The sequence below is a fragment of the Hylobates moloch genome, unplaced genomic scaffold (assembly GCF_009828535.3).
Source record: "Hylobates moloch isolate HMO894 unplaced genomic scaffold, HMol_V3 SCAFFOLD_6, whole genome shotgun sequence".
NCBI lineage: Eukaryota > Metazoa > Chordata > Mammalia > Primates > Hylobatidae > Hylobates > Hylobates moloch.
The window spans coordinates 59,893,828-60,038,006 of record NW_026652281.1 but is presented as its reverse complement, the minus strand read 5'-3'; the positions used below and the strand labels follow the sequence as shown (position 1 = coordinate 60,038,006).

At 36.7% G+C, this 144,179-nt stretch overlaps 1 protein-coding gene across 7 annotated transcripts; it reads right to left on the bottom strand.

Annotated features, from left to right (window-relative positions):
* Positions 1–50,788: 50,788 nt before the first annotated feature.
* Positions 50,789–134,664, bottom strand: TMEM161B (transmembrane protein 161B). 7 transcript variants are annotated; one of them, XM_032156897.2, is made up of 15 exons: positions 111,551–111,620; positions 106,400–106,503; positions 94,012–94,095; positions 91,403–91,500; positions 86,215–86,371; positions 72,382–72,533; positions 71,793–71,853; positions 71,168–71,308; positions 68,263–68,376; positions 64,200–64,374; positions 62,891–62,987; positions 61,606–61,718; positions 54,003–54,108; positions 53,809–53,897; positions 50,789–53,380 (listed from the first exon to the last, which is right to left on the bottom strand). In XM_032156897.2, the coding sequence occupies exons 2-15, from the start codon at positions 106,471–106,473 to the stop codon at positions 53,186–53,188; spliced, it is 1,656 nt and encodes a 551-aa protein (XP_032012788.2). In that variant the 5' UTR covers positions 106,474–106,503; positions 111,551–111,620; the 3' UTR covers positions 50,789–53,185. The 7 variants fall into 7 exon arrangements, with proteins under 7 accessions (XP_032012788.2, XP_032012775.1, XP_032012774.1 ...); XM_032156884.2 differs by lacking the exons at positions 50,789–53,380; positions 53,809–53,897; positions 54,003–54,108; positions 111,551–111,620 and adding exons at positions 119,417–119,548; positions 120,197–120,298; positions 134,540–134,654 and having other exon boundaries at positions 58,618–61,718; XM_032156883.2 differs by lacking the exons at positions 50,789–53,380; positions 53,809–53,897; positions 54,003–54,108; positions 111,551–111,620 and adding an exon at positions 134,540–134,664 and having other exon boundaries at positions 58,618–61,718.
* Positions 134,665–144,179: the final 9,515 nt, after the last annotated feature.

Genomic DNA, 144,179 nt, shown 5'->3' with positions numbered 1-144,179 from the left:
ACGGTGCCCGGACAGTGATTTTCTTTTAATGGAAGAACTACTTGTTAAGTCACTGGACTGATGAGCTTCACAGGGCCAACACTCCTTAGCTTGGACATGTTTACTAAATAAGTTAAGAGTGCATGCTCTAAATTACCTTGTTTGAATAGGGGCTGTAAATTAGGTTATTGTGAGGAAATGACCACTTTCTCAAAATCTTCAAAGTGCACCAGGAAACATGAAGCTTGAGTGTGTTATAATTAATTGGGAAAATGGTGGATGCCTCAATCATTGCAATTTGGCATGATTAATCAAAGAGGTCTATCACAGCAAAGTCTAGGGTTCATAAAGTGCTTCTTGCCAGGGGAATCTTAAATCATAAATAGCAACATGTTTAGTCCTCTGCCCTTTTATAAGAGATAAAATTGTGGTACAAATAAAGTAGGCTTTTTTCCAAGGTGGCACAGAGCTTAACAAAGTGAAAATGTGGCATTTACATCCCTTGATTTATAACCTTTATAACGTTGAGTTAAGATTGTATCCAAAGGAAATTCCTATGGTTTATTTTACCATTTGTTTAGTTGAATTGTTAGTTAACACTTTTTTCTACTATCATTCGCCAGAGGGTGATGCTGATTATAAGAACTAAAACTAGGGATGACATGCAGTCTCACATGTAGCAACTGGATACAATTTTAAGTTCAAAACACAGACTATTCTAGCAAGAAGACTAGGATTAGACAATAGCACCCCTTGGATCCCAATACTGCCATCAGTCTTTACAGTTGGGATTGTCCTTTCTTGACTCTGAACCACACCCAAAAGGTCATCAATCTGTGAATGTTTATTTACACTTCTTCTCACCATCTTGCACGTTATTGACTCTTACAGCTGCCTTTGAAAGAGAGCTTTCAAATAGCCATGAGGAACTAGAGGTTTTTTAAATAAATAAATAAGGCTCCAAATATCAACAAACAGTTGATATTTGACTTTGGAATTCAAGGGATGCATTAATTAGTGCTTATGTACCCATAGGCTTTACTTACTCTGTGCCTGAACTCAGCACCCAATCTATGTACCCCAGCTATCAGCTTTTCAGGGTCCTGATGAGAAACAAACAAGAGGAAATCAAACACTTGAGTGTTGACAGTACAGACCGGAATCCGGAATTACTGTGAATCCTTACAAGTGTTCAGAACTCCTTAACTGGTGATGTGAATTTGTCATCCTCTATCAAATGTATGGGGATACTGCCTGCAAGTAAACCTCCACTCGGACCTCAGAAAGCAAAGGTCAATCTTTCAAGGAGAATTTAGGAAATATTTAGAAACAAGGAATAATTCCACACTAGGAAATACATAGGTGCTCAAACAGTAAGAAATTTAAATCCTCCGCTATATATATATGTAAGTTCACACATGCTGGTCATCAACTGGCATCTTTAGTGAGTCTCTTCTATTGAGCTCACTACAAGTAAGTAAGCTGAAGGGCAATTTCTGAAAGACTGTGAACATGTGTATTTTTCTATATAGTTGGCTGGGTAGGTTTTTACCTAGCTTTACACAGTGTTTAACACCAGATTATAGATTAGCCTCTCAGGGGAAATAACGGTACACACTTATTATATGTAATACAATAGCCATTCACAGAAGATCCCCGTTATACATGATAGCAATGAACCCAGTCCCTGGAATCAAGAAACTGTACATCAGGCCTGGGCGCGGTGGCTCATGCCTGTAATCCCAGCACTTTGGGAGGCCGAGGCGGGTAGATCACGAGGTCAGGAGGTCGAGACCATCCTGGCTAACATGGTGAAACCCCGTCTCTACTAAAAATACAAAAAATTAGTCGGGCTCAGTGGCAAGCACCTGTAGTCCCAGCTACTCAGGAGGCTGAGTCAGGAGAATGGCATGAACCCGGGAGGCAGAACTTGCAGTGAGCCGAGATCACGCCACTGCACTCCAGCCTAGGCGACAGAGCGAGACTCCGTCTCAAAAAAAAAAGAAAAGAAAGAAAGAAACTGCACATCAGAAACAACTCAAATGGCCTTCAACAACTGTTAAAAGGATAAACCATCTGTGGTACATTCATGCAATGAAATACTACTCAGCAATCAAAAAGAGCAAACTGTTGATACACCCAACAATGCAGATGAAGATAAGATCAAATCCATTATGCTAGTAAAAAGAAGCCAGACAGAAAAAAGCTACATACTGTATGATTCTACTTATATGACATTCTGCAAAAGGCAAAACTACAGGAATGGAAAACAGATCAGTGGTTTCCAGTGTTACAGGATGTTGGGAGGGATTGACTGCAAAGGGCAGCACAAAGAAGTTTTGGGGGATGATGAAATTCTGTTTCTTGCTTGTGATCGTGATTACATTACACATTGGTAAAACTCAAAGAATTTATATTGCTGAAAAAGTGAATTTTACTGTATTTAAACTAAATATCAAAAGTTCAAAAGCTTCATATACTTCATATTTCTCATTCTCATGTATTCAAGAAGAAGAATTGTCTTTCAAATATTCCTACTAAACTCCTGCTTATCACTTTCAAGAATTTAGCTTCAATGTCAGCTCTTCTATAAAGCCTTCCCATACCTCTCTATGTTCCAGCTTCTTTCTAAGATTTTTTTTTTTAAGGAAATAAACATTACTCATATAGCCAATATCCATGTGGATAAAGGCTCCTTCTCTTCCAGGGGTCTCCTCCATGCTGGAGTTGGCACACATTCTTCCCCAACATGCTTTTATACTTTTATTACATAGTTATGTACCAACAAATTTTGTTATGGGGAGGATAATTTTATGTTAATAGATATTAATATTACATCAATATCACATTTTTTTTGAGACGGAGTCTTGCTCTGTCGGCCCGGCTAGAATGCAGCGATCTCGGCTAACTGCAACCTCCGCCTCCAGGGTTCAAGCGATTCTCCTGCCTCAGCCTCCCGAGTAACTGGGATTATAGGCGCCTGCCACCGCCCCTGGCTAATTTTTGTGCTTTTAGTAGAGACGGGGTTTCACCATCTTGGCCAGGCTGGTCTCGAATTCCTGACCTCGTGATCCACCCTCCTCGGCCTCCCAAAGTGCTGGGATTACAGGCGTGAACCACCGCGCCCGGCCAATATCACATGTATTCTTCTGCAATTTGCTTTTTTTCATCCAACATTGCTTTTAAGATAGTCAATTCATAAAAGGTATTTCACTGTAGGAATATGCCAATACATTAATTCACTGCACTTTTGACAGATATTTAAGCTGTTTCCATGCTCCATGTTACACTGTGCCACATTTATCTGTTATTATATCTCTTCTTCTTTCAAGACAATGAGCAATTCCAGAACAGAAAGCGTCCAGAATTCCTATCCCTCTCCCTAATTTCCGGTACACCTGCAAATCACTGCCTGCGTAATGTGTTTCGCATGGAAAAAGATGCTGTGTACCTGGCACACAATAAGCACCACTCCATAAAAATGTGTTGAAAGAATAAAAGCTGACAAAATGTTATTTTAAATCTTGTGGTCTCTACTCACTTCTCCGCGGTGTAAGATTTAAGGGGGAACTGACTCAATTCTCACTAAAAAGTCCCTTACTATTCCAGTGTGGACCTAGAGAGATCTATGAAACAAGGTCCCTTCACGATTCTCTTGCTTTCGCGTTAGAGGATCTCAAAGCACTACACAAACCGCGATTTTCTCCAGTGATTTTTCCTCTCAATGTTTCTCAAGGTCAGTTCAGAGCAGTGTTCAAAGCTTGAATACTCTTCACCAGCAGCTGTAAAGGGCCGGGAAACCAGAGTCTGGATGTAAATAACAGTAACAAACTATTCCCGTGTCTTGTTTTTTCTTTTCTTTTCATGGGTGCCGGTTTGCGCTATTAGTCGGCTTACCCGTCCTGTTCCAGGAGCCGACAGGGAACAGCCCACCTGGAGCAGGTCTTGGGCCACCACTCGCCCCGCCCCCCACCCCCGTCTCCACTCCTCACTCGCTCTCCCCGCTCCTATTAAGCAGCTAACACTGGGCGATCTCCTCTCCAGTTCTTCGTGGTTTCATTGTAGCCTTGATATACAAGACAAATGCACACTTTACTCTGGGCTGAAAAAACCATCTATCATCATCCTTTGGGCGTGACAAACACATTGTGTGTTTCAGATAAATTAATCTGGTATTTAGGGGGAGAAAGGCATTTCCAACTCAGTCTCCGTGCAGAACCTTCCCGCAAACCCTGTAGCGGCATTTTTCGACACTTTTCTCCTCCTTTCGGCAAGCCTCAAACTTGACCTTCGAGAGGATTTTAAGGGTAGAGCCTTCCTCCCTTTCCCTCGTCTGCTCCAAGAGCTCACGTAGGCCTTCTTCTGGGAAACAGCTGCTCGGGACCAGAGCTGGGAGAACTGCACGTCCAGGAGCGCGGGCGCGGCCGGGGAAACGGGAGGAGGCAGCAGGAGGGGGCAGGAGGTAGAGGGAGGAGGAGGATCGGTCTGAATATGCATGAGGCACCCAGCACTGCCCTCTTCCCCGGCAGCTGCTTGGGCGGGGGCGAAGGAGGGAAGAGGAGCGGAGGGGAGGAAATGAGGCTGGGGCCGGGTGGCCAGAGCAGCCGCAGAGGCTGACGAGGGTTTGGAGAACGGAAGAGATGATTTGCATGGCGCCTGGTGATTGGCTGATGGCCGGGGGCTGGGTCTGAGAGGCGGCCCCTGAATGGTTTAACGGAGGAAATTACAAGATTCATTCGACTAAAGAAAGCCGGAGCGGGCCTGGTCGGCGCGATATGCAGCCTGTCCGCAAGGGGGCGCGATGGCCTATCTTTGTTCTGTTTAAAGGCTCGTTTTCCCTCCTCCTTTTCCCTCCTCCTTTTCCCTCCTCCCCCGCCCCCGCCCCCGCCCCCGCCCCCACCCCCACCCCCCACACACAGACACACACGCAGAAAGTGCAGAGAAACCCTGTGATCCAGTCAACTGGCTCTGCCCCGTCTATTAAGAAAGATGAACACTCCTTTCTCTTCCATCTCCTTCATGGGAGACCACTTTTCATTTCAGATTATCACATCAATAAATATTCTTCGAGGAATAAAAAAGGCACTTTGCCAAAAGATAAGAGAATATATATGAAATGTGTGGATTGTGGAGAAAGACAATACATGAAGGCAGGAGAATAGGCACATACATATATGTAAATATGCACATAATCACCTCCGAGAACGCAAAGCACGGGAGGTAGAGACAAACGGAACACCTGGAGGGAACACATACCGCTCACAAGGTTCTCACAGGCTGTGCACACTCTTCCACACACCGAGGCACACACCCACTGACCGGCACGCAGTCTCCCCCTCCACACACACACACACACACACACACACACACAGATGGACCTCAGAAAAGGCATCCAAATGAATTCACACTCAATGGAAAGACTGCCGAGAAAATACTAGAGAAGAATTAAAATGGTTCATCCCCTCCCCCTCAAAAAAAAATACTCAAGCGAAATGACTCTATTTGCATAATACTAATATACGCAGGACGCAGACACGGGCAAGAAAAAAAAAGGCTCCATTTGATGCACACCAGAGAATGGGTGTATACACACACACAAACACGCACAAGCACGCACGCGCGCCTGCGGGCGGGACACACCCACAGCCTATGTCCTCCGCACACGGGCACGGGCAGAGCACCGATGCCATCAACAGCGATCAGTACAGTTGTCCAGAAAACACCAATGTGAGAAAAACGAAAGAAACCCACCCTATTCAGCCACGGAAGCACCACTGGAGAACCTAGGTTTTCTAAACACACACACATACACAACAGGCACACACACACACCCTTGTTAGACAAGAGAGTTGAGTTCAAAGAAATAATAGATGCACAATGGGTAACTGAGTGCTGGAGCATGTCATCCGCTTAAACAATACTTTGAAATTGTTTCAGCCTGAAGATAGCTTTCTGGGTTGCTCCCTGAAAAATCACACCTAAGAAAAATAAAATCTTCTCATTGATCCTGCTTTCCTTTTACTTTCTTTTTTCTTCTTTTCTTTTTATTTTTCAATGACCGAATAGAGGGAGAAATCCCTTTCCTCCAAACGAGGGTAGCCCTGTTTTTGTTTTTCGAGTCCATAAGCTTACAGTTCATTTCCTAGTGAAGAAGGTGCCAGGGAGCGGTCCTCGGCAGCCTCCCAGCCAGACAGCGCCACAAAAAGGCATTATTACACATCCCAAATAACAAGGGTTGTCTATATATTTACAAATCTGTTCAAACATTTAACCTTTTAACTTGCTAAATATCCCCCTCTTCTCTTTCTTGCGCTCTAGGCTCTCCCCCCTTTCTGCTTTCTCCTCCTTTTCCTTTCTCTTTCTAAAAGAGGTAGGGAAGGGAAGCGCCTTTTCTTGAGTCCAAAATGAGTACAGGGACTCAGGGCTGTACCTGACCCTTTTTGAATGCCAATTTCGTTTTCAGGCAATTGCCTCTTTGCCAGCCAAAAAATCGGGATTGGATCACCAGGGCTACCTTTTTAAAGTAGAAGCTTCTATGTTGCCTTTCAGTTTTTAAACTGCCGCGGAAAAGCATCCCCTAAATCGGAGGGATTTTCCAGACCCTTTAAAAGTTGCCAGTACCCCCAATCTGTGATGTTTCCTTCCGCGTTGCACCTCCTGCCTGTCAAGTGACTAGTAGAGGGTATCTTCTAAAGATAGCCAGAAAGTTTCGACAGTATTTGGCGACCCAGCCAAGGCCAGGGTGAGGCACACTCCTACTGCAGGGGCCAATTTGGAATTCCATCTTTTAGCATTTCTTACTGCCCAATCTTTTCTTATGAGACTAATAACCTCATTCTCAGGGCCAATGTAAAATGTGAAACTATAGAGCATATGGGCCTTTAATAAAGCAGAAGAGTTAGATTTCTCAAAAATTGGGGCATTCTTATTTTGATGCACAAAGTGAAAAGGAAAGTTGTGCCTGGGCAGGGTGGAAAGCCGCAGGCGGCGGGCTACCGATCCGGGCGGTGCCAACGCCCTACTCTGCAGGCAGGTGCCCTGGATGGGCTTCCAACCCACAAACACCCTTACCCCATGATCTTCACTCTTCGCCCAGGACTCTTCTGTGACGAAATTTAAAGTGGCCTGGAGGGGCTTCCCCCTGCCATTCTGAGTTTTCTTTTCTAAAACAAAAGAATTGCAAGAAAAATCCATTTCCTTTGAAGTTGAAACAGAAAGGGTGACTTCCTCTTGGCACATTTTCTCTGGCCTAGAACAATGACTTTATTTATGTATTTGTTAGTTTGTTTGTTTCTGGGTAGTGGAAAAAATGAAACCGCAGTTTAACGAGACATGTGTGTCTCGGATTTGTTCAGGTGTCCATAATATTTCAGCCTCTACCAGCTTTAGATGAGTGTTAGCCTTTGAGGTGCCCCACCCAGGATCGGCCGGAAAGCACCTGAGAAAACCCAGCCGTCACCTTGGAAGCTTGCCTTCAGCAAACTCCAGTTGGGGTTACACCTCTCGATGGTACAATAGCCCGGAGCCCATGGGTATCCTCCAGTCGCTGACTCTGAAATGCGCCGGTCTGCGAGGTAATAATGACCTTTGCTTGCGGCTGTCAGGGCTGGCACGCCGCACCAGGGGCACTCAGGGCCGGCCAAGCCTCGGACAAGGGGAAGGGGGATATGGAAAACGTATATGTTTTAAAGAGGTTTACTGAAAACTTTTACAGATCCCACATAGGAGATGGAAGGAAGGCTAAGTGAGTTAAAAAAAAAAAAATGTGTTTAATCTTTGTACCATCACAGATCCGGGAGGAAAACGGTGGCACTAGATTATTATGCAGTGCTTTCTGTAAAATGCCATCAATTTGCATGCTTGTGTGATGGTCAGGACATTTCCCCCTATTGCACAAACCCCTTATGAAAACTGCAGGCAGTTTAAGAGTTTTCCTGTTCTTCCTGATCAGAAAAGATATTCATCCAGAGACATTATCTAAATCTGCAAAAGAATGAAGGCTGCTTGTCATTCGTCCTTCGTCTCCAGTAATGTGTGCCACCCAATTAGAAGCAATTTGAGCAATCAAGGCCGTTATGAGAGAAGGGGGTGTTAAAAATAGGTTTTCTATAGCCTCAGAACTCTAATTCGGAAGAAAATCTAAAATTACATATGTATCATTTCTTTATATAAAATAAATATATAATCTGAGTGTCTCCTGTTAGCTCTTATTTTCTCCTCCATGGTCCCTCCCCTATTGCCTGCCTTCCTTTTGGGAATTCATAACAGAAGTCAAGTGTAAAGCTCAGAAGAAAAGGGAGTAGGGACCCTAAAAAAATCTTTCTGAGACCTAACGAGAGGATCTGGAAGGGGCTTGGCCCAATCTTTCCAGGGCTCCCGGCTGCCGTAGTGTCCCTGCTAGTGGTTGTTATCTGACTTTCATCCGCGGTGGGCGGAAAAGTCCCAAAAGTAGTGTCCCGAGATGGAGGGACCCTCATCCCTGGAGCCGAGTAGTATGACCCCGGGACCCCGGGACCCCGGGGGTCGGGGTAGTGGACTGAGAAGCTGGGCTGTGGGTCACTGGAGGCAAGTCAGAACAGCTGCTGACACGCGCGTTCATCTTGGGGGGTTAAGGGATGCAGAAAAAGAACTAAGAGGATGTGTTGGGAGTAAGTGGGTAAGTAAAACATGTTTCCAAGCAGAACACGAGAGTAAAAAAATTTAAAAAGCAAAGCAAAACAAAGCATAGACCCCGTGCAATGTTCTCTAGCAGCAGCGATGTGCTCAGGGTGTCACATCTTACTCATGTCCCGCATTCCCAAGGGGTGAGCGCAGAGTAGATCCAGGTAGGAACCTGGTGCCCAAGTGCACCAGTGGCGGACTCTGGCGCCTCTTATTTACATTAAACCGGTCCCTTAGCATTCCGGTTTAAGAGGCGTCTTTATTCTCTCGGGCTCTCAGAAGAGAGTTGAAGAGAGCGGGTTGGGAAACCAACAAGAGCAAAGTTGGCAGAACTCCTAGGAAGTGCAGAGCCAGCGCTTGCTCTTCCTGCAGGCCCCAGAGTTGGAACCCACTCCTGATCATTTGATGCCTTTGGCCAGCTGGGTCAAAGTTATCTGGAAATGAATGGTGTTCAAAGTTAAACACCTAAAACCTGAACCCTGAAAGCCCTGGCGGGCAGGAGGAGCGGAGAGGAGTCGTTCACTATACTAAGCCGAGCTCTGGGCCCAGAGCAACAAGAGTCGCTGAGGCAGGCAGGAAGTACCCCCCTGCACACCACGAGCGGACACTAGCCTTCTCTAGCAAGCTGACAACCTCCGGAATGGGAATTAATCACCTGGCAATAACTTCCTTTCAAAACCCAGTGTTCTGGACGGAGTTTAAGTCAAAACAATTTTCCCTTCCCAGAGTTTCTAAGGGTCCAGGATGAGTGTGAAAGTGGGAACGAATCTTGTCGCAGATGTGCCACTGTTTTTCCAAAACAATAGCGGTTCCAGAGGAGGCAGCAATGCCTCAACAGGACAAACTGAGGATCCGCATTTGGGTTTCTCAGAGTGTAAGTCACAGACCAACTGTCAGGCAAATGCCGGGGCCCCATCACCTCCAGGTGATCCTTTACAGAAGTTTCTGGTACATGGCTACAATAATATTGCAATATTAAAATCCTTCCTAATAGCACCTAATTTATTTCCTATTTATTCTGCTTGCTTGTATCTGGTTTATGAACTGAAACCACTTGATTGTTAACAACTGTATCGATTTAACAATTCAAAAAGTATTTCCATTTTCAAATACTTTTCCCTCGAAAGTAATGTTAACATTTCTTGAACTTAAAGCTTCATGAAAATTAATTGCATCCGAAATTGTTTGTAAATGTAAATATACTGTATTTTTACACAATCGAGTTAGAAATAGCTGATATTTTTAAAATATAGACATATTAAGAATATTTATGGTAATGAAGTTTTCTGATTTAATAAGTATAGAGATGTGCATTTCTTAATTTAATTCCTCCTTTTACTTCATAATGTCCCAATATGTTGAAGCAGAAATCAGAATAGATAGTATTGACAAGAAATGTATCCTTTAAAAGTCAAATTTGTCCTTTAAATTGGCTCTTCTCATAAAGTAGCTCTGAAGTTTAGTATATGTGTATAAATTTATGCATACAACATAATATAGTCTTTTCTCTGCTATTAACTAGCCAGAGAAATTCAAGTCTTTTATCTTAGTATGTCACAGCTTTTTTAATTTGAGATACTGAACTAAGTAATCTCCAATTCAAAAATTGTAGAGTTTTTGAAATATTTTACTTTAATGTATTCTGCAGTTATATAAAAATAACAAGGTAATAATAATATCAAAATTAAAATTTCCCCAGAATATTTTACATAATTAGAACCAATAATACTCTGTGTTTTCACTCTCTACAAAGACTTCCTAACCTGATCCATCACTCCTAATAGTCTAAGAGTCCATTAATATACAGTAAGGATGAAAAAGAATTGTGTATCTTTATGCATATATCTTTACATTTATGTAAAGGAAGTCATATCTTTCACTGGATACCCAATGAGATTCATGATTCAAAAAAGAACCATTGATCTACACTTGAAGACTTCATAAGTGAGAACACCACCACCACAGCAATCATTGCATTTACATTTTGGGTAGAAGTAATAATTTTTCTAGACATCCTGGAATGTAAAATGTTGGAAAGATCAGTAAGCTAAAAATGAAGAGATTTTTAACTCTGGGTCTTCCTCTAAATCTCTAGTGACTTTAAATGAGATGCCGTATCCCGCTGGGGCCTAATTTACCCATACAATTAAGAAATTGAATCAGATGAGCTCCCCAAGTCCATCTAGTCTTACAAATCCATAAAGTTCTGGGCACTGTGCAGAGTAACTGGATTTGTCATTATTCAGTGTTTTTCAAAGCAAACATCACAATTTAGGCATAAGACTATGCCACAAGCTTTACTTCTTTGTGATCTTTTTTTGCACCTTACTGTAGCTCTTCCTTTGCATGGATGAAATGATTAGTTCTTGAAGTAATTTACAGGTATCAAACGCGATGTAAAGTTCTCCACTGGTACTGATTGTAGTTGTAGGAAATGATGTTCTCAGAAATGATGTTATCTATAAGAATTTCATGCCCCTAAAACAAGCTTAAATTTTTCTTCAGCTATTGAAGTTGTTAAATTAATACCTTTGATAATTTTATAACTTTCTGTGGAAGACAGCTGGTTGATTTCAGTGGTTATAAGAATCAAGAACTACAAAAATATATACTCTGATAGTATTGTTGAAGCTTTTTCTCCAGTAACAAAGAATCTTTGCTCAATTCGTCACCCCTTGCCCCCAATCTCACCTCTATTCCCAATATGCAGTCCTCACCTAGACCCATTCTTCCAGGCTGATGCTGAGTTTATTTATTCTGAGCAACATTTTCAGGAATCATCATCAGCAGATTACTACAATGAACATTTTTTTTTAGTTCAGCCTCAAGTCTATGAAATTAATTTCCATTTTGATAATCACAAGACTTCCCTTGGAAATATCAGTGACTGCACAAGCCATAGGCAGATCAAGTGTAGATGCTCCATCATCTGAATAGGGTTGGGTTATGTTTTCAATTGGAACAAGGTATTAAGTGATTAAACTGTGCCACAGGACACAGCACTTTTATCAAGCCCTTTTCTATCCAAGCAGGCACAAGGATAGTCAATCCCTGGCCCTGAAAGTCTCCAAGGAAAACTTGGAATGCTTTAGGAAATCATGTTTATAATTAAAGCACTGGCATTTTTCTTCTCATTACAGAATAAAGGCTGAATACAATTTTTGAAATTTTACCTTTTTTAAATTTCAATAAGCTGCTTAAGATCCTCTTGCATTCATTGACAGGATTTTTGGCCCATTCTGCTATTCTAGTCCACAACCATTTAAGTATTAAATGTTAGCAGATTACAAGTGACTAACAGTGGAATATTTGGAATTCTATACGCCACTATTTTAATTCCTACCACAGCTAGCATTCACACAAAATAGAAGTTCAAAAACCAGTTAGGCACTATATTTTGCCCACCTTCTTGTAGATATAGTTAGAACACTGATGTGTCAGCACCTTACTCCTCTCAGCATACCTGGCACATGTCTGAGAGAATGAGTGAATTAAATGAATGAATAAATATGCAAGGTACCCAATGTCTATTTGACCATTTAGACCTTTGGAAGAAGTGGCAGCTTTTTAGTGATTACTAGCATGGGTTCTATATTATAAATGTTCTTAAATAAAAATACAAAATGAATACAATAAGACACTAAGTATATGTCATAAATCTGAAATAAAATTGCTAAGCAGTCCATTATCATAAAATTCTTTTTAGAAGTCTTCCAACAGAGGGAAATTGGGGCAAGTAAAACCAAACTTACTAGGAAAGCCAGAAGGCTACATTGTCAGGCACTGTTCTTAGTGCTTTGTGTGGATTATCTCATTAAATCCCCCCAGGAAAACCATCTGAGGCATGGACAATAATGACCATTTTACAGGTAAGGACAATGGGGCTTAGAGAGGTTAACCCACTGCTTAGCATCATATGGTATTGATGACTGGCATTCCAGAGTCAAGGTTTAAAAGGAGGCAGTCTGGTTGCAGAGACAAAACTCCTAGCGATTAGGTGGTACTTCACACAGAAGAGTGTTAAATTAATGCTCGTATAACTTGTGGAAAGAAGTATAGGAACACAAAATTAAAGAAAATTTCAGAAAATTAGCAGGTGCTTCCAAGAATCCAAAGACTATGCTTATATTGCTAGCAGAAACAGAAAGAAAAGAAAAGGCAATGTGACATGCATTGTAGAGTCAGCTGAGCTGGGTTCACTGTCTTAACTCCCCATTTATCCACTATGAGACCTGGGACAAATTACCTAACCTCTCTGAGTTAACCTTTCTGAGTCACTTCTTTAACCATATATTGGCAGTACAAATACTAACCCCTTGGAATTTTAATGATTAAATATAATGGATGCAAAGTAACATATATAATAAGCATATGATAAATATAAGTTATTATTGTGTGGGATGTAGATTACAGGATTGAATTCTATCCTAATTGTTGTCTGAGGCAGCGTTGGCTTTATTTTGAAAATTGAAAGGCCAGTATTCAGTTAGGTTATACTCCTCCTAGTTGCTTCCACAACATCCTACTTCTGTGTTTCCCATCCTTATATTTTCAGAGAATTTTCTGTTACACTTAATATGAAACAAAACAGTTATGTTCCTTTGTATTTCAGAGGTGAACTTGCACACAATGTCCCTGTCCTCATGGAAAGTACTTTCTTGAAGGCATAAAGAACATCACATCTGGAAGAGGCCTGGAAAAAGAGGAAGACTACTATACTTGTATGAGAGAGCTTGAAATGAGAGTGAACAGAATTTTTAATCTGGTCATTATATTTTTCAGTAAGAGGAGTTCTCTCTGTCCATAATGATTTATATTTATTTAATATTTTTAATTTTTATCATAGTAAAGCATATACATGATTTTTAAAATAGTAAAGAATGATTTACAATGAAAAGCTACAGTCTCTTGCCCCAATTTTCTCCACTCCATTACAGCTCCTCATTTTAAAAATCAGCTTTAATGTTTTTAACTGTCTCTGATTTTTCTTCTGCTGCTGATTACCACTATATTGGTAAATAATATATTTACACATCTAGTTTTTGGTTTATCAATTTTGGACATGATCACAAACTTCTGCATAAAAAACGCAGACATAGTTTACCCTTACCACTTTCCACACCATTTCCCAATATAGTTATATCACTATTTTTCTTTCCTATATTGTTTGTCTTTTCAATTTTAACTAATACATTTTCACATGTATTTCTTGATTCATTAACCACAAGTAATATCTCTTGATGTCATACTTTGGCTCTCCTCCTGTCACCACCCAAATAATATTCTTTGCATTCTGTGTTTATCTTATTACAATTGATGACCTTATATTCTGCTATTTAATTCATAAAATTAAGATTTTTGTACTTTTTATAAGTTCAACATAAAATTGAAAATCAAGAAAAGTTTTATATTGTCATGATGAAACAAATATTATTTATTGCACAACCATAATTGTAATTCCTCTCGTGCAGCTTTTTGTTTTTCCTAGAGTTTCCTATTGCATTTCTTTTTAGTGTGAATAGTCTGTTATTGTTGGCTTCATAGGTTTCTCATACTCTCAAGAACGGTATCAAATCCTTGGAATCTATTATTTATTTAAATGCCTCTCTCCAGGAGCCAACTTTTTTTCTACTCCAGTCTTGACAAATATTTATCCAAACTGCACAAAACATGGGCTGAGACATCCCTTCATTACTTTCTGGGCTGTAGCCAACATTTTCTGTATGGGATCTCATGTTATTTTTGAATCACCTCCTCTCTCCTCTCCACTATTGTGCTCAAGTAACCTCTTAAGGCTAAGCAGGTGGGAGACAATTTTTCTAAGTTATTTCTTGACTAAAAATGTCCTTTATTCAATTTTCAAATTATATTGATAATTTGGCTGTGTGTAGAATTCTAGGTTTTAAATATTTTGCCCTCAGACATTTTAAGACATTGATTCACAATTTTGCTATAGCTAATGAGAAGACTAATCCAATCTTATTCTCATTCCTTTGTAAAAGTTCAGGCTTTCTTCCTCTCTGCAAGCTTTTAAGATCTTCTCTTTATCCTTAGTGTTCTGTAGTTTCAAATAATTTATCTAACGTGGGTCTGCATTTTTTCATTGTTCTGAACATTCAATAGATACTTTCAATTTAATTACACATGCTCTTCAGCTCTAAGAAAAATTCTAGTACTTTGTCTAATACCTCCCTTTACTTATCTTATTTCTTTCTGAAATTCCTATTAGTTGAAGTTAGTCTCCAAGATTAATCTCTTTATCTTTTGCATTTCCATTATATTTTTCACGTGTTTTTCATTTGTTTTATCTTTTTTGAAATTTACTTAATTTTATTGTTCAGCCATTTAACTGATATATTTTTACTCTGATAATCACATTTTTAAGTACCAAGTGAAACTTCTTGGTCTATAATTTCTTTTCATAGTATCTTATTTTATATCTATATCTATATATAGATAGATAACATCCTGTTCTTGTTTTACTGATGCATTTTCATTACATTTTTAATATCTGGGATGCATGAATTAGAATTTTTAAGTTTTTTTGGCTGTTGTTCCTGAATTGCCTGTTGTTCCTGAATTGCCTGTTTCCTACAGGATGTTGCTATCTTCCTGACTGTCTGTTTCTCTCTTTATGACTTGTTTTTTGTTTTCAAATTTTTGTTTGTTTGTTTTGTTTTGCTTTGTCTTTCTCATTTATATTTCTGGCTTTTTTCAAAGGACTAGAGATACTTGGTTTCTAATTAGGATATAGTAAAATGACTGACTGGTAGCTCTCTGAACGTGGGCAGAGTCTTATATACTGACAGTTTAATTAATGAAATGTGATTGAGAAGCTGTATATGGAGGAACACATATTTGCCATAATTCAGAAGTTTTTGCTCTGAAATGTCAATACCTACATGAGTGTCCCTGTACCCATTTTGGCAATTTCTGTAGCAAAGTCCCTTCCTTGTATTTGTCTGGGAGGTGGTACAATACCTATATACTACACACTGATATGGGGGCACTCGTAGTTTCACAGGCAATCAATTAAATATCTGTTTTTAGTTACATATCTCTTATGCTCCCACACCCCTGGTATTTCTGAGTTGCGAGCCCTTGAGGGTTCCACATGGCAGACTGTCCCTTTTTATGCTGTAGTCACCTCTGCACATGTTCTAAATAGTGGCTGCTTCAGCTTTGGTTTATCATTTTCCACTCCTCCATCCATTTTTCAACTCCTAGAACTTAAAAAAAAAAAAACTATCTTTTTCTATTAGCCTCTTCCTGTGTTCTTTGTTTTATACATTTAAATATTATTTTCTATATTTTTAACATTTTAGGAAGGTCAGATTGCCATAAAGAACCAGAAGCTATATTTAAAAAATTTAAGATCCTTCTAATATTGTTTATACTTTACTTAATACTACAATGAATGTATTGCTTTTTATTGGCAATTTGTAATCAATCATGAACCTGAATTTAATTTACAAAATAAATTAGCAGGAAGATTCAGCTAGTTCTAAAACACTGTTTGATTATTTGAATGATCTAACAACTCATTTTCAAACTTATGTTTCATAATGTGAAATGGATATGTAACATTTATTTCTAGGGGACCCTATGTTAGTATTAAGATCCTTAAGACAACTTTGGATTATTGATTACTGAAATTTATATATATCACACATCCTTTTTAAATAAACTTAAAGAAACTAGAAATCTTACTTGTAGCAAAAGCATACACAACAACAGTTGACATTCTATTACTAGATGTAAGTTTGCTTACCAACAAAAATGGAATCTTAGATCCTTCCACAAAAGTACCTTCTGTACCCTCACAGTGGTCAAAGCATTATAAGTGTTACTGAAAATTATACACGCTCTTTGACCCTAATTCATATGTTCACCTTATATATCAGATCTGCAAGGGTTGTGGTCATGTCTATGTTTTTCACCACTGCATCTCCAATGTTAACATAACTTTTGCACATTGTGGTCAATTGCTAAACATGTGTCTAGTAAATGTTGAATGAACTACGTGTCCAGACAAGGTTCTGAAACTGACAATCAGGTTTGGGAAATTAGATATATTAAGATGTATTAGAAATAAGAGTCTGCAGCATTCAATAAATGTCATAAGTGTCACTTGAGCAAGTGCAATAATAGGTATTCAAAGGAGGGAAAGATTGCTTTAAGCCAAGATGATTGGAATATCCAGCAGAAAATAAGGGATGGGATTTGGATAGGTATAAATGAGAGGGGAAGAGCTTTACAAGGCGTAAAGGTTTAAGTCTAAATAATATCCAGCTTATAAAATGTTTGTATTCATTTAATATATTTAACTTAAAAACAAAAGCATGACTTAGAGAATTCAAAAGTAAGAACTTCCTAAAGAATCACTGAAGGGAGATCAAATTTCCTTTCTTAGATCAACTCTATAAAATATACTGAATGGACATTTAGACATAATCATCATGGTAAATAAATACATTCTTGAAACAAGGTTAAAAAGTTTCATATCATATCTGCTTGACTTTGGAGCTGAATTAAAATATCCTATTAATTCAGTATACGAATGGACCTTATTTGCAGTTGATTGCTTAGGAAGTAAGGACAAATATCTCTCATTCCTGATTATTTTATCAAGTTTTGGCAATTTCAACTCATAGCTCATAGATTTTCCTAATGAAAACAGAATGCTTGCGTATTTTATACTCTGTTTTACAAATACCCAAGTGCTTGCACTTTAATCAAATAAATCACAAAGTGGATCAGGCAAAAGTAAATAAACCTGGCTAAAATTCCCCTGCGACAGATTGCCACCCTCAGTGGTGGGTCAGTGCACACACTTGCAATGGTATTATCAGGGTCTTCTTCCGAGCAGAGAGTTGGAAGTCACCATCAATTCCAATTTTCCTGACAAGAGAAAGTGACATCTCAACAAAGACAGGGATACCCATGATTATTGGAAGAAAAAATGTAAGCAGGCAAAGAAAGGGAAGAAATAATAAAAATGATAAAATTGTAGTAATAGTCAAGCACTGTGGGTTTTTTACATGTATTACTTAATTTCAGGTGACGAAAAAGAAGGAAAGTAGAGGGAGGGGAAAAATAAAATCTTCTGGGAAAGTTTTTATCTTAAAATGATATACAGTCTTCCCGCTGTTGTCCTTGAGGAAGTGTGATGAACTAGGCTCTCTGTCTTACCATATATATTGTTGCTCTGAAGCCTTAGATCTTACCAGAAATCAGCCTTGCTTAACAGTTTAGGTGATAAAAGAGATACTCACTGAGGTATTCACCAGAAACTCCATCATGACAGCCAGATGGAGAGAAATACCTAATGCCTTTAAATGTTTGGGTAACAGGAACTCAAATTAATTGTATCAATAATTCTCAATAAAAATTCTATATTTCTATATATAAATGCTGTATTTCTACATATAAAACTCAAATAGCATGTTGTTTTTAAAATTACTCATAAGCTGTATAAATCCTCTTTTAAAATAGTGTCTCATGCCCTTAAATGGAATGAATAATCAACAGCATGGTACTAAAAAGTGCACAGCTAAGATAAGGGTCTTGGAAGTGTAGACTCTGACCTCAACTCAGGCAAGAATCACCACAAAGACCCAAGTTTTCCAAACACCCTTAAAGTCATCAGGTACTTATATACTAGAGAAATAGTAAATCCCTCCCAGAATTGGTTATGCCTTTAAACTGACTTTTACGCATTTAGATTTGTTCTAATTTAAGACTGCCCTCTCCTTAATGAACTAGCTGAGCTCAGCAACTCAGTTGTTAGTTCTAAAGAAATAAAATGTGTCATTTATGGACATCACACGGAGAGGCCATGTACCATTCAGGATGCATCTCAGCTGTGTAAATTCATTTTAAAAGGAAAAATCATACCTGTGTTCTAGTGGAACCCGACATTACAAGCCAATATCTAAGGCACGTGGTCATTTTAAATTTCAAAAACTATGCCTTATTTTTTCTCTTTTACATAAGCAATGCTTACTGTTGTTTTAAAACAAGTAAATCAAAGGCCAGTAAAAACTGGAAGCTAATAGCAAAGCAGAAAGAAATCATTAAACCCTGCTTTTACAAAGTTTCAGCCTCTCTCAAAAGCACTAACTTTTTAAACATTAGTATTTTTCATGACTCAAAGGGACTGGAAAGTCATTTACTCGTTTGGCAGTGTCAATCAAGCCACCTTGACACTCTTATTCCACCTATTTTTACTTCTTACCTGCCTAAGCTCCTCCACACAGCAAATTGAGTGTTTAATTGTCCAATCATTTTTAGACCAATAGTTTTTTCTTCTGGCAAAGCCAAAGGACCATAAGAGGCTAATTTGGAGTGTGCAGCATTGCCAAAACTGAACCCATATGTGAGCCCTGCTTTTATGGTATGCAGGCCTCAAGAAGAGAAGCTCTGTCACTGTTGGTGATGGAGTGTCTCTGGGCAGGAAAATTCCAAGCCCCCACATGTAAAGGAGCGACACCTGGGAAGATTATGAGAGCATTTGTAGGCTGTGCATAGTACTAAAAGCTCCGTAGAATCGTTGCACTGCTGCTCTAGTTGGTAACAAATTGAAGCACTTTATAAAATTTGTAGCTCTTCGATAATTTTGAATCACTTTAAAGTGCTCATGCTCCAAACCATAAAGTCTCTCTTAACCACTGCAAACGTATAAAAGGCACATCATCAAAATGACAGTAATCAACTCCTTCAATTTTAGGTGTGAAATTGTTCTGTGTTTTTTCTCGTTGTTTTTGTTGTTCACCTAGAGAAAAAAAAATGGTCATAAGGACACAGTGCACAAAATCCTCCTTTTTCAACAGCACCAAGTAATGAAATTCTTAAAAGCTCTCAGATGAAGAAATATTTTATTTTAGATAAGCTGTCCAAAGATAGGGATGTGTGTGTTTGTGTGTGTGTGTGTGAGATCTGTCTAGAATCCTAAATGAACTGAAAGAGGCCATTTAAAGGTGCAAAGAAGACTCTGCTGATGCAACTCTCTGGGAATGCCCTTGAAATAATATGTACCATGTTGTCTGGGAAAATAAGTGTAGGGATGAAAAAGGAAATGGATTATGCAGTTAAAGCAGCATGAGTTAAAATTATTTTCTTATAGCTTAAGCCACTAGCTGAGGAGCACTGAAACATGGTCATGTTAACACAATTCCCTAGTTTGCTTTTGTCTTTGAATTATTAAGTCCATCCCATTCAGATTAGGTTCTTCAAGCTAATGACTTACATTAACTCTTTATTTGGTTTGTTCATAACCAAACCAAATAAAACCAAACACTAGTTTATAAACAGAGGCATCTCATCAAACTAGTGCAATAATGTCTTCTATTTTCCAGGACAGTTGAAATTATCTTAACAGAAACATTCTACGTCCAGTTTTAGTGCAACTCAAATTTGGTTTACTTGAAGGCATGCATAAAATGAACATAACCTTATAAATTTGAGGCTGCAGTGACATACATCACTTTTGCTCCCAACTCTAGCTCACACTAGTTGGCAGAACTAGTCGCATGGCCCCCACCTAACTGGAATATGGCTGGGAAGTGTGGGGAGCAATTACGTATTTAGGAAGCAGTAAATATCTCTGCCACAGCTTCTGCTCACGTCGGCAGATGCACACCACTAATTTTTAAAATCATACCATGTGTTCATAGAGATCTTACTTTCAAGTCTAAGGTGATTATTTTCAAATATATCATGCATTGAAACTTAACTCTCATTTCTATATTTGTACAGTTGGTGGAATAAGGAACAGATTTTTTCCTCCTGCAAATGAAAACCTAAATTTATAAGATAAGGGCAAAACACAAGCGAGCTCTTATTTGTTTTAGTTCCATGGGGAAAGAAACAGGTCTCTAGCTGAAGGGGTTATGACTTCTTCCCACTGCAGGTAGACTGTCATATATACACATGGTGAAGACAGGAGATGAAATTGTTCCAAAAGACTGTGAGTCCCAGAGAAAACAACATCCTTCCTTGTCCAATCGGGAAGAATGGCATTGCCTTCAGCATATCAGCAGGTGACAGGCTCAGGATGTTCTGGAAAGAGCATACTGAGTGCAGCCCTAACTCTTAACTAGAAGTTAATTTGCCCCAACACAATCTATCATTTCTATGAAAATATATAGCTAAGAAGCCAAAAACACACTTACATTTCATATATGGCATTGAGGCCTTAATTTAAATATTTCTAACCAGTTGTTTCAGACAGCTTGTATTTATGGCTTACATGCCTAAATTAATTTCAGCAACATTTTAGTGACTGAAGAAAATTCCTTTACAAAGCAGCATTTGGTGGTGGGCCTCTGAACCTAAAACAGAATCATCTGGAGACACCAAGCCAAAGAGGATATGATAATACTTGACCAAAAAAGCATGGATTCTACAAGGTTAACACACTTGTTGTAGAACAAATGGTGACAGAACTGTTTTATGTGAGTCTCCATGTGAATGTGTGAACCTAAGAATTTATTAGGAAACAGCTATTACAGAAACTACAAAGAGCTCCAGCAGGTCTCAAGGAAGGGAAGATTGCTTTCCTAGGAAGCACCTGGAAATGGATAGAGTAACTTATTATTGTTTTTGTTTTTTAATTAGGCCAAGTTTTTAGTGGGGGGGCCTTTTGTGGCCAACAGTGAATGGAGAGTCAGGGATACAAAATATCTTACAGTATGTGGGACAATCTTATAACGAAGAATTTCCTGCCAAAAATGGCAGTAGTGCACCAGCTGAGAAATGCTGAGCTAAGCAAATACAAAAACTTAACAATAAAAGTTTAAAAAGCATGGAATATTTTTTATATTCCTCCTCTGATAAAGCAGAACTCTATCATATATCCAGAGAAACACATATTAATCTGGAAAAAGAGATAAGATATATCTAGAGTTTGGATAAACTTGAAAAAAAGGTCAATAACATTTTAAGTTGGTTTTCATTCATAAGTTTAAAATGTAATCTTTGACCCTTTGCTCTTTCTGAACAATGCAGTCCTAGAGGCATCAGGTGGGCTGAGCAAGGTAGGCATCCATGCTGGTGGTAGGGGGGGCCTCTGCTATGCTTTGATTGTTATGTATTCTCCCCCAAATTCATGTGTTGTAACCTAAGATCCAGTGTGATAGTACTAAGAGTTGAGGCCTTTAGAAGGTGATTAGGTCATGAAGGCTCTGCCTTCATGAATGGGATTGGTGCCTTACAAAAGGTCTAGAAGGAAGAGGCTAGATCCTTCTGCCCTTCTGTTCCTTCTACCATGTAAGGACAGAGCATTCATCCTCTCTGGAGGATGCAGCAACAAGCACCAACTTGGAACCAGAGATTGCGTCCTCGCCAGACATTGAAGTTGCCAGTGCCTTGATCTTGCACTTTCAGCCTCCCAAACTGTGAGAAATAAATTTCTGTTCTTTATAAATTACCCAGTCTGTGGTACTTTGTTTTATTAGCACAAACAGACTAAGACATTCCTCATAATACAGAGCAGGGAGTTTGAGCCAAAGAGGTGAGGAGGGGATCCAGGCAGAAAGTGGCCCCAGTACTGTTGTTGGAGCTGAAGTGGGTTAAGGAGCTTCTCCACAGAGGGTCAGCAGTGCCAGTCCTGTGGAGGGAGTCACAACCCAGGCAGGATAAACGAAGCATCCACACCATGGGGTGCATGGTGCGGGTGACATGAGATTTGTTATAAACAGGGAGATGGTGTAATAAGTAAATGTATGAAGGATAACAAGAGACACGTTTCTCACTGTCAAAGAAGGGAGTTACAAATCTGGAAAAGGAGATAGAATGGATCCTGTGGCGTTGATTTGGAGGAATTGGGGGTATTAATGTGAATTCACAGCTGTCAATATATACTGATGAATATGAAAGTAAATGTAAATGTGTGTATGTGTGTACACTTGTGTGTGTGTGTGTGTGTGTATTCACATATAGTTGACCCTTTGTATCTGTGGGGGATTTGTTCCAGGACCCCGTGAGGACACCGAAACCCATGGCATCCCTGATATAAAATGATGTAGCATTTGCATACGATCTACACACATCTTCCCACATACTTTGAACTATCTCGAGATTACTTATAATAAATACAACTTATAATAATACTTATTTACTTATAATAATACAACTTAAATGCTATGTAAATACTTGGTATACTGTTTTGTTTAGGGAATAATGACAAGAAAAAAAGTCTGTACATATTCAGTATGGATGCGAAATTCTTCCCCCCACCGCCCCAGGTATTTTCAGTCTGCAGTTGGTTGAATCCACAGACATAGAACCCACAAATAGAGAGGGCTGATTGTCCGTTCCACAGTTCTGTTCTCTGTCCACTGTCCACTGTGAAGGTCTAGAAATAACGGCAATTGAAAAGAAATAAACACACCTAAATGCTCAGCTTGTGGCTTTAAAAATATCCTTATTCACTAAAAGGAACAAGGGTTTCTTGGAGAAGTAGTTGACTCCAGAGTGCAGAAAGTGCCAGATGAGTCTGGAATGTCTTGCTGTACCAGAAAGTAAAATATGCTCAAAGAATGATGGGGACACATCAAAGGTCACAGGAACCAGCTTGAAGAGGCTTCCTCTGGCTAAATATGGGACAATTTGAGCATCAAAATATGTAATGATAGTAAGAGTTAATGATCCATTGAACAAAGATGGGTTTATATGATAAAAATAAATTATTCACTTATATGAAGGACCAAGATATTTGTATTGTTTCAAGGTATCTCTCCACAAAATAGTTAATAATTCAAAGAGATGAAGACTATTTTTACAGAGGCAAACACTGCCTTAATCTAGGGCTTTAAGTAGACATCATCAGTAATTGTGTGCCAGCTGAGAAATGAGAAAATCTTGGTATCACTTGTGTGATAATCCTGCCAAAGCTGAATAACCTGAATTTACTCATAAGAAAACATACTGTAAGCCCAGACTGACAGTCATCCTCCAAAATAACTGGTCTGTGAAATGGTTTAGACCATGAAAACCAAGAAAAGACTGAGAAGCGGCCGGGCGCGGTGGCTCACACCTGCAATCCCAGCACTTTGTGAGGCCTAGGCGGGCGGATCACAAGGTCAGGAGATGGAGACCATCCTGGCCAACATGATGAAACCCTGCCTCTACTGAAAATACAAAAATTAGCTGGGTGTGGCAGTGTGTGCCTGTAATCCCAGCTACTCGGGAGGCTGAGGCAGAAGAATTGCTTGAACCCTAGAGGCAGAGGTTCCAGTGAGCCAAGATCATGTCACTGCACTCCAGCCTGGCAATAGAGCGAGACTCCGTCTCAAAACAAACAAACAAACAAACAAACAAACAAACTGAGGAACTATTTCAGCCTGAAAAGGCTGGAATAACTAAATTTAATTACTTTAATAACTAAATTTTATTCTGCACCAGCTCATTATAAAGGACATTATTGGGACAATTGGTGAAACCTGACTGTGGTCTGAAGTTTAGATGGGAATCATATATCCATATCAAATTCCGGATTTTGATGATTGTATTGTGATTACATAGGAGAGTATCTTTGTTTGGAAATAAAAAAGAACAAGACACACACACATTACAATTTTAGTGAGTGAAGAGGCATCTTGTGAGCAATTTACTATGAAATGGTCCAGCAAATTAAAAATAAATAAATAAATAAATAAAACATGCCCTCTGTACTGTGTTTGCAATTTTACTATAAGTAGGATGGTTTTAAAATAAATAATGATGATACTAAACTTTTTTGAGTTCTTGCTATAAATTAAGCTGTTTACTAAGTCCTAGGGATACAGTAGTATAAAAAAACTCAGTTTCTGCCACGTGGTTATTACAGTCTAACAGGGAAAACAAGAGTTGAACAAGTAATTAAATGTGCAAGAGAGAAAGGTATTCAACTGTAGAGATTCAAGGGATAGCCCTCTGAAAAAGTGATCTTTATGTTAACGCTCTATTGGATTAGTTGGGTGAAGAGTGAATGAATGTGTGTGCAATGAGACATGGGGATTTTGGATTTTGACAATAGGATATCAATGATAATCATATAATTATGTAAAATCCACTAGATAGTTAAAGAAACTAATGACTTAAGATGTTCACCATGAGTCCGGGTGAGGTGGCTCATGCCTGTAATCCCAGCACTTTGGGAGGCCGAGGTGGGCAGATCACCTGAGGTTGGGAGTTCGAGACTAGCCTGACCAACATGGAGAAACCCTGTCTCTACCAAAAATACAAAATTAACCGGGCGTGGTGGTGCATGCCTGTAATTCCAGCTACTCGGGAGGCTGAGTCAGGAGAATCACTTGAACCCGGGAGGTGTAGATGAGATAGCACCATTGCGGTGAGATGACATAGCACCATTGCACTCCAGCCTGGGCAACAAGAATGAAACTCCGTCTCAAAAACAAAACAAAACAAAACAAAAAAAAACAGATGTTGACCGTCAATCCCAATGGATATTGAAATGTAGATACCAATAGTACATTTAAGCTTCTCAATAAATAGTTTAAATTAATTTATTGAGATAATACCATTACTATTAAAATGTGTAAAAGTAGATTAATCTTTGAAAGAAAAATATGCTATAACATTTTAATTTTATTTTTTATTCTTTTAACTTTCATTTTAGGTTCAGGGGTATATGTGCAGGTTTGTTGTATAGGCAAATTGTGTGTCACAGGGGTTTGCTGTACAAATTATTTCAAAACCCAGATAATAAGCATATTACCTGACTGGCTGTATTTCGATCCTCACCCTCCTCCCACTCTCCACCTGTAAGCAGGCCATTGTTCCCTCTTGTTCCCTTCTTTGTATCCATGTGTATGCAATGTTTAGCTCCCACTTGTAAGTGAAACATACTGTATTTAGTTTTCTATTTCTGTGTTAGTTCACTTAGGATAATGCCCTCCAGCTCCATCCATGTTGCTGCAAAGGACATGATCTTGTTCTTTTTTTACAGCTGCATAGTATTCCATGGTGTATATGTACCACATTTTCTTTATCTAGTCTACCATTGATGGGTTGATTCTATGCCTTTGTCATTGTAAATAGTGCTGTGATAAACATATACATGCATGTGTCTTTATGGGAGAACAATTTATATTCCTTTGGGTATATACCCAATAATGGGATTGCTGGATTGAATGGTAGTTCTGTTTTAAGGTCTTTGAGAAATCACCAAACTGCTTTCCACATAGCTGAACTAATTTACATTCCCACCAGCAGTGTATAAGCATTCTCTTTTCTTTGCAACCTCACCAACGTCTGTGATCTTTTTTGACATTTCAATAAGATCCATTCTAACTGGTGTGAGATGGTATCTCACTGTGGTTTTTATTTGCATTTCTCTAATGATTAGTTAACATGTTGATTTTAAATAGCTACTTCACTCAAAGAAATTCAATATATTTTTATTTATTAGTCCATTTCTTTAACATTATTCTAAGAAGAAGAAACGGTTCATCACTACAACTTCACACTCGGGAAAACTGAGGCAAATTACTTGCACAAGTCCACAGAATTATTTAGATGTAGATCCAAGACTACATCCTTAACTTTTAAACCCTTATCAAATTTTTTAAATTACTTGCACTGAAAATATGTCAGCCATGTTCATAGGCTCAGAACATGAAAAAGAAGAAAATATTTTCTACTTCTTTACAGAGTCTCGTCACACCAGGTGTTCGGTGGGAATCTCGGTCATGCAAGTCCGCCTCCAGTTCAGCCTTCTCCTGCCTCAGCCCCGTGGTCTCGATCTCCTGACCTCGTGATTCGCCCGCCTCGGCCTCCCAAAGTGCTGGGATTACAAGCGTGAGCCACCGCGCCCGGCCTCTACTTCTTTAGGCATAGAAAAAAATAGATTTAGAAAGCAAGAATAGCACTGAATGATCAGTGCAAATATAGTGTTAGTTTATCTGATCAACATCAACTTGAATACTTTTCCCACTATAACCTCACTCAATTTCTCTTCTGTCTCAGACGTTTTACATTTTGATGACTATTCTACTTCTAGAACATTTCAGACCTTTTTTTTTTTTGCAATTCATTCACAAACATAAATGAGCTCCTACTTCCATTCTTCTTAGCCTATTTTATCACAGATCTCTTCAAGAAATTAATAAAAGTTGTGAACCTCTTGCTCCTCAAAATGTTCACCTATAGAAATATTTGCATAAAATTCTGGGAGTTTGGTAAGCACCCTCCCTTCTCAATGTATTCTTAGAATGAACAGTTGTAATTCTGTGTGCCAGCCATTGATTATCTCAATTTCATTTTCTGACAACCCTGTATTGAAAATACTGTATGGAAAGTCCTCATAGTACAGCAGAGGTAACTGGGCCATATCAAGTAGCATACATAGGATTTGAATCAATTTATCTTGCTTCTTGTAGTATTTTTAACATATACAATAGCCTTCAAAACTCATCCACCTAAACTGGGAGGCTTCCCTTCAGCTTCATTCTTCCAATTAGCTTCTTCTGTGGGTCAAATGTTTTAACCATATTTCCACTCATCTGATAAAAATCAAGTCCAAGAAAGCTACAGGCTCCTCAGGATGCTCCTAGAGTTATTACTTCATTAATTATTCTCTTGCTATGTGGTCTCTGGAAAGGCAGCTTTTTTATATATATACTTTAAGTTCTAGGGTACATGTGCAGAACATGCAGGTTTGTTACATATGTATACATGTGCCATGTTGATGTGCTGCACCCATTAACTCGTCATTTACATTAGGTATATCTCCTAATGTTATCCCTCCCCACTCCCCCCACCCCACAACAGGCCCCAGTGTGTGATGTTCCCCACCCTGTGTCCAAGTGTTTTCATTGTTCAATTCCCACCTATGAGTGAGAACATGTGGTGTTTGGTTTTCTGTCCTTGCGATAGTTTGCTCAGAATGATGGTTTCCAGCTTCATCCATGTCCCTACAAAGGACATGAACTCATCATTTCTTATGGCTGCTTAGTATTCCATGGTGTATATGTGCCACATTTTCTTAACCCAGGCTATCATTGATGGACATTTGGGTTGGTTCCAAGTCTTTGCTATTGTGAATAGTGCTGCAATAAACATACGTGTACCTGTGTCTTTATAGCAGCATGATTTATAATCCTTTGGGTATATACCCAGTAATGGGATGGCTGGGTCAAATGGTATTTCTAGTTCTAGATCCTTGAGGAATCGCCACACTGTCTTCCACAATGGTTGAACTAGATTACAGTCCCACCAACACTGTAAAAGCGTTCCTATTTCTCCACATCCTTTCCAGCACCTGTTGTTTCCTGACTTTTTAATGATCGCCATTCTAACTGGTGTGAGATGGTATCTCATTGTGGTTTTGATTTGCATTTCTCTGATGGCCAGTGATGATGAGCATTTTTCATGCATCTGTTGGCTGCATAAATGTCTTCTTTTGAGAATTGTCTGTTCATATCCTTTGCCCACTTTTTGATGGGGTTGTTTGATTTTTTCTTGTAAATTTGTTTAAGTTCTTTGTAGATTCTGGATATTAGCCCTTCGTCAGATGGGTAAATTGGAAAGGCAGCTTTTTAGAAAACCAGTGTAGCTTCTAGAGTCACTGGAAGCTGCTTTTTAAAGTTTCCCAGTGAGGAATGGTCCCTTTGTCCATCTTCTATTTATAACAATCAGGCTGATTATTAATAGGATTGTCACTGGATTTGGCTTTCAAAGTTCTCAACCTTCTCCTTCTGTCTTGTGTACCTCCTTGGTGACAATGTACCCTCATCTCTAGACCATTTCTGTGCCTTTCATCTTCTCTCAATATTAAACAAAGGAAAAATTATATGATAGTCACATGGAGTTTTGGAATAACTAGTTACACATAACTGAAAATCAGGCAGGTGAAAACAGTACCTCTGCCAATAATTTACCTTTTTGTAATATTTATATGTCTAAATATGAAATAAAAATTTCACCCTCTTGTACTTCTATGCATCAGCAATCAGCAGGCAGATGGACAAGATTATTGTTGTTGGTTTAACTGATTGATCATTATAATGAGCAAGAGGGAGAGTGCGTTCAATTTATCTAATTCCCATTAGATGAATTAAGCATGGGCATATTCATGTTTTGCAGAGCCTGAAGCATAAACAATTTGGGGATCCTCTTTAAGAAAAATAGGTCAGGCATGGTGGCTCACACCTGTAATCCCAGCACTTTTGGAGGCTGAGGCAGGTAGATCATGAGGTCAAGAGATCAAGACCATCCTGGCCATCATGGTGAAACCTCGTCTCTATTAAAAATACAAAAATTAGCCGGGCATGGTGGCACGTGCCTGTAGTCCCAGCTACTCAGGAGGCTGAGGCAGGATAATTGCTTGAACCAGGGAGGCGGAGCTTGCAGTGAGCCGAGATTACGCCACTGCACTCCAGCCTGGGTGACAGAGCGAGACTCCATCTCAAAAAAAAAAAAAGAAAAGAAAAATATATAATTATGTAAACATGATTAGGTTAAAAAGTGGATATTTACTTAGAATAAAATATCACAACAAATCTCAATTATTATAACACTGAAAATAACACAAATGTCAAAATATCCAGAAAAATAATATTTTTATTAGGTGACCCACCTCTGGCCCAGCATCGCATGACATGATGCTGGATCAATCAGCACGCTGGGAGTTAGGAATATCCTAGAAGTCAGTCCTATACTTAGATGGCAGGCAAAACTTAATTGTACATGGGAGTGGCAGAAGACCACATAAATATACTTCACGAAGCCCAAATGACATGCGTCAACAATTCAGCTTTCTTGGCCAAATGCCCAGCCATTCCAACCAACATCACCCAACCTCAGGGGCTTTGCAAGTGGGGGGGATGTCTGAGTGGAATCACCACCCATCTTAACTACAATTTTTTCAGGTAATATTAACATTGTAGGTCACCTAGGAAAACAGCTGGTGCAACTTTTATAATTTTGCCTAGTAGCAAATGATTGTCTTCTTTTGAGATTGACACATGATCTTGGCCTTGGCACTGAATGTGGAAAGACAATCCACTGTAAGTCTGCCTCTCTTCTCTCTGCAGGAGAGAACTCATACCTTCATCCATTTTCTCTAACATGAGCCCACCTCTAAGCTTCTCTAGCGTTGTCTCTAGATAAATACATCCTCTATACACTTAGTGATTTCTGCTACATGTGTTTTATTAGCAACTACAAAGATAAAGTTTTAGGAAAGGGACTCAGACTATTTTCTTTTCCTTCCTCTTATGGATAAAGAATCCCTCTCACAGCAGGAGTATAGATTATAAAAGTGTTATAATTCAGATTCCTAGGCATCTAAAATAGTGTTTTAAATAATGTTTTATACTGCTTCCCTGTATCTGTGATAGAGAATATCTCTTTGCTTAACTCTTTTTTTTTTTTGAGACGGAGTCTTGCTCTGTCGCCCGGGCTGGAATGCAGTGGCGCAATCTCGGCTCACTGCAAGCTCCACCTCCCGAGTTCACGCCATTCTCCTGCCTCAGCCTCCCGAGTAGCTGGGACTACAGGCACCCGCCACTACGCCCGGCTAATTTTTTTTTTTGTATTTTTAGTAGAGACGGGGTTTCACCGTGGTCTCGATCTCCTGACCTCATGATCCGCCCGCCTCGGCCTCCCAAAGTGCTGGGATTACAAGCGTGAGCCACCACGCCCGGCCTAATCTGTCTTTTCTTAACATTGAGCCAACTTTCAAGACAGCTTCTGTCCTCCATAAAGTTTTCTCTAGATATCAAATTTGTATTAGTCCTTAATGAAGCATTTACCATACCGTGTGGCAACTATGTCTCTAAACTAGATTATGAGCCATTTAGGGGCAAAGAATGTCTTGTTCACATTTACATGCACAACACACACGTTACAGTGGCAAATAGCAACCACTAAATGTTTGCTGGACAAACCAACGCACATTTGAATAAAGAATACATATCACTAAAACATCCACACACTTACTTTAGAGAGGTATGACTATCAATGAGAACATTTGAAACTTCGCCTGGCTTTTTTCATTTAATTGTTATCATGCAAGGCAATAGCAGTTGTGGAAGTTGATAGAGGTTTTTAATTATTTTCAGATAACCTCAAAAGGTTACGCAGTGGAACTTTTAACTCTCGCAATTTAAGAAGAAAAATGTCTAGCTCACTGCACCCTAAAACACAAAAGCCCATAATTAACCTTTTTTGGGTTCTGTTAAAAACAGATTTACATCACTTACTTTCTGAATCCATTGCCCTGAGGTGTCATCTTCTCTAGTCTTCATTTTCTTCTTCACTGGTAAGAGTTAATAAAGGAGTCTTTTTCATGGGTTCTGAAATTTGGAAAAGGCTGGCATTTCCTCCTACCACTGGATGCCAGGGAGATTGTGGGAAATCTTTGCTTTTATTTTACTTGGTTCTTCTGCTTTGATTTCCTTTGCCTGAGGGTCCAGAGGTATAGGATACCCATCCAAACTCTTAAATATAGGTAGAGAAAGATATAAGAAAACACCATGGAACAATAATATTTTGGCTCTGCTTAGGAAGAGGAGCAAATCTCTGAGTTGTCAGGAATTGATTTTCTAAAGGATATGGATCTCAGACTTTTTATTTCAGGGACCAATATCAACTTTTTATACTAGTAGACCAGATCTAGTATTAGCATCATTTCAAAGCAAAAGATATTTTAACATCACAAACTCTACAAGCAATCTGAGAATAAGGAATAATTATTTATATTGTATCAATTTAGCTTCATGAAAAATATATTACATTGTCCTATTCTTATTTTGCTACAGAACAGCAAAAAACACCATTACATTTAGGAACCTGACTGGGAGCTCTGGTCTTACTCTCCCCACATTCCTGAAATCTAATATTTATATAATTTTCATAAACATTTGGATAAACCTTTTAAGCTTTTTATTTTATTATTCTAAATAATTTTTGTTTTAATATTTCTATTATTTTAGAATAATAAAATAAAAACTTTATTTTAAAATAATTTTGTATTTATAGTTTTTCCCCCTTATTCATAGGGAATATGTTCTTCTTTTTTGTTGTTGTTTTTTTGAGTTGAAAAAGTTCTTTTTCTTTCTTTCTTTTTTTTTTATTACACTTTAAGTTCTGGGATACATGTGCAGAACGTGCAGGTTTGTTACATAGGTATACACGTACAATGATGGTTTGCTGCACCCATCAACCCATCATCTACATTAGGTATTTCTCCCAATGCTATCCTTCCCCTAGCCCCCCACAGGCCCTGTGGTGTGATGTTCCCCTCCCTGTGTCCATGTGTTCTCATTGTTCAACTCCCACTGAGTAAGAACATGCAGTGTTTGGTTTTCTGTTCTTGTATTAGTTAGTTTGCTGAGAATGATGGTTTCCAGCATCATCAATATCCCTGCAAAAGACATGAACTCACCATATTTTATGGCTGCATAGCATTCGATTATGTATATTTGCCACATTTTCTTTACCCAGTCTATCATTGATGGGCATTTGGATTGGTTCCAAGTCTTTGCTATTGTGAACAGTGCCACAGTAAACATACAGGTGCATATGTCTTTATAGTAGAATGATTTATAATCCTTTGGGTATATACCCAGTAATGGGATTGCTGGGTCAAATGGTAATTCTAGTTTTAGATCCTTGAGGAATCACAAAGTCTTCCACAATGGTGGAACTAATTTATACTCCCATCAACAGTGTAAAAGTGTTCCTATTTCTCCACATCCTCTCCGGTATCTGTTGCTTCCTGACTTTTTAATAACTGCCATTCTAATTTGCGTGAGATGGTATCTCATTGTGGTTTTGATTTGCATTTCTCTTATAACCAGTGATGATGAACTTCTTTTCATGTTTGTTGGCTGCATAAATGACTTCTTTTGAGAAGTGTCTGTTCATATCCTTTACCCACTTTTTGATGAGGTTGCTTGTTTTTTTCTTGTAAATCTATTTAAGTTCTTTGTAGATTCTGGATATTAGCCCTTTGTCAGATGGATAGATTGCAAAAATTTTCTCCCATTCTGTAGGCTGCCTGTTCACTCTGATGAGAGTTTCTTTTGCTGTGCAGAAACTCTTTAATTTAATCAGATCCCATTTATCAATTTTGGCTTTTGTTGCCATTGCTTTTGGTGTTTCAGTCATGAAGTCTTTGCCCATGCCTATGTCCTGAATGGTATTGCCTAGGTTTTCTTCTAGAGTTTTTATGGTTTTAGGTCTTACGTTTAAGTCTTTAATCCATCTTGAGTTAATTGTTGTATGAGGTTTAAGGAAGGGATCCAGTTTCAGTTTTCTGCATATGGCTAGCATTTTCCCAACACCACTTATTAAATAGGGAATCCTTTCCCCATTGCTTGTTTTTGTCAGGTTTGTCAAAGATCAGATGGTTGTAGATGTGTGGCATTAATTCTGAGGCCTCTGTTCTGTTCCATTGTTCTGTATATCTGTTTTTGTACCAGTACCATGCTGTTTTGGTTACTGTAGACTTGAAGTATAGTTTGAAGTCAGGTAGCATGATGCCTCCAGCTTTGTTCTTTCTGCTTAGGATTGTCTTGGCTATGCAGGCTCTTTTTTGGTTCCATATGAAGTTTAAAGTAGTTTTTTCCAATTCTGTGAAGAAAGACAATGGTAGCTTGATGGGGACAGCATCAAATCTAGGGCAGTATGGCCATTTTCAAGATATTAATTCTTCCTATCCATGAGCATGGAATGTTTTTCCATTTGTTTGTGTCCTCTCTTATTTCCTTGAGCAGTGGTTTGTAGTTCTCCTTGAAGAGGTCCTTTACATCCCTTGTAAGTTGTATTCCTAGGTATTTTATTCTCTTTGTAGCAATTGTGAATGAGAGTTCAGTCATAATTTGGCTCTCCCTTTGTTTATTATTGGTGTGTAGGACTGCTTATGATTTTTACACACTTATCTTGCATCCTGAGACTTTGCTGAAGTTGCTTATCAGCTTAGGGAGATTTTGGGCTGAGACGATGGGGTTTTCTAAATATACAATCATGTCATCTGCAAATAAAGACAACTTGACTTCCTCTTTTTCTACTTGAATACCCTTTATTTCCTTCTCTTGCCTGATTGCCATGGCCAGAACTTCCAATACTATGTTGAATAGGAGTGGTGAGAGAGGGCATCCTTGTCTTGTGCTGGTTTTCAAAGGGAATGCTTCCAGCTGTTGCCCATTCAGTATGATATTGGCTGTGGGTTTGTCATAAATAGCTCTTATTATTTTGAGATACGTTCCACCAATGCCTTGTTTATTGAGAGTTTTTAGCATGAAGAGCTGTTGAATTTTGTCAAAGGCCTTTTCTGCATCTACTGAGATAATCATGTGGTTTTTGTCATTGGTCTGTTTATGTGATGGATTATGTTTATTGATTTGCGTATGTTGAACTAGCCTTGCATCCCAGGGATGAAGCCAACTTGATCGTGGTGGATAAGCTTTTTGATGTGCTGTCAGATTCGGTTTGTCAGTATTTTATGGAGGATTTCTGCATCAATGTTCATCAGGGATATTGGCCTGAAATTGTCTTTTTTTGTCATGTCTCTGCCAGATTTTCGTATCAGGATGTTGCTGCCCTCGTAAAATGACTTAGGAAGGAGTCCCTCTTTTTCTATTGTTTGGAATAGTTTCAGAAAGAATGGTACCAGCTCCTCTTTGTACCTCTGGTATTATTCGGCTGTTAATCCATCTGGTCCTGGACTTTTTTTTGGTTGGTAGGCTATTAATTGCTGCCTCAATTTCCGAACTTGTTAGTGGTCTATTCAGGGATTCGACTTCTTCCTGGTTTAGTCTTGGGAGGGGGTCTGTGTCCAGGAATTTATCCATTCTTCTAGATTTTCTAGTTTATTTGCATAGAGGTGTTTACAGTATTCTCTGGTTGTAGTTTGTATTTCTGTGGGATCGGTGATGATATCTCTTTTATCATTTTTTATTGCATTTACTTGATTCTTCTCTCGTTTCTTCTTATTAATCTGGCTAGTGGTCTATCCATTTTGTTCATCTTTTCAAAAAACCAGCTCCTGGATTCATTGATTTTTTTGAAGGGTTTTTCCTTTCTCTATCTCCTTCAGTTCTGCTCTCATCTTAGTTATTTCTTGTCTTCTGCTGGCTTTTGAGTTTATTTGCTCTTACCTCTCTAGTTCTTTTAATTGTGATGTTAGGGTGTCAATTTTAGATCTTTCCTGCTTTCTCTTCTGGGCATTTAGTGCTACAAATTTCTCTCTACACACTACTTTAGCTGTGTCTGAGAGATTCTGGTATGTTGTGTCTTTGTTATCATTGGTTTCGAAGAACATCTTTATTTCTGCCTTCATTTGTTTATTTACCCAGTAGTCATTCAGGAGCAGGTTGTCCAGTTTCCATGTAGTTGTGCGGTTTTGAGTGAGTTTCTTAATCCTGAGTTCTAATTTGATTGCACTGTGGTCTGAGAGACTGTTTGTTTTAATTTCCATTCTTTTGCATTTGCTGAGGAGTGTTTTACTTCCAATTATGTGGTCAATTTTAGAATAAGTGCTATGTGGTGCTGAGAAGAATGTATATTCTCTTGATTTGGAGTGGAGAGTTCTGTAGATGTCTATTAGGTCCGCTTGGTCCAGAGCTGAGTTCACATTCTGGATATCCTTGTTAATTCTCTGCCTCATTGATCTGTCTAATAATAATGATTGTGTGTCTTGGGGTTGCTCTTCTCTAGGAGTATTTTTGTGGTGTTCTCTGTATTTCCTGAATTTGAGTGTTAGCCTGCCTTGCGAGGTCGGGGTAGTTCTCCTGCATAATATCCTGAAGAGTGTTTTCCAACTTGGTTCCATTCTCCCCTTCACTTTCAGGTACACCAATCAAACATAGATTTGGTCTTTTCACATAGTCCCGTACTTCTTGGAGGCTTTGTTCATTTCTTTTCACTCTTTTTTTCTCTAATCTTGTTTTCTCACTTTATTTCATTCAGTTGATCTTCAATCTTTGAAATCCTTTCTTCCAGTTGATTGATCCGGCTATTCTTACTTGTGTATGCTTGATGAAATTCTCGTGCTGTTTTTCAGCTCCGTCAGGTCACTTATGTTCTTCTCTAAACTGGTTATTCTAGTTAGCAATTTGTCTAACCTTTTTTCAAGGTTCTTAGCTTCCTTGCATTGTGTTAGGACATGCTCCTTTAGCTTGAAGGAGTTTATTATTACCCACTTTCTGAAGCTTACTTCTGTCAATTCATCAGCCTCATCATCCAACCAGTTTTGTTCCCTTGCTGGCGAGGTGTTGTGGTCCTTTGGAGGAGAAGAGGCATTCTGGTTTTTTAAATTTTCAGCCTTTTTGCACTGGTTTCTCCCCATCTTAGTGGATTTATCTATCTTTTGTCTTTGAAGTCAGTGACCTTCAGTGGGGTCTCTCAGTAGACATCCTTTTTGTTGATGTTGAAAGTATTCCTTTCTGTTTGTTAGTTTTCCTTCTAACAGGCCCTTCTGCTGCAGGTCTGCTGGAGTTTGCTGAAGGTCCACTCCAGACCTTGTTTGCCTGGGTGTCACTGGTGGAGGCTGCAGACCAGCAAAGATTGCTGCCTGTTCCTTCCTCTGGAAGCTTTGTCCCAGAGGGTTTCTTGCCAGATGCCAGCCATAGCTCTCCTGTATGAGGTGTCTGCCAACCCCTGCTGGGAGGTGTCTCCCAGTCAGAAGGCACGGGGGTCAGGGACCCACCTGAGGAGGCAGTCTGTCCCTTATTAGAGCTCAAATGCTGTGCTGGTAGATCCACTACTCTCTTCAGAGCTGCCAGGTAGGGACATTTAAGTCTGCTGAAGCTGCTCCCACAACCACCCCTTCCCCCTGGTGCTCTGTCCCAGGGAGGTGGGGGTTATATCTATAAGGTGGGGCTGCTGCCTTTTTTTCAGAGATGCCCTGCCCAGAGAGGAGACAGTCTGGCCTCAGTGGCCTTGCTGAGCTGGGGTGGGCTCCACCCAGTTCAAACTTCGTGGAGGCTTTGTTTACATTGTGAGGGTGAAACCACCTACTTAAGCCTCAGCAATGGGAGATGCCCCTCCCCCCACCCAGCTCCAGTGTTCCAGATCGAGCTCAGACTGCTACTGTGCTGGCAGAGAGAATTTCAAGCCAGGGGATCTTAGTTTGCTGGGCTCCCTGGGGGTGGGACCAGCCGAGCCAGACTACTTGGCTCCCTGGCTTCAGCCCCCTTTGCAGGGGAGTGAACGGTTCTGTCTCACTGACGTTCCAGACACCACTGCGGTATGAAAAAAATCTCCTGCGGCTAGCTTGGTGTCTGCCCAAAAGGCCACCCAGGCCACCCAGGGTCCTGGTGGTGTAGGCACTGGAAAGAATCTCCTGGTCTACGGGTTGCAATGACTGTGGGGAAAGCACCGTATCTGGGCTGGAGTGCACAGTGCAGTCCCTAATGGCTTCCCTTGGCTGGGAGAGGGAGTTCCCTGACCCCTTGTGCTTCCCGGGTGAGGCAACGCCCCACCCTGCTTTGGCTCACCCTCCTTAGGCTGCACCCACTGTTTAACCAGTCCCAGTGAGATGAACTGTGTACCTCAGTTGGAAATGCAGAAATCACCCACCTTCTGCGTCGATCTTGCTGGGAGCTGCAGACCAGAGCTGTTCCTATTCAGCCATCTTGCCAGCAACCCTCTGGGAGTATGTTCTAAAACCCCAGTGGATGCCTGAAACCACAGATAGTACCAAACCCTATACATACTATGTTTTTTTCCTATACATATAATAAGATCTAATTTATAAATTAGGCACAGTAAAAGATTAACAATAAAATGAAAACATTATAACACCATACTAATAAAAGTTATGTGAATGTGGTCTCTCTCTCTCAAAATAGCTTATTGTACTGTACTCACCCTTCTTCTTGTGATCTGTCAATCTGATAACCAAGGCGACTACTAAGTGACCATTGAGTGGGTAGCATATACAGCATGGATACACGGGACAAAGGGATGATTTATGTTTTGGAGTGGGACAGCAAGAGATTTCATCTTGCTGCTCAGAATAGTGGCAATTTAAAACTTGTAAATTGTGTATTTCTGGAATTTTTCATTTAATATTTTCAATGGTTGATCATAGGTTGATCACTGAAATCACAGAAAGCAAAACTGCAGATAAGGCAGAGCTATCATACAGAAAAATAGCAAAGATAGTACAGAGAGCTCCACATCCCCTAAACCCAGGTACCCATATTATCAACATCTTATATTAGTATGGTACATTTATTATAACTGATAAACCACTTTTGATACATTACCTGAAGTCCATACCTCATTCACATTTCCTTAGTTTTTATCTAATGTCCCTTTTCTGTTCCAGGATCTTATATAGTATACCACATTACATTTAGTTGGCATGTCTCCTTAGTCACTTCTTGTTTTTAAGTTTCTCTGAATTTCCTCGTTTTGGGTATTCTTGAAATTTCTGAGTAGTACTGGTCAGGTATTTTGTAAAATGTTCCTCAGTGGGGATTTTTCTGATATTTCTTTCATGATTCGACTGGTATTATGGGTTTGTGGGAGAAACACCACAGAGGTAAAATGCCATTCTCATCCCATCATATCAGCAGTACAAACTATTAACATAACTTATCATTGTTGATGTTAACCTTTATCTCTTGGCTAAGGTGATGTTTTTCAGGTTTCTTCATTATAAAGTTATTCTTTTTCTCCTTTTCATACTGTACTTTTCCTAGCAAAGTCACTTTGTATTTCCCACATTTAAGAAGTGAGGAGTTGGGCTGGGTGTGGTTGCTCATGCCTGTAATCCCAGCACTTTGGGAGGCCGAGGTGTGTGGATCATGAGGTCAGCAGTTTGAGACCAGCTTGACCAACATGGTGAAACCTCATCTCTACTAAAAATATTAAAAAATTAGCTGGGTGTGGTGGCGGGCACCTGTAATCCCAGCAACTTGGGAGGCTGAGGCAGGAGAACTGCTTGAAACCAGAAGGTGGAGGTTGCAGTGAGCTGAGATTATGCCACTGCACTCTAGCCTGGGCAATAAGAGCAAAACTCCATCTAAAAAAAAAAAAAGAAAAAAGAAATGAGGAGTTATGATCGCCCTCCTTGAGGGTGGAAGATGTATGCAAATTATTTGGAACTGATCTGAGTTTGAGATTTATCTGTTCTGCCCCGTTTATTGATTTATTCAACCATTTATTTCCATCAGTATGGACTCATGGATGTTCACGTTATGCTTTGGGTTATAATTTAATATCACTTTACTGTGCTGCTCAAATTGTTCCAGTTTGAACATTGGGAGCACTTTTCAGTTGGCTCCTGTGTCCCTTTGACATAGTCTTATTTTTTTTTTTTCCTATTTTTTTGTTGGGTTTGACTTTAGTTCTGGCTTTTCTGTTGGTGGTAGTGGTGGTGATTTTTGTTTGTTTTGTTTTGAGTACTTCTTGTACATTCTGGCACAAGATGTTCCATGCTCATCTTGTATATTTACTGCCCCAATTCTAGAATCAGCCATTTCTTCAAAGAGCCATGGTTCATTTGTTGACTAATGGTATTAGAAACCAAGATATGGTGGAGGTTGCAGTGAGCCGAGATCGCACAACTGCACTCTAGCCAGGCAGAGCCAGACTCCATGCCCGCTACCCCCACAAAAAAGAAAAGAAACCAAGATATGGGTGCCAGGAATAATGCACTGTGTAGCCTTTTCAGATTGGCTTCTTTCACTTAGCAATATGCAATTAAGATTCATCTAAGTCTTTGCGTGACTTCATAATTTATTCTTTTTCATTGCTGAGTAGAACTCCATTGCATGGATGTACCATAGTTTGCTTATTCATTCACCTGTTGAAGAACATCTTGGTTACTCCCAGTTTTTGGTGATTATGAATAAAGCTGATATAAACACTTGTGTGCAGGGGTTTGTATTGACATAAGTTTTCAAAGCAGTTGAATAAATACCTTAGGAGTGTGGTTGCTGGATGGTATGGAAGAACTTTTCTTTTTTTTTATTTCCAACTTTTAAGTTCAGAGGTACATGTGCAGGATGTGCAGGTTTGTTACATAGGTAAACACGTGCCATGGTGGTTTGCTACATAGATTATCCCATCACTCAGGTACTAAGTCCAGCATCCATTAGCTATTCTTCCTAATGCTCTCCCTCCTCCCATGCCCCACCCTCTAATAGGCCCCAGTGTGTGTTGTTTCCCCCGATGTGCCCATGTGTTCTCATCATTTAGCTCCTACTTATAAGTGAGAATATGTGGTACTTGGTTTTGGTTTTTTGTTCCTGCATTAGTTTGCTAAGGATAATGGCCGCCAGCCCCATCCGTGTCCCTGCAAAGGTTATGATCTCATTCCTTTTTATGGTTGCATAATATTCCATTGTGTATATGTACCACATTTTTTTTATCCAGCCTACCATTGATGGGTATTGAGGTTGATATCATGTCTTTGCTATTGTGGATAGCATTGCAATAAATATATGCAGGCATGTATCTTTATAATACTAATAGAATGATTTAGGCCCAGCATGGTGGCTCATGCTTGTAATCTCAGCACTTTGGGAGGCCAACACGGGTGTATTGCTTGAGCTCAGGAGTTTGAGACCAGCCTGTGCAACATGACAAAATCCCATCTTTACAAAAAATACAAAAATTAGCCAGATGTGGAGACACATGCCTATAGTCTCAGCTACTTGAGGTGGGAAGATTGCTTCAGCCTGGGAGGCCAAGGTTGCAGCAAGCCAAAATCATGCCACTGCACTCAAGCCTCGGTGACAGAGCCAGACCCTTTCTCAAAATAATAATAATAGAACAATTTTTTTCTTTTTTTTTTTTTGCAGTTGCAAGATTTAATAGAGTGAAATAGAGTGAAAACAGAGCTCCCATACAAAGGGAGGGGCCCCAAAGGGGGTTGCCGTTGCCGGCTCGAATGCCTGGGTTTATATCCCAATCCTTGTCCCTCCCACTGTGCTCTCAGGCAATAGATGATTGGCTATTTCTTTACCTCCTGTTTTTTGCCTAATTAGCATTTTAGTGAGCTCTCCGATTGGTTGGGTGTGAGCTAAGTTGCAAGTCCCATGTTTAAAGGTGGATGTGGTCACCTTCCCAGCTAGGCTTAGGGACTAGGAAATCCAGCTAGTCCTGTCTCTCAGTCCCCCCTCTCAACAGGAAAACCCAAATGCTGTTGGGGAAGTTGGCCGATGACTGCTCTAACTGCTTCCTGCTGAACTGGGGCATGGTAGGGGTTGTGCAGTTGAGATTTCCTCGGGAGGGGTGCCTTCGATGTCATTAACATCGGAGCACAGGCTAGCAGGCCAGTTCAGGGGTCTGCAGTGGATCTTAGTCATGGACTGCATCTGGGGCTCCATTTGAAGAACCATTTGTAGTTTTACAGTTTCAATTCGTTTTGGAGGTCCCTTCGTGGTCGCCAAAATGTTACCGGGGGTCCTTGCTCACAGAGCTCCCAAGATGGTAGTGGGCCACTTCCAAGATGATGACAAGCCTTGTGTTCTCTGACCTGGGGTTCTGGGCCTCACAGATTCCAAGGAATGGAATCTTGGGCCATGGGGTGAGTGTTATACCTCTATTAGAAGCTGTGGGTCATGGAAGAGAACCGTGGAACCCAGTGACTAGTGTTCAGCTCGATTAGGATGAACCCAGGCACTTAGCCATGCAAGAACAATGGCAGGCGTTTAGCATGATCGGGAGTGACAAGGGGAGTCTCGCTGGATCAGGAGCACAGCGGACACCCTGCTGGATCTGGAGGGATGGGAGTCCGTGGCAGGATGGGAGTCAGTGGCGGGTCTGCGACAGCGGCAAACAGCAGAGGTGGACAGCGAGCAAAAAGCTCAGCTAGAGCCGTAACAAACATGGACAAGAAGAGTGCAGTTGCAAGATTTAATAGAGTGAAATAGAGTGAAAACAGAGGGGACTCAAAGGGGGTTGCCATAATAGAACAATTTCTATTCCTTTGGGTATATACCCAGTAATGGGATTGCTGAGTCGAATGGTATTTCTGCCTCTAGGTCTTTGAGGAATCACCACATTGTCTTCCACAATGGTTGAACTAATTTACACTCCCATCAACAATGTAAAAGCCTTCCTTCTTCTCCACAACCTCACCAGCATCTGTTGTTTTTTGACTTTTTAATAATAGCCATTCTGACTGGTTTGAGATGGTATCTCATTGTGGTTTTGACTTGCATTTCCTAACAGTCAGTGATGTTGAGCTTTTTTTCATATGTGAAAAACTTTTCTTTATAAGGCACTGCTAAATTGTCTTCCAAAGTGATTGCACCATTTTACACTTCCACAAGGAACAAATGAGAGTTCTTGTTTCACATCCTTGCCAGCAATTGGTATTGTTGGGTTTTTGGATATTAGCCATTCCAATTGGTAATGTAGTGGTGGCTCATTGCTATATTATATATACACATGTATGTATTTTATTTATAAATATATGATTCAGTGAAGAAATGAATCATTACATGTAATAACATCATAGTACATTAGCAGAGGCAGCCTTAGACTACTACTGTTTCCCAACTCCTGACTCCTCTAGAAAAGCTTATATGTTAAGGCAGTAGGAATCTGACCCAGAGTAACAGACAGCTTTTACACTGTCTAGATACATATAAGAACTGAAAATTCTTAATTTGTCCAAGAGCAACATAATAAGTCTGAATATTTAACTTTCATACATATATTATTTATATTCACATACTACTTAAAACTATTAAAAGTCTGATCCAGAAATGAATGCCAAATGCGAAATAATAACAAATCCTATAATTAGACATCGGTATAAATAGGAACCTAATAATAGCTGCTTAGAATCTATTTGTCTTCTTTATTATTAAAAATAGAATACACACTCCCCAGTTGTCAAGTAATCAATCAAGGATTGGGTGCTATGCTTTGAAGGATTACATGATGTTCCTTTCAGTTCATGATATGCAGGAGCTAAGAAGAACCAGGTTGTGTGGTATTTAGAGAAATAATGTGAGCAACCACCCAAATGAAAGTTAAAATAATTATTGACCTTTGATCTTACAGTTGCTGTATTATTTAGTTGGGATAACTTAAAACCAAAGTTATCAAACATATAAGAGTTATCACATTCAAGAGCAAGCAAGATAATTTTCAAAGTTTAAACTGATTCATTTAACAATGTTGAAAACAATTCTTAAAAATGCTGATTGAAACATCAGTTTGTACATTTACAAGTCCATTCTTCAATATCTATTTGGTAATCCCAATCAGTGTGATTAAGATTTTAAATACTAAAATACTATTACTAAAATTATAAAAAGTTCTATTGTAGCCATTTTAGGCTTTCATATTCAGCAAATAGGATATCAGATTAGCTTTGTTTTTTTCTTTCAGGAGTGGGCAGGAGTAAAATTAAGATTTTAAAATAAATATATTTTTATGTATGATTTCATGTTTGCTGGGTGGGGGGAGCTCCACTATTTTAACAGCCTATTATATACTTATCAGTAGCATCACTAATTTTAGCTTTTTCTCAGAAGTATCATAGTCATATAGGAAACTGCACATAACTCCATAGCTTGAATTTTCACAAATAGAACACAACTCTGTAGCTAGCACCTAGATTAAGAAGCAAAATAGTTCCAGCACCTCAGAAGCCCCCTTTAAGCTACTTTGCAATCATTACACCATCCAGATTTCCAACAGCATGTTTGTTTTGTCTGTTTTAGTACTTTGCATAAATGGAATTGCAGTGTCTTTTGTTGCATGTTTTCTTAGTATCAATGTTTGTGAGATTCACCTACATTGGTGCATATAGTTATAGACTATTTCTTCCCATTGCTATACACTACATCTACTATTTCATTGTAACTCTACCACAATTTATCTATTTTGATGTCACTCATTGTGAATGTACCACAATTTATCTATTCATTCTAATGTTGAAGGACATTTTAATGTTTCTCCACTTGGGAGTAAAGTGCTATTATCTATGGTGTAGTACATGTCATTTAATAACATGTATGGAATTTGGGGGGTAAATACTTACCAGTGAAATTGTCACAAGGAAACATGATCAGCCTTAAAAGAAAATGACTAAGTTTTTCAGTTTAACATGTATAGCAATTAGGATACATAGCAATACATAGCAATTGCTTAGAATGTACAGCAATTTAAATCCTCATTTACATTGTGAAAGTTTTTCACATTCTTGCCAATGTTTGTTACTCTCCATCTTTTGTTTCTTATTTTACCAATAAGAATGAGGTTGAAGATATTTTCCACCTTTTCAAACTTAGCCCTTTTGTTAGATGTATAGTAGTACCACACTGTACTTTAATTTTCCTGATGATTAATGAAGTCACGCATGTTTTCATGTTATTGACCACTTGGATATCCTCATTTGTGACATGCCATTTTCTCTTTTTTGGTGTCTTTTAAAAATATATAAATACGATTGATTGTAAGTATACTTTGTAGATTCTGGGCATGAGGTTTTTTGGAAAGTATTTTTAAAATCTCATTATAAGGTCTTGTTTTACCCTCTTGATGGTATTTTTCTGTTGTGAACAGAGTTTTTAAATTTTTATATAGTCCATTTAACCAATTTTCTTTATTAGCAGGTTTTTTTTGGTCCAGTTTCCCCAATTTTGCCTAGTCAAAAATCACACGTAGGTTAAACATAGGATCTGTCTGTGATTTTTTGTATTGTCTGAGAAAAGAGTCAACATACACTTTTATTGTATATAGATACGCAACTGATTCACCATCATTAAATGAAAAGGTCACTTCTTGTACTTACTTGCAGTATGACTTGTAACAAAGGATAAATGCTTGAGGTGATGGGTACCCCATTTACTCTGATGTGATTATGCCTGTATCAAAATATCTCATGTATACACCTACTATGTAGCCACAAAAATTAAAAGTTTTAAAAAAATTAAAGTAGGTGTTTGTGTATGTATGGGTCAGTTCCTGGAATTTCTGGTCTGTTTTATTGGTCACATTTTTCCAAAACCACTTAGCAATAGCACATCCACTTTATTAGAAGAACTTTAGAATGTATCATTTTCTCTGGGTTCTTTTTTCAAAATTGCATCAACGAATTTTGGCTTTTTGTACTCCATATGAAGTTTTAAATCAACTTACTGGTTTCCACAAAGATACCTGCTCGGCTTTTTATTGAGACTGTACTGAAATTGTAGACTTGAGGGATTGACATCTGTGCAATATACTTTATATATCTCTCCATTTATTTAGAAATTCTTCACTTACAAAAATGTTTTGTAATTTTTCAGTGAGGAGGTCTTGGCACATCTTTTATTAGATTTAGTCGTATGTATTTGGGGGCTTTTGATGTTACGGTCAATGGCAACATTTAAAAATATTGTTTTCAGTCAGTTGCTGGTATGTGAAAATACAACTAATTTTTAAATATTGACCTGTGTACAGCAACCTTGCAAATACAGTTTAGTTTTTATATTTTGATGAGGAATTTTAAATACGTATTTTAGGTACACATACACAATCATATTGAATAGTGAATAATGACAGTTTTGACCCTTCTAATCTTAATGTTTGTTTGTTTTGATCTTGTGTTACTTTACTGCCTAGGACCTCCAGTACAAGATTAAATGGAAATGGTCATAGTAGGAATCCTTGTCTCATTTCTGAGCACAAGAGAAAAGTCTTCAATAACACGCTTCATGATTAATGTTTGCCGTTGGTTTTTAGTAGATAATCTTCCTCCAATTCAGGATGCTTCTCTCTCATCCTAATTTTCTGAAAAGCTTTATTGTGAATGGCTATTACACTTTGTCAAATGCTTTTCTTGAATCCTAAGATTTAGTTTAGCTGTTTGCATTTTTTCCTCTCAATCTGATAAATTATGTTAACTGGCTTTTAGATGTAAAGCGAACCTGGATTAAATCTCACTTGGTTTGATGCATATATCACTAAATTGGATTAGCTAATAATTTTACTAAGGGTATTTACATCTATAATTATAAGAGAGATTGGTTTTTAATTTGTTCTTTCTTGTAATATCCCTATGATTCTGGAGTCAATATTACCTTGCCTTATGAAAAGAGTAAGGAACCATTCACTCTGGAAGAGTTTGTGCAAAATTGTTATTATTTCTTCCTCAACTATTGGGCAAAATTCACAGATAAAGCCATCTGGGCTATGAATTTTCTTTGTACAGAAATTTTTAAATAATGGATTTCCTTTATTTAATATAAGATTTTTCTATTTCTTCCTTTGCTGCTTTGGTAATTGCCTTTTCCAATAAATGTTTCGCTTCATTTGTCAAATTTATTGATGTAAGGCTGTTCATAATACAGATTATCTCTTATGCAAAATGCAACCAGAAGTGTTTCAGATTTGGGGTTTTTTTCTGGTTTTGGAATATTTTTGCATTATACTTAACAGTTAAGCATTCCAAATCCAAAAGTCTGAAATCCAAAATGCTCTAATTAGTATTTCATTTGAGCATCATGTGGGCACTCAAAAAGTTTTGGATTTTGGAGCATTTCAGATCTCATATTATGAAACTTAGGATGCTCAACCTATATACTCTTCATTTTTCAAAATTTTATTATAAATATTTCAAGTAATATTCTTGGAAGGTTGAATTTTACAATGAACACACATGTATGCTTCACTTGGATGCTACATATTTTATGTTTTAAAATGTATCTGTCAACTCATCACTCACAGTTCTAGCAATTTATCTTATTTCGGTGGGAATTTTTAAGTAAATTACAGATATACTTCCCCCTAAATATTCTTTGCATATTATTAGAGTTCAATATGTTTAGTTTTTTTCTCATAGTTTTTTCTTTTTTGGGTAAAATTTACATTAGATGAAATGCACAAATTTTAAGTGGACATCCATTGAATTTTGACAGAGGCATATATGCATTTAACCCAAATCCTACAAGATATAAAACATTCTCATTCCAGAAAGTTTCCTTATGCCTCTTCCCAGTCAATCCCTACCTCTACCATTCCTGAAAGTCAACCATTCTTCTGATATTTTCCACCGTACATTAGTTTATTCTAGAAATTTATATAAATTGAATTTACAGTATGCACTCTGTTTTATAAGACTTATTTCAGCATATTAAAAGAATCATCCAGGTTTTGCATAAATCATCAGTTTGTACTTTTTCACTATTATTCCATTGTATATTTATACCAGTGTGTGTATATATTCTACTACTGATAGACACCTGGGCTTTTTTTAGTCTGGGACTACTTTGAATAAAGCTGCTATGAACATTCTTGACCTTTTTGTAGATGTGTTTTTCTCTTGAGTAAACACATAAATGTAAAATTGCTGGGTCACAGGATAGGTGTAAATTTAGTTTTATAAGAAACTATTACAACTTTTTTGTAAAGTAGCTGTGTCATTTTCATAGTAGATGTACCACAAAGTATCAGAGTTCCAGTTGCATCATATCCTTGTCTACATTTGGTATAGTGGTATTTCATTTTGATTTTAATTAGCATATCCCTGATGACTAATAATGTTGAGTTACACATCTTTTAAGATTGTATGTGAATGGAAGCCTGTCTCTGAAAGGAATATTACTGGGGGAATAAAAATTCTCTAAGAAGAAATTAAAATCAGAAGCTGGGGACTTCCTCTTCCAATTAAGGTGAAATTAATAGGGACCAGATTCACTCCTCTATTTTAGAAAACTAAATAACTAAAGAAATTCTACATGAAACCTTGATTGTTCCAGCTTACTGACTTGATTGTCCAGTCACAGCACAGGGGAAAAACTAAACAAAGCCCAGTGGTCTTCCTGAGTTGAGAATCTGGTAAGGCTAAGGGAACTACAATGGACAGAAAAGAGTACCAGAAAGGAAGGCATGTGGTGAGGAAGCTCTATAGAGGTAGAGGTTCCCTCACATCTTCAGCCAAGTTCTGACCAATGCATGCATTTGAGGAAATTTCCAAGTGTTGGGGAAAGAATCACCAAAAAGGACAGGCAGAACAATCCTCTGGACTCATACAAGGATAGGAATAGTGTAATTCCTGTTCCTATTAGCCAAAGTAGGAAAACCTTTTAATACATGGGGCACTGGTAGAGTATTCAAAAGGGTATTGCCTCAGTATGGGTAAAAATTAGCATGAAATTAAAGTCTGATCTCACCTTAAATACAAGCCTCAAAAGAATCAAAACTGCCTCCTTGGTTTCCTATTGACTTAGTTGGATCCCAGCACAAAGCTCAAGAATACAGTTATGCACTGGTTAACGATGGAGATAGGTTTTGAGAAATGTGTCATTAGGCAATTTAATCATTGTGCAAATATCATAGGGTGGACTTACACAAACCAAGATGGTGCAGCCTACTACACATCTACGTTATATGGTATAGCCTATTGTTCCTAGGCTACAAACCTGTGCAGTTTGTTACTGTCCTGAATACTGCAGGCAATTGTAACACAATTTTAAGTATTTGTGTATCTCACCATAGCTAAACAGAAAAGGTATAGTAAAAATACAGTATAAAAAAAGTAAAAATAGTATACCTGTCTAGGGTACTTACCATAAATGGAACTTGTAGGACTGGAAGTTTCTTTGGATGAATCAGTGAGTGATGAGGGAAAGTGAAGGCCTAGGACATTACTGCACACTACTGTGGACTTACAAACACTGTATACATAGGCTACTCTAAATTTACAAAGATATTGTCTTTCTTCAATAATTAATTAAACTTAGCTTACTGTCACTTTTTACTTTATAAACCTTTTATTTTTCAATTTTGAGTTCTTGTAATAGCTTAGCTTAAAACACAAATACACAGAGCTGTACAAAAATATTTACTTTCTTTATATGCTTATTCTATATGCTTTTTACTATTTTCAAAGCTTTTTATTTTTATTTTTTATTTTTTAAACTTTTTGTTAAAAAACAAGACACACCTGCATTAGCCTACGCCTGCACAGCGTCAGAATCTTCAATATCCCTGTCTTACCCTCTACATCTTATACCACTGGAAGGTCTTCAGGGGCAGTAACAATCATGGCACTGTCATCTCCCATGATAACAATGTCTTCTTCTGGAACACCTTCTAAAGGATCTGCTTTTTTCTTCTAATAAGTAGGACCATACTCTAAAATAATAATAAAAAGTATAACAAATACATGAATCAGTAACATAGTAGCTTATTACTGTTATTAAGTATAATGTGCTGTGTATAATTGTGTGCTAGGCTTTTATATGACTGCCAGTGCAGCAGGTTTGTTTACGCCAGCATCACCACAAACATGAGCAATGCAGTGCACTAAATGTTATGATGGCTATGACATCACTAGGTGATATAAGTTTTTCAACTCCATTATAATTCTATGGGACCACTGTTATATACCCAGCTCATTGTTGACCAAAAAGTTATTATGTAGTACATGACCCTATTTAAGGAAAAAAATACCTCGTACTCAACAGGCAAAACTCATAATGTCTGGAATCCAGTCAATGATTTTCAGTAATGCAAAGAAGCAGGAAAACATGACCCACAACAAAAAGAAAAATCATTCAATAGACACAAGATAAAATTAGTAGACAAGAACATTGAATCTGCTATTATAACTATATTTTATATGTTCAAGAAAGTAGAGGAAAGCATAAACATATTTTTAAAGACTCAATTTGAACTTAGTTCTAAAGGTTTTCTAAAATGTCTGAGATCGAAAAATTCACTGAATTAGTTAAATACCAGACAGGATGCTGCCAAAAATAAAAAGACAAATTGAAAACATAGCATAGCAATAAAAACTACCCAAAATGAAACACAGAAAGAAAAAAGAAACCTGGAAAAAAATGAACAGAGCAACAGTGAGTTGTGGGACAAATTCAGTCAAACAGACCAAAAAATGTTTGTATTGCTTTACAAGTTAACAACAAATACAGCTGAATAATCATAAACATGGCACTTCTAATTCTCAAACTGGAGGGACAAGACCAGGAAAATGCTCTTCCACTTAAAACGCATTTGTTAAAACTGAAATCCACAACTTCTGTCAAGACCTTCAATCTTCTCAAGCAAAATCAACACCTATAAAGAGTCAAAGAAAACTATTAATAGTATCAAGTTTACTCCACATGTCTGAGTATGTAACTGAAAGGTCTTACATGTTTTTATACAGGTAGTGCTTTTACTAAACATTTTATGTAGCCATCCTAGGCACTTTTAAGAATATAACACCCTTTAAACACATTCTTTTGCAGAAACAGATGTCAAGAAAATTGTAAAATCCAACGATGCATTGCAATCAACTTTCTCCTCTCTCCTCAGGAGGAAAAACTAGTCAGCCTTTAACATGGCCTGAAATAAAAAGCCAATGATCAAAGAACCTGAATGAACCCAAGTAATAAGAAACATAAAATGATACCAAGGATCATCATATTGGAATTGCTAGAGGTTGAACACTTTTTCATGTGCTTAATGGTCAACTGTGAAGTGCCTATTCAGATGTCTCACCCATTTCCTAATCTATTTTTTTAATTCTTTATATATCCTGATTCCAGTCTTTTGTCTCGTTTTGCAAGTATTTTATTTCAAGTTGTAACATGTCTATTTCCTTAAGTTTTTTTTGATAAGTTTTTAATTTCTATGAAATCTTTTTTTTTTTTTTTTTGAGACGGAGTCTCACTCTGTCGCCCAGGCTGGAGTGCAGTGGCGCAATCTCGGCTCACTGCAAGCTCCGCCTCCCGGGTTCACGCCATTCTCCTGCCTCAGCCTCTCCGAGTAGCTGGGACTACAGGCGCCCACCACCACGCCCGGCTAATTTTTTGTATTTTTAGTAGAGACGGGGTTTCACCGTGGTCTCGATCTCCTGACCTCGTGATCCGCCCACCTCGGCCTCCCAAAGTGCTGGGATTACAAGCATGAGCCACCGCGCCCGGCCTATGAAATCTTTTATTGTTAAAAATAATTTTATGGGGGCCAAGTGCGGTGGCTCACACCTGTAATCCCAGCAATTTGGGAGGCCAAGGCAGGTGGATTAGCTGAGGTCAGGAGTTCAAAACTAGCCTGGTCAAAATGGTGAAACGTCTCTACTAAAAAAAAGAATTAGCTGCACGCCTGTACTCAGGAGGCTAAGGCAGGAGAATCGCTCGAACCCAGGAGGCAGAGGTTGCTGAGATTGTGCCGCTGCACTCCAGCCTGGGCAACAAAGTGAGAGTCCGTCTCAAAAAACAACAACAACAAAAAACCAATTTTATGGTTAATACTTTGTGTCCTAAGAAATCTAAACCCACCACTAATTGCCAAACTATGTTGTAGCTTTTACATTTGGCTCTTGAATTGATTCTTGTGTACAGTATGAGGTAGGGATTGAGGTTCATTTTTTTTAAATGTGGACATCCAATTATTCTAGCACCAGTTGTTGCAATGACTCTCCTTTCCCCATTGTACTGCTTTGACACCTTTGTCAAAAATTAAATGAGTGTGTAAGTATGAGACTATTTCTCAGCTCTCTCTTTCATTGATCCATTTGTTTGTCTTTATGGCAGAACCACAACGTCACTTTATAGTAAATCTCCAAATCCTCTAACTTTTTCCATTGCAAAATACTTTGGACAATCTAGGTACTTTACATTTCCATATAACTTTAAGATCAGATAGAAAATTTTTGAGTTTGGGGAAACTATTATTTGGATTGTGTTGAATTTATATAACATTTGTGTTAATTTATGTAACATTTATATAACATTGAGTCTTCCAATACATTCTTGTGAAATATATCATTTACTTATGTCTACTTTAATTTCTCCTAATGTTTTGTAGATTTCAGTGTACAGGTCTTACACGTTGGTAAAAAGCTACTTCTAACTTGCTTTTCGACAGTATTGTAACGAGAATTGCTAATTTTTCAAGTGTTCATTGCTTGTATTCTTACTTTTTACATGTCTGTAGTCATCTCATATTTTGATTACTGTTTTTAAATTAGCATTGATATGGGTTACTGTTTTTAACTTTATTTCTCCTTGAACCAATTTTGGTAAGAATATAATCAACTTCATTAATCTTTTGGAACAATCATTTTTAGCTTTATTCTCTATTATACATTTGTGTAGTATTTCATCGGTTTTTGCTGAATTATTCCTTTAATTCTACTTTCCTTAGGTTTGATGATCTCTTATAGCTTCCTGAATGGGAAACTTTAAATTTTGTTCCACAATGGGTTAAATAGCATCAAAAATTGATGTCATGTTCTTTACCTTTCAAAATACTTCATAGTTTCTTTTTATTTGCTCTTTAACCAATGAATTATATAGAAATAGAATGCTTAAAGTTAAGGCAGTTGAGATTTTGTTCTCTTTTTTATCACTTCTAGCTTAATTCCATGGTGGTCAGAAAACATTACAAATGATTTCAGTATTTTTACTTCTTTTTGGAGACATGGTTTCACTCTTGTTGCCCAGCCTGGAGTGGCATGACCTCAGCTCACTGCAACCTCCGCCTCCCAGGTTCAAGCGATTCTCCTGCCTCAGCCTCCTGAGTATCTGGGATTACAGGTGTGTGCCACCACGTCCAGCTAATTTTTGTATTTTTTTATTTTTTTTAGTAGGGACAGGGTTTCACCATGTTGGCCAGGCTGATTTCAAACTCCTGACCTCAGATGATCCACCCGCCTCAGCCTCCTAAATTGCTGGGATTACAAGAATGAGCCACTGTGCCTGGCTGTCTTTTTGATCATTTCTAGCTTAATTCCACAGTGGTCAGAAAAACATTACAAATAATTTCAGTATTTTTACATTTCTTGATCTATTTTTTATTTGAATGGCCCAGAATGTAGTTGTGATGGTTAATATTGAGTGTCAACTTGATTGGACTGAGGCTACAAAAAGTATAAAGGATAAAATAAAGCAGGCAGAAGAAAGTGGAATTGTAGCAGGACAAGCCGCAGAGAAAACCCCTCAGACACCGGATTAAAGAAGGAAGAGGTTTTTTATCCTGCCAGGAGTGTCAGCAGACTCGCATCTTAAGAGCTGAGCTCCCCGAAGACAGACTTCCTGACCCTTTTAAGGGCTTACAGCTCTAAGGGGTTCCACATGAAAGGGTCTGATGGATTGAGAGCACATGTGGTTAGAGTGGAGGGTGGTTAATCTTTTAACCTCAGGCCGGGTCATCAGTGGCACCGGCTGGTCTTGCCACTGACTTCATTCTTGTTGTTTTTCAACTTTTACTTCCTCCTCCTCTTCAGAGACAGGAGACAGTAAGAGAAATGGCTTCTCTCCTCATTCCCCCTTTTGAGAACCTCACTCACTAGTGGGAGTTCTCACTCTCATCTACACTACCCAGGTCTTCCTGCCAGTCCAGTTCCATTGACTCCTAGAGTTATATACTCTCCTGTTTTCCAACAGGGATTAAGTAGTTCTAATGGGTTATAGCACACATCAGTCTGGTCACTTCCTGGGCTGCATACCTTGTACTGGGTGGCATTATACACACAAGTCCCTTTTAAACAAAAAGACTATTTTAACTTTTTTTTTTTTAACCCTACCTCAGTCTGAGGAAGGTCAGTTGAAGTCCTTACTGTACAAGTCCAAAATTTAAAAAAATGAGTTCCACGATGAACTTCCTCATGCTTCGGCCGTGCGTGGACCAGTCAGCTTCGAGGTGTGACTGGAACAGGGCTTATCATCTTCTTCAGGGTCACTCTGCAAGGGTTGTCCAGGCTTGGTCTTGCCTCCCAAGTTTCAGGCGCTGCAGGTTTTACATGGCAGTGGTGGATCCAGGCTGGGATTCCCTCTCCCTTCACAGCAGTGGGAGTGGTCAGGATGACAATCTGGGGTCCTTTCCACTCTGGGCACAAAGAGACTACGTTCCAGTCCTTGATCCACACTTGATCACCTGGGGAGAAAGGGTGAACTGGGGAGAATAAGCTAACAGGGCATCTCTCATTTACCCAGGCTGAGATTGTGTAATTTTTCCTAAAGCCTGTAGCTGTCGCTGTAACTCAATTTCACCTAACTCTCGGGGAGTGCCTGGAAGTCCCCGCAATATGGGAGGGGGTCTATGATACAGTATTTCATAAGGGGAATATCCTGTTCTTTTAGAAGGGGTACATCTAATTTTAAGTAATACCATAGGGAGAGCCTGTATCCATTTTAATCCTTTTTCCTGACATACCTTCCCTAAACTATTTTTGATAGTCTGATTCATCTGCTCCACCTTTCCAGAACTCTGAGGCCGGTAGGCAGCATGCAGTTTCCATGTGATCCCCAATACCTTTGCCGTCTTCTGTACCAAGTCAGCCACAAACGCCGGCCCATTATCTGAGCCGATCTGTAAGGGCAGTCCAAATCTAGGAATAAGATCTCAAAGAAGCACATGGGTTACTTCACAAGCTTTCTCAGTTCATGTTGGATAAGCCTCCACCCACCCACAGAAGGTACACACAAGAACTAGTAAATACTTGTTACCTCTGCACTTTGGCATCTCTGTGAAGTCTACCTGGAGATCTTCAAAGGGGGCTGCTCCATAAGCTTGTATACCGGGTGGAAAGGGTGGAACTTGCCTTGCATTATGCTGTCGGCAGGTAACACACCACTGTGTCGCCGTTTTGGCAAGAGCTGATAAATGTGAGATGTAGAAATACAGTCCTAACAACTTTTCAAGTGACTCCTGACCTAGATGGGTGGTTTCATGCACAACCAGTGCAACTGCAGCTCCTAGCAGCTGTGGCACAGCTACTCTCCCATCTGGTAACCAAATCCATCCTTCCTCCATCACTCGTCCTCCCTCTACCTGGAGAAAGTCTTTTTCTTCTTTAGAATAAGTAGATACAAGATCAGGTGCTTGAGGGAGCAGAGGGGCTGTGACTGATGCCCGGAAAGGGGCAGATGCTGCTTTTGGAGACTCTGAGTCAGTGCGGGAATTCCCCAAACCCACCAAGGTGGAAGCTCGCTGGTGTCCTCTGCAATGCGTAACTGCCACCTTGTGGAGTTTCCATACTGCTTCTAATTGCAAGATTTCTTGTTGATATTTTATGTCTTTTCCCCCAGAGTTCAATAGGCCCTTTTCTTTATATAATGCTCCATGCACTTGAAGAGTTAAAAAGGCATACCGAGAATCAGGGTAAATGTTTACAGTCTTACCTTCACTGAGTTCTAATGCCCGAATTAAAGCAATGAGTTCAGCTTTCTGGGCTGAAGTGCCCTGAGGCAACAATCTGGCTTCAACAACAGTGTCCAGGGTTACCACTGCATACCCTGCACATCTCTCTCCTTGTGGGTTGATGAAGCTGCTCCCGTCCACGTATAGTTCCCAGTCTACTGATGCCCAAGGCTGGTCCCAGAGGTCAGGTCTGCTAGAGTAAACTGAGTCCAACACTTCTACACAATCATGCTCGACAGGGCTCTCTAATACCGGAAGCAAGGTGGCAGGGTTCAGGGTGTTACAAACTTCAATGGTTATATGAGGATTTTCACAAAGCAAACTCTGGTACTTGGTGAGTCTAGCATTTGTTAGCCAATGATGTCCTTTAGTATTCATTAAAGTCACCACAGCATGGGGTGCCTTTATGTTCAGGTTTTGCTCAAGAGTCAGCTTATTTCCTGCCTTTCCTTGAACATCAGACTCCAAGTTCTTCAGCTTTTGGACTCTTGGACTGACATCAGTTGATTTACCAGGGGCTCTTGGGCATTCAGCCACAGACTGAAGGCTGGGCTTCCCGACTTTTGAGGTTTTGGGACTCGGACTGGCTTCCTTGCTCCTCAGTTTGCAGAGACCCTATGTGAGATTTCACCTTGTAATTGTGTGAGTCAGTTCTCCTTACTAAATTCCCCTTCATATATACATATATCCTATTAGTTCTGTCCCTCTAGAAAATCCTAATACAGTGGTCATATTGATAAAGTTCCACGTAATCTTGAATGTGATTGTTATTATTTTGTGATTATAGGTCCAAAATTGTTCAGAATTTCTATGGTCTTGTGTGTGCGTGTGAGTTCTTTCAGCCACTGAAATGTGTTAAAGGTGAATGACTTCCATTATGATGAAATGTATCTCTTTTGTAATGCTTCTTGTCTTAATGCATACTTTGTTCTAATAGAGTAATTAAATTTGGCCTCTTTTGGTATTTCACTTTATTACTTTCAATTTTGTGTCTTTTTAAGTTTAGATTTGACCCTTAAAAGTACCATATAGTCACAGTTTGGTTTTTAAACAATCCGAAAATACTTTTATTTGGGGTATTTAGTCCATTTACGTTTAATCTAATTTCTGATATAGTTGCGTTCATTTCCACTACTTTTGATTTCAGTCCCATCTGGTTTGTTTTCATCTTTTAAATTAATATTATTCCATTTCCTTCTTTTATTTACTCGTTATAGATTCTTTTATGGATTATCTTAGGGATTACAGTGTACATTATTCTTTTATCACAATACAAGTTACATTCACACTTTCATGATACTGCTAAAAACACATTATTTTAACATCATTTATCCTTTCCTTTTCCATTGTTATTGTGAACTTTAAATATGCTGAATTTTAAAATAACACAGGCATTCAGTAATTGTTTTTTGTCCATTTGCTTAAACATTTATAATGTCTTCCTTGTCCATTTCCATGTCTTCATCTGTGATTACTGCCCTTCATCCTGACCACAAATCTCCTTAGTTTTTATTTTTAAAGTCTTTCTGTTAAAAGCCATGGAATCTTACATTAGTAGCTATTTTCTTTTAACATATTAAAGATGTAATTCCAAACAGAGAATGATGTCAGCAAGATAGCAGAAGAGGAAGTCCTAGACCCTCCTTCCCCCAACAGGGACACCAGCTCAACGACAATACACATACAGATATCCTATATTAGACTCTTCATCTTAATTTATTGTCTGCATTCTCTCCACTAGATGCTAAGCTCTTGGAGGGAAGAGATTTTGCTGTTTTGTTCATTGCTGTAGCTAGGGTGTGTGGAACAGCCTATGGCACATTACAGGCACTCAACACATATTTATTGAAAAATAATTAAATGGGTACAAACCAAATTATTCCAGAGAAAACACTCTTTGTGAAGTCATTTTCAAATAACAATAAATGAATGCCCTCCAACATGATCTGTAACCATTCCTAAAATCAAACATAGCTGTATGTTTTTCTCATAACACAGAGAAATCAGTTATCAGATTTAGAAATATATAGCTGGCCAGGCGCGGTGGCTCATGCCTGTAATCCCAGCACTTTGGGAGGCCGAGGCAGGTGGATCACGAGGTCAGGAGATCGAGACCATCCTGGCTAACATGGTGAAACCCCGTCTCTACTAAAAATACAAAAAATTAGCTGGTCATGGTGGTGGGTGCCTGTAGTCCCAGTTACTCAGGAGGCTGAGGCAGGAGAATGGCATGAACCCGGGAGGCAGAGCTTGCAGTGAGCTGAGACCGCGCCACTGCACTCCAGCCTGGGCAACAGAGCAAGACTCTGTCTCAAAAAAAAAAAAAAAAAAAATAATATATATATATATATATATGGCACCACACATTTAACATAAATTCATTTTGAAGATGCAAAAAAAAAGTAACTATAGACAGAAATGGGATGAGATGTTTTCTGATTCTTAGATTAGCATTCTGCCTACGAAACTATGCTACTACTTTATTTAAGAAAATAAACTGTCTTTTCCCAAACGGGAGAAAGAACAGTAACCACATGCAGGGAGTGATGGGAGGAAAACAAAAGAAAACAAAACAAAAAACAATAGGATGGAAAAATACACACTCTGATCCATTAAAAATAGGCCTGTCCAACATGAATAGCTCATTGCTAAAAAAGGAGTCCCATGGTAACAGAAGACATATATGTAAAAAAGCTCTACCTGTTTTTGTTCCCCACCTTACGAAGAAAACAAAAATATGTGAAAATGTTTACTACTTTACAAAAGGAAAAGGTTGACATTAGCTTTTGTTTTAATCCCAAGATATCATCAAGCAAGACATTAGCTTTTTGACCATCCTTGGTGTCCATGTCAGAGTCTTCACGGCACATAACAAGCTCAGCTCTAAAGCCAAGGTATGAACATAATAAGATGGATAGGAGTTAAAAGATGAGATGGTACAACTATTCGAGACACTGGGTTCAAGCTCTAGTATCACTAGTGTGTTTAAATCTGATTCCTTAAGACACCTATATCTTTGCAAAGACACAGGATGATCTGCATTTAAAAATCACTTAGTTTTATTTTGCTGAATAAAGCCATATACCTTGATAGACCATTTTCAATTAAGTGATGCCTCAGAAACTGTGTATGAATTCAGAGAATGTTGAGACCTTAGGCTTCATAATACTGAGAATTTAATCTTTCATTTGAAAGAATAAAATCTATCCAGTGAAGTTCCAATTATAGTTTTCATAATGAATTCTATTTATTGCTTCCTGGACCTGTCAATTCCATTAATGGATGAATATCTCTTCTGAATCATAACTGAGGAAGAAATGCCACTATTTTACCAATGATATTTATATCAGAAACAATAAGACAATGAGCCCATTCTGCTTGCATGCACTGGTCATTTTATGCACATCAATTGGGATTCTGGGAGAAATACTGATATAATAAAAATGCACATGGATATTAAGATAAAATTATATGCTTTTCATTTCAGACAAATCAATGGGAGTAGGAGGAAGAATAAATATTAAGATAAAATATATTTATTTTATAAGAATAATATAAATATATCTTATAATATATATTATATGTATTATATATAAGAATAATATAAATATATTTTATAAGAATAAATATTAAGACAAAAGTATATGCTTTTCATTTCAGACAAATCAATGAGGGTAGGAGGAAGAATACAGCTCTGATTTTATAGTGCAATGGCTAGCAAGTGGGGGAGTAGGAAAGACAGGAACCAATAAATTGTCACAATCCTACTAATCATACAAAACCAAGATTATAAGGTTTTGTATGATTAGTAATAATACAAAACATATATAATAAAAATAACTTTATATATGCTTTGAAGCATATTATATTGACTAAAGTATAACATACAAAATAAAAGAACTATGTTGGTCTAATTTGGGGACATTAAAATATTATTTGGTTTACATAAAGTACAAACTCTTTTGTATTTAAAGAACATAACTCTTGGTTCAAAGACAAAATGCATAAATAAACCAATTAGTTCAAATTTGCTTTGAAAGGCTAAAAACACTAAACCAAACCTGTTACTTAAAATACTTGGTTTGCCCAAGCCAGAGTATACTTAGAGTTTCAGTTTAAAAAGAATGAATTAACAGAACTTTAGGAATATATATTATTCCATCCAATAATGAATTCTATGTCTTTTACACCATATTACTGCACTGTACAATCTTTGAAACTTAAAATAATAACTTCAATTTTAGTTTTTAAAATGTGGCTCTTTGGTAAGAATGATTATAAATACCAAGTGAAATTCTTTTCTAGTCCAACATGTGAGAACTTTCAGATACAAAACAAACGTCAAGTTTTGGTATCATCTTATTATAAAACAAACACATTTTGATGATGCTGACATATCTCACAATATATTTGAAATGCTTCCTTTGGAAATACAACATGAAGCGTCATTAGGATATATCCACAATTCATTTCAGTCAAAGAGTTTTATCCAGTTTAAGTACTTATTACTCAATTTTTTAAATGTTTTATTTTATTTTAGTTTCAGGGCATACATGTGCAGGTTTGCTATATGGGTGTACTGCACAATGCTGAGGTTTGGACTTCTAGTGAACCCATCAATCAAATAGTGAACATAGTATCTAACAGGTAGTGTTTTAACCCTCGTTTCCTTCCCACTTCCACTCTTTTGGAATCGTTAGTGTCTATTATTTCCACTTTTATGTCCATGAGTACTCACTGTTCAGCTCCCACTTATAAGAGAACATCTAGTATTTCATTTTCTGTTTCTGAGTTAGTTCACTTAGGATAATGGCCTTCAGCTTCATCCATGTTGCTGCAAAGAACATGGTTTCATTCTTTTTTTACGGCTGCATGGTATTCTATGGTGTATACATACCACATGTTCTTTATCCAGTCAACCACTGATGGCCACTTAGGTTGACCCCATGACTTTGCCACTGTGAACACTGCTTCAATAACAGATAAGTGCAGGTCTCTTTTTGATAAAATGGTTCCCTTTCATTTGGATTGATACCTAATAGTGAAACTGCTCAGTCAAGTGGTAGTTCTATTTTTAGTTCTTTGAGAAATCTCCATACTGTTTTCCATAGGAGTGGAAGTAATTTACATTCCCAGCAGTGTATAAGCATTCCTTTCCTTTTAAAGCATGGCTATTTCCAAAATATTTAAATCTACACCCAAAGACAGGAATTTGCTATATTAAAATTTTCAAATGAATGTGAACCGTAAAAGCCCTGAAAGTTATTCCAAGAGTTTCAAACTTGCTTTCAACAGCAGTAACAGCGCTGAAACATAAAGACAGCCTCCTAAGAGTTATATGGAAAAGTATGTATTCATTTATTTGAAAAGAGAAAAAAACTACCGTTGTTTATCTCTTATACATTTTACAATCTTGACCTTTCATTTTGAACTTTAGATGTAAAAAGTATCAAAAAGAGTTTTACTTTTTTTCATTTCCCTTGAATGTTTCATTCAAATTATCTCAATTTTGGCCAGAAAAACAAAAATATTTCTAATTCTAGAAACTACAAATTTAAAACAAGTCGTATTTAACAAAGGCATACATGATACCTGTAGACCTGATTTGAGAGGGAAAGAGTCTGATTTTTGGAAATGACAGAAAAAGAATTTTAATTTGGGAAAAATCATTAAGCGTCCATAAAACTTTAAATACACTCACACATAGGCAACACAAATTGCTTACTCCGCCGATCTTTCAAAATGTATTTTAATCTCATTCCAAAAAGAAATAAAATTTCTAGATACAAATACATCTCATTCAAGTCAATTTTTAACATACATTCTGCAACTTAAAATATTATAAGGATTCAATATTTTCATCTTTTATAATCTCAATATATTATATATTTAATATATAATATATATACAATACATACAGGTAGTCAGCAGGTTTACAAAGTAATTTCTTTAAAGTCTGATCAGTATTGATAAATATTTTTAGCCTATTAAAAGGAATTATTTAGGATCACAGAATAAAATAAAATATAGCAGGTCCAAACCTAATGGCAAGATTACAAATGTTCATATGGCCAATCATTTTAAAAGAACTCTCAAGTTGGGTGGAATATGTTTTAAAACAATACTCTTGCTATTCTCAAGCAGCAGTAGTTATATATTTTAACCATATTCATCTCCATTAAATTTAAAATAACTATGCAGCTTTCTTTACTGTAATATACAGTAGCTATCTCTTCCTTTCTGTTGGATTTTATTGTTTCAAGAGTAACTAATATATTACCAACAGAAGAGACTTTAGCCCCTTTCCCTCCCCTAAAACATGGCTCAGTTTGAAGATTGTTCTATAGGCAGCCACTATGACTATCAACAGTACCATAAAACCATTAAAAGCAATCAATAACTAGAGTCATGTGAGATGTTTCAAAGACTGCTGGATGCTGGAGGTTTCTGTAAACCAGGGTAATCAGAAATATTACCCTTGTAGATAGCCCTCTCATACCAGTAAATACAAAGAGTTAAAATTCCAATGCCACAGTGTAACAGTTAACAATCTATTTTGTAATTTTAAATATTACTACATTAATTCACCCTGAGAATACACAGGAAACATTTAATACAGGACATTCTGATATGTTTTTTTTTTTCCCGTTGTATTTGCTTTCTTCTGGTTTTCATCAGCCCTTTAAGGGCTCAAATATTTTAATTTAAAGTGTGATTTGGATATGCTTTTTTGTTAACTGAGATTCATGCCACAGTCAGATACTGGTGATAGAAAAGCCCAAAAAGGCTTGTAGAAAAGAGGCAAGCAGCAATCCACCAGGTCAGAAAAGACAGAAGTCCTCGAAAAAGAAGAGGAGTAAAAATATTTTTTAAGCTGCTCAGTGCCACTGTTATTTGTGTAACAGTTACCTTCATTTTCCCTTCAGCTGATGGTAATTCAGAGTAAACAGAATTGGACAGTAGACTATTATCCACTGGTAAGGTAGAGATAGATTCTGGATAAATACCCCAGGAATGATTACCTAGAAAATCAAAGACACAAATACAATTTGAAGAGTAACTAATTACAAAGCTTTTTATTAAAAAAATCTTTACTATATTTGAAATTAACAATACGTTTAGTGGCACAGTACATCATTTTATGTTGAAAATAAAGTAAAAAAAAATCCTTCTAGATCCCTAAAAAATTAACCTGACTAGAGACTATCTGGCCTCATCAGTAAAGGCACACATTAAAGCAAAAAGTCTGATATACTTTCAATTAACTGCACTAAAAATTGGTAAAATAACAAAACAATTTCCTCATTGTATAAGAAATGAATCAGCTAACTCTACTGGAGTGACAAGGACAGATTCAATAACTTCTGAGAAATCTTTTCTACTTCTAGAATATCAAAATAAATTCCTTTCTCAGAAACTATGATTTCAATGTGAAAACCTATTAATAGCTTCCAAAAATTTATTTCATCATATACTTTCCTACAGTGGATAGGATATGAGCCACTTAATTTACAATTGAACTACCTATCCCTTTACATTCCGTAGATTCTTACAGGGCACCTATACCTATCATCAAGACTATGACACCTACTAGGTCCATGAAGCCAAATAGTTTTAGTTCTTTCCAGTTTCTTAAACCCTAACAGTGGCTGATTGCCTGATCTAAGAAAGGGGAAATGATCAATGCAATAACAGATACTTCTTGAATAACACCACATGGGGACTTGATAGCTTAGTGAAGAGACTTGTAGAATTTTGTATTAAGAAATCTTTACCCTTTCGATGTAAGTTATCTAAACTAGAACTTACCATAGCATTCTGTAATTTATGTAAGTTTATAATTGCCTTGTAATAATTCAAATGTTAGGCAATAACAAAACCTTAAATCATCCTCTTATAACACGAAAGTAACAAAGATCAACAGTGCTTACTAAAGTTACTGGGTAAATCTGAGACTTAACCTTTAGTAAACAATTCTTGAAGACAAAGCATAAAGTTATAAAACCATGGGCCTGAGTTTTCAAAATGAAGATGATAAATCACCTTCCACAGCTAAAACTTTCCCATGGTTCTTTTTACAACTTTTAAAAAGAGGAACAATTTTAAGAATTGCATTTCTTTGTTGGTGACAAAAAGCCTTATTAATTATAGGTAGAAAGTAAAAGATGCTTCCTAGTTGCCAGGGCATGCCTACCTAGTGTTTTCAAAAGCAGAGTTGTGTGAAGCAGCATTACCAGAGGCGCCACATACTGCAGTGCAATGACACAAAGATAATAAAAGACTCGAGCCACCTGCAACCAACAACATTCTTAAGTGTCTAATACAACTGACATGTTAGGAGTGAATTAAACTTTCATATAATTGTCATACCAAAATGCTTAAGAGATAATCCTTTCACAAGAAGGAAGCTAAATATCAATAAGTTGTGCTGCATGATAAATGTCCCCAAAATAACTTTGGAAAGGCTCAATTTGAAGTCAAGTTTTTAGAACATGAGAATATTAAAATAGATTCCTTAAAAATAATTCTTAAATGATGTATATATATTGGAGAAAATAACGACTAAGATTCAAATGGTATACATTTACTTACATTTCAAAGATAAAACACAATGTAAGGGCATCTACCTAAAATATCCAACTAAATAACAATAGTAGGCAGAGGCACATATGAGCATAAATCCCTCATAAATAAAAACATTAAGTCCCCATTCTACATGAACATATTTGAAGTCAAACTATGGAAAATATAAAAATATATAAAAGGTAAAACAGAAAAAAGTTGTTTAAATCTTAATAAATGCCCCTAACTATGGAGGTGAATCAAAAACTGAAGCTGGTGGGCGTGGTGACTCCCGCCCGTAATCCCAATACTTTGGGAGGTGATGCAGGAGGACTACTTGAGCCCAGGAGTTCAAGACAAGCCTGGGCTACACAGAGAGACTCTGTCTCTACAAAAAATGAAATAACAATAATAAAGCAAGGTAGCCAAAAACCACCTCTCTTAAAAAAAGATACAGTCAGGTTATTGGTCCACTATAGTGGCAGATGGATTCCTTGTCCTTTTCTTCTCTGGAAGCCTCAAATAAATTAAATACTTACATTTCATGTTCAAGTACATTGAGTAATATTAAAATGAATAAATTTAGCCACTAAAGGTCGTATTTCCTAATCTTCAAGTCTTAAAGTCTGGACAATATGTTATAATGTCTTTAAAATCAATTAGAAGGGTCCCATTTAGCAATATTAGGCATAAAACAGCTTTGCAGCACCCACTGTATGACACCAAGCACTTAAGGCGGGAAGAGGAATTAAGACCTCTTCCTTCACTTGGCACCAAAATCAGATCAAGGTCTCTTTGATATCTGTCAGCTTAAGATTGTTCTGTTTATTTATAATAAGAATATGACGGGTTGAAATACTATCTATTAAAGGAAACCAAATTTTTTTTTTTTACAGTGCGGTTTTTGCTATTTTTCATTTTGACTAGGGTATAAAACTTACCATTTTCTGTAGCTCAACCGTGCTTATTCGCCCTGCTTCTTTCTTCATCTGATCCACACATTTTTGGGCTAAATTTAAATAAGCTTGCAGGTGACTACGCATCATGGCCAACCGCAAAGCACACAGCAGGATTATTAACCAGAGTCGCAGAGTATCGAATGTGGCTTCTGTCATTCTACAGATCAAAAAGTTGATAGGGTGCTCTCAAAGACAACAATAAGCTAGCATGCTCGTTATATGTTAATGCTCACCATATAAGAAGTCTACACTTAGCAACAGTTAGACACATAAAAGAATCTGACTCTGCCATAGACTTATCTGTATAATACTTTCACTTGAATAACAGAACTAGATAAATGTATCATGAAAGCCTAAGAAGTTAACAGGTATCTAGAAGAAAAAAGTAGAACAATACATGAGATCTTTTTCTCTATATACCCTCCTCCACGGATAAAAACTGGCTGTGACATGAAAAGAGAAGTTGGGGAAAGAAAGAAAACTATAGGGATTGCCTGGGGGACTAATCAAGTCAATCACCCAGCATCACTGGGTACAGCTTTGCCTGATCATGTACCTAGGTGGATGGGATCTTTCACTCTGCTGAGCTTTTACTTGGGACCACTGGAAAATAAAAAATTCTGATATATTATGAAGAAATCAGATGCCTGAGATTCCTCTAAAACAATTCATTTAACTTGCTACACATTGAAACTGGCTCAGTTCTGAGCAATTCCTCAAGGTTAAGGTTAGGATTCCAGGTGAAAATACGTAAGGTAAGGACACCATTTCAGAAACCAGACCACTGATGAAGGCTGCTTAAAGAATTTTTAGAAAGAAGAGATAACTTCTGATTGTCCTTTTGGTGTTTAATGTTTTTAAAAGACCATGGGTTTCTGCTCTGATGAAGAACTACATTGCAAGTAATTTGAATGTAGTGACTAGACCACCCTTGGCATCTAGTCTTATATCTAGTACCTACCAGGCACTTAAAATGACTGTTGTAATGCACAGACTCATTTGCCAGATAAAACCTGGAACTCAGAAAGGTCTCCCTGAAATTCTTAAGAACATGAGGGTAGAATGGATGCATAGAAAGAACAAATGAGAAAAGATTAAAAAAAAAACCCTCATAACTAAAACTACAATATAGGAAAATTTGAAGTGTAAAATTTTGCTCGAACTGTTTATGAAATGGAGGTAAGAAATGGGGATGGGACAAAGGCTTTACTATATATACTCTCTCATTTCTTTTTATTAAGTCATGAGGGGACATGGACATAAAATTTCAATGGAAAAGCAACGTTGGCTAAGAAAGATAAAGGCCTAACATTTTATCAACATGTTTCCACTACAATGAACAATGAGATTAAGGAGCCATCATGTGAGAGTAACAGTACATAAGACACAAGTCTACCCACAGCCTTGACCCTTTCCTGGGGACCTATAAACAATACTGTGCTCCCTCCAGTTGTGCAACAAGGACAACTAACTGGGAGTAGCCTGAAGACAGCTATTTAACAGCCTTTGAGGATAACAGGTAATATGAATGAAAGGAACACAGTAAGGTAGTGAACTAGAAAATTATTTGTTCAGTTTATGAGTTGAGGATTTAGGATAATAGTCATTAAATAGTACTTTCTAATTAGATTATTCAATATCATCATAAATATCTGATAAGTTGATCTGATAGAGTATCTCAAGAAGGAGCATGAGGAGGGGCTTAAACTATATAGGTAAGAACAGGCAGAAGAAATCACCCTAAATTCCTGATGCCATTCTGAGCTTTCCTGTATATGCTGTGTTCTTCTTAGGAGGTTTTGAGCACACATGGACTCTGTTTACCATATTTTATTTTTTTCAATGCTTTATCAGAACACATGATGGACTCAAATACATTTCTGGGTTGAAACTACATTATACCATATTTTTTGCTTCTGATTACAAAGATCTTTCCACAAATCAATTCGTCTGTGACAGAAGAAGAACCTGTCACTTCATTTTTTCCTTCATCCTACCCTCTTTGATGGGCAGCCATTTTTTCACAATCTATCACATGCACTTTAGATTTTTAACAAAAATTAAAAACTGCCTCTAATAACTTAACCATGAATTCAAATTAAAGAAGAATAAAAGAGAGCAGAGGTAAAACTGTAATTTTGCTTGGAATGTTTATGAAACAGGTCAGAAATAGGGGTGGGACAAAGAGGGAAAAAGCTATAGAAAGAGAACCTCAGGTCTTTATATACAAACAACATTTTTCCTATAATTTAATATACACACAATGGAAAAGTTCCTTATTCCCATTTCTATTAAATAAAGTATTCACTACTAATAAATCCACATGAAGTTTAATCAGACTGGAAGTGGGAAATGAATGTTGGCCTAACTACCAAGTGTTTCATGTACACGCGATCTGGCTGAATAACCTTAGTCAAATTATTTAACCTCTGAGCCTGTTATTTCATGTATAAAATAGGATGACAACAGCAACAAATGGTCAATTACCATAAGAAGATACAATATGTAAAGTATCAATATCTCACATAGTAACTGGTATATAAATGTTTTATAAATGCTAGTTTCCTTATTTTCTCAATTTAACTAAGGCAAATATAAAATCAGGGAACAGTTACAGGAGTATGAAATCCAGTTTCCATGACCAAATTTCAAGGAAGGACTGGGAATGCTTTCAGTATCAAAGATATGAATTAGTAGTTTCTCTGAGATTTTTCTAGAACCTTAGATCCTTAGAATTACTTTTCAATACTTAGGGAATCTGTCAAGTGAAATTACCATTAAGGTAATTAGTGTGTGTCAGCAGCGGGGAAGCATTACTTTTTCAGTGGCTATTTCCCGGGTTCAACAGGATTAACGCTAAAAAGAAAAATTATCATGGTCATCACTGATTTTATATATACTCCACGACAAACTGGTACCAGGATAAAAGAAGTACACAGTATAAAAGGTACACTGCATATATATATATATATTCCATTAAATATACTCCAAGACAAACTGGTACTGGGATAAAAGAAGTACACAGTATAAAAGGTACACTGCAAAGTCAATGACTAGTCAAGTATTTCTATATTAATTCTGATGAGGCAAAGCAGTGAAAAGAACATTTATTAAGCACTTAATTCCAGCTGGTTGCATTACATGTGTTCTTTCATTTATTCCAGTGATAACCTTGTTAGGTAGATACTATTATCTTCATCTTCCAGATAGGGAAACAGAGGCTCAGTGAAGTTAAATAATCTGCCTCAAGTGAAGATTTTAGTGAGGACGAGAGCTGCAGTTTGAACCAGTTCTGTCTGAAACCTTCTGTTACTCTAACAGTTCTACAAGGCTAACATATCAAGTCTAGTTATTAATGCCTATTAATAAACTATTTCTGTTTCCTCACCATCTTCTTCTGCTAAAATACAGTTGCCTAACTGTAGAAATATAAACTAGTATCAGATAATAATGTTAAGGTATTAGTATTAGATAATTGTTAGGTATGATGATGTTATTGTTATATAGGAAAATATCCTTTTCTTTTTAGAGGTGCAAACTAAAGAAAGTACTAAGGGATAAAACTGTTATGTCTCTAATTTACTTCAAAAATGCTTCATCAAAAAACAAAACAAAAAATGGATGAAGCAAATATGGAAAATGTTAACAACTGTCAAATACAGGTGTTGAGTATATGAGTTTCCGTTTATACTACTTTTTTTCTCCATAATTTTCAAAATTAAAACAAAAGAACTCCAGAAGGTATCTAAACAATAGCCACAATGACAACAGAAAAATGATGATGACTGGATGTAAAGAGGAGGAAAAAAACAGTGTATAAGGTAATATTAATGCAAGGTAATAATCATTAACATTAACTAATAAAGATCACAAAAGTGTTAAATGATGGTCTGTAGTTTCAATTTTCTAACACATCTTTTAGCATTCCTATTAATGTCTGAAAAATACAGTGTCCTGATTTTATCACTGAAAACCAAATACAGTAAATAACATTTAGTAAAGCAGTTTTGGTGATAAAAATCAGCCCTCAAATGCCCATACTTACAAAGGGATACTTTCTTTACCCAGTGGTGGGTTCATAATGTAGTCTTTGGTGATTGGTTTTACCCAGAGCAGAACCATAAATAAAGGTGCCAAGAAGTTGATATGAAGTAAAGTTCTGAAAGTATGTAAGAAATAAATACAAAAATTCAGAAACAGCATGTGCTAATAAATTACAGAAGCTGGGGTCTTATTAAAATGGAGGTAGGAACTTATTTGCAGTACTACTACTTACGATACTAGTGTCACCATCATTTTATATTTATCATTATGATTTAACACTGATTTGAGCCTGTGAGAAATTACATCATTATCTTAATTTTTCAAATGAGAACATTTAGATACAGAAAAGTTAAATGACTTGCTCTTGGCAATAACAGTTAAGGTAAATATAGGACTAAAATTCAGATTTGTTCACTTCTATTCTAGTATTCTTTAATAATCCCATACTTTATTCCTGATTTAATAAGCAGGTATTTAATGATTCTAACTTTATATAGTCAATGAATCTAATCGATTTTCAGACAGAAGAGTTGTCTGATACTTTCTAGTACAACTGAAACAAAGTGTCTCCTCATTATCTACAAGTAAATGATAGTGATTAGCCAGGTCCATATTACTAGAAGGCATATGGCAGATGGAACCTACTGCAACAACCTGCAACTGAGGAATCTTTTAATGAGTAATGATCATTTATAATTTTTAACTTCCATGGTTAACAATTGTGATTCCACATTTTAATTTCTTTTTGAATGAGTACGAACACACTTGAAATAATTTCCCTATCATATATATCTCATATATATATCATATATATGATATCATACCTATATATGATATATATGAGATATATATGATATGATATCATATTATATATGATATATATGATATATATATTTGATATATATGATATATATATCAAAAAAATTTGCATTACTCCTGACAAGGCAATATACCTAATACAGCAAAGGTTTCAGGTCTGCGCTATAACTTCATTGTTAATTGTCCAACTTTGTATCCTACAGAGACAGATGGCTGATAAAAATTTTTCTTATTTTAGAAAAAAGGCAAATTCTTCACACATTTTATTACCATAAACTGCTTTCATTATCAACCACACTTAAGAGCTAAACTGGAGGGTTCAAAATACACACAAACACCACATTTTAAAGTATCACTACATAGGCAGACAGTGATCTGTGTGAGTGAACAGGGCTGGGTCAGGAAGCCACAAACACCTGACAGGGAAAGGCAGAACTCCCACTCTAACCTCTGATATAAAAACACGTCCTAGTGCCTAGCCATGGAGGTGAAGAAAATGCTGCTCTTTGTGCCAGTCATGTTACTCTCACAACAGAACTAGCTTGCCCACACCCTTGTATCAAGGCAGAGTGCTACAACACAATGAGGGGCTGCAATAAACTGAAAATAAAATAAAACCCCAAATCCCCCAAGGGAAAAAATCTTAAAATGAAGCCACATTTTACTAAAAAGGACACTAAAATGTGCACTCCACCCCCAACCACCACTAAATGCTTTAAATGTTTTTATAAAGTGATTCTTTCATCCCACAGCCTGGGTAAACCATCGGATGTGGGGAAGAAAGAAGCAGTATTAGGTATGCAGTGTTGCTAGGGAACACTCTAGTATCAAGGAGCAGCCCACAGCGGTTTCAGTAGCTTGTGAAGGGCTCCCTCCACCCACCCTTTTCAGCTTATTTAAATCATAACACTGGGGTTAGTGGACTGAAGTGTGTGTGCAGAGAGGAGGGGGAGAACCAGGTTTTGTCTTAAAAGAAGCCATTAGGGAGACGGGTGGTGGGAGAAAGACGGGATGCAGCCAAAAGCACACTGAGTAAAAGGAGGAAAAAAAAAAAAGAGGGATGAAGGAGTTTGCAGTGGGAGGTGATAGTAAGTAAATACACGTACAAAGCTTATGTAGAAAAATGGAAGTGAGGTAAAAAAAAATGACAGTCAAAATTAAATTAAAGGGAAATGACACAGGTAAAAGAGACAAGAATGTGAAAAGACTGAAGAATCACCATCATTAAAAATAGGTTTTAAAGAATAGAAATGTTAGGAAATAAGAACTTAATGGTTATAAATACACATATCAAAATGAAATATTCTCAAGTTGGGCTTCTACTGCAAAACAAAACGATGAGACAGGAACTTTGATCTGAATATGAGTTGAAGTAGATATAAGCCTATCTTTCTGCCAAGATGTCTACATCAACAAAAAAAAATCTGTGACAACCACGAAGAATACAGTAAATGGGCTTTGAACTACATATAAAGATGAAATATGACTTGTCCAAACTAACATATAATTTCAGAACTAAAATAGGATTTGGTAGTTAGAAGTAATGTACAACATATAACATTGTAGAGTATTAACAATCCCAAAATAATGTATTATTTTAATAAAAGTCTAATAAGCAGGTCAGTAACTTAAGGAAAACAAACATCTCTTACATACAACTTTAAGTTTTAAAATGTTTTTAAATAAAATTTTACATTAAAAAGTTAATTTAAATAGATTTACATAAAAATTTAAAACAATATTTTAAAGTAAAATGATCTTATTTTTTAAGGGAAATTTCTATGGATCCTCAGTTTAGTTGTAGAGATTGCAATATAAGCCCCTGAATTAGAAAGAACATAAATTTTGAGATTTTCATTTTAACAGATAAGACAAATTTAGTAATCGATGGTGTATCTTTTTAAATACAAGACTTAAAATTTAGAAGCAAATAAAAGAAACTTGCTTATAGTTGAAAGAGGAAGCAGTGTGACATCAAATGGTTATTAATTTTCAATACAATAATTTATGATTACATTACAATATACCTTCATTAAGATGGAAAACATATATTTATCTGCATGTGCTTATGTACATTTTCCGCTTACTGTGTAATTTTTTCTGTTGCCAAATTCAGGGCATCCAGATGCATTTGAGCCAGCCGTAATCCAGGAAATGTCAAAAAAGCCCCAATGAGTGAACAGAAAATAGCCAGGAAAAATTTGAAAGTAAGTTTTGAAACAGGACTCCTAAAAATAAAATTTTTAAAAAAGTTGATAAATTTTTATAATTAGCTTTTGAAGAATTTCTTTTCTTCTAATCAATTATCTTACAAATAACAATAACAGTAAAACAAAGCAAATTTCTACAAAAAGATTGCTATTATTCAAGTACCTATAATGGATTCTGGTGAACTGTAAACTAAATGAGGCATCTCTTTAGTCACAGTCACAGCAACCTAACCTACACATTCAACAGGGAATTGACATATAACTTGGATATAAATTTAATCTCTTGAGGGAGAGGAATTTAAGAAATGCAATATTTACATAAGAATTCTATAAAAGATACTAATTTATATAGTCATAAAAATTATGAGTAAGGATGTTTCTAGAAGTGACAGTCCAACTTAAAACTCTTTACTAATTTAAAACAGCTATTTATAGTAAATACTGCTTTATTAAAAATAGAAAATGTTAAATTTAAATAATGCTTAATTTTTCAAAAACTTACTGAGATTCTAAACCTTGCTTTTCAAGAAACTGCATCGCACTGTCTGAAAAATTTGTAAACCCTGTAGGGAAAAAAAAAAACAACAACAGATTACTCTTATCACAGATGTGAAATACAGAATCTTTCTGTGGAAATAAAATGCTAGAAAACAGAGCATCTTAAATTTTAAAGTGACTAGCTTAGCTCTTTCATGTGTTAATTAGTATGCCATAATGCAATAAAATTTGGTTATTAGCAGGAACAGTCTTTGAAAACATCCCTTTGATATTTGTACATTCCATGAGTGTGCATAAAATTTGCATTAATTCTTCAACTATGTGAGTAAACTTTAGCATTACAGAAACTTATTTAACTGTAAGGAAAAAAATGAGACAGTATTTTTGGAAAAAAAATTAATTAAAAACTGAGCTAAAACAAAAGCAAAAAATGAAGATCTTAATAATAAAGGTTAATTATTTTGAACATTACAGAGTATATGCTTTAAATTTAATTTTAAATATTTATCAGATATAAAACTTAAATACTGAAGTCAAAAATATTAACACTAGATAAAGCAAAATTGATTTTTAAAGTTGTATGAAACTATTACCTGTTTCAAGTCCAAATTCCAGATAATTTTCTGTTACAATCAACACTGCCATTGCTTTGACAAAGAAAAAAAATCCAAAGGTGACACAAACAGATCTTTCACCACCATCTTCTACTTTAAAATAGTGTGTAGTTAATGAAAACAGAACTTTGCTGCAGAAGGAAAAGTTCAGGAAAAACCACAATAACTTTATGGGAGCTATACACAATAATCTTTATAGGACTTGATTGCAATAAAATTTGACTACAACATTTATTTCTAAGTGGAGTTTATAACATTTTTAAATTAAGGAAAAGAGCACCCATATACTAAGTTGTAGCTAGGGAATGTGTTTCTAGTTTATCTCACTCAAATTTTACTAGAAGGTTATTTCAAGATTTTTATGCAATCTGTTCTCAGTGACATGAAAAGCCAGGATAGAGGTTATTCTAGAGAACTGTCTTTATTAGGTATGTCTGTTAAACCAGTTTACATTTATAATTAAACACATAACACAGGAATCATCCATAATAATTCAATAAGTTAAAATTTGAGAATTTTACTAGTAGCTATTGTTGATCTGTGTTATGAAAACTATGTGTCTGGGATCACCACTTCACATTAGTAATAAGAAAAAATCTTTAGAGAAAACAAGTTCCAACTGAGTATTCAAAAACAGCCAAAGTTTCAACATGCTCACCTATTAAAATAGGCTGAAGAGATTATCTTATCTGAACCACCCCAACACACACAAATTGATTTAATCAAGGTTAAATCAGTGCATGGCCCAAAGCTAGAACTCAGATCTCCATTATACACCAAATTGTTCTCCTTGAAATCGCAAAACAAACTAAGGTGCTTGGCAAACAAACCTAGAAAAGCAACCTTTACATAAAGTTCATGTCAAGCATGGAAAATAACAGCTATCATTTAGTACTTGCCATGTGCCAGGCATTACCAATTAACTTTTAATTCTCACATTAACCACATTATTATTGCTACTTTACAGACATTTTAAAAAACTTAAACAAACAAACAAAAAACAACTGTGGGCCGGGCACAGTGGCTCATGCCTGTAATCCCAGCAATTTGGGAGGTCTAAGCGGGCGGATCACCTGAAGTCAGGAGTATGAGACTGGCCTGGCCGACACGGCGAAACCCTGTCTCTACTAAAAATATAAAAATTAGCTGGGCATGGGGGCAGGTGCCTGTAGTCCCAGCTACTAGGGAGGCTGAGGCAAGAGAATGGCGTGAACACGGGAGGCGGAGCTTGCAGTAAGCCAGAGCTTGCAGTGAGCCGAGATCGCGCCACTGCACTCCAGCCTAGGCGACAGAGTGAGACTCCGTCTCCAAAAAAAATTAGCCGGGCATGGTGGCCCACGCCTGCAATCCCAGGTACTTGGGAGGCTGAGGCAGGAGAATCGCTTGAACCCGGGAGGCAGAGGTTGCAGTGAGCCGAGATAGCACTATTGCACTCCAGCCTGGGCAACAAGAGTGAAACTCCATCTCAGAAAAACAAAAAACAAAAAACAAACAACAACAGCAACAAAAAACAACTGTGGCAGAGAGGTAAAAGTAAAAATATCAAAATCACAGCCAGATTAGACAAAGTTGAGATTTAAAACTAGACAGTCTGGATCTAGAATCTGTGCACTTAACAATTGATTATATTGCCTCTAAAACACTGTACATAGCACCTAAGTCAATGTGGTACTTTTAGCAGTAACACATAAAATCTTTTCATAACAGAACTGCCCTGGCAGAAGAATTAAAACATTCTCATAATCAGAAGAATCCTTTCATATATATCTCATACACATAGTCTGAAGGTAATTTTATACAATATATTTAATAATTTTGTGCATGAAAAAAATTTTGACTGCATTTTAACTGCAATCTCTCACATGAGGCCCAGTGTAAAGTTTTCTACTTCTGGTGTCATGTCAGTACTGGAAAAGTTTCAGATTTTGGAGCATTTCGGATTTTGGATTGTAATGCTCAACCTGTATCAAACAATACAGGTCCATCCATCTCTTTTTTGGCATTATAAGGAAGAGCTTACATATTAGAAGAGGACAAAGAAAGATGAATATAGTCAAACTGCAAAACTACAACTGAACTGCTTTTAAGATACAGCTATGATCTCTCACAGCCTAAATGCCTTAAACTCAGGTTTGAAAAACACTGCTTTATTTTTACTGAAAATGTTTACTAGAATCTGTGAGGAGACAATTTCCAACTTCTTTTCTTACACTGAAAAACAAAATCGTATCTTTGGCCAAAAGTGGTACCAAATCATCAGAATAAAATTTCCCAAGAATTACACCTACCACCACACTTTGTTATCCTAGAATAATGAAATTACAAAATATGGCAACACTAAAGGAAAACAAAATTACATGCAATCTGATCCAGACATGAAGCATGATCTTGCACTTATCACTAATACTTTACAGTCCCACACCACAAATGCCTAAAATGGTATAATCACTGCATCCTCACTTCATATTGCATACTGGATAAGTCTTAAAAACCTAATTATTTATTGAGTTCCATATTAGAACACCATCTCCCAATAACCCATATGTAATACTATGATCTGGCCACACTCACATGTTCAAGCTTTCATTCAATAGTCCCCAAATCTCCACCTCAAGCAGAATAGTGTACTTGCCATCTCCTGAGTGTCATCACTACACTGTCTTGGATCATAATCTATCATCTGAACTGCCCTCTTCCCTCCTCCTACCTAATCCAAGACTCAACAAAAGCTCCACATCTTTCACGATACTTAACATTACCTTCCCAGCTGAGGCCATTCTTTTCCTCTTTTGAAGTTATTGTATCACTTACTAATATAATTCACTTGCCATGTAATCATATACTGTCTTAAACTATAGTGTGACAAAGTTGTAAAGAAAGCATTCTCTAGACCTAGAGTGTCTGGCTTAATCCTGGTTCTACTCTTACTAAACTATGTGATCTTCCACTTGAAAATTAATTTCTCTGTGTCTTAGTTTCTTTATTTGTAAAATGCCGCCAGTCCACAACCTCACAGGGCTATTCTGAAAATCAAAGATTAAGTCTTCCTAGTTCTCAGCAACAACTTAATGTTTTCTAGACAACTGAATTAAATATTTAACATGTAATACCAAAAATACGGGAATGTATACAAAAACATATGGATCAATACAATACAAACAGATGATACCATTCCTGATTGTATTTAAATCTTTAAAATTCTATGATAATTTAATTTAAGAGGTACAAGATTAAGAAGTATACAGGCAGTGATGTGCTGTGCAGTGCCTTCTTTTTTTTTTTTTTTTGAGACAGAGTCTCGCTCTGTCGCCCAGGCTGGAGTGCAGTGGCACAATCTCGGCTCACTGCAAGCTCCACCTCCCGGGTTCACGCCATTCTCCTGCCTCAGCCTCTCCAAGTAGCTGGGACTACAGGCGCCCGCCACCACGCCCGGCTAATTTTTTGTCTTTTTAGTAGAGACGGGGTTTCACCGTGGTCTCGATCTCCTGACCTCGTGATCCGCCCACCTCGGCCTCCCAAAGTGCTGGGATTACAAGCGTGAGCCACCGCGCCCGGCCGCAGTGACTTCTATGTAGGTGGCAACTAGACTCACAACTCTCCACTCTGATTGCCTTTCTATGCAGCCAGGCCACTGTGACTCCAGCAGAAGACTAAGATTTTTGCCTCTGAAGAAACTGAACCTGAGGCACAGAAGAGTTTAGATTTAGTCAATTGCACCAAAAACAGGATGATTAGGTGAAAGTCCATACACTCAGAGGTAGTACTCACCTTGGAAACGTGTAGCAGGTTTGTACGCTCCAGGCAGGAGGTTAAGAGATTCTCCTCTAGAGAAACTGAAAGGCCTCAAGGAAAAGACCAACAAACAATGACACTATGGGCTACCTAAAATAAAGCTGGTTTTAGTATTACCAAGCTATTCTTTAGTGAAACTAACCAAGCCCTAATTACATACAGAGCTTCCAATCAGCTTTTAGAGGCCATCTCTTAAAAATGAAAGGAATCCTCAGACATTAAAAAAGGAATCAGAAAACATTTTCTATAAAAGACCAGATAGTAAATACTTCAGGCTTTGTGGTCCATATGCAGTCTCTGTAGCATATTCTTCTGCCTACTTTGTTCCCCTAATCCTTTAACAATGTTAAAAAGCCATCTTTAGCTCAAGAGCTGTAAAAAAACAGGCTGCAACCCAGATACTGTAAGCCATAGTTAGGCAACTATTATTAGATGTATCTAATACGTCTAATAAGATGTATTAGAGCATCACATCTTATAAAAAAAAAACGAGCTAAAATCGACAACAGAAAAAAAGTAACTTCAAGAAAAAAAGAGATGACAGACGCAGCAGAATGAAGTTTAGGTATATAACTATATATACAGAAACAGATACACACATATTTTTATTTAGAGATATTTATAAACATAGGATATGTATATTTCATAAAGCTAGACAAAGATGAATGCATCTTTGAAATAAGAGCAGGATGCTATGAAAAAGGAATGGTTAGACATCAATGAGAAACAGGACAGGAAAAATAAGAAAAAAAAAAAAAAGTCAAAAGTTCCATCAAGCAGAACAAAAAGACAAAATGAAAAGTAAGGCCGGGTGTGGTGGCTCACACCTGTAATCCCAGCACTTTGGGAGGCTGAGACTGGCAGATCACCTGAGGTCAGGAGTTCGAGACCAGCCTGGCCAACATGGCAAAATCCCATCTCTACTGAAAATACAAAAATTAGCTGGGCGTGGTGGCGGGCGCCTGTAATCCCAGCTAACTCGGGAGGCTGAGGAAGGAGAATTGCTTGAATCCAGGAGATGGAGGTTGCAGAGAGCCAAGATCGCACCACTGCATGCCAGCCTGGTAACAGAGCAAAACTCCACCCAAAAAAAAAAAAGTAAGACAAAAAATGATGAGAGGTTAATCCAGAACATAGAATATCTGACTAACAAAAGTGAGACAGAGAAAGAAAATGGGATTGGAGGGACAGAGGGAAGAAATTCACAAAGACATAATCAAAGAAATTTTCTAAACTTGATGTTTCCAAATTAGAGTGCCTACCAAAAGCCCACCACAAGGAAGTAAAAAAGATCCTCATGAAGTACATGAGCATGAACTTTCAGAAACAAGACAAATCAAGAGACAACTATAAAAGTTTCCTCAGAAGAAAAATAAAGCAAAACTAGGTATATGCAAAAGATTAAATATCACCATGATAAGTAATTCTTAATAGCAATTTTCAAGGTTGAGGACAATGGAGCAATGCCTTCAAAATTATGAAGAAAAATATGGATAACCTAGAATTCTATAACCAACCAAATGCCAACAGAATGAGTATAAAATTAAAACACTTTCAAAACTGCAAAGTCTAAAAATAGTTACCCACCCCACATTCATGCTTTAGCAGAAAGCGCCACCAAAACATTTCAACAAATCAAGCAAGAAAGACACTAAATTCCAATAGGAAAGAAAAGTCAAGGACAAGTAGGACAATTTCCTCAGGAGGAAGAATTTTAAATATTTTTACCCTCAAGCTGAAGATGAGCTTCCAAATGATGAACAGGTTCAAGTTTTAGGTCTAAAATGGCAAATTTCTCTCAGATTTAGAATAACAACTTAATTAAATCACATACACTTATAAAAGTACTATTATGGGCTAGGTCCAGTGGCTCACACCTGTAATCCTAGCACCTTGTGAGGTCGAGGTGAGCAAATTGCCTGAGCTCAGGAATTCATGACCAGCCTGGGCAACGTGGTGAAACACCATCTCTACCAAAAATACAAAAAATTAGCCAGGCTTGGTGGCATGTGCCTATAGTCCCAGCTACTCAGGTGGCTGAGGCACAAGAATCACTTGAACCCAGGAGGCTGAGGCTGCAACGAGCCAAGATCATGACTTCACTCCAGCCTGGGCAATGGAGCAAGATTATCTCAAAAAAAAAAAAAAAAAAAAAAAGTACAAGTACCATTATGTTTCAACTTAGTTTATAAACTGCTTTAAAGACCCAATTCTCAAATAAGAAAACGCTGTCTATACGCTAACATCCTGAGATTATTCAAAGATATTTTATCAATGCTCTTTTGAGAAGAAATAGACCATATTCCAAGAAGAAATATTTTGGTGCTAATACACAAGTATGATAAATAGTATCCTAAGGAATAAACAGAGATTTCTCAAAAAACTTTCACAAATTTATGATTATCGCTTTAAAATAGAACACATTTCCACTCAACTAAGTGATTTTTATGTAAACTGAGTTTTTCTGTTCTGTGAAAAAAGATTCTATTGTTTCTCTGACCACTGCTACTAAATAAAATCCCTAATGTTTTTCTATTCAAATAATTAAATCTTCCACCTCTGTTTTTCCATAAGAAAAGGCAACTAAAATACTCAAAATACATTATACTTCACATTCTACATTGCAAAGAAACCTAGAAACTATACCAAGAACTTATTACAGATATACACTGAAAACTAAAAATAAGTACATTAATCCTAATGACCTATTAAGTAAAAGTCTTAAAAATAATCTGATCCTATCTTCCAATGTTAAAAAAATTTTTTTAACAAAAATAATTTTAAACTAAAATATTTTTCATACTTCTTAGATATGCAGGTTCCATTATTTTAATTATAGAGAAAAAGAACCTAAAATTCCCTTAGATATAAGCAAAAAACTATCGTGCATGTTTAAAATGCCATTCCACAAAAAAAGCTTACAGCCAGCCTCAACCTAACCAGATTGTGAAGAGAATAGCCAAAAATTTCTGAAAGCATAATATACAACCTTTATTTAAAATACAAAAGATACTATCTTTTAGTTTCAGAAAAAATTTTATTTTCAGAACAAAATTTTAGTTTCAGAAAAAAAATTATCACTTTGCAGCTAAAAGAACAAAGTCAGACTCAATTATAAATTAATAAACAGAAATAATGTCCTATTACCCCAAATCCCTATTTAACTCTAGGTTTTTGTCTTGAAATCTGAGTAATATGACAGCATTAATGTCACAGAAAAATCTCCATGTTCATACAACAAACAAGCGTTGACATAACCTGCCATATACAAGTTTTCAAGATAAAACAAGTACCTTGGCTCAGATTCAATAACTCTGAGTTTCATTCCTTTTCTCACTAGAACTGAAATCTTATGCAGTTTACCTCAGGGCTTAATGTTTTGTTTTTCCTTATTAATCTAAAGCAGAACATTTTTGTAAATAAAAGAATATAGTAAGTTAGAGCCTTTGAAGGAATTTAGAAATGGTGACTAAGTTGTACTAGTTTGTTGTAGTTGTCTATTTCCCACAGCAAATAAAAGCAACATCTGTAGACTTTTAATATACAAATCTACACACAGAACTGAATATTAAACCAGAAAACTTTAAAATTTATTTTAACTTAAACTAGTCACAGCTTTTAGCTGTGTATAAAATTTGTATGCCTGGCAACGAAAGAAAATTAAAATTTTAACATAGCCATGAAAACATACATAATAGGGTTTTGTACCTTAAACCTCCACATTGTAAAATACAAGCACTGTGGAAATGTGACTAATGATCCAGGCCTTTAACCAAATATAATAGGACTACTGGGAAGCTTTATCACTCTTTGTAGAATAGCTTTCTTCTCACTCAAATTCACATAATTGACTCAGTATTACTCTCTGTGCTACAGCTTATTTCTAAGAAAGGTTATTGGGGAAAAAAAATCTATACATTGCAAAATATTTTCATTTTTTAAAGTTTTACTTCCACCGAAGGACCTCTGGCTTTGCAAACAACATTTTTACCTTTTTACTTTTCATTTTTTCATAAGCGAAAAAGATACACTTCATATCCATAAAATCAGTACACATTCCTACAGCGACTCTAAGACTTCATGGGCCATCATACAGGAAAGACATTTACTAGAAATACTCCACCCTCATTGCAAGGGTTTCTTTACCTTTTTCCTTCCCCATAACATGTAACTTGGCATAAATGGAAGTGGAACACACAGACTTGGTCAGAGAAGATGGTTAGAATTACAAATGAGAAAGAAAGAAGAGTAGAGCTGAGAATTAGTTTGGGTTTACGAGTGAGATTGAAAGCAGCTGTGATGGCTGAGATGCGTGAACAACTCAGGTGAAGCAGAAAGCAGAGCTGATGACAAAAGAAGACTCAGTTCTAGGTTTCAGGGTTCAAGGTTTCAGTGTCACAAATTTTAAAAAGTCATTCCTGTGTTTTTAGAACTTTTAAGATTCTTAGAAAGCATAATTTGCTGTCTTATGTATGTCACATATAAGTGATGGGGGAAAGAAAACAAAATGACCATGGAAATTAAATACTTTGCTTCCTTTTAAGTGAACTGATTTTTAAAGTTTTATGTGTCTAATTTGGGGACCATTTTAACAAAGAACATTTCATCAGTAACAACAGCAGAGAATTTCTGAATTAACTGAGGTATGTATGACTGTGGAATTAAGCAAAGCTATTGTCCTGTGTAATCAATGCAGACATGTGTTTGACTAGTAAGTAGGCACATACAATAAGAAAACAAAGAGAAGCCAGACAGGGGTTACTTCTGCTATATTCCAATCATAGGGTATGAAAGGAAAAACAGGTTATATTATAACTAAAGATAAAAGATAGGATGTAAACTTATTTCTCTCTGGTGTTAAACTGAATATCTGGAATTTAATTCTGGTCTCCTATATGCCTTTAAAGGTGGTAGGTAACTATCACATGCTACAGGTTTGAATAAAAAAAAAATCACATACCCAAGCATACACACAATTTTACTGCCTTCTTCCCCACCCTCTTTGTGGAGAATCAAAGCTGGCAGAAAGTAGCTTGGCCTGTAAGCTCTTCAGCACTTTCTGTCCTCTCTGGGATAGGGAGACAGCCAGCCAGCTACAGGATTCCTGCAGAGATGTTACTGTTTGATGCCTTTCAGGAATGGATTACTTAAAACGAAGCAAAGTCAGTTCAGTGCTAAAGGCTGTGTGGGACCTTTGCTCCCACATTATTAGGCATTATAGAGTAAAATGAAAGATAAAATTTACTCACATAAACAATATGAATAGCTATTAAAAAGTATATTTTTCTAATTTCTCTGGTAGGTATGTATCAAGGGCTCAATCACATTAAAATAAAACTGCCTATCAAGTATATGCATTCCCACATATGTGTAAACCGTGAAGAAAGTGAGGAAAAGAATATTCAATAATAAGCAATACTGGCAGGGCACAGAGACTCATGCCTGTAATCCCACTGTTTTGGGAAGCCGAGACAGAAGGATGGCTTGAGGCCAGGAGTTTAAGACTAGCCTGGACAACATAGTGAGACCCCATCTCTATAAAAATTAAAAATTAGCTGGGTGAAACTGTAGTCCTAGCTGCTCTGGAGGCTGAGGCAGGAGAATCACCTGAGCCCAGAAGCTCAAGGATATGGTGATTTAGGACTGTGCAACTGCACCACAGCTTGGGCGACAGAGACCTTGCCTCTGGGGAAAAAAAAGAAAAGGCAATAATATTTTGGAGAACATGAGAATTCACTGAAATATAAAAAAAGTAACATGACATATAATCAGCTCATGTTAATTATCACAGGAAAATATTCTTGATGTGTTTTATATGACTTGATATCTAGGGATAGGTCTTTATTCTGATTGAATGGTATTTTCACATATTTAATACTACAGAATTAAACAGGAATATTTTCTGTGCTTGAATTTAAAATCTGCTCTTGGAGTTAGTGCAACACTGGATATCTAAGGATGTTTCTCAGCTGACACACGTGATTAGTATTTCTACCCAGTACACTATATACTTTGTGAGGATATTGACTCTTAAGACTTTCTTCTGGCTCTTCTATTCTAAATTATACCTAAATCAATCCAAAAGAGGCAACAGAAAGGTAGTACACTGGTGATGAACTGTCAAATTATATCATATATTTTAAATGGTATCCACTTAACAGGTTTAAAAGATGGTGCTACAATCTCCGGTTAAATATTAAGATGTAAGACATGTACTTCCTCTGCTCATTCTCACAATCTGACTAAGGCATATAAAAAAGTCAAAAACCTCAAGAACAGATAATAGAAAAAGAGACAACAATTAGTAAGTAAGTAAATAAACAAGAAATCAACAAAATTTCGGAAGATGTTAAGTGGATAGAAAAGCAATTAGGTTTCAGCTTTTTCTGCTATACTTGATCTGCAAGGGGAGGAACTCAGTAAGAAGAAAGCCAATTCATTCATCAGAAACCTGGGAAAAGTACTGGAGACACGAGGTACCTTCAAACACAGGGTTGATGAATGGATAAAATAAGATTAAAAGTCTGTACTTCAGTTATTAAGACTTCCCAGATCTAGCCAGTTGTGGTGGCTTGTGCCTGTACTCTCAGCTACTCGGAGGGATGGGGTGGGAGAAACATTTCAGCTCAGGAGTTAGAGGCTGCAGTGAACTATGATCACACCACTGCACTACAGCCTGGGCAACAGAGAAAGACCCTGTCTCTAAAAAAAATTTTTTTAAAGACAGATTAAGCAAATCAGTTACTTTTTATCTCTTCCTAAATCCCACCAAAATGATGGTAAAGGAATCTGGTTTTAAGGAACATAAATGAAGTAAGAGAAAAAGCAATAAAATTGTGGAAGCTAGAAAGCAGACTCAACAGAATGAGGAAGCTCAATCGGACAGCCGAGAAGAAATTTGACTTTTTACTGCAAAACTCCCCAAAAGGATAAGGAATTGGTTAGATGACAAATAATTCTCTACACTAGGGTGAAAGTGCTGGTTACTGAATGTGTGTGTGGTGGTGGCGGCAGCGGTGGGCGAGGGGGTGGGGGGGGGTAATAATAGGAGGTATTAAAAATAAGTACCAATGAAATTAGTACTTTTTAAAAGTAACCAGTTCAATCCGCCCACATCTGAAGCAAGTATGGAGATTTATGCTTTGGAGAGGGTAAAAAGATAATCTCTGGCCTACCCATATGATTCAGGAACTTACCTCACCATGTGCTCAGAGCTTCCATTCAGCTTTTTAATGTCTCACACTTAATTATGGACAGGCAAACACCAATCACTAGAGCTCTCTAAGAAGAGCCTTTAATGTGAAAAACAGCAACCAAACAAAAGCAACTCAGGAGTAAAAAGATACTAGGCAGAAAAAAAAAAAAAACCTTAACAAAATCTATCATTAATATCTTAGACACGGGAAGATAATGTAATCATAAAACGAGCAGAATTCCATCAAAGGGGCAGGTGAACAGAAGAAAAAGAGGTTGTGAAAATTAAAAATTATATCAGAAATTCAAAATAATAAACTCAATAAAAGGTTATGAAACTTAAGAAAATTTCCCAGAAAACCAAATAATATAAAAATATAAACATAAACATATGCATGCAAGAAAGAGAATGACATTCTTGGGAAACCAGTCTAGGAGATCAAATATCTGAATAATAAGCATTCCAGAAAGACAGAAAGTAGAGAAGAGAAAAAGCACCAATAAAATAATTCAGATGAGACTGGGTGTGTCCAGAGTGGTATGGCTGTAGACACGAATAAAATAATTCAAAACAATTTTCTAGAACTCAAGAACACGAGTTCACAGACTGGTAAAGTCCCAACACACGGGATGAAAACAGACTCTAAATAAGGCACATCATCATAAAATTTCAACACACTAGGTGACTAGCTAAAAAAAGATGGTAACGATAACGCAGAGAAAAAAACAGAACTTTAAAAAAAATCAGATGGCTGGGCGCGATGGCTCACACCTGTAATCTCAGCACTCCAGAAGGCCAAGGCAGGAGGAACCTTGAGGCCAGGAGTTGACACCAGCCTGGGCAAGCTGGGGAGATCCTGTCTCTACAAAAAATAAAGAGAGATGTGATTGCACCACTGCACTCCAGCCTAGGCAACAGAGTGAGACCTTGTCTCAAAAGAAAAAGAAAATAAATCAGAAATTGGATTGGCAGCTGCAGTTCTTAAGAGTAAGAATGGAACTTCAAAGACAAAAACATAATTTTCGGCCTGGAATTCTATTCTTAGCCAAAGGAAAAATTAATTTTTAGGGTAAATTTAAAATATTTTCAAAAGCGCAAGGTCACAAAAAATGTAGTTCCCATGCAATCTTTTTGAAGACGATACTGAAGAATATGCTCCACCAAAATCAGAAAGTAAACCAAGTAGGAGGCAGATATAGAATATCTTTAAAAAGAGCTCCAATTTGAGGGAGATGCAAAGAGAATCTCTAAGAAGATGATAACGAGTGATACCAGGGGCATAGGTGCACATCAGGTGCACATCAGGGGCATAGGTGCACCAATCTAGACTGGGGCTTATCTGAGGGTTCCAGGAGGAAAACTCTACTCAAGATGAAATTGACATATTACTTGATACTTCTGAATATATTAAGGCAAGTATTCATTTGTGAATGGTGTTTACATGATCATAACATAAACACTGAATACTGTTCTAAAAACATGACATCACTATATGTGGAAGATGAAATGAATAGAAAATGATCAGTGGTTAACTGGCAGCCCAAAGATATGTGCTTAATCCTTATTTCCAAAGTGAAATGGCAATAGTTAAAGCTTAAAACTAAAATCAAGGAATGGCCTTGAAAGTACATGGAAATATAAAAGCAAGCATCAAACAGAGAAGAGCTAGAAGAAGTTGCCTCTGTAGAGATGGAAATAGAGAAAAGAGTAGGGAACATATATAATTTTAATAAAAATAAGAAAACAAAAATATCTCCCAGTAGTAAAAGCCATGAGTTTTCAGATTTAAAGGGTAAATCTAGAACTTAGCACAATGATAAAACGTCAGACACCAGAAGAATAAAAAGAAAAAAGCTTCCAGAGGGTGTATGTACAAGGCAAAGGATAGGTATATATGAAAAGCAAAAGGATATCCAATTTCTCAAGAGACTTCAAAATTCTGAGGAAAACCTATTTCTTTCTTAGAATTTTCTACTGAGCCAACCTATCTATCATGTATGAGGGAAAAAAATAAAGATAATTCCGGGCAAGCAAGATTTCAAAAAACAATTTAGCACCCTTTCTAAGGACACCATAGAAAAATGTACTCTGAAAAAAAAAAAAAAAAAAAAAAGAAGAAACCAAGGAAGAGGAAATCATGAGATCCAGACAGGGGTAGAGGGAATTCTTGGAAGACAGTGAAGAAAGTCACAGGATATTAGCTATGCAGCAAGTTTAGAAAACTAAAGGCGCCAGGAGGATATTTCCATGGGAAAAAAAAAACAGAAATGAAGTATCTGAACTATTGAGGTTCTACCAATTCTGTGGAAGTTTATAGTTTCCACAATTACAAAAATAAAAAATTATTTAAGGAAGGTAATAATACACTATAATGCCTGGCTGTAAATAATATTTTCATAGGTACAACATGGTAAAAGTGACTATAAATTTAATAAAATGTTATCTCTAACAATTTTGGGAGAATGAAAGAAGGGAAGAAAAGGGAAGAGGGAGAAAGGTGCAATAATACATAAATAGTACCATTATCACAAAATATTTAAACACAAGGAAGGAATTCCCAAAAGAAATGCCTAAAAGAGGTGAACGTGGCTGTCTCTGTGACATTAGACTTGGATAAGAAAGAAAAAGTAGGGCACTGGCATTTTTCTTATATTTAGCTTTTTAAATTATTTACCTCTATTACTTTCAAAATATTTCCAATTACATAAAAAAGATTTCAATAAAGAAAAGCTATCTAATGACATAAAATCTTTCTCAAATCAGAGATGAGATCTAATGGTGTTATCTGCAAAATAAATTAATATTAATGATGTTTTGAAGGATACATTGCAAAAGACAAAACAAGCAGGCACCAGACTAAGCTGATATTCATTTCCTGTGTAGGCTTCATAAAATTGTAGTAGACTTCAGTTACTAGATACACAACTGTAGCAGCCACTGTGAAATCCACCAGCCACTGGTATTCTGGAAAGTAATGCAATGCTGCAAAAAAAAAAAAAAAAAAGTTTCACTTAAATTTTCATAAATAACTTATGAGGATTTATTTATAATTAAAATATGCTAGACTTTATTCATTTGCAATGTAAGATTTACAAATATATGAATCTAAAAATGCAGGAAATAGACTGAGGATGTTAGCATCCCAAACTAAATTTTAATACATCACAAATTAAAATAAACGTTAAAAGATTACCAAAAGTTATTTAAGTTGTTGGTAAAGTATGATTGCAATTTACTGGTACTGTCTTAACTGATTAGCTACTTTTTACAGAAATTATTAGTGTTTTCTTTTAAATATTTAGCTATGATACCTTAACTTTAGAAAACAACTTAGTATGGAACACAACAATTTAGTTATACTGTTCACTTTTGTGAAGTAAGAGTTAAACTTTATGTTACAATTATTGGCTGTACTAATTGTAAACTAGTAATTCTGTGAGATAGTACAGATTAAAATAATAAGGCCAGACGCGGTGGCTCACGCCTGTAATCCCAGCACTTTGGGAGGCCAAGGCGGGAAGATCACCTGAGGTCAGGAGTTCGAGACTAGCCTGGCCAATATGGCGAAACCCCACTTCTACTAAAAATACAAAAATTAGCCGGGCATTGTGGCAGGTGCCTGTAGTCCCAGCTACTTGGGAGGCCGAGGCAGGAGAATAGCTTGAACTTGGGAGGCGGAGATTGCAGTGAGCTGAGTTCACACCATGGCACTCCAATCTGAGTGACAGAGCGAGACTCCATCTCAAGAAAAATAAAATAATAAACTAAATATACCTCTTATACCTTATTTTGTTCTGCAAAAAAGTTTATAAAATGTCTGTTGATTTTCCATAAAACCATACCCCTTCAACAAACTATTCCATTCTTAAGAGTTTACATTGAAATTAACATTCTTTGAAAGTAAATATAATTCCATCACCCTTTGCATCTCAGTTGGCATAGGTATTCTGGTTTACTTCTACCAGAGTGTAGTCCAAAACATCAACATCATTTTTTAGAAGGCCTCCTAAAAATGTAGAAGTAAATCATGTACATAACCATCAATTCAGATGTTCTTATGGCACATAATAAAATGATCTGCATTGCTTTGGACAATTTTTAGTCATAAAATATAATACAATTACACTTGATACGATATCCTTATAGAAAAAGTATTTTGAAAATATCACATACAGTAAGACCTATTAAAAGCAGTATCAAAACAAACTAACCAAATTTTATACCATTTCTGTAAGATGATCATAACATTTTAATAATCCAAAATCCTTTTATAATTAATTTTTAAATTTGCATCAAGTTATTTTGACACTCAATCTGCTTCAACGTACTTTAACTTTTAGGTTAACTGCTTTAGGTTTTCTGAGAATGCAGTGGTGTGATCATAGCTCACTGCAGCCTCAGCTTCTCGGGCTCAAACAATCTTCCCACCTCAGCTTTCCTAGTAGCTGGGACTACAGATGCACACCACCACACTCGGGTAATTTTTTTATTTTTTGTATAGACATGGTTTCACTATATTGCCCAGGCTGGTCTCAAACTCCTGGGCTCAAGCCATCCTCCTGCCTCGGCCTCCAAAAGAGGTGGGATTACAGACATGAGCCACTGCCCCCAGCCCTGCTTTAGGTTTTCTATTGTGATTGACCTACAGCTTCTGAACATAAGCCTGAAAGATCCTGATGTGGTTACAGGATGCTTACCCTCAATCCCTTCCCCCTAAGAAAAAAAAAAAAAAATCACCCATACTGAGCTTTCTATCGGGAAGGAGGTCAGGGAAGTAGATGGAAAGGATAGACCAAAATCCATTTAAGGTTTTCAATTTTATTATCAATAATTGAAATAAACATTCTAATTCTCCAAACCTACCCATACTCATAGGGACTTCCCCCACGGAACTCACTCATAGCAAACAGTGAAGTGACATTCAAAAGTTCTAATGTTCTTTAAGAGGTTCTTATAACAGATAATACAAATTAAGATAGACTTTCATGATAATTATTGGGACATCAATAACATATACATTCCATGAAAGTACAAATTATATATATTCTTGGCTATTTAACTCAAGTGTTATATTCTTTGTGTAATCAATAATACAATGATATATATGCCTTTTAATAAAATATTGAAGTCAAAAGAAGTTAAGACAGAAAACCCTGTACTTTCACCTAATCACATATATACAACATGCATTCACTCACAAATGACTACAAAAACTTACAAACATATATGAACATCTCCCTGCTATGCTATTCTGGTTAACTGGAAATGCTCTTGATATTACATGACCAATTGATAAACGAGTATCATTTGCAACTAGTTCTCAAAATCCTAAAAGTGAAACCAAATACTCCATAAACTACATGCTAAAGCTACAATACCCTAAATTCATTTTTTTTTTTTTTTTTTTTAGTTCATTGAAATAGCCTAGTTCTCACTGAGTGGCTGTACCACATTCAGTGTGTAACCCTGTCCATGTTATTCAACTCTTCTTTCTAATGAGTTAAAAACAAAAAAAAAAAACTGGTAACAGTTACCCACTTCAGAATTGTGCGGATGGGGTTATACAAGTAAAATATTATAATAATGTCTGATACTCAATAATTTTAAGATCTTATTAAAGTTAATTAGCTGACAAATTATTCAATCAACATTATTAGTAAAAATGTCAAAACTACTAAAAATCAGGAAGAATGTTTACATATTCTTGTATTTATACACATCTGTGAACATTTTATACAAGTAAGCACATATAGTAGTGAAACAAATGTGACAACTACTAATCAAAAAGTCAAAGTGCCTTTAAATGTTTTAAATGTTGAATGTGAAATAGTTAAAAAGAAAATAGAGGAAGACATAACCAGTCTTAAAAGTCTAAATGGGCCAGGTGCAGTGGCTCACGCCTGTAATCCCAGCACTTTCAGAGGCCGAGGCGGGCAGATCACGAGGTCAGGAGATCGAGATCATCCTGGCTAACACGGTGAAACCCCGTCTCCACTAAAAAATACAAAAATTTAGCCAGGCGTGGTGGCGGGCACCTGTAGTCCCAGCTACTCGGCCTGTAGTCCCAGTTACTTGGGAGGCTGAGGCAGGAGAACGGCGTGAACCTAGGAGGTGGAGCTTGCAGTGAGCCAAGATAGCGCCACTACACTCCAGCCTGGGTGACAGAGCCAGACTCCGTCTCAAAAAAAAAAAAAAAAAAGTCTAAATGATATTAGACAAGTGATTTATATTGTTCTTCACTGATATTTTTTAGTTCTAGGACATATGTTTACATATACATACAACCTTTACAGATGTAATAATAAACTTTCACATATTTTGAAGCCACCTTGTATCACAAAATAATCCTATTTGAGATGCTAGACCTCTTAAGATTTTTTAATGGTGGTATGATTTAACCCAAGAAGGATCAAATTACATAATGACACTTTATATGACATTATCAAAATTATTTTTTAAAAACACGCATCATTTCATTTATCACATAAACCAGTGGTTCTCAAACCTAGTCAAAAATCAAAATCACTTGGAGCACTTTTAAAAATACAAATTCCCAAAACCTACTCTAGATTTACTGAATCTTCAAGGATGGGAGTAGGGAATCTATTTCAAAGAACTCATCAAGTGGTTTTGATATATCTCCAAGTTTAAAAACCAGTGTTTTAAATTATATCAACTTAGATGCCTTTCCCTTCTAGGATTCAAATAATTTCATATTAATATTATTTTAAACTAGAATCACTGTCATTACATAATATATAGGAGGAAAACTAAATGACATATTTGGAAGTAAAAAATGGATGAAAGTAAATCTTGAATAAGTAAATTTTTCTGATTTCTAATCCAGTTCATTATTCTAAAACCATTTTCCTTTCTACTATATGTGAGAATAAAATACGGGTAATTAAATAGAAATACAGTTGACCCTTGAACAATACAGTTTGAACTGTGCATGTCTACTTATATGCAGCTTCTCTTCCACCTCTGCAACCCCTGACCAGCAGGACCAACCCCTCCTCTTTCTTCTCCTCCTCAGCCTACTGAAAGTGAATATCACAGTGTTGAAGACTTTTATGATGATCTGCTTCCACTTAATAGGAAACATATTTTTTCTCCCTTGTGATTTTCTTAATAACATTTTCTTTTCTCTAGCTTACTTTATTGTTATAACACATTATATAATACATATAACACAAAAAATATGTGTTTTGTTTTGTTTTGTTTTGTTTTGTTTTTTGAGACGGAGTCTCGCTCTGTCGCCCAGACTGGAGTGCAGTGGCGCGATCTCGGCTCACTGCAACCTCCGCCTCTTGGGTTCATGTCATTCTCCTGCCTCAGCTTCCTGAGTAGCTGGGAATACAGGCACCTGCCACCACGCCTGGCTAATTTTTTGTATTTTTAGTAGAGACGGGGTTTCACCATGTTAGCCAGGATGGTCTCCATCTCCTGACCTCATGATCCGCCCACCTTGGCCTCCCAAAGTGCTGGGATTACAGGCGTGAGCCACTGCGCCCAGGCAAAATATGTGTTGATTTTTTATGTTATTGGTAAGTCTTCTGGTTAGCAGTAGGCTATTAGTAGTTAGGTTATGGGGGGTAAAGAGTCATACTCGATTTTTCAACTGCATAAAAGTAGGCACCCCAACCCCTGGGCTGCTCAAGGCCGGACATTTCAAATGCAGTTTTGTAAGCCACATTAGAAAAGGGCAGACAGAAATAAACAGTAAAAGGAAGTCAAGAATTCTAGATAATAAAAATTGACTGTGATCTCAATCTAATAAACAGAAACTGCGTAATAAACTTGTGTAAGTTAGCCTCTTCCAAAAATAGGAAAAATAATACAAGTCAGGTGAACAAAAAAATAAATTTAATTCAAATGAAGTCATTTGAGCTTCTAAGTTCTTAGAAAGATTCCATATTCTGTATAATGGACTTAATGATTAAAATGAAAGTACTTTCACTACTATAATATAAAACTGAGATTTATAGAACATTTTACCAAGATTTCCCTTACCTAAAGTATCCACTTCTGTAACTGACTTTGTTTCTAGATGAAGGTCAATATCCTTTGGAATGGTTAATGGCTTACTTTCAATGTGACCATTATATTTCCTATAAAAATCAGACAAGTGACACAAAAAACAAGTTACCTACACTGTTATCCAAGTGCTTGTTTCAAACTAATTACAGATGAAGTCTTAAATTTCACAGTGAAAAGGCAGAATTTCTAATATTCCATCAATAAGGAGGTAAAGTACTCAAAGGAAGTTTTTTAAAGGGTACTATAAAATTTGAATGTAAATTATCACGTGAATATACAGATTACCAGGGAAATAATTACCTAAATTAGTTACTGCAACAAAATCTTTTTTTTTCTAGCTTAGCATTTCACACCCATTTCTCCTACTCTCTTTTCTCTTTAAGCACAAGAGTAAATGCAAATGAAGACAAAGTGCACTTCTCCTTGAAGTGACATGTATAAACACACACACATACATACATATAAACAGACCCGGAACCATATGCAAGTCAGAGTTGAAGAAAGATTTATGTGTATGAGAAATTTAGAAACATGAAAGACTAACTTGGAATAGTTTTTACTAAAAATCACAGACGAAGGAAAACAAATTCTTCCGGTGTATATGTATGATTCCCAAATTTAATTTTTAAAGACAAACATATAGAAAGCAATAAACTAAGGTTTCAATTTATTACTTTATGTATTTCTTCAGACACACAGTTGCCCAGGCTGGACTCAAATTCCTGGGCTCAAACAATTTTCCTGCTTCAGCCTCTGGGTAGCTGGGACTACAGGTACACACCCCCATGGCCAGCTCCAACTAAGTTTTAATAATATTAATTTCAATACTGAAAAACAACTTTGCATTTATCTTTGAATAAAAAACTGGAAAGCCTCAGTAAAAAATAATTTCATGTTAATAAACCAAACAATAATTCTTGTTACTAGGAAAAAGGCAGCAATGTTAATGTGTCTTTTTGTAACTATAAGGCATGTTCAACCTATTAAAAATTACTGCAGAACAGAATTATTCATTACAGGGCATTATAATAAGGATTCAGGCCAGGTGCAGTGGCTCACACCTGTAATTCCAACACTTTGAGAGACCAAGAAGATTGAGGCGGGAGGACTGCTTAATCTCAGGAGAGACTAACCTGGGTAACACCGGGAGACCCTGTCTGTACAAATTTTTTTTAAAAAAACTAGCTGGGCATGGTGTTGCATGCATCTGGTCCCAGCTACTCGGGAGGCTGAGGTGGGGAGATCATTTGAGCCTAAGGAGGTTGAAGCCACAGTGAGCCAGAATTGTGCCACTGCACTTTAGCCTGAGTGACAGAGTGAGACTCTTTCTACATAACTAAATTTTACAAATGTTGAACGTGGTAGCTATAAATAGGTGGAAGTGGAATAGTTAAAAAAGAAACAGAAACTAAAAACTAACCTAGATTCAAATCCTGGTTACCAGTATGTAACCTTACTAGTTATGTAAACTTGGGCAACTCATTTAACATCTCTGATCCTAGCTTCTCATTAGTAAAGTGTAAATTAAATTATTAGCTAACACGGTTGCTTTATGGATTAAGTAGAATTGCGTATAAAAGTGCTCTGGAAACTATAATGTTAGGCAGGACTATTTTATTAAAGAACTTAACTACTGGAATAAAAAGATGGAAGGTTTACTATTAATATTCCAATGAGCTTCCAGGTATATTTGTAATGATAAGTGAAAAAGGATGGTAGTAAGATCAAAAAAGACAGTCTTTTCAAATTTCCAATTTGATGCGAAATAATCATTAATGTTTAATTATTTTGTAGCTCCTATAAATGTATTAGGCTAGGTTAGCATTTTTATGATATACATGAGAAATATGGTTATAATTTGTTGTCAATCAATCATGATTTCAGAGTCACAGGGGACCTAAGAAGTCCTCCTGGATCCCCAGTTGAGAAAACTATGGTCCATTCAGAGAGGTAATTAACATACACTTTCCCTAAGAATTCTATTTAAATAGAGATATAAAATTTTAATGCTGGAAGGATTATTCAAAACATTGTTTTGTTTACTCTTTCCAACTCACAGATGAGGCTACTATAATCTATTCTGTGAGGTTAATTAGTAGGCAGTTCTCTTCATAAACTTTAAACATGAAAAGAACATTCAGGAGCTGATGGGACCTGTACAGTTATATTGTCCATTCCTTTTAATTTTAAAATGAGGAAACTGAGGCCAAGAGCAGATTAATTTCCCCAATGCCACAATACACAGTAGCAGCAAAAACTGGAAAATAACCCAAAGCAACTGACATCTTTAATGAGTTGTAGGATAAAGATATGGGTTATAAGTCTCTCCCAATCAACCCCCAACTACATTTTCTTTAGTATGATGGCTATATTGTTTTCATGATTTAAACAAAGAATAAAGTTCTTGAGTAAAATAATCACTATTTTGGTGTATATATTACTACAGATTAGATTTTCAAGGGTTTTGGTCTCAAATTTATCAACTACTTACAACATAATTGGTACGTTTCTTTAATCAAAGCATAAAAATGTATTTATATAAATTGTGTTAAATATCACTTTACAAGCTCAATATAACTTACCTATCTTTTTTGGTTTTCCCTTTTTGCTGTTTCCCTGCAAGAATTCTTAATTCTTCTTCTGTAGGATGTTGATACCACCTCAAACTAAGCAAAAAAAGAATCCTTTTAAATAAAGCGCTTAAAATCACCAGAATTATTCTTTATCCTATAACTATTTATTAAGTTTCATATTTGTGAAGACACTGTCGAGAAATATCAGGTGAAAACTGTAATCTGAAACAAATATTACCTCTTAAACTTTAAAAGCGTTTAGATAAACATCCAGCAGACACTTACCAACCACTTACTAGATGCCAGGTCCTACAATGCCATTTGTATGTATATTTCTTACAAATGACAATGTATTAATACATATTAAGATTATACAGGCTTATTATTAAAAGTAAATAAAGTGAAGTCTGTAGCCAAGTGGGCAGGAGCACATTAATTCTCTACCAATCCCTCATTTGAAGGAACTGAGAGTTATCTTAAAAAGAGAGTTGTTTGAATGAATTCTCACATTTACAGGTAGTCTTTCCTTTCTTTCCCTTTTTTAATTTAGTTTGAGAATTCTCAAACTTTTTGTGTAGAACGATTACATAAAGTCATTGTATTACAAAACACTTTACTGTTAGCTATATCTAACCTTCCTCAGGTAAGGATCCAACAACTGGTTGTATTCCTCTCTACCACAGTCAAAATACTTTAATCTGAAGTGAAGAAATACTCACGATCCAAATTAATCAATTATTCCCTCCCAAGCACCAAGTGGCTCATCCTGAATTTCATGGCTTGCCTAGTCATCCCAACTATCTACCAATCACTTAAATTTGATATTCATATCTTATTTTCAATGTGCCCTCTCCACATGTTATTATTAATTCCGTTTCTCAACTCTTAAAATTCTAAACTCTGCCCTACTGCAGAGACCTTAGTTCAGACCTTAGTTCAGTGTATCTTCCTCTGAACATCTGACTACTGCAAAATTCTCTCACTGGTATCCTCCCTGCCTTCCTGTGGACACATTACTTATCAAATCCATCTGAGCTTACCTCTAGTTATTGGTTTTTTTTTTATCTTACAGAAAGGTGGACCACCTTTACTTATTTTTCCATAATACAAATCTTATCAAGACCCATGCCTGTTTAAATCATTTCCAAGGCTCCTCACAGGGAAAAGCAATGAATAAGGCAGCTAGGCAAAAATTTTGACAAAGGCCCTGTTATTATAAAGGAAGAAATGCAGATCTAGTATGCTAGACCCCCCAATTCTTCAATTACAAAAATCTAGATATTTTAAATTTGAAATTTCCCAATTGCTGTTCCCCCCGTCCTCAAAATAGAGACAGGGGCTCACTTGGTTGCCCAGGGTAGTCTCGAACTCCTGGCTTCAAAGGATCCTCCCTCCTCAGCTTTCCAAAATGCTGGAATTACAAGCATTAGCCATGGCACACAGTCTCTTTGATTTGCTGTTTTAAAAACACTGCAGGTCAGGCATGGTGGCTCATACCAGTAATCCCAGAACTTTAGAAGGCTGCAGGATTGTCTGAAGCCAGGAGTTTGAGACCAACCTGGGCAACACAGTGAGACCCTACCTCTACAAAAAATTAAAAAACTAGCCAGGCCTGGTGGCATGCACCTGTGGTCCGGAGAGAGGGTGAGATGGGAGGACTGCTTGAGCCTGAGAAGTCAAGGCTATAATGAGCCATCATTGTGCCCCTGCATTCCACTCTGGGCAATAAAGTAAGACCCTATCTCAAAAATAAAACAAAACAAAACAAACAAACAAAAAAACCACAACAACTGTAGAATTGGCAATCTGAGTACTGACTGAATATTTGATGATATTAAAAAATTTTAGGTATGATAATGAGATTGTGGTAATTTTTAAAAATCTCATTATTTTTGATATATACACTGAAATGTATGCTGGGGGAAGTACAGATGAAACAAGTTTGTCCACCAGCTACTAATTGTGATGAGTACACAGGAATTCATAATTCCATCTACTCCTCGTATACTTGAAAATTCCCATTAAAACACATATTTCAAGGCCCACATGTGTATGGGGGTCATGCATTATCTCTTGCTTCTACAGCCTTTCATGATCTGACCAATGCCTACTTCTCCAGATTCACCTTCAACCATTCCCATTTGAAGGTGACACTTTCTGGCTTGACTAAATGACATTTTCTTCCTCACAAATTCTTTCATCCCTTGCTGCTTTTTGCATATATTCTTCTCTCCTTGTAAACACCTATGCCCCTACTTGGCAAACTCTTAATTTATCTCTTAGTGTTTACAAGCAGTCTTCTTGTGGTATAATAAAAAATATATCTGCTCTTTGTCCCCAGTTCTTGGCACAGAGTTTTAAAAGTCCTTATAAAAACAAGAGTGTAGAAGTATCTTTGTTATGCTAATGAGGTAGGTCAAGGTGGGCCCCAGATAGCTGCAGGATAGAGCTGATTATCAGAAACACCAAGCACATGATTAGAGGGTCAGGACTTTCAGGAACTTGACCTCCAGCGATGAGACGGGCCTGGAAATTGAGTTGGATCATTGCAATCAATTTTGTATCAATGACTTAAAATTGTACCTATATAATGAAACTCAAAAAACCTCTCGACTTCAAAGCTCTGAGAAAATTCCTGTTGGTTAACACATTGATGTGCCCAGAGGGTAAAATCCTCAGACTCCAGAGGGAAAGGGCATGGAAACTCTGCTCTTTCCCAGAACTTACCCTATGCGCTTCCTTTAAATAAAACTGTAATAATAGATAAAGCAGTTTCCTAAGTTCTATGAATCATTCTAGCAGATTACTGGATCTGAGGGGATCATGGGAATCCTCAAATTCGTAGCCTATTAATAAGTGAGAAGTGCAGGTGGCCTGGGTACCCTGAAAACTTGAAATTGGTATCTGAAGTAGGGACAGTCTTATGGAGAACTTCGCGTTTAACCTGTGGGGTCTGTACTAACTCCAGGTAATTACTGTCAGAATACAAGTGCAGTATACCCAGTTGGTTTCAGATAAGTTGGATTAAAATGGAATGTTACCCTGAGTGAAAGATTCTTGGAGAAAAGATTTTATGGCTTTCTTGCTTTTTGTATACTTCAAAGCTAGTACAGTTACTGGCATATAGCAAGTGCTCAAAAAGAGTAACTGAACCAAAAGGAATTCAGTTCTTTGCCTAATGAATTTAAGATAAAAAATATATATATCCCAACCTAAAAGTCCCTAAATTACAATAAACAGGTAAGGAGGCACTTCCTGAATTTATACTGGAATTTTAACTTACAGAATTGATTCTCATTATTCGTGGTAGTTATGTTTTATAAAGTCACCGCAAACACTGAACCATTGCTCCTAGGGGAAATACAGGGTTAGGTTCCTGCGAACCTCTGGTCATAACATTTTCATAAACTGATCAATACCCAAGCTTGTTTTATGTGTGTTTCTGTTTAAAGATATCTTATTTAATATATATCATTAATTCACTAACATTGAATTCACAGCCAAAAGCATAACTCATCCCTGAGCAAAGCTTATCTAATACCAGTAATCATTAAGTATAGCATTTTTTTTTGAGTTCTGTGTGTCATTCCAGGAATTTTTTTCCATAAGGCAGCCTTCTCGTGCTTAGGAATACTAGACACTACCTTCAGCACTATGCTTGGGGGCCATTTTAAACAGCAAGATCACCAATGAAAAGCAAAATTGTAAAAAAATGTGGCCCTAAACAGATAATAAAAAAGAGATTTGTTTACAGTATGACAGCCGAAACAATAAGGCAGACTGTTGCCTTGTTAGACCTCAACCAGGAACATGCATGTATGGACCACTCAAATTTTTTGTCCCTGTCTATGTCCACGAATGACCATAAAAGCACTGATTTTGGAATTACAAATAAATTTTAGCAAGTAGGCAAATCACAAAACAAAATCCACAAATAATGAAGATGAGTGCATAACATTTAGAAGAACACTTACAAGAAATAACTCATATAAAAGAACATGATCCAGAATAACTCATGTATAAAGACTAAAATTAGTTGTTCAGCTTTGAGAAATAATAATTAGTGAAAGAACTCTCAGTATAGGAAAAATTAGGTTTTATTTAGAGCTCTATAGTAATGAAATATTTCAAGACACATTTTCTTATTTTTTTTTCTTTTTTTTTTCTGAGACGGAGTCTCACTCTGTCACCCAGGCTGGAGTGCGGCGGCACGACCTTGGCTGACTGCAAGCTCTGCCTCCCGGGTTCATGCCATTCTCCTGCCTCAGCCTCCCGAGTAGCTGGGACTACTGGCGCCCGCCACCATGCCCGGCTAATTTTTTGTATTTTTAGTAGACATGGGGTTTCACTGTGTTAGCCAGGATGGTCTCCACCTCCTGACCTCGTGATCTGCCCGTCTTGGCCTCCCAAAGTGCTAGGATTACAGGCATAAGCCACCACACCCGGCCTTAAGACACATTTTCTTTTTAAATATACTCATGTTTGTTAAATCTTATTTTGTAAACTCATTTCTCTAAAATGGCTTAGATTTATTACATTTCCTATGGGATAACTCGGGGTTATCTTTATTAGTAAGAATTATTGTTCAAAGTTGCAATCTAAGGATGCTCGATACTTTTAGGGTCACTTCTAGTCTGTTACTCACCTACCCATTCATTCATTTTTCAGTCACTTAGGGAGATCCTTCTGTATTCAGATACTCTGCTAGGCAGAGGAGATAGAATCACAACCAATTAAATCCAAAGCCTTTGCCTTTTTGATGGTTATATTCCAGCTGGGGTAAAATTTAACCAATTAAATAGTGAAAAATAAATTGTAATACCACATGAAAGAATGAAACAAGTGGTGAAAATGTGAGAGACAGCCTTAGCTATTAGGTGAGGAAAAACTTCTCTGAGACATTTAACCAGCAACTAAAGAATGAGAAAACAGAGGAAGAGCATTCCAGGCAGAGAACACCAAGTTCAAAAGCACAGAGGCATGAAAGAACACAGGACATTACAGTAACTAAAAGCCAATGAGGTAAGAGCTTCAAGGAGAAACATAAGAGGGGGCTGAAGAGGTAAGAAAGGAACAGATCATGCAAAGGCTAATAGGTCATAGTATGGACTTCAGATTTTATGCTAAATAATGGTCTCAAAGCAATGTAGATAAATAATTTGATTCACATTTTAAGATTCCTTTGGTTGTTCTGTGAATTAGAGGGAGACAAGGGCAGTGAATCAACAGGTCTTGCTGATGGACTAAAGGTAGAGAGTGAACAAAAGTAAGCAATAAAGGATAATATCTACATTTCTGATTTGAAGATGATGGTACCTTTTCTGATATGGAAGAGATCAGGAAGAAATCAAGAACTTAAAAATGCTGAGTTTTAAGTACCCATGAGACATCAAGTAAAAATGACAAGAGGGCAACTACATATTAGAATCTGCAGTTCAGAGATAATTTGAGGTGATCATATAATTGTGGTACCTAAATCCATAGGGATTAATAAAACCAACTAAAAAGGAACTAAAAGATAGTATAACACTAGTTAATGAGAAAGTGAAAAAGTAAAGTTTATGTAGACAACATTTCAACAAATTTGGCTACAAAGGGAAATAGAGGAATGGCCAAAAACTAAGAAATGGATATGGAGGGGCTTTGTTTTTTAAGGGGGAGAGAAGTAGGGCTGTGACTTCTTTATTTGTTGTTGTTACTTTAAATGGGAGAACTTTAAAAAAAAGTGTGTGTGGTAACAGGAATAATCCAACTGAAATGGAGCAGGTGATAAAATACATTTTACAAACTTAAAGAAGAGGGGCTGCACATTTAACCAGAGTTGTTGTTTTGTAGTATACAGATGAGAGTGATGGGCTCTGGTTTCAAGAGCTTAGGGTGAGGCCGAGGTAGGGATGCTTAAGTTTTGGAGAGAAAGGATTTAGGTTGAAAAAGTTGTCTGAGAAGTATAGCATACAAATTCTGCCAGGCAGTATAAAGCAGCCATCTAAGGTCTGTGATCACAGATTCCAAGTAAAACCTACAAATACAGTTTCACAATTTTCTTTAGCAGTCAGTGTTGCATATACAGTTTGATTCCATATAGTATGGCTCCCAGCTACTACATTTTGTATTCTGGTCTCAATTTCCAGTCTTTTCCTTTGGTATTAAGTGGTATGTCTATCTCAGTAAAATGACTGCCTGCTTGCAACTGCTACACTATGCTTGCCTTTCTAATATGGGCTTGGAAGACAGATACAGATATAAAAGTCATTAGAATGCAGCATGTAGAATGTACTGTTTTTGAAATGGGAAAAAATATATTTCTTAGAAAACAGAGAGTAAGTATTAACAGAATCTCACTTAAAAACTCAGTTGGGTGTGGTGGCTCACACCTGTAATCCCAACACCTTGGGAGGCTAAGGCAGGAGGATTGCTTGAGCCTAGGAGTTTGAAACCAGCCTGGGCAACATAGCAAGATCCTGTCTCTAAAATAAATAAATAAGCCTTTCATATTTAAGTTAAATATACAACTTTCAGTACATAGCTTTTACCTTGGCTACTTGGTGGCTTTTTTTACTTATGCTCAGATTATCTGTAGTGACTCTGATAATAAAGCCAATCTGATATTGTACTCTACTAAATTAATTTTTCAATGATCATTCTTATATAAACCTCTAATATAAAATATTATCAGACAACTACAACTCTTAATAAAACAGTTCAACACTGAAAAAATATGTAGCAGAAAATATAGAATGTCCTGACCTAGACTTTATTTTTAAAATTTAAGTAGCATTTATAGTGCTTCAGAAATTTTAAGAAATAAAACTTTCAGAAATTTAAAATAGAAACCTAAATGTGTGCAAACACACAAAAGCATAGTTTTAGTAGCACAAGCTAAATAAGTTTTAATACATAATCATATAAAACTCTATTTCATGATATACAACATAGGTCACTGCTATAGACTGAATGTTTATGGTCCCCACCTCCGCCTCCAGATTCTTGTGTTGAAATCTAATCCCCAATGTGATGGTATCTGGAGGTGGGAACTTTCAGGAGTTTCTAGTTCGTGAGAGCGGAGCCCTCATTAATAGGATTACTGCCCTTTTAAAAGGAGGTCAGAGAACTAGCTTGTTCTCTTTCCACCAGGTGATGATACAAGAAGTAAGCAGTCTGCAACCTGAGAGAGGGTCCTTACCAGAACCTGACCATACTAGCATGCTGACCTCAGACTTCCAGCCCCCAGAACTGAGAAATACATTTCTGCTGTTGATAAGCCACCACCCAGTCTATGGTACATTGTAATAGCAGCCCTAACCTACTAAAACAGTCACTAATGACAGTTTTAGTCTCCATTCTAAATCTATAATTTTGACCAGTGGCGGGGAGGCTTAAGTGAAAACAAATACCACTTAAAACCTAGACAATCTTGCAGCACAAGTAGCTAAAATATTATTTGTTGTACACATTATATACACTTGTTGGAAATTTTGATAGAATATCATGAACATTATGGAAATGGAAGTTAGAAAAGCTAAGGCGAGGAGAGCAAGGACTCAGGCATTCCATTAAGGGTAGTAGCTGAAGGTTTAAACCTTTCCCTTAGGTCATAGGTCCCACCTACTGTGCATTTGAATGGTAGGTTTCTCTCACCAAAGGGAACTTGCAGACTACTGGATCAGGCAACATGCAATAAAGAACAGGCAAAAAGAATTAGAGCAATTGGATATGAAGGTGTTATAACACCCTCTTTAACCGACATGGGATGAGACAAAAATCAGAATAAATCTGACCATAATATATTTTCAGTGAGGGACTTACGAAGGGAAGCAGCAGACCAAAGTAGACTTCGGAAGATAAAGGGGTAGAGAAAAACGCATGAGGTTTAAGAACGGAGCAATTAGAAAAAACAGAAAGCAGGTTCAGCAAGGAAGCTATCACAGAGAAAAAGCAGTATCCTTCTCCTCATGCAAAACCCACTATTCAAATGTACAAAGAATATAACCTAACACTTACCTCTCCAAGAAAAGAGGGGCCAAGCAAACTTCAAAACAAAAAGGAACTTTTATTACAATACAAAGTAGTGAATACTTTGGCTACAAATCAGTGGTATGTGGGACATGATAAGAACGTCTTTAACTGATATGACCAACTGTTAGAACAAGTGTTCCTTATATGAGGGAAAGCAGTTCACAATAGAGAAGCAACTTCTTAGGATTTTTCTTCCCTTTTAGGAAGGAAAGAGAAAGAGATAGTGTGAGGGCATTAGGTTCTTAAACGCTACTTAATACTTAGCATGCTTTTGGTAATCAAATGCTGATGTGCCTTTTAATTTAATTTAAAATAAAATCTGATTGTGTTGTCATGGAGAATCCACAAGAACATAGCAAGTGAACTGCATACTACTTATAACCTGTAGGATATCTTCTAAAAGACAAAGTATGGCTTGAAAAACCAAATAGAAAAGGAAAATAATTTAAATAAATTACTCTGTAAACTGCCAACAAAAGTCACAGTGATTGTAGAAAAGTTGTATTTGTCTCCCCAACCAAATTTAAAACTCTGTTCAAGTATGACAGTTCCAGGACAAGATGTGGAACTGATGAGCAGCCATAAATCACATAAATACTAGACTGTGAATCAGACTTTCAGGATAAGAGGTCTGGATCTGTTTCATTTATCAGTGTGTGAAACTGAGTAAATCATTTAAAACTTGTTTTGTCATTTGTAAAAATGGAGATAATATCACCTATGGCAGAAAGTAACTAGGTACTCACCAATCTTGTTTTTTATATCATAAGTATTATTTCCCAGCCTCCTCTGCACTTTGGCCAGAACTAGTCACAAGGCCCCAGCCTATGTAATGTGGGCAAAAATGATGTATCTACTTCTAAGTTTGACACTTAAGAATCCCCTGAAAGATCCACAGCTCACTCTCTCTTCACTTACCAACTGGCACAGCAATCTAGCAGGGGACTCCAAGGTAGCAGGGGGAACAGAGGAGCCATGAGGGAAGAAGGATAGCTCGGAGGATAGCTGAGCCCTTGAGTCATCACTTTGTGAGGGACCTACCTGGAGAGCTGCCCAATCCCTTTCTGATTCCCCATTTGACCCTGCTTCCTGTCTGAAGAAACTGAGAAACTTTCATTAATTTTATAACACTGAGATTTTGGAAGTTGTAACATACCACCACATCTCCCTAGCTCTCAATGAACAGATCTAAATGAAACAGAACATTTAAAAAATTGTATCGGTATAAAATTTTAAACAATTATAAGGGTAATATTAATGGAGTTAAACCAGACTAAACACTATACACAGTTTCTTGGAAAAAAAATGTTTAAAAGAACAGTCTAAAAAAAATACTAATAGCAATATGTGTTATTTAACAAGAGCTACAAAATTAGTCAATTTTTTAATATTAAAAATCAACAAACTGCTAATTTGTAAGTAAAAGCTTCTTATTCCTTCAAGTATAATTGTTTATTTTGTCAAGGTATTAACTTTTTCAGGAAAATGGCTTACTCATTAAGTCAACATACAATTGTCCCCAGGTATCTGAGGGAAATTGGGGGTAGGTGGGGGACCATCCAATACCCCCAACACCCCTTCCAGGATACCAAAATCCAAAGATGTTAAAACTCCTTATATAAAAGTTTTTATTTGCATAAAAACTACACACATTCTCCTTTATATATTAAATAATCTCTAGGTTTCTCATAATACCTAATACAACATAGACGCTGTATAGTTTTTACAGTGTATTTTTTTAACTTAAACTTATATTTTTTTTCTGAGTATTTTTGATCCATGATTGGCTGAATCCAAAAATATGGAGGGCAAACTGCACTACAATCAGCTGCAACTTCAAACTCTCCATTTCAAACGGAAAGAGGTCAATGAGAGACAGGACAGATTAATTGACACCAAAAGAGAAGCCATAACTAAAAAAAGAACATTTATTTACAATTTAGGATAGCAATGGAATAAATGAATATTAACATGATATATACAGAAACAAATTTCTTCTGTCATACTCATGATTAATCTCTCATGTTATCTACATATCTATTTACTTGAATAGTTATTTTAAATAGTTCTATTCAATATAGTCACTCCCAAGCCATCCTACACTATTCATAGTTGTAAAAAAAATTCATGATCCTATCTCCTTAAATTCCTTTAAGCACTTTATAGACCCTAAAGAATGCCCTCAGATTTCTCTCTTCAACCCAACTGCATGATATGATTTAAAATGCAAACTGTCATTTCTGATCAGTAATATTTTTACATAGGCAATTTATAATTTTAGGTTTTTTTCTATTAAAACAGAATCATTATATATTATAAAAGGCTCATAAAACAATAATTATGCCAAAAGAATAAAATCAATAATCTTATTCGATTGAGATAAATGACAACATGACCTCAAAATTTCAGGACTTAACATTAAAAAAGGTAGATAATCTTAAAAACAAAACAAAACAAAATTGAGAGGAAATGAAACTACCTATAGCAGAAAAGTAACCATTACTAGACTTTCTCGATATCCTTAGAACCTGATATGGCATTAAAGGCAGATTAATTGACACAAAAGTTAATCTATTTACAAAAGCAAGTCAAGATCACAAAGAAAACCAATTTCGTGTTTCTTTTTAAAGGCTGAGCTTACTCTCAAATTATCTATGTATACTTACGACACATTCTTATCAGAAAAAGATTTTAAATATAAATCTTCCAATATTAATAAAGATAATCAGCTTTTTGATCTCTCAGGCTTTAGTTTTCACTAGTGAGTACAAATTTTATAGAAATAGATGGAAAACAGAATACGTAACAAGATGAAAATGCGTGTACACTAAAATGGGACAAGATTGTCAAGGTCTTTACAGACAAAGGAGATATGGAAGTGACATTACATCATAAACATAGTTTAGAAACACACAATTCTCAGGAGAAAGTAACCTACCTTAATGTATGTTATGTAGTTTACTGAGACCCTTTTTACTTCAAATTAATGATAATTTGCCCAGCTGATGTTTATCTTTTCCTGATCTTTGAAAATGGTTTTGCTAAGCTAAATCAGTAAACAGGATTGCACAGGCATATTAAGCCTACATAATTAAAAAATAGTTAAAGATTATTTTCACTTATTTTACACTTTACCAAAACTTTAGTCATTATTTATTTTGCTCCTAAAAATGTGCATTTGTGAACAGCTCTCTCACACATTCATTATACATACACACACCTGTGTATCACATTGTTCCAAAAAAATTTTAAGGCAGTCTGAATATTTTTCAATACTAAACATCAATATGGAAAAAGTAGAAAGCAGAGGGAAGAATATAAATAACTTAAAATAGAAAATAAATTATGTGAAGGAAATTTAAGCTTTGTAAATGGGATGACCCTGAATGAAAAGCGTATTTGTCTTGTAGAACATGAAATCATTACTAGGACAGGTATCCATTGTTTTTCTAACTTCAATAGGCCTAACCAAAAGAAAGCAGTAACAAAATTTGGTTATTTAACTGAAATGAAAAATTGAAATAAATAGGCATGGTACCAAATTTATCACTTACCTTTCACAATTACACAGGATTTTGGCATGTTTTTCTGTGTGCAGACTTTCCGTGATTTCGCCCCACTGTATCTATACCTATACTTTTTTAATCTAATTTTTTTGGGGGGTGGGAAGTACATGTTTCAGCAAGCCTACTTAGCTCCTTTGTGGAAGGAGTAGGGATTGTGAGCTTATAGTGTAGTAGACAAAATTAAAATCCCACAACATAACTTTATCCTCCTCCTTGCTAAATTAAACAGTTTAAAATTCTTTGCAGTAAAACTAAGAACTCCTAATATCTGTATTATAATAAATTCTGGACTGAGCCACCAATAGAATATATGCTTTCAGTATTTTCTTCAAACAATGACAAAAATATTTAAGCACTTGGATTTACAATTTCTCACCCCCTTGTTGACCAAATTTTTTTAAGGTAATTAGAAGAATATGTGGTGTTTTCAGTGACCACAGACCGAAAAAAAAAAAAGAAGGTAGGGGTGGGAGGACTGAATTCTTGTCCATGACCCTATTACCTTTGTGCTAAACAGATAAACTACTAATATCTCAAACTAAGAGTAATAAGGAAGCTATACCGAGGCAATCCCAGAACTTTGGGAAGCTGAGGTGGGAGGATTTGCTTGAGGCCAGGAGTTGAAGAATAGCCTGGGCAACACAGCAAGGTCTTGTCTCAAAAAAAAAAATTACTTTTTTAAGAGAAACAAGAAAGCTAGATTTTTCTTATGACTTCCCTTTGTTATAGTTTTAGAAACAGTAACTAGGAAGTTAATCAGTTTAGTAAACTAGAGATTGAAAGTGTCAGCTGAAATCAGCCTATCCTTGCCTTACCTGCCATTACAGAGTAGCCATCGAGCAAGAGAATAGTGAGGTATAATCTTCTGCATGACACTGGCCATCACCATGGTAACAACCAGCTGTATACCTATCACACCCTGTGTAAAAAAAACAAACAAATTTAATAATGAATGAATTTGGACTTGGGGACATTGCTGGAAAACTTTCTGTACATTTTGAAAATTACATTTTAAGAAAAATGAGTTTACTATTAAAATACATTCCTCTTAGCCCTCCATATCTGCAGGTTCCACAACTGCAGATCAAAAATATGTAGGAAAAAAATACAGTAAAAAATAATACAATTAAAAATATATTACAAATTTTAAAAATAGAGTATAACTATTAACATAGCTTTTACATTGTATTAGGTATTATAAGTAATCTAGAGATGATTTCAAGTATACAGGAGGATGTGCATAGGTTATATGCAAATACTATGTCATTTTATATAAGGGACTTGAGCATCCTCAGATATTGGTATGGGGTGGTCCTGGGACAAATCCCCTGTGTGGATACTGAGGGACAACTGTTAAATTCTGGCAATTAGGTATTCAAGATCATATAGTCTAATATAAGCTTAAAATGAATTAGTATACACATCTATAATCTATTCTCAAGAAATGTTCTGCATAAATTAAGGATATCAAAATGAAGTGGAAAGTGATTTCTTCATCCTTCTCCAATTTACTCTACACACTAAAAACATTAGCTTGACAAGCTTTAAAAGTAATATACCTGGTTTTAATCCTAGGTGGTAGTGATCATAAACCATTAACTGTATGAAGTGTGATGGCAGAACTGGCCTGAAAGTCACTAATAAAGAAAACTGAACTGATGCTGTTACCACTCACTTCCAGTGAATGGGTCTTAATGTCCAACAATCCTCTTAGTTTACTCTCATCAATCCTTCCCATATTCTCCATGATGGCTAATTCAAACCTTCTTTCCTCTCTTCACATCTCCAACGCCCTTCAAACGTCTAACTCTCCACTCGGTAGAGGACATCTACTTTACAGGAAAAATAGATACAATCAAATGGGAACCCTCTCACTTCCCACCAATAAGCTCACAAAGTCACTTACATCTACATCTGTCTTTTCTTATACCCCAGAAATAATAGAGCATCTTCTATAGAAAGCAAATCTCTCTATCTGTGCTTTAGGGCCCACTCTCTTTGATTTTCAGGAACTTCCGCCATTGAATAGTCTTCCTCTATCTTCTTTAATCTCTTTTCTATTTTGAATCCTTCCTATCAGCATTGTGTAATACCTGTAAGTCTCTTTCATTTTTTCTAGAGAATAACAGTAATTTCCCCCTGTTCGACAGCCTTCTCTCAACCTCATATTCACAGCCACTTTTCAAGACTTGTTCTCACTGTTTCCATTTTCTCGTATCTCCCACACAGTATCCATCTGACTTCTACTTCAGCATATTCCACTGAAACACATACCATAAAGGAAGATTCACTCCATCTTGACAAATTATTTTTCCTCAACTTAAATCTCAGCAGTATCCTACATGGTACACCACATTCCTTGCTTTATTACTACATTGATGATCAATCCTTTATCCTCCCCTTTGCTGGCTCCTCCTCTAGCCAAGCACTCCAAAAATAAAGTTGAATTCCTACCTCAAACCTTCTATACCAAAAAAGCACTTAAAAATGTTAAAAAATTTAAGAAGAAAAAACAATATGGCCTATTGGTTTAAGAGAATGCATTCTGAACCCAAACTGCATGAGTTAGAAGCTGGTCTCCATCACCTACTAGCTATATAACTTTGGACATGTTATATAATCAAACATTCTGCAAGTCTAGTTCCCCTTCTATAAAATGGAGTTAGAAATTCCATCTACTTCATCAAGCTGTGATTAGAAATTGTGCCTGGTACAGAGTTATGTTAGTACTATTTGTTTTTATTGTCATTGTTATTATCACTACTAGAAGACACAATTTTTCTTATGATGTCAAGAATAAAGACTTTCGAAAAGAGACAGCAGTCTCCTAAATGATAAAAGACCAAAACAAGTTGAAAAATAAAATTTCTGGCTCACGCTTGTAATCCCAGCACTTTGGGAGGCCGAGGCGGGCGGATCACGAGGTCAGGAGATCGAGACCACAGTGAAACCCCGTCTCTACTAAAAATACAAAAAAATTAGCCGGGCATGGTGGCGGGCGCCTGTAGTCCCAGCTACTCGGAGAGGCTGAGGCAGGAGAATGGCGTGAACCCGGGAGGCAGAGCTTGCAGTGAGCCGAGATTGCACCACTGCACTCCAGCCTGGGTGACAGAGCGAGACTCCGTCTCAAAAAAAAGAAAAATAAAATTTCTGCATGAAGAAACTATAATATAAACAACGTAAAAAGATTAACTGGGGAAAAGTATAACTCCTCACAAAGAGCTAATTTACTTATTGGATATTATAGAGATTATAAATTAATTAGTAAAAGATCAATTGCCTAATTTAAAAAAGAAAAAATATGTACAGACAGTTCTCAAAAAAGAAATTAAAAATGGTTCTTAAACAGGACCATTTTATTTATTTATTTAACTTTTATTTTAGATTCAGGGGTACATGTGCAGGTTGTTATATAGGTAAATTGCATGTCACAGTGGTCTGGGGTACAAATTATTTCATCACCTAGGTAATGAGCATAGTACCTGATAGGTAGTTTTTCAATCATCACCCTCCTCCTACCTTCCATCCTCAAGTACGCCCTAGTGTATGTTGTTCCCTTCTTTGTGTTAATGTGTACTCAGTGTTTAGCTCTCATTTATAAATGAAAACATGCGGTATTTGGTTTTCTGTTTCTGCATAAGTTTGCTTAGGATAAAGGCCTCAAACTCCATCGATGTTGCTTCAAAGGACATGATCCCATTCTTTGAATGGCTGGATAGTATTCCATGGTATATATGTATTTAATACCACATTTTCTTTATCCAGTCTACCACTGATGGGCATTTAGGTTGATTCCATGTCTTCGCTATTGTGAATAGTGCTGCAATGAACATACACATGCATGTGTGTTTACAGTAGAATGATTTATAGTCCTTTCAATGTATATCCAGTAATGGGATTGCTGGGTCAAATGGTAATCTGTTTTAAGTTATTTGAGAAGTCGCCAAACTGCTTTGCACAATGGCTGAACTAATTAACATTCTCACCAGCAGAGCATAAGTGATTCCTTATCTCCATAACCTCATCAGCATCTGTTATTTTTGACTTTTTATTAACAGCCATTTTGACTGGTGTGAGATGGTATCTCACTGTGGTTTTGATTTACATTTCTCTAATGATTAGTGATGTTTAGCATTTTTTCATATGCTTGTTGGCCACATAAATGTCTCCGTTTGAAAGGTGTCTGTTTGTGTCCCTTGCCCACTTTTTTTGAAACGTGTCTGTTTATGTCCTTTGCCCACTTTTTGATTGGGTTGTCTGGTTTTTGCTTGTAAATTTGTTTCTTTATACATTCAGAATATTACACCTTTGCCAGATCCACAGTTTGCAAATATTTTCTCCCATTCTGCAGGTTGTCTGTTTACTTTGTTGATAGTTTCTTTTACTGTGCAGAAGCTCTTTAAAAGAGTATAATTAGGTCCCATCTGCCAATTTTTGTTATTGTTGCAATTGCTTCTGGCATCTTTGTCAGGAAGTCTTTCCCAGGTCCTATGTCCAGGATAGTATTTCCTAGGTTATCTTCCAGGGTTCTTACTGGTTTTTGATTTTAGGTTTAAGTTTTTAATCCATCTTAAGTTGATTTTTGTACATGGTGTAAGGAAGGAGTCCAGCTTTAATCTTCTGCATATGGCTTGCCAGTTATCCCAGTACGATTTACTGAGCAGGAAATCTTTCCCCATTGCTTGTTTTTGTTGATTTTGTCAAAGATCACATACATAGTTGTACATGTGTGGCATTATTTCTGAGTTCCCTATGCTGCTCCATTGGCCTATATGTCTATTTCTGTACCACTACCACGACGTTTTGGTTACTATAGCCTTGTGGTATAATTTGAAGTCGAGTAATGTGATGCCTCCAGCTTTGTTTTTTTTTTTTTTTTTTTGCTTAAGACTGCCATAGTTATTTAAGCTTTTTTGGTTCTATATGAATTTTAAAATAGTTTTTTCTAATTCTGTGAAGAATGTCATTGGTAATTTTGATAGGAATAGCATTGAATCTGTACATTGCTTTGGGCAGTATGGCCATTTGGACAATGTTAATTATTCCTATCCATGAGCATGGAATGCTTTTCCATTTGTTTATGCTATCTCTGATTTCTTTGAGCGATATTTTGTAATTCCGGTTATACAGGTCTTTCACCTCCTTGGTTAGCTGTAATCCTAGGAATTTTACTCTTTTTGTGGCTATTGTGAGTCAGATTGCATTCTTGACCTGGCTCTCAACTTGGTGTTGATGTATAGGAATGCTACTGATTTTTATACATTGATTTTGTGTTCTGAAACTTTGCTCAAGTTGTGTGTCAGATTAAGGAGCTTTTGGGCAGAGACTATGGGGTTTTCTAGATATGGAATCATGTCCTCTGCAAACAGGGATAAAAGGAACAAAACTAGAGGTATCATGCTACCCAACTGTTTTTAAAATGTCTACCAAACCTGACTCAATGATGGTTTTATTTGTGGATATTTTAATGTCTTAACCTCTATCAACTAGGTTAAAGTTCAGTTCATTTTTCTACTGACCTAACATCAAAGGTTGCATTTTTTACCCTTTTCTTTCACATTTCCTATCATTTGAATTTACTATCCTATTTTCTGTGAGTTTGTGATAGAAGTTCTACAATCTCCATACAATGAATGCCATTATAAAGAACTCTTTCACGCAGAACAAGACCAAGAAATACATTAGTAAGTATGCCAGAAGGTTGGTCTGAGATTACAGACTTAAAAGCAAGAGATCATTTTGTAGTCATGGGAAGTTTTGTAAACAATGGGAACATCCATCAAACTAGCTTTGAAAGAACTGACAGCATTACACAGAATCTTCAAGGTCATAATTCAGTAAAATCTCTCACAAACATATATAATAATTTATTAAGAGTATATGATTTCTGCTCCTTAACAGCAAAAATTGTGTCTCAGTCACAACTACTAGTCATAGCTGTTAAATGGTATTTCAGAAAGACTGACCTGGAAGATACATATGAGGCAGCATATAAACTGGGGAAGAGGGCAACTTGCCCAACTCTCCCCTTCCTCCAAATCACCAAACATGATGAGATACTGCTGACAGATCTACCTTTAAAGATGTAAATTATGTTAAGGCAAAAACAAACAAGCAAAAATCAGTGAGCTGGATTGACTAGAATTAGGAAATACCAACTAGATTTCTGTAATAATCCAGACAAGAAATTATGAAACTTTAAATTACAGTGGTATCTTCGGTACCCAGAAGAGAAATATATTTTAGAGACATTGTTGAAGAACTCACAGACTGATCAAACATAAAAGCAAAGAAGAAATTAAAGAGACTTACCCTAAGAAAGGCAAACATCATAGTACATTCTCAGTGTTAATGTTTGACTAAAATAATGTTCAATACAAAAATGTAACCTCACTCTATCTCTTTACTATGCCATTTCCCTCTTCTTAAATGAGGGTGAAAATAATTTCCCAAAACATCACCTGAATACTATGCTAAATAAATATATTATTGTATTCTTCTATATAAGTCAACAGATCTATCCTACAATGTATCTGCTCTTAGGTGACTAAACATGTGCTACTGAAAAAAAAAAAGTAACTTTTATACCAATACAGGAATCTAATCTACATAAGCTTTTGGAGAGATAATTTTTAAATTATGTGGAAAATATTTCACCAGTTGCTCCTTTTCATGTAAATTTAAAAACGAATCCTCAGAACATACTTTCAAAATAGCAATCATTTTAGAGAATTATATGTATTATCAATTTAACATATTATTAATGTTGAACTTAAAATCAACTTTTAAGATATTACTATGCAATTGACAATTACAGTGTACATGCCAGGGATTAATGTATTAATGTATAAAGTACCCAGTTCATTAACTAAGAAACACAATCATTTAAAATTCAAAAACAAACCATTCTAACAACCTGTCTTCACCAACCAATTTAGTGTCACTGTATAAGTTTATACAAAAGCAGAACTTTGAAATGTTCAAAAATCAAATATCCTGAATATTCTTCATAATTTTTAATTAAAGGAGAATGCTTAAATAAATTTATCCATAATCTTAAACATAAATTTCACAATAGAAAACTGGTCAAATGAGCAGAGATGCAATGAAAATACCAAGTCTATCATGGCTGAGGTCTCAAACACACAACCATATGGGTCATTGATTCAAGTAGCCTTAATGGTTTTATTAATGCCTCAAAACAATAACTAACCAAAGAGATGGTTTCTGTCTGGATTCAATGCCTCTAGGCACTGATTCTCTTGATAACTGGAACTGGGGAAAGCCATTTAAAAAACAGCTCATAAGCACCCAAGAAGGGTGAAACATTGGGGTAACTTAGTTTTCAATCTTTCCACATCTATTAACCTAAGGCCATGAAGAGCAAGAAACACTTATCTGCCTTTAGTCTCTAAAAGAATGATCCTTACAATTTTTGTCAGTAATAGTTTCTTGGAAGGTTACAAAAATTCTTACCAAGAAAAATTAAACAATTCTCCAAGAAATAAAATGTACCAAATAACAGTATTTTGTCTTGCTTTATTAATACTGAAAATAAAACTCTAAAAACTTAAATACAAACATACTGCAACTTATAAATTCAAACTTTGAGTACTGTGTCAACCTCAAGAGTTGACATTTATGTTTCATTAAACTAGCTGTACTGCTGACAGAGCGAAACAAAGCATACATTGTTTACTATTAAAAGGCATATCTGCATATATACTTGGGACTCAGACCACCCCAAATGGTTTCAGTTATCTTCCTAAATAAGTTAGAAAAGAGAAAATAAAAAAGAGGACATTATATCCCAATGACCTTCCTATTCATTTGTTTCTTGACTGTTTACATGTTTTAGTGACAGCAAGATATGTTGAGACAGACTTCTTAGGGATGCTCATATAATTTATACTCCAAAAGAAGATGTAAACTTGCCATTTCAACCCAGGTTCACATAAAACTTAGAATTCACACTAGATGTATTTAAACAAACCATCTTTGAACAATTTCTGTATAAGGAAAACAAGGTCCAAACAACAAACATCACTCAACTACCCGGTTACTGATGTATCTGGCACCCAGACAATTTCCAACTCAATGCTTTTTTCACCAGTCTATTTGGTGTATTCAATGAACATCTATTGAACAACAAACTACATGTGTGGGGCACTGGACCACCAACAATGGGGGAAAAGCACACAGTCCCTGTCATCAATAAGCAGCCAGTCCACTAGGAGAGTAAATGGACCAGTATTGTAATGGTACTGCAATTGTAATTGCTTACAATACAATGTAGTAAGACAGGAAGAGGATTCTATGAGAACACAGCAAAAGGAGAGAGAAATTATTGAGAGCAAAAAGGTGTGAAAGGGCATTTTGGAAGGTAATGCATGAGTCAAGATACAGTGGACTGAAGTTTTGTGAATCATCAGCAATACCTGCCCCACATGGAAAGATCCAGATAAAAATCAAGGATCCCATTTTTACACCAAATCCTGGGTCCCCAAAAGACAGAAACACTACAGAACAAAATAGTGAATTTCACTGCAAGGACATTTTCCCAAGGCTGGTGGCCAGCCCAAAGCCAATCAGCCCATTCTTCCCACAGGAGTCCTACTTCTCAGTGAGAGGTAGGATGTTTCCATACCTTCCAGGTGGTCAAAAGCATGCTTTTCTTATCTAAACATGCAAAAACCTGAATATCCCCTACATAACTGCCATTAGCCATCCCTAAAAGTATATCTCCTACCTAGCTATTACACACCAAGGCTAAAAGTTCTCTCATAATGTCAAGTAATTTCTGATGTCCCCAAAAGTAAAAAAAAGTCAGGTAACACTACATAAAACAGAGCAGCAACTTTGATTCTGAGAGGGATCACTCTGCTTGCAATTCTTGCGGTTCCATGAGGAAAACAGAGGTTTCTTCCAAAATTGTGGTACCTCTGTTTTTCCCAAGGAGACCCAGGCTGCTAGAAATTGCCTTAGGTCATCTCATGTGGGCATCAAGGGTAGTAAGATGACAGACAGAAGCAAATGGAGAAACAATTCAGTCGACTGAGGAAAAAAAGAAACTTTTCCTCAAAAAATCAAGATCCAAGAAGACAAAAAAGCTTATAAAGGCCTTTTAAATATACGTATAGCTTACCTACCAGCTTTTAATTAACCTGACTTTTAACCATAGAGCTCTTTTAAATAAATCCTTTTAAATCTCTGATTACCACACTCTAGCCAGGTCAAACAGATGACACCTCTGGCTTTTAAGACTTCTTTTTTTTTTTCCCCAGTAAGCCTTAATTAAGATTATGACTTAACCATTGACACACTAGGTATTTCCAAAGAAATGGAAAGTGGTTTTATAAATGGCAAAAGTAGCACAAAGAAAGGAAAGTTTTGCCATGCAAACTGGGTACAACTCACACTTCTGTCTGGCCACATTCTCTAGAGTCTCAGTTTCCCAGCTAACCATCCACATACAAAAGCCTCAAGGCCCTGTATGCCCTCCACAGAAAGAAGGCAGGAAATGGAAAGCTGTCCATGGAAGGGAAAAGGGTCAATAAGAGGCAAAATGTCTCACAAATGTCAAACCAGAAAGGACTCAGTTCCTAAGCCAGGTATTGAATACAGGCCATCATCACAAAAGGTAAAAGCCTTAGCTACTGAGCTTCAGTGCTGGGGAGTCACCATTACTCTTCCCAGAAGGAGCCTAGCACAATCATTTTTGAGCTTGCAAAGCATTTCTAACTGCACAAAGGGATTCTCAAGGCTAGTCATGACACTGTTATTTAACCTCTTTTCAATTGTTTAGAATATAAGATTTCTAAAATCTTTTTTTCTTTCAATCGTGCACTTAGTTCTGATAGCAACTCAAGCCAAAAACTTTTTTTAAAACTCAGATTGTAATTTTCCAGGTTTTTACCATATAAGCAAGAGGTATTTCCAGAGAAGGAGTACAGGAAGTATCCCTACTCCCCAGAATTATTATCCCCAATAATTATCTCTCAGAAAGAATGGGCTTAAGATAGCAAAAGATAATAAAAGGCCATAGGGATGCGACGTTTTAAGACAAAACTCACTGAAGGACTGGATACACTGGGGCCGAAAAGTGTGCTGGCCTTTCTCAGACTTCTAGTCCTTTCAGATCAGCTGTTTCACACGAACCCCAAAACTCCCACCTCCAGATGGCAGAGACCAAGAGAGAGTATCCCCATGTGGTCACAAAGTCAAGCTCCAAGGACACAGAAGAAGACAAGAGGGAAACCGCATTCCATTTTTGCCTCAGGAACCCACGACAAAGTTTTAACTAACCAATCTGCAGGGCCAGCTGGACCAGCAGGCTTGCAGGGGTCCTATATCTATGTTCTATCCTATGGTATCCTTCACCATAACAGAACAACACAGAAGGACACCAGATTCATTACAGCCTAAGACTAGACTCATAAATCTTTTTTCCCATTAATCAAAATCTTGCAAAGGAGACAAACAGTGATTTTTACCATTCACTCTGCCAGTTTGCACAGAGAGACAGAGAGAGACCGAGACCAGAAGCCTGGCTGGTAAGAAATTCTTACCCTTTTGTTAGCTTGCCAGGTTTCTGGGTTCCCTCTTCCTGAGTGGCTTTGGTGACCCTGCATGCTGTGCTATAGCTGTGGGGGCCAAGACGTGTTACAAAAGAAAAATCATCCTTTTTCCATTTCATAGAACTATAAAAAGCCTCCCATTAATATTTTCCATTCCAGCCAGAGTGATATACATGTAAGAAAACACAGACAAAGACAGACAAGAGGCCTCTCAGAACCAGAATCCAGACCAGAAGAGTGTTTTTCCAAACAAGCCCCTGTTCTCCATCCAACTGGAGAGAAATCTCCCTAAACCAAGACTCTCTGTACAATCTAGAGAGAGCTAGGTTGGCCCAAAAGGCGCCAACCAGAACAGGAGAAGGAAGAGGATGCTGGTAGTGCTTTGTACACTCACCAGCCCAGTTTAAAGACATCTTCCAGCAACTGTTTCTTCACTGCAATTAGGCCCAAGCACTATGGGTTGACCGTGTCTCACTGGCAGAGACCGTATCAGAGATGGCCCTCAGTTCGAGACAAATAAGCAACTGCCTGAGCTCACCCCCAGTTCCATTGTACCAGTGGAAGGCTGACAAATAGCGGACAGGCACCCAGAAGGGCAGATCTCGGACAAGTCCCTAAATGTGTAATTGCCTGATGGGCTCTTCCTGACTGCTGCATAGACAAAATCAATTTACAGAGATCACGGCACTGCAATAAGGAGTTTAATTAATGCAAGGCCAGCCACATGGAAGAAATGGCTCAACTGACTGAGTGAGACTGTTTGAGTGAGAAGCGACTGATTTGAGTGAGACTGATCACTGCCCAAAGTCTCAGAGGCCAAAGCTTTTGTGGACAATTTGGTGGAGAGGGGGAGCTAGGGAATGGAGACTGCTGCCTGGTTGGGGATGAAATCATAGGGGTATAGAAAACGGTCCTCATATACTGAGTCTGCCTCATATACTCAACGGGGCCACAGGACCGGATGAGTCATGAATCATGGGTCTGCATGTGGTCAGTCTGAAAAACATCTCAAAAAAACCAATCTTAGGTATTACAATAGTGATGTTATCTATAGGAGTAATTGGGGAAGTCACAAATCTTGTGACTTCTGGCCACATGACTCCTGGGCAATAAGGGATTATAAAAACTACACCTACATCTTAACAGAACTCAAGATCCTCCCATAATTCTAATCTTGCAGTCTTTCACTAGTCTTAAAAGGCAGTTTCAGGTGGTTTCAATAGGGGGGATTAGTTTTAGGAAGGAACTATTATCATCCTAGCTTCAAAGTTAAACTATAAAGTAAATGCCTCCCAAGGTTAGCCTGGCCAGTGCCCAAAAATGACCTAGGACAGCTTGGAGGTTAGAAGCAAGATGGAGTCAACTATGTCAGATTTCTCTTACTGTCATAATTTTGCAAAGGTGGTTTCAAAAAGAACTATATATCAATATAAATTATATAAAAAATGATTTATGATCTTAAACAATGTTAAAAATCACTGTAAATCCAAATTACGTCGCCACAGAAATTATATCTATAAATAGAAAAAGCATATGAAAATTCAACTAACAAGAACATGCTGTCTATCTAATATGCATCCAGTATCTTCCTGGCTATTATCAGGCACTTGGCAGAAAGATGTTGGTGTTCACTGTTATATCCCAAACACTCAGAGCAATGTCATTTAGAATAGTTGATGGCTCATAGTAGCGCACTTGATTACTTGTTGAATGAATGAACAGGGCTACCATAAAAGAATTTGTCTTAACAGAGCTTAAAATCCAAGATTAACATATTACATAACAATAAATATACATATTAAAATACTGAGCACAAAATTGCACGGTACTATGAATATGGGTTGTAGAAATTTTTTAAATTGGATAAAGTTTCATAAGGTAGATGAAACCTAAAGACAGAAACTAAAATCACATAGAAAAGTAAAGAGAAGGGAATTTCAGGCTAAATGACAAGTGTGAACACAGAAGGTATTTGCAACAGCAAAACGCCTAGCTCAACCAAAGCAAACTTAGTAAATAAAAAGGAACTGAGGAAAATAGGATGAAGACTGAAGTTTAGCTCCCTGAGTCTTTAAAACCAAGAGAAGGTATTTCGCTGAAATATTTAATAGAAAGATCACCTAGGACTTCTAAACAGGCAGGGGCAGGGAGCTGAAATAATTCAAGTAACACATAACGAAAATTAGACATAGTGATATATTAATTAAAGATAAAAACTAAGAATAAGATAAATGTAGTTGAAACAAAAGGAAAGAACAAAGATAAAATCTACTTCAGAAGAAAATCAAACTCTGAATGTGACTGAACATAAAGTATAACAACTGTAGAATAAAACTGAGGAATGTTTCAAAGGTTATTTCAAGATGTTTTAGTTTGGATGATTGGTAGAATACTAGAACCACTGACAGGAAAAGTTGTAGACTGAAAGAAACTTACGAAGAAGGCTGACAAGCTTCAGATAGGCCTCCCAAGGAAAGCACCTTGGGTGCATCCTCAGCTTTTCCGAACACACAGCAAATAGGCTTTTGCTAATACATAAAGGATGATCAATCTTTATGTATTGACAGACTGGTTGTAATAAGGTTTGTAAGAGTTTTGTCACTTAACATACAGTGAAACAAACTATGAAGTGGATCAGATATTTAGGTTTACTAAGTGTTCCATTCAATTACTGTCTTAATGATATACTGGAAGCCAAATTAGAAACAGGATGCTTGGTGAGCAGTGATTTAGGGCAGAAAGCAGCAAATATCATTAAAGGATATTTCATTCAAGGAGTGATGAAAGTCTGATGAAATATACAAAATACCACTCTAGAGTGTAGAATACTCTCAACCGCCAAATAATTTTGGGTAAATTACTTTCAATTCTAGCTATTTTTATTGATACACTCTTTAGATAAAACCTATCTAAAAATTACTCTCTTTGGATATGTAAATACCATGAATTTGGCTACAATCTAGTCTACCATGGGTCCTGGAATACTTAACTTATTTCTTTCATCATATGTGGATTTTATCGAACACTTTAAGTGTTAATCACTCCTCACTGCCACCTACAAATAAAATATAAGTGGTATGGTAGAGATCAATGTCCAATGTTATGGGAACACTCCAACAGAGTGATTAAATATACAAGGGAGGTCTGGGAAATACTGGTTCACAGAGGTGACATCTGAACTAGTTTGACAAGGTTAAAAAGAGTATTTCACTATCAGAACAGGAAAGGAAGAGAAGGTCAGGCAGTTATACCTACCCGTACAAAGACAAGGAGAACAAATGGCACAATCCAGAAATAATGTGAAGTTCCTCATGGCTAGACTTTGGTATGGGTTGCACACAATGGATTCTTCTGCAAGTACTTGGAAATAATCCCAGGATATAAAGCCTGGAAGTAACCAAATCAAATATGTTTGGAAAAATGACTCTGCAACTATAATGGGAAAAATAAATTGAAGGGGTAAAAGTAATTGGAAGCAAGGAACTATATTAGAAATCCACTGAAATAGTCCAAGCAATACCATAAAAGCTTGAAGCAAAACAGCTTCTAAATCAAAAGCAAAATTTTTAAAATTAAAACTTTTAGAGAAAAAATAAATTAGGCATGAGATAAGTAATTATCTCTGCAAGTTTCAGTAAGATAAGACTTAGGTGATTATGTAAAGATAAAATGGAAATAATGGGCATAATCACTGGATAAACTAAGCAATAAAAGAAAAATCTGACGGTTACTAGAATACATATATATAAAAAATATATTTATTATAAGAGAGAAATGTACATGCTTAAAGCAAAAGGGAAGGAACCAATATTAGGGAGGTGCTGAAGAGTTAAATGTGGGAATTGCTTAAGGGTCAGAAATAGATGAGATCAAAAACATAAAAAAGTTTAACTATTACAAGATCTCATACATCCTACTGAATTGAAAGCACAAATAGGTATGGAGATGTATTACTTCTGAAAACAGAGGTCTCACAATTTATATGAATTTGATCAGGGTAGTTGAAAAACTAGGTCAAGGTTCTAGATCTCTTACCTTCCAGTAGATAGAGTTATTTGAAGAACTTATTATAGATTATTTCAAAATTCAAAATTCTCAGATCATCTCCTAAGAACCACAATGGGGTAAGGAGTTGAGCTGTAAAAGAAAGGAGAGGAAGAAGGTACAGCTAAAATTTGTGAAAATTTTGACAAAAGAGGAACATAAAATTGATTGAATGATTGCCAACCACCTGCAAATCTGCATGATTCAGCATATTAGGTAAAAACATCAGAAAAATGATTGATTTAGCAGGATGTGGTGGCTCATGTCCATAATCTCAACACTTTGGGAGGCCAAGGCAGGAGGATTACTTGAGGCAAGAAGTTCAAGACCAGCCTGGGCAACATAGCGAGACACCCCTCTACCAAAAATAAAAACAAAAAAATTAGCTGGGTATCGTGGCATGTGCTTGTAATCCCAGCTATTCAGAAAGCTGAGGTGAGAGAATCACTTTAGCCCAGTAGCTTGAGATTGCAGTGAGCCATGAGTGCACCACTGTACTCCAGCCTGACAAAGTGAGACCCTCTGTATCTATAAAAAAAATTTTAAGGAAAAAAAAAAAAAAAAGATTGATCATCATGGGACCTTAAACAGGTTACAAAAATAGGAAAATCCAGGATGATTAAGTGGGTAATCAAAAGAACCAAAGAAAGCACCAAAACGGACAAAGTTTGAAAGAAAAATTTGAAGAATAACCACACCAAGATCAGGGTCTTCAAAGGAGGAAAAAAATGTCATGTCATAAGATAAAAACCAGGATTACCACTCTGGCAATGTGACTAAGAGGTCTAGAAACTTAAGAAGAAAAGTGTGATGAAACTGTGTATGTGGAACTGATGGACCCAAACTGCGTTTTTGAAGATGGTTATTTCCAGTAGCTTCTTTAGTAGGTCTGAGGACTGTCTAATCCAGAAGAGAAATTCTCTCATATAATGCCAAAGCTGATAAAAGCAGCATAAAACAATCATGAAGAGACCAGCAGACTTCCTTCCCATAGAGCATCTCTAGTATCCCACTACCGTGGCCTTTACTGGTTTTCTAACATACCTGCAGCCCTTACAGACACAGTAAACTGGACTGGAAGTAAAAAATGGGGGCCTATACTAAATATGAAACGAAAGAACAGAAGAATTTGGTAGAAAAGCAGCTAAAGAATAAGAACACCTATTGATATCTAATGTACATTTATTGGTTGAATCCTATGAAATTACTAATACTTAATTGTCTTGACCTACAAAATGGCAATTTCATATAGTTCACCTTAATATTACAAATAGAATTACATATAAAACATAATTGTCAACAATTATAATTTGAAGTCAGATAAATTTCCAAATTTAATTGTTTACAGAATTAATTGGGTTTGTCAGCACTAACATTTTACAGCATAAAATACATTTTTAATTTCCTTAAAAAGTGAAAGCATAATTTTTTTGCCATTTTCTAAATCAGAAAAACAAGAAATTTAATGTCCTTCCAAAGGTCAAAAAGCATAAATCCTCAATGCCTAGATATATTCTAAATTTTTTAAAGATTAGAACTACAACAGTACAATGTGTGAATTTGATATAACTATCTTAAAAAATATCAGCTCCAGACTTCCGGATAAAGATGACAATATAAAGTCATTTATCAGATTTTGATTAAATTTAGAAATAAAAAGACATTTTCCACAGTATAAATGATAAGGCAAATGGAAGACCAACAACAAAGAGGGAAAGGAAGAAGATACTTTTTCATAAGAATAGCAAACATTCTAATTAAACACAAGTCATAAACCATTTTAACATATTGGTGTTCAAATTAACAGTCGTTTATTTTAAAATATAACTTTCCACAGTTAAAAGAGGTTGAATAAATAATGTAATATCTCATATAAAGCAATGCCATAGTCATTAAAGTGTTGACAAGCAACAAAATATTCTTAAACATATTAACAAGCCACTTAATCTCTAGCCAAGACACGCATAAATGTTTCATTATAGTACAAATAAAAGGTTCAATGGAAGAAAGCTTCCTAAATTCTGCCACTCTTAAGAGTATTTTCTGACATAGAAAATATCTCTACAGATATATATTCAAAGAAGTCATTAGCCAAAATCAATTAATGAAAAGACATGTCTGACATGTACAGATCAGCTTGTTTAGATCAACTGCTACTGAGTCTTCAACATTCATGTGCACTATAAAACGTTCATTGACTTTCCAACTTCTACTATAAGAACATATGTGTAACTCCAAAATAACCTGTATCACGCTCAATTGTGACCACTAATTTAAGGGTCTCTCCCCCTCGAAAATGGCATTCATCTCATTTCTTCAGCCTCCACTCCCAGGATGGTGGGAGATGGCAGATATTAAACACAAGTTGAATAAATCTTTACCTTTTGATAAAATAAATGGATAAAGCATAAATTTTTCCCACTGTTCTTCATTGCATTCAGGTTCCTACTGTGTGTCACACACTAAACTTTAGCATAAAGAAAATTATTTACTTTAAGAGTAAAAGACAATATATTGTGCTTTCTCGTTTCTCAAAGGAAGGAGTATATCTGTTTTTACAAGACAATCTTCTCATTTTAATGCGATAGCTTTGTGTTACAAATACTTTCCTTTTAAGGCCAGGTGCAGTGGCTAAAGCCTGTAACCTCAGGGCTTTGGAAGCCTGAGGCAGGCAGATCACTCGAGGTCAGGAATTCCAGACTAGACTGGCCAACATGGTGAAACCTCGTCACTAACAAAAATACAAAAATTAGCCAGGAGTGGCAGCGACAGCCTGTAATCCCAGCTACTGGGGAGGCTGAGGCAGGAGAATTGCAAGAATCACTTGAACCCGGAAGGCGGAGGTTGCAGTGAGCTGATATCACACCACTGCTCTCCAGCCTGGCCAACAGAGGAAGAATTTGTCTCAAAAACAAAACAAAACAAAACAAAAAAACACCTTTCCTTTTAACAAACTAAAATTCAAAACTTTGCTCAAAGTGCACTGATAAAGCTTCATTAAACAAATTTAATATAAAAACTTCAGCTTAACTAAATTTTAAGCCATACACAAAAGCCAAGAAAATTTGTTACAGGTAAATGCATTCATTGTGAATATTTTTAATGCATTAAATAATTAAATACACTAGGATAGAAGTAGTTCTGTCACTAACTAGCTACACAACAATTAGAAAAGCTCTCCCTGGGATTCATTCCTTATCTACAAAATGACAAGAGCTGGCAAATGATCTCCAAAATACCAAACAGATCATATTGTCTATGATTGCAATATTTTAGCTAACTACACAATTAATCATTGGCATTCACAGATTTAACATTTCTAAACCACCATCAAAGCCTGTGTAATTATTGCTAATGGCAATGAATAATAATCCTTTCTCATAAAGATTAAATAAGCTAATATTTATAAGACCTGAAAGGAAATCAGAGTTCCAAATTAAAGGAGTAAACCTAGCCCACTACCCATCATATTCACCTCAATTAGTAGTTTGAGGGAATTTCTCTTAAGAAAGACTTGTGAATGCCAACAGCTCCATAGTTTTAAAAAAGATCTATCTCTCAGATACGTGGCCAATTCTCTCTTTTTAAATGATTCATTTTCTTTATAATCTGAACATTTTCTTTTCAGTGGCTATCAAGAGAAAGAACTATGACGACATTAAACACTTCTGATAAGAATGATTAAGTGGGAAGCTCTCTGTTAAAATCAAGAATAAGCATTCAGTAAATGTTAGTTGAAATCAAATTAGAAAATAGTTTTAATCATCAAGAACTAAATGTCTCAGTTAAAGTTATGACCTGCAGTACAATGAATGTTTTTAAAGCTTGCTTATCTGTCCCTACTGACTAGAAAACATATTTTGTTGGCAATTATTTCTAATTCTAGTTATCCAGGCTCTTTTCTACTTTTTCTTAAAGATTGTGATAAGAAAAGACTGCTATATTCGACATGCAATATCCTACCCAAACAACTAAACTGTCTAGTAATAACTGATACAATGAAGCTTCATTGTCCTGATGTTAATTAATCTCACAGAGGAAGGGAGGAAGGAGTAAGTATGCATTAATTTAAACATAAGTAAAATTCTAGTAATAAATTTAACCATCAATAAAAACAAACCTTTCGAGAAAAAAATGTCATGCTTTCTCTCTTGACCAAGGGCAAATGCAGAAACAAATGGTTCTAGTTATGGAACACGAATACTTAAATACATATCCCCATAAACCATAAGAATTTGATCATTTATGTTCATTGTAAAAAGGCCCAAAATCTCCAGAAATAACAAAAATACTCAATAATAATCAAGTTAATGAAGTCTTGGCTTCAGTAACAGAACCTTGCCGTATGACTTTTTCTTTTAGAAAAAGAAAGCAGGAAACTATGGCATTGCTTTTTCTAAGTGGTTCAGCACATTGGGGCAAATGGTGGCAATCACCAGGTAAAAGATAACAATCAGCTAAGCGCTGTGTAAAGGGCAGACATAAGATAGCTTTATAAACAAATAATTTAGATTAGTATTTCAAAGGGCCTCTAATTACTTATCACAAAGATAAAAGTATTAATCTTACTTTAAAAACAGTCATAGCCTTATAGTATCAAGTACTCATGGCATTAACTGTTGGCAATCTATAATCATATATTTATAAAATGCAGCAGGACAGCTTGTTGAAGTTCCTTCTTCATAAGCCACTTCTACTAGTAGAGAAAAATCTCCCTTTCTCTCTGCAGTGCCACTTACTATTTATCTCATCTCCTCTTCACAATCCGAACCTCTCTACTTCCAAAAATTTACTACAACATCCCATCATTATTGTCTCTTTTCCCCTAAAGGATTTCTGTGATAAGTTAGTAAATAAGTAAATACCTGTGAAGCAGTAACATGGAAATATGACCTATGAAATTCTCCTAGCAGTAAAATTCCTTAAAGGAACTATGTCTGCTGAATGTATGGAAGGGAAGGCAAGGTACTCTACAAGATTACATTCTTCTTTGCAACCTGAAAAAGAAACAAAGTTCTAATTGAAAATAGCCCAAGTGGAAAGAAGAGTCCTCAGGAAAAGAACTGGGATAACCGTGAGATAGGCTTGGAACAAGTGTAACTCACTAAGTGCTTACAATGATAAGAAATTCAAGTTCAGCACAACTCATCCCCAATTTCTCAAATTGCTCTTCAACTCATCAGTGTTACTCGAAGTGCATCTTCAGGCCCAAGAGAAACTAAGGCTTTGGTGTAAAGCAGTGCCTTAAATGGATGCAGTTAAGGTAGAAGAAATATGAAAGAATCTTATGACTTACTGCAGCAGTGGCAGATGTGTTTGACACCTAGTTAGAAATGTCAATCAGTACTGCTGTGCGGGATAGTAATGATTAAGTGATTGAATACTATAGAGATATATTAGGTATTAACTAGGTTTGGGAAACATTTTCTAAAAATATCATTACTAATTATGATTTCTATAGGAAAATGTTTTTGAATTTCAAACACTAGATTGAACTTGTGAAATTCAATCTTTTCATAAGTTGAATCTTACTCAAAACAAACAATAGACTGGCACAACAGCACAAAGGACAAGAAGCCTGGGTTAAAAGTCAAATTCTGTCATTACTAGCTGTGTGATTTTGGAGAAGTTACTCCAATCTTGCTGTGCCTCCATTTCTACATCTGTAAGATAAAGGTTTAAAAAAACAGAATTTAACTACTTCATAAAGATTTAAATGAGTCAATATAAGTGGAATGTAGAATAATACCTGGTAAATATTAAATGCAAAATAAATGCAGCTGTTATCATTATTGAGGAAAAGTAAAATTCAATTTCTTACCCAACGGACATACTTCTACTTACCCTTAAAAATCTAATCCAAACCTTTCTTTGTGAAACCCTTCTTGAATTCCATAGAAATTGAATATTCCTCTCTTCGTATCCCATAATGTACATTCAGCTAAATGTTCAACAGTATTTCCAAATTTACATAATCAGAATCACAGAAACTTGAATCAAACTACAAAAATCATAGAATTCTAGTACAAGCACACTTTCAATGCCATGTATTTATTTTTACTTTTCAAACAGTCATTTTCAGTTTTTATTTTTGTGTTTTATAAGAGTCAGGGTCTCACTCTGTTTCCCTGTCTGGAGCACAGCAGCCTGATTACAACTCACTGCAATCTCAAACTCCAGGGCTCAAGTGATCTACCCACCTCAGCCTCCCAAGTAGCTGGAACTACAGGTGCTTGCCAGCACGCCTCACTAATTTTTAAAACTTTTTGTAAAGAAGGGGTCTCACTATGTTGTCCAGATTGGTCTCAAACTCCTGGCCTCAAGTGACCCTCCTGCCTTAGCCTACCATGAGCCACCATGCCAGGCCACTTTTCACAAAGTCATTTTTAGAAATAGCAGCATACAAGCACATCGATTTTCATAATGATTAAGAATTTTTTTAATTAAAATAAGATACTAAGATCCCAAGTCTCAATATCAAAGTAGCAAAAGTTTAAATTGTTTCAGGTTTTCTAAATCTTATAGTTTATAGCCAAAACACAAAAGATATTTAACCTACTTTAACAACAGAACTACTATGTCTGTTTTATATAACTGAAAGATGTGAACATAAAAATCATTGGGTAAGTGAGTTATAATTGCATTCTCTAAGAACTGCAATAACTTAAAAGACTAAAAATAGGTGGCATATCCTGGAACCAATAAGCAATTATAGCAAGGTTGCAGGATACAAAGTTAATATACAAGTCAATCACTTTCCTATATACTAGCAATGAACAAGTGGAATTTGAAATTAAAAATACCATTTACATTAGCACCCAGAAAAAAATGAATACTTAGGTATAAATCTAATAAAATATGCCAAGACCTGTATGAAGAAAACTACAAAACTCTGATGACTGAATTCAAAGAACTAAATAAATGGAGAGATATTCCATGTTCATGAAAAGGATATTAGAAAGGAGGCAGTCCTTCTCAACTTAATCTACAGATTCAATGCAATTACAATCAAAATCCAAGGAAATTATTTTAAGGATATCAAAAAAAAAAAAAAAAAGAAAGAAAAGAAAGAAACGTTCTAAGGTTATTTGAAGAGGCAAAAGACCCAGAAGAGCCAACACAATACTGAAGAACAAAGTTGGAGGACTGACATTAACCAACTTCAAGATTCACTAGAAAGCTAGAATAATCAAGACTGCATTATTGATGAAAGAAGAAATAAACAGATCAACGGAATAGAATAGAGGGGCCAGAAATAGACCCACATATAGTCAAATGATCTTTGACAAAAGGGCACAGGCAATACAATGGAGAGAAAAAAAAAAAAAATTCACCAAATGGTACTGAAACAACTAGACATTCATGTGCAAAAAAAAAAAAAAGACTCTAGATACACACCTTAAACTCTTCACAAAAGTTAACTCAAATAGAACATAGACCTAAATGTAAAACACAAAGTTATAAAAGTCCTGTTAGATAACACAGATGGCTGTGGACAAGTCAACAACTTTTTAGACACAAAACCACAGGCATGATCCATGAAAGAAAAAGCTGATAAGCTGGACTTCATTACAATTAAAATCTGCTCTGTAAAAGACAATGTCAAGGAAATGAGAAAACAAACCAGACCAGTGAAAAATATTTGCAAAAGACATATCTGATAAGGACTGTTATACAAAATATAACAAACTGTTAATTAAAACTCAACCAGAAAACAACCTGATTTTAAAAATGCATCAAAGACCTTAAAAGACACCTCACCAAAGACATACAGACAGCAAATAAGAATATGAAAAAATGTTCCACATCATGTCATTAGGAAAATACAAATTAAAATAAGGAAATACCATTATACACCTATTAGAATGGCCAAAATCCAGAACACTGACAGCACTGAATGCTGGCAAGAATGTAGAGCAATGGGAACTCTGATTCATTGCTGGTAGGAATGCAAAATGATATAGCCTCTTTGGAAGACAGTTTGTGGTTTCTTATAGTCTTACCATATGATCCAGCAATTGCACTTGCTGGTTTTTACCCAAAGGAACTGAAAACCTTTGTCCACACAAAAAACTGTACATAGAGTTTATATCAGCTTTGTTCATAATTGCCAAAATCTGGAAGCAACCAAGATATCCCTCAGTAGGTGAATAGATAAACTGTGGTACATCAGACAATGGAATATTATTAAACCCTTTAAGTTAGTAAGAAGAAATGGACTATTAAGCCATGAAGACAGAGACAAACCTTAAATGCATATTCTTAAGTGAAAGAAGTCAATCTGAAGAGTCGACATACTGTAAGATTCCAACTATATCCAAACCCATAGAATGCACAACACCAAGAATGAACCCCAAAGTGCACTATGGACTTTGGGCAATTATGGTGTGTCAGTGTAGATTCATCAATTGTAAGAAATTTACCACTCTGGTGAAGGATGTTGATAATAGTAGAGGACATGCATGTGTGGGAGCAGGGAATATCTAGGAAATCTCTTGTATCTTCCTCTTAAGATTGCTGTGAACCTAAAACTACTCTTTAAAAAGTCTGCAAAAAAATTTTAATGCAACACGAAAATAAAATCTATTACATGAAATTTCACATAATCGATTACTATCTTTAAAAAAACATATTTCTATTATTTTCCTGTTTACTGTTTGGAAAGTTGACAGTAAACAAATTTATGGAAAGATTTACATAATTAAAAACAGTATGAGCTCTTTGCTTGCTTTTTAGATACACTGTACTACAATAATTTTACAGGAGCAGTTAATAAATATGGGTACCAGGCACATGGGCTGAATGTCACCTCCTCATTGAAGCTTTCCCTACATGCCCTATCTAAAACAGGCATTTTCTATCCCCTTACTCTCTCTTTGTTAAATGTATCACAACTGACATATTACATGCCCATTTCATCATGAGATTATCATCAACCTCTCCCAATAAATGAGGGCCGAGATTGTCTCTGCTTTTAAGCAGTTATATCCCTGTTGCCAAGAACAGTACCTGGCATACAGTTGGTAAATAAATAACAAATGAATGATTTAAGAACTTGTTTTAAAGTTTGGTGAAACAAAAGGTACAGTCATTTCAAAGCCAAAAGAATATTCATTTCACCATGACTGTACGGATTTCTTTTTTTCTATAACTCAAGAGTAAGTGGTATACAAAGAGTAGAAAGGCAGTTTACACTTAAGTTTATTTCTAAAAAGTTCCTTTGAGAGAAGCTGTATTCATTCTTACTTACATGGGCAAAACCACGTTAACAACAGTAAGAAAATTCTAACTTCTCTCTTAGAAATGAACACTTTAGAATATCTTCTGATTTTCTGAAATCAACTTAATGCACTTTAAGCTTTTGTCCCGGAGAAAACAAAAGAACCAATTTTTTTTTAAGTGGATCAAAGCCCAAAGTACCAACTAATCTTAAAAACCAAACTTGAACCAACCAAATATTAACCAAGAGAAAAGTCAGTTTATAACATTATTTCAACTAGGCCTCTGTAGTAAGAAAGTAGTGAAGGAAAGCAGTCAGAAGAAAATAAAGTCAGAGAACTGAGAAGAAACCTGAATGTTTCTTCCAAAAGTTAACCTTAGTGGTTAACTGCTAATACCTGACCGAATCCATCCTTCAAACTGCACATGTCAAATTACCACTCAGCTAGCAAAAGGACCTCCAGTATCTCCATCAAAGTCTCTTATACTTGCATTTCTCTCTAGTAGGGGTTTAAGGTCCACCAATTTAACTCTGAACCGCATCCAGTGCTAGAGTAAGGATTTAAAAAAAAAAAAAACTTAATTGCAGAACTTATTAAAAATGCAATTCTAATATCCAGAATCTACAAGGAACTTAAACAAATTTACAAGAAAAAAACAACACCATCAAAAAGTGGGCGAAGGATATGAACAGACACTTCTCAAAAGAAGACATTTATGTGGCCAAAAAACATGAAAAAAAGCTCATCGTCATTGGTCATTAGAGAAATACAAATCAAAACCACAATGAGATACCATCTCACACCAGTTAGAATGACAATTATTTAAAAAGTCAGCAAACAACAGATGCTGGCGAGGCTGTGGAGAAATAGGAACACTTTTACACTGCTGGTGGGAGGGTAAATTAGTTCAACCATTGTGGAAGACAGTGTGGCGATTCCTCAAGGATCTAGAACCAGAAATACCATTTGACCCAGCAATCCCATTACTGAGTATATACCCAAAGGACTATAAATCATTCTACTCTAAAGATACATGCACACACACATATGTTTATTGCAGCACTATTTACAATAGCAAAGACTTGGAACCAACCCAAATACCCATCAATGATAGACTGGATCACAAAAATGTTGCACATATGCACCATGGAATACTATGCAGCCATAAAAAAAGAATGAGTTCATGTCCTTTGCAGGCACATGGATGAAGCTAGAAGCCATCATTCTCAGCAAACTAACACAGGAACAGAAAACCAAACCATGTTCTCACTCATAAGAGGGAGTTAAACAATAAGAACACATGGACACAGAGGGGGTAACATCACACACTGTGGCCTGTCAGGGGGTGGGGGGCAAGGGGAGAGAGAGCATTAGGACAAATACCTAATGCATACAGAGTTTAAAACATAGATGATGGGTTGATAAATGCAGCAAACCACCATGGCACATGTATACCTATGTAACAAATCTGTATGTTCTGTATGTGTATCCCAGAACTTAAAGTAAAATTTAAAAAAAAATTTAAAAATACAATTTCTGAAACTTCATGCTACCCCAAATTATGAGCACAGAGAAGCGTTTTTTATCAAGTATCACAGGTGATTCCTATGCAAACTCAAGCTTGAAAAGTAGTATATTAACCCACTTTTCAAAACTCAGTTGAAGTCACCTACTACAGCACTTCCCAACCTTTCTGGCCCCAGGGACCGGTTTCATGGAAGACAATTTTTTCACACATTGTGGAGGCAGTGTAGAGGGAAGACGGTTTTGGGATGAAATTGTTCCACCTCAGATCATCAGGCATTAGATTCTCATAAGGGTCACCTAACCTAGGTCCCTCACATGCACAGTTCACAACAGGGTTTGCGCTCCTATGAGAATATAATGCCACCACTGATCTAACAAGAGGTGGACCTCAGGCATTAATACTCACTTGCCCACCACTCACCTCCTGCTGTGCAGCCCAGTTCCTAACAGGCCATGGACAAGTACGAGTCCACAGTCCCAAGGGTTGGGAATCTGTGACCTACTACATGACCCAACCTGCTCTCAGTTAGAATTAATTTCTTTCCTCTGTACTCTTTGAGCCTATTATATGTGTTTCTCTTATAGCATTTACTACACTCTTCCCAACACTCCCCTCCACTCCCCTCAAAAAGAAAACTTTTCATTAAATCCAACTGATTATGGCAAAGGTTTATAACCTCCCCACGACCTACTCTCCCACACCTGCCCACAAACCATTGTTCAATTCCAGCAGTAAGTTACTACAGGATGATATACAGATGCAAGCCATGATATGCAATTCCAGGAGCTAGCTCTAATCTACCTATCTTCCACAAATTAGCTTGAATGGTAGAAAGATTTCTATTTGATCAAAGTTGGTCTGTAATTATCAAAAAGGAAAGTGCAGTAGAGCAAATGGCTTTATTCCATTAGTAAATTTCCTATAGACTTGTCTTCACAACAACTTGAAAGCATAAAAACTAAGTGTGAGTTCAGTATTTTCAGTCTGGATCATAATCCTACTCTCCTTCATTTATAATACAAAAACCTTGTTATAGGCACAGGTATCTATTGAGTTTCAGTTTACATAATGTATCAGAGAATGAGAGCACAGAATTAGTTTATCATTGATTAAAACAAGAATTAAATCAAAACATTCCAAGAGTTGCGTTCCATTCTGGAGCAGTATTTAAGACAGTAGTGAAAGACTTGGCCAAATATACAAAGATTCCAAGTACTATCTATGTGACTTATGAAAAAAATGAAAAAGAGAATGATAAAAGAAATCAAACTTAAACCAAAACGGCATGGAAACAAAACAGTGGAAATCAGACTAACTTTTATTTAATCTGAAACATGTAACTATCCTGAAAAATGTTGAGTAGTCATGGAATCACAAATTTAAGAAGGTGCTTTAATACTCATCAAGTCCCACTTCTCTTATCCAGGAGGAATTTGGAACTCTTAATCAAAATTGAGTGACTTTTCCAAATCCATATAACTAACAATGGGCAGAATCTGGGTCCTCTGGGGTCAATACTAATGTTCTTTTCATAATATCATTAGGCCCCAGCAATGCAAAACAAGTTCTGATTTCAATCCTCAATAAATTCAGCCCATGTTCACTTCATTTAATGGTTAAACTCTTCCCTTTGAAAAATTCCAAGCATTAACCACACTTGCATATACAGACATTATCGATTTCATAGCTGGGAAAGATAAAACTCAGCCAAGATAATTAACTCAGAAACATAAGCACTTCCAGAAGGAAAACAGCCAACTAGTTAGTTCCAAAATACATTCAGAAAAACAGCATAAGATTACATTAGTTCCAAACATTAACTACCTCTTTTGAACTGACAGGATAAGAAGAATTCTAGTATTCCAAAACACTGAGAACAAGTTCACGTTCAGCTTTTCTGTGACTATGATGAGTGTAAGTATTTTAATTATACTTTATCTTCAACTTTTCAGACCAAAAAGTCAAAAATTAATCTTAAATTTAAAAAATGAAAATATGAGTTTTAGTCCAGACTGCCAAACTACTGTTACTTTAGATAAATCACTGTCAATTTCTAGACCCCAGATTCTCTCTTCTGTAAAAATGGGGATGGAAGAGTGATTAACAGGCTTTGGTTCCTCCCAGTTCTGTTTTCCCTATCCTTGTCTAATTTCACTGATACAAAAGAAAAACAACTTTCTTAATACAAACCATATTATTCACTGAGGTTAAAAAAAAAAAAACTTTAAAGAGATAGGTTATCTGGTAAAGTGCACCAGGAACTACATTATTTCGAAGGTCTTTGTTCTACATTCAGGTAAGTTTCTAAAAGTCATTCAAAAGCCAATCACCACACACATTAACTGAACGTTGGCAATATTTGGCCCTGAAAATATATGACAAACTGAAGCTAAATTCCAGGGCAGACGCCTCTGCAGGTGAGGGTTTGAAATCTTGTATACAGTGAAGAAACTGACAATAATGAACTTCACCAGAGCCCTGTGATCTTGAAAAACAGCAAAGGTTAAGAAACCCCTTGCCCTCGTTTGTGTTCTGAGAAATTAGCTTACTGCAAAGAATCACCTTTCCTGTAGAACTTAGATAAGACTAAGGGTTGATCCATACCTCCCTACCCCGTTTACCTATAACAAGGCCATAACTAGACCCTTCTAATTCCCACCCTTCGCTTCGTAAATGACTTGCTGAAGTACTTGTCCCACAGATCAATCGGAACAAAATACTTATTAACCAAACTTTAAGATTCTCTTCTCTCGGGTACCTGAATTTTGTCCTTCTCTCAGTCTGAAACAACATATACAAACCTCTCTTAACAGCTCCTCCTCAGAATAGATGGGCTCAGGGTAAAACATTATCTGGTTACTGTGGATCATACCCACCTTTTCATCCCAATTCCTGACATCTTATTTACCCCTCCCAATAAAAGACAAACCCTTTCTGCCTAACCTTTAAGGTGCATGCAAATCTTATGGTCATTCTCTCTACTGCAACAGTTCCTTCAACCTTCCTCTACACCCTTGCAATACTCCTTTCGAATAAAGTCTGTCCTTACTAAACTCGGGTTTTTTATTTGACACCCTTTTCAATTATGAAATGGCTAAGTGTAAAGAATAAGGGGACTGCCGTTTCTTTAAATGACAGGTGTTGATCTTGTACAAGGAGACCCGTTGTGTCCACCTGGAGAGGCTAGAAGTATTTCTAAGATCTGAAGTTCTTGGCCACTGTTCCGCGGCTGGAGAAGAGGGCAGAGAAGAGGTGACTGACCTGGCAAGGTCAACTCTGGGATCACCTGGCGCCACAGGCCATACACAGTAAATGGGCCATGAACAGGCAGGCTACCCAGTCCATACTCCCTGACAGATACGCCCCTACCTCCGGCCCGCTAGTCTCCCAGACAGGTAGGCGTAATGCTGCTTCCTCAGGGGCTCAGACACCCTGGGATAGGTGGTGGGTCCTGCCCAGCAGCTCATCCCAACGTCTCAACTCACTCCATTCTGAGCAGAGCACCTGATGGCTCTTTTCACAGGACTGACCTCCCCGCCCTTTTCGCCCCACCGTTGTCACTCCTGCCCTCACAGAAGAACTCACCATGGCGCCTAGGATAGGTCGTGGACCAGACACCCTGGAGTCGCCGGGGCAGTCCCACACCTCTTACCTCCCGGTCCTTGAGCCGAGAGACTCTCAAACAGCAAAAGAGAGGGTCTTCCGGCTCTGCCGGAAGTTGTGCGCGCGCGGGACAGGAAGTTCCTCCCTTCTCCAGAGCGCCTCGACCCCACGCCACGCAGAGGTGAAGATACGCAGGACGTCCTCTAAAGCAACTTCCGTGGGTGCCAGGTTATGGGCCGGGGGCGGTGCTGACCTTGAGAGCGCGGAGGAGGCGCAGGCGCAGCACAGGTATTTGGGCGGGCGGATCGCGGTGCGCTTGCGAGGACCCTGAGGTAGGTTGGGTGGTTTCAGCAGGAACGCATCTACTGTCTGAGAGGTAACGGAGGCACACGTTGGTGTGGGGAGCGGGAGGGGAGCGAGAGGGGGGCGGGAGGGGGCCGGGGGTGGGAGTGAGGGTGCGCGATGAGAGTCGACTCCAGACCCAGGTGATTTAGAGAGAGTAAAGACCACGTTTGGCTGTCATTTTGTCTCAGCTTAACTGACGCCCTCTTTTTACCCTCTAGTTTTCCTGACTCGGTCCCTTATTAGCATATCCTCATTTCCACAGACCTGTCCGTCTGTTGCTTCTGTTCCCTGCCTTAGTGGGTACCGTAGCTCTACCCTCCTTCAGGGCAATGGAATCTCATAGTGAGAAGTTTCTTCACTATTCACAGGTGGCAATTGAAGCCGGAAGAACATCTACCAAGAGCAGAGAACCCAGGAAGAAAATTCTGCCTGTTTAATACGTTCCAATATGGACGTTTTCCATATAGATATCTATCTATATAGATAGATGCTCTGGGATCTGACAGTCCTGGACACCTGCATGGCTGTGTGCTGTGGTCTTTGCCTAGCCTGCGGTTCACTGTTGCTCTGGCCACCACCTCCCCTCATGTACAGACTGCTTCTCTGCTCTGCCAGTCTTGGCCCCCGTCAGGCAGCGGTTCACTCCCTCACCAGGGATGTCTAGATAGATATAGATAGATACCGATAGATAGATAGATAGATAGATAGATAGATAGATAGATAGATAGATAGATAGATGATAGATAGATAGAGATAGGTATATAGATAGATAGGTATATAGACAGATAGGTAGATAGATATAGATAGGTAGATAGATAGTTATAGATATTTAGATAGATATATAGACGTCTATCTATAGATATATCGATATATATCGATATATCGGGGTTCTCAGCCGACCCAAAGAAGCTTGCACAGGGCCAGTTGCTTTATGTCAGGAAAGGGGACACAGACTTAGTGTATGAGGGTTTTTTTCTATAGATATATAGATATCTATATCAGATGCAAATCAGCGAAACTCTCATACACCCTTTAATTTTGTGTTTTTTCCAAACTCTATTCCACTCAACTTTTTCTGCCTTTTTATTTGATTATAAGGAGACATCGTACTGGAGGCAGGCTTGAAATGGATATACAGAGCACTTTCAACTCAGAAATCTGTCTCACGACTTGGGGATCCTTACTTAAGTTGTAGTAATTTCATCCATGAATTCACTTTGTGCCATAGTGTGTTTTGTTATGAAGTTAGAATTGGAAGGGGAAACTAGGAAGTTTTGGGAGAAGTTAAGAAGGTTGAGTAAGCAGGCGTTGTTATAGATACTAAATTTCACCCTGCTTATTAAAGTACCTGGAGGGTATGGTATCCAAGCTGTAAATGGCCCAAAGGAATCGGGGTTCTCAGCCATCCAAAAGAAGCATGCACAGGGCCAGTTACTTTGTGTCAGGAAAGGGGACACAGACTGAGTGTATGAGGGTTTTTATTTTGTTTTGTTTTTAGTTTAAACTTGGTTTTGTGGGGGGACGAACAGCGTGACAATTAAAGAAGATCTAGGAATCGTAAGTACTGACAGAATAGCTGGAGGGAAGGTGGGACTGGAGAATAGTTTGTGAAACAGATCCTGCTGAGGATGAATCCAGAACTTCCTGAAGGGTTCCGCCTCTGCTGTGTAGGGACAAGGTTGTAAATAGACAAGCCACGGGGCACCTGCAAATGGTAAGTGTGGTAGAGAGGGGCTGGAATTGTCTGTTGGTGTATCTGTGGGAAGCAGCTGCTATCCTTGAGGAAGAAAAGATGGAGAAGGTAAGTGGCTATCAACCTGTCAGAGACAACACATTCTGTGAAATTGTACTCTTTCATTTCTGACACTGTGGTTCTTAATATCTGTCCGAAACCTGGCAGTCAATGAGGTTCGCAAAGTATCTCCTTCTATGTGACAGTAAAACTGGAATTACTATCAGAATGGAATCCATTCCTGCCAGAGTAAAACCATGAAACGAAATCGCAGTTTTGATTATCTGCTTATCATTTTTAATGGATCATGGAGTTCAGTGTTCCTTATTTGGTGTATGGCAAGTGATAAATAACTCTTGATTAATATCCTTTAATGTTCTATTTCACACAGTTCTCTCAATTACATGTGAAAAATCTGTTATATAAGTAATGCTATTTAATGATTGAAATGGATATATGTTTTAAGGTAGTGTCACCCAGTCTTTTTTATTTTGTAGAATAATATTATTATCTATTGGTTGCCTGCCTTGAAGTACAATAATTTCCCTGTTTCTATTATTTAAAATAGGTGGGTGTCTTTGACGAAGATACAAAGGGGATAGTTATGAAAGGGAAGAAAAGATAGATGGAGATGAAAAGAAATTCAGTAGTTTCAGCAAGGGAGTTAGGAGCATAATCTTTGAGAAAAGTCTTGGTTGCTTACCATTCGGGCTTTGTGAGGAGTTGAAATGTCCTGAGTGAGAACTGTTCTCAAATGCTTTCAAGACCAACAAAAAGTTAGATACCCACACTGACCTGGAACTCCTTCAACCATTAAGATATATCACTTTTTCGCAGTTTAGTCCATATTTTTTGCAAAATGTTCTGCTTAGTTTTTCTGCTAAGAAGTTACTGTTTCTGAACAAGGATAAGTGTCGTATGCTTTCATTGTAATTTTTTTTTCCCTAACATATACTGTTTTCCTAATTAGACTATGAATTCCTCCACAGCTGGGACCTTGTTTTGTTTTCTCGCCTTCCCTTTAAGAAATATCATTTAAGTGAATGTTGTAAACAGTTACTTCATTTAAATTGCCCTTAAAATGCTTTATGACCAAGACGTTATTTGTAGTAATACCTATAATGGTAAAAAGTTTGTTGCAGTCTTACATACGATAAGATTGATCAGTTATACATGCTTAGTGGAATTTTATCTAGCTCTTCTAAAGAGCCATTAGATAGTCTTTCTAACGGAAAATGTTTATTGTCTAAGTTAAAACAGCATTTTAGGCCAGGCACAGTGGCTCACTCCTGTTATTGCAGCACTTGGGAGGCTGAGGTGGGAGGATCACTAGAGCACAAGAGTTGGAGACTAGCCTAGGCAATATAGTGAGACCTCTTCTCTACAAAAAAATTTTAAAATTAGCTGAGTGTGATGGGGTGTGCCCGTAGTTCCATCTACTCAGGAGACTGAGGTGGGAGGATCACTTGGGCCCAAGAGGTAGATGTTGCAGTAAACCAAGATCATGCCACTGCACTGCAGCCTGGGCAACAGAGCAAGATCCTGTCTCAAAAAATTAAAAAGCATTTTATAGACTGCATGTTTGTGTCCCCCCCCTCCCTCCGCACCAGAATTCATATATTGAAGCCCTAATCTCCAATAACATGATATTAGTAGGTGGGGCCTTTGGGGGGTGATTAAATAATGAGGGTGAAGCCCTCCATGGGATTAGTGCCTTTACAACAAGAGACCCTAGACAGCTTGCTTTCCCTCTTTGCTCTTCACCATGTGAGGACACAGCAAGAAAACAGACAACTACAAATCCAGAAGACGGCCTAATTTGTGCCAACCATGATGGCACTCTTCTCTAACTTCCCAGCCTCCAGAACTGTGAGAAATAAATTTCTGTTGTTTAAATCACCCAGTTTATGGTAGTTTGGTTATAGCTGCCCATATTAAGACAGCATGATGCAAAATTGTGCCCAGTATGATTGCTTTGACATGAAACAAATTTTAAGCACAAATTGTAAAAAGTAACCAAAATATATCAATCCCCACTGCTGGTGTTAACACTCTAAAACAAACTTTGTATGTTGGGGGATTTTATTTATTTATTTATTTATTTTTATTATTATTATTTTTTTTATGCTGACCATAGTGGCTCATGCCTGTAATCCCAGCACTTTGGGAGGCCAAGTCGGGCAGATCACTGGAGTCCAGGAATTCAACACCAGCCTGGCAAACATGGCAAAACCCCCTCTTTACAAAACTATAAAAATTAACCAGGCATGGTGGCACACCCCTGTAGCCCCAGCTATTTGGGAGGCTGAGGTGGGAGGATCAATTGGGCCTGTGAAGCAGAGGTTGCAGAGAACTGTGATGGCACCACTGCACTCCAGCCTGTGTGACAGAGTGAGACTATCTCAAGAAAAAAAAAAAAGGATGAGGATTTTTTTTTGTTTTCAACATGCTTTTTAACATCCGCTATATTACTCTCATCCTTCTAGGTTGGAAAAAAATACTTTAAATGTTATTCTGAAGTATACTGCAACCTTTAACAATTCAATAGACTTCTGAATTTTTATTTTCATGTAGCTTACCACAGTTGTTTCTAGGAATATATCACATAGCTAATTAATTGGTGAAATAACCCTTGCAATTTTACACAGGTTGTACAATGCACATTTTCAAGGACCACTCACATACGTAATGGGAACTTGGCTCCATTTGATATTTTTTGGTATCAAGAAAGTCTTTAAACAACCAGTACCACCAAGAGCAGTAAAAAGACAAAACTATCTGAAAGTACCTATCTGTTTAAAACTTTAATTAGCTTTATCCATCCATTAAATATTTATTGAATATCAAACTGTATCAGTTACTCTTCTACACTCTGAGGAAATAGTGGTAAATAAAGCAGATATTGTGCCTACTATCAGGAAATTTACATTTTAGTAATAATAAGTCATAAATTAACAAAAATAGAAGATAGTGGTAAGTACTAGGCATGAAATTCAAACATGACTATTTTAGATTAGGTGATTAAAGAAACTAAAATACCATTTAAGCTGCTGTGTAAATGACAAGAGAATCCAGCTTTGTAAAAATTGGGGAAACTTTTGCTTGCAGAAGGGACAACTGCAAAATCTAAGGCATGATGTAGCCTGGAATATTTCAGGAGCCAAAAGAAGGCCTGCATGATTAGAGAATAGTGACTTAAGAGGCAAATACTGTAACTTTGGAGGGATAGGAAAGGGCTAGATCATGTTACCTTTGAAAGACAGGAAAGAGTTTAGATTTTATTCTATGTGCAATGGAAAAAAAAATTAGAGCATTTTAATGCAAAGAGTAATATAATATATTTTTAAAATCCACTTTGGTAATTTGTTAATTGGAGTAAAGAGTCTGCTTACATGTAACATAATTACTAACATACTTGGATTTAAATTTGTCATTATTCTTAATTTATTTGTCCCACCTCTCATATGTTCATTTTGTCTTCTTTTGCCTTTTTGATTTTTTTTTTTTTCTTAATTAGGCCATAGCACCTGATATTCCCAGGCAGACTCTCATCCAAGTGCCAATCAGCCCCAACCCTGCTTAGCTTCCCAGATCAGATGAGAACAGACATATTCAGGGTGGTATGACTATAGACCTTTTAGATTATTTTTAATTATTCCATTTTTTCTACCTCATAAGCTTGACAGATATCTTTTAGTATCTTTTTACTGTTCACCTCAGGTATTAAAACATGGAACCTTGGTTTATCATCTTTAAGATAATTTGGTATTATACTTCTTCCAGGACAATGTAAGGACCTGCAAACACATCAACTTCATTTACTGCCCCACCTCATGTTATATACATTGTATATTCTTAATGTATATTTCCTAAATTCTCAAGACATTTTTTTATACAATATGAATTTACATTTCCCAAACGTTTACTTTTTCTATTGTGTTTTCTGGTTCCTGGAATCTGAGCTTCCATCTAACATCTTATTTCTTCTTGAAGGACATACTTTAATATTTCTTTGAATGTCTACTGGTAACAAATTCATTCAGATTTTCTGTCCTGACACTGTCTTATTTTACTTTCATTTTCTAAGAACCTTTTTACTGAATTAGCAGCTATTTTATCATTTTGAAGATATATTTTATTCCTTCTGGCTTCCATTATGTCCTCTAAGACATAATGTCCATTTTGTTTTTTTCTCTTCAAAGGTAATCTTTTTTTGGATGGCTACTTTTAAGAGATTTGTCTTAAGTTTGGTGTGCCCACACGTGTTTTGTGTTTGTTTTTGTGTATGTGTGTTTTTTTTCCTCTTTGAGATTTATAATGTTTCTTGAATCTGGATGTGATGTCCTTAGGCTGTTTGAGAAAATTCTTAGCTCTGTTTCATCAGACATTGCTTCTGCCTTCACTCTCCTTTCTCCTCGTCTTTTGATACTCCACTTACATGTTTATTTGACAATTCACTTTGTCCCTTGTATTTTCCATTTATTTTCCTGTCTGTTTCATCCTGAATATTTCTTCTTAACTTTCAGTTCACTATTTTCTCTTAGTAGTCTCGAATTTGTTAAAAAAAAAAAAAAAAAAATCTCTCTTGAAGCATTTATTTTAGTTATATTTTTGGTTATCAGGTCAAACATTTCTACTTGATTCTGTTTTATTATTCCCAGTTGTTTACCCAATATCTCAGTCTTTTATTTCCTCAAACATACTAATCATAATTACTTTAAAACCTGTATCTAGTAACTATGGTGTCTGCTATTATCTGACACTTTTCTTGTTTCTTGCTGTTACCACATTGTCTTGCTTTTATGTCCCTTATTTTTATGTTCTTTTGTATTATTTATTTTATAAACATTATCAATATATAAAACTTGGCTTAGGTTATGTTTTAATTGAATGTCAGAATTGTTTTGATTGAATTGTATATGAGGAAACTATACTTTGAAGTCCAATATGATGGTATTTTCTAAAGAAAGAATTTATGTCTCCTGGCAAGACCTTTGGACACTAGTAATCCAAGATCATCTTAATCCAGTTGGTGATAGAGACAACTAGAATATAGGCAGGTCTACTTCCTGTTCATACTTGCTCTCACAATGTAGACCTCTGAAGTTACAACTCAAGCATGCAGAGTTTACCAGATCAGGCCCTAAACTTCAGTTTTTGTCTTTTTAATTATGTGAGTTAGAAGGTCTGTTCAGCTTTTCAGCCGTCATCTCAGGAATCAGAAGATACTCCAGAGGAAAAGCTAATATAAATGCTGGATTCAACAACTCTGTTTTTTCCTTCTGAATATTTCATTGTCTCTAATGCTGTCAGATGTTTGTTTTATATTTTGTCCAAGCTGAGCGTGGTAGCTCACGTCTGTAATTTCAGCACCTTGGGAGGCCAAGGTGGGACCATCCCTTGAGGCCGGGAAGTTGAGACTAGCCTAGGCAACATAACGAGACCTTTGTCTCTTGGAAAAAATAAATAAATATTATTAGAAGTGAAAATGGGGATATTGTTACAAACGCTGTAGAGATTGATGAGAAATTATAAACAACTTTATAATAAATGGGAAAATATAAATGAAGTAGGCAGTTCCAGAAAAATGTAACTTTTCAAAAGCCAACAAGTAATGGAAAATATAAATGGTAGGATGTTGATGTAAGAAATCATGATGCCCAGAGACTTTTGCCAAACCTTCAAAGGACAGATCATTACAGTTTTACACAAACCATTCCACAGTATATTCCACTTATATACACAGTATATTCCACTTATATACTGTGGAATTAGCCCTTACTGCCCTTATCAAATTTAACATCAGGGTTACAGAAGCTTAATATTACTGCCCTGATTTTATTAGGGCACTAATGATTTGATAAGGGCAGTAAGAATTACAGCCCTGTCATATTCGCAAAGACAAAAATCCTAAATAAAACAGACCTCAGAAAATGTGTTTTTAAGAAATGATAATAAAACATGATCAGGTTGAATTTAACCCAGGAATGTATTTTGTTAAAAGATTAGAAAAACTATCTGGCTATCTGAACAGATGCAGGAAAAGAAAACTATTTGAAAAAATTAACAGACATGGATAAACCTTTGAGCAAATTAGAATTGTGTAGAACTTCCTTGAGCCAATAAAACCTACAACAACAATATTTTAAGATGAAGTATTTGAAGCAGTCCATTAGAATCAGGAACAAGTACTATGTTGGAGATCCTAGCCAGCATTATAAGGCAAGAAAAAAGATTAAAAATTGGAAATAAACATAACTTAGTCTACAGATAAATTATTGAAGAGCTTTGCAAGGATTCTGAATATACTGTTGATATGGTTTGGATCTGTGTCCCTACCCAAATCTCATGTTGAATTGTAATCCCCAGTGTTGGAGGTGAGGCCTGGTGGGAGATTGGATCATGGGAATGGGTTTCTCGTTAGTGGTTTAGTACCATCCTCTTGGTACTGTCCTTGAAATAGTTCTCAGGAGATCTGGTAATTTAGAATTGTGTGGTACCTCTCCCCCTCTCTTGCACTTGCTCCCCCTTTGCCTTCCACCATGATTGGAAGCTTCCTGAAGCTGCCTCAGAAGCAGAAGCCACTGTGCTTCCTGTACAGCTTGCAGAACTATGAGCCAATTAAACCCCTTTTCTTTATAAATTACTCAGTCTCCAGTATTTATAGCAATGTGAAAACAGATAATGTGACTATCAATATACAAAAGTGAATTGCATTTCTCTCCAGCAGAAATGAACTGTTAGAAAATGATTTTTGTAACATACCATTTACTATATTCCTTTAAAAATATAAATTATCTATAGGTAACAACAAAAGGTATAGAAGACCTCTGTAGAAAATTACAAAACTTTATTGACAGGCATTTAAAAATGTCTAATTTTAAAATTGCCATGTTCAATTATTAAAAGACTCGAGTTATGGCAGTTCTCCCCTACACAATGAAGGTAATTGCAATACAAATCCCAAATGAGTTTTTCAAGGAGCTTGACAAACTGATTCTATAGTCTGTATGACAAAGAGCAGAATTCAGGATACTCTAGAAGCAGATTTAAGGTAGAATTGACTTGTAGATATTCGTAACAGCAAAAAAATTAAAACAACTCAAATATCCATCAAAAGATAAAATGTTTATCCATGAAAGATACTCAAAAAGTGACGCATTTATATAATGGGATATATTTGGCTGCAAAAAGGAATGAGCTAATACCTGCTATAATGTGGATAAACCTTGAAAGCATGCTGAGATAAGCCAGTCACAAAAGACCATGTATGATTCCATTTAAATAAAATGTATAAAGTAGGAAATGTATTGAGACAATAGACTGTGGTTGTTTAGGGCTTACAAAGTTTGGGGTGATGGGGGCCTGAGGTAGTGATAGCTAAAGGGTGCGGTTTCTTTTTGAGGTAATAAAGTTCTAAAATGTATAGTTGCACATTTCTGTAGATATACTAAAGTCAATTCAGTTGTGCACTTTAAATGAGTAAATTGGTATGTGAATTGTACCTCAATAAATCTGTTAAAACCATAGTAATTAGGATATTGT

What these genes read in the sequence shown, in the direction of transcription:
- TMEM161B (XM_032156897.2), bottom strand. Translation starts at nt 106,473, where the DNA reads ATGGTGATGGCCAGTGTCATGCAGAAGATTATACCTCACTATTCTCTT. An exon ending in CTTGTTTTGTCTTTTGCAAT is followed by an intron (nt 72,534 to 86,214) that starts GTATCCTTCAAA and finishes TTCCTTCTGCAG; the next exon opens with CAAAGTTCTGTTTTCATTAA. An exon ending in AAGCAAGGTTTAGAATCTCA is followed by an intron (nt 71,309 to 71,792) that starts GTAAGTTTTTGA and finishes TTTTATTTTTAG; the next exon opens with GAGTCCTGTTTCAAAACTTA.